This window comes from Fundulus heteroclitus, chromosome 14 (genome assembly GCF_011125445.2).
Source record: "Fundulus heteroclitus isolate FHET01 chromosome 14, MU-UCD_Fhet_4.1, whole genome shotgun sequence".
NCBI classification, from domain to species: domain Eukaryota; kingdom Metazoa; phylum Chordata; class Actinopteri; order Cyprinodontiformes; family Fundulidae; genus Fundulus; species Fundulus heteroclitus.
The window spans coordinates 13,344,921-13,489,099 of record NC_046374.1 but is presented as its reverse complement, the minus strand read 5'-3'; the positions used below and the strand labels follow the sequence as shown (position 1 = coordinate 13,489,099).

Here is a 144,179-nt window from a genome sequence, read left to right as displayed (position 1 = left end):
GGGATACTTTTTCAAGGCCCTGTGTTTACAGAAGAAAGTGAGAAGTGTTGGTCAGAAAAGCAACAGCGCAAAAAGACCAGGCCTAACTGTTTCCCAGCCTCCCAGACATTGTGTGTTACATCCACAAGGAGCTGGACGCTGTATGCGCACAGAAAGGTTTGAGTGTAAAGATGAAACCCCATTAAGCCAGATAAGCTGTAAGAGGCACTGTAATACCTATGCCACACCAGCGAGTGGCGCAGTAACACTGCCACAGAGGAAAAGAAGGCAAAAACAAGGAACGCAGGAGAGAGAAAAGAGGCTTTTGTGTGGACTGCCTACGCAGTAGAGGAGCAAAATGTGTAAAATCCACAACTGGATAGTGTCTGAAAGACGATTCTGAAGTCCTCCATCATTGTTGTGTTAGTGTTTGGGTGTTAAAGGTGCATAGCCACATTATTTGACTTTTTTTTTATTAATACGTCAGTAGCTCGCTCTGGTTGTGTACAAAGTTTTTATGAAAGATCATCACGTCCTGCTGCCGTATTAGTTGTTATTTTGGTGTTTTATGCTTTGTTTTTGCTCAGTTTGCTCTTAAATAAAGCCTTTTTTTATTTATTTACGATATTAACACAAGTACCTACTGAGCATGCGCAGCAGGGGTTAAAACAAAGAAGCAGCTAATGGCTATTAGCATCTCCCAGTGAAACACTGAAGAAAGGTTCAAGATTCCTAGGAAGAAAGCGCAAAAAATATGATTCCAAGAGGGAAAAGACGGGAACACCACTGGGAATACAGTATGAATGAATTATTGATCATTATTTTATTATGATCAAACGTTTTTTGGTATTTTTTTATAAGCATATTACGTGGCTATATGCATTTAAAGCAGAGCCAACGTATGTTTCCGTATATGTTGGCTCACATGAGCAAACACGGCAGTTTGTAGCCGGTTCTGTGGACACGGCTGTCCAGATGGAGATGCTGCAGAGGGAGGTTTCAAACTTTCCTCCTCTGGAAGCTGGTTTCAAGTGTCGGTTTTGGAGCTGCCTAGTCTGGACGGGGACCCCCTATGCTACTAAAAGGCTCGTCGGATACAGCCAAACGCGTCTCTGTGTGGACGGGGCCTTCAGTTACCTCAGCTTGGGTTTGGGTGTGCTGAGGATGCTGTCCGTTTCCTCCATCTCCGGCCCACTATCGCTGGGGTTGTACATCTCCAAGCTGTCGTAGAGCTCGTCGAGGTCTTCCTCCACCTCCTGGATCTGTTCCCTCGACACGTGCTCCAGGCCGAACCCAACCTGGAGGAGACACAGAGACCGTCTTTGCACCTTTTACAGCATCGTGGTTTATTTTTTATATATATACCTGCATCTTCTAAACTGACGACTTCTACTTTTACCTGGATGATATTAACTTCCTCTTACAAGGAATGTTTCAGTCCCAAAACTGGAAAATAGATACTAATTATTTAATCTGAATATCTAATATGAGGCAATGAATTTCAACTCAACATGTAAAAGGATTTAAAGACAGAAAGTAACCATTAATGGGGTGTTTTCAGATGTAAACTAACTCTACTGTTATCAGTTATGTCTCTATTAACTAAGATCTGTTTCTTAAGATTTGTTGCCGACATCCCCTCCTACCAGTGGGATTTGCAGCACCTACTATTTCTGAGCATTTAAGTAAAACCTGTATCTAATCTCAGCTGAATCCATAGCTGCAACAACACCACCTACCCTGCAATACAATCAGCTTGGTGATAAACAAGAAAAAAAAAAGAAAAACACCAACCGAGCTGCAGTAATTCTGTATAATACACCTAGCGCAGAAAAGTACTGGCAGCAAAAACAACTTTGTGTAAAGCTGTAAACAAAACCGGGACCTACACAATAGAGCAAGGTGCAATAAACACATTCTGCTTGTTCAGATACGCCTCAGAGTGCATCACACACCGGACCCACAGGCCTTTGGCTACAATTTAGTCTTTCTTCATCTCTTTCACTTCTCTGCAAGCCAAAGTTACAATGAAAAACATGCCGACCCTGCAGCAAATCCGACCTCTGCACCATGCATAAAAGATGGACTGCAAAAGGCACAAGAGGCGATTAAACAGAAAACGGGACAGAAGAAGGACAAACCTCATCGGTGACTTTAAACCTCTTCAGCAAGGCGACAAACTTCTGCTTGATGTTGGGTTGCTGCAGAGGAACGAGTGAGAAAAAGAGCAGCATAAGGCACTAAGGACATATATATATTAACTTTATGGGTGTATGAAGGAGCGACTCGGGCAGAGCTGAAAGAGGAGAGGTTTAAACGGACAATATCTAAGCCTGCTTCTCATGCTGGCTGACTCAGAATGACTGAAGTTAATGGAAACGGCATCAGGGCATATTTTAGGGGAGCCAACGTGATGCTCATGGTGCAATCGCTGTCCCGTTTTATTAAAGTGGAGCGTGTCAGAGTTATCTAGTAAAACCCTTTCATCGCAGACGTTTCGGCCGAATTATTGCAAAGCATTTTTTATTTATTTATGTAACATTCAAAGCTGTTTGAACAGAGAGACACGGTTTATGTAATATTTAATAGGAGTGACTCAGCGGCTTGTTTCTGCTCAGTGAAAACAGGCTTTACTCAGATTCTTTTTAGTTAAACAAAAACTTATCACAATTTTATCTTCATATATTTGCATCTCTCTTCGAAATTATCAAGCATTTTTATTTAAAAAGGACAAAACAAAAATAAAAAATGGTGAACAAAATATCACATGAGGGAAAATTCTCAATAAAGATCTTAATTTTGACTTGTGCTATTTTGTCAAAACTTTTGGAGAAGGGGTGGGATTAAGTAAGTTTGCACTTTTCCCCCACTCCTTTTCAAATGTGTGAATTACAACAGGATTGCTTCCTGTTGTTTTCCTCTGTGTTTTATGAGTATTTATTGTTGCTGGGGGATTATCCTGTTTAGTTTTGTCCTTTTACATGTTTGAAATAAACTGCTCAACTACCTAACCAACTAAACCCCATTGAAATGTGGCTAAAACTGCAAAGATATGGCTTAATAATAACCCATATAGTTATACGCAATCACGTTACAATTAAATTTTGTCTGATCTTGTCAAGCCGCATCTGAAATTCCCAGTTTCTCGATTTGAATCTGCCTCTTTGTTGCTCAGAAGGTAAAGCTGAGTAAACTGGTGCAATTATTGATGCTTTTACAATCAGCACAGCAGAAGGTGGACGTCCACGGTTTACAGAGAAAATACAAAAAACAGGCCTAAAACCATGAAGTAGGAAATGCTAAACAAACATCTGTCCAACTGTTTCATGGTGGCTTTGAGAAAACGACAGAATACTCCAAAAATACAAAGACATCCCACCTACGTAGGACAGTAACATTTATGTGATTTAAACATGGTGAGCAACGTTTAGAAGCCATAAATACCGGCAGCCATCTTTGTTATAAATAGCTGGTAGTCTTTCATGTAGCATAAGCTTTATTAAAAGACCCAAGTTTTGTTTAAACATGTTAAAGTAATCAATGGGATTAATATGATTGTATTTATATGAATTAATTAATCAAATATTTTAGTGTAGTAACTGAAACAAACATCAGTGTTTCACACACTACCAGGTTTTGGCAGCAACTGCTATTAATATTAACAAATAAGTATTTCTCTCAAGTTTATGCATTCAAACACTAGAATAGATGAATGCAAGAAGATGACTTTTTAATCCCAGATGAACTAAAATTGAGATAAAAAAACAGATTTAAAAGGAAAACTCCAACCTCTCATCAGACAGAGCAGTAAAACAGATGCTTCAGCCCGCAGAGAGCACCCAGAGTTAGAAGTAGTTCAGACTTTAGACTATTTTACAAGCCTAAAGCACAACCATACTGTGCCGTAAAGAGCAAAAACACACAGAGTTTTTCTAATCCACTCATTTGCTTCTAATAACACAACAAGTTGAATCTTGAAAACCATGATGAATGTGGACAAAATATTCATGGGACAAATTTTCATATTTTTACATAAATAAGGCTTGGATGACTATATGGATCACCAGCAGGACATTTGGCTGGTATTTTTATCCCTCCTTCATAACAAAACTGCTGCTATCAATATTTATGATAGAATTTATATTAATGAAAAACTGCCTGAAGTTGCTGTTTAGCAGCCTCCACTTCCTGCGCATTAATCTGTTTCACCAGAGCAAGATATAGAAATATATAACCGTATTTCGCTCATGTAGGAATCTACTCAGGGATGAAACATTAGTTAACAACTTTAACTTTCATCTTTGGGTAAAATGTTTGATAACAACCATGCCTGACAGGGTTTTATAGGAAGCCGTCATATTTTTTAGAGGTTTTTGTGCCAATTTCCTGTGCTGAAAAGATGAGGATCAACGTTATCTTTGCAGATTTTCCTGCGCGTGCCTCAGTGAGCGAAGGAGTCATTTTATGGACCCGGTGTAGTCAACATGTGTGGGTTTTGCAGCTGCAGCAGTGCAGGTGGGTAACGTTTGAGGTGTGGGAGCTCCACAGGAGGGCTTCGTCAGAGAAATCCTCTGATACGGCGTACTCCTGCTACCACACACGCACTAAACAACGCTTAGCACTGCTTAAACTGCAAGCAAGCGCCGTGTGTTCAAATCTACAACCTTACTGAGTGTTTGCATGCTGAGCGGGTGCAGGACCGCGTCCGTGCATCTCAGGACTTGATTATCCCTCATCACAGGTTCTCGTTGTGACTTGGATCAATAGTTTTTTTTGTATGGAAATTGGCTGATTGCATGGAGAACGAGGGGAGCTATGAATAAAACATAAAGACGAGAGAGGAGCGAGTCGACAGGAATTAGAGCGGGAGGGAGGAGGTCTGTGGAGTCAGTGGAGTCAAATCAGATTTGTTTGAAAAGGCTACGGCTCGAATCGGGTTAGCCAAAAATTGCTTCAGAGACAAAACACGCCAGAAGACGAGAGACGGGGTGGTGGGGACGAGATGAAGAGGGGGGGGATAAGGAGGGACGTTTGTCTTACCCTGGTGCTGCTGGCATTGGGAGGCAGTTTACGCCTCGGCTTCTTCTTCCTCACCTCGTCATCTTCATCATACAGATACTGGGAGAAATGCATAAGAAAATAAGTAACTGCTGCAAAAGGATGACGCCAGTCAGATGCTCTCTTTTCACGTTAATCTACAACACTAACCGGTTCTGCCTTTGCTCCCTGAAAGTCCTTTTTTTGTGCCACTAGTGGCCTTTAATGAAAGCAGGCTGAGTTGAGCCAGGGGCGGCCGCGTTGAGGACTGAGGTCGTGAATGTTACCACAGAGCCTATGATAGTCATTTTCTATGTTTATATGTTTTTACTGGCTATTGCACTGCAAAAAGGGAACTAAAAGTAAGTACAATTTTCTTGAAATGTGTGTAGTTTTCCTCGATTTGAACAGCTAAATGAGACCATTTGCCCATGGAATGAGTATTTTTACCCCTAAAATAAGATAATTAGACATCCTGCACTTGAAATAAGATGATGGAGATGAATTGCTCTTATTTTAAGTGCAGCAATCTAATTCCATTGGCAAATAGTCTTATTTACCTGCTCAAATCAAGGAAAATACACACATTTCAAGAAAATGTCACTTACTTTGAGTTCCCTTTTCGCAGAAACATGATTTTGCACTCTGTGGTTAAATATATCTGTTATAAAGACAAGAAAAAGTTTTGAGCAGCTTTGTCGGCGCCTTTGTGTTAAAAACCGTAGAATAAAAATTCATCATATTTTCAGTAACATCGTGTAATGCTGAAAAATGTAGAAAAATCCAATCAATTCAGTCTCTCTTTGTCCAACTCCCTCTGCCATGAGGACATTTTAACCGCTCTTTAACATTGAATACAGACGCATCTTTGATGATCGGTTTCACGAGGATCCTCTGATTTCATATCTGGTGAGCCGTTTCTCTGCAACTGAGCCACTGTAAACATTTCAAAAAGTCTGAATGAGCCCAAATAAGCATTTATGAGATGTCTCTGGACTCTCTGTTGATTTAGATATTATGTCGTCTTGTCAAAAATTATAAAAAAAAAAAGGCCTTTTCTAGGTTTCCATCTGAGGCATGTATAGATTATCATTATAATTTGTTATGATGTCCAAATTATGGACTACCAAAAGCCGTTTCCTTTATTTGAAGATATCATATCTGTAGCAAATAGTTCATAAAGAGTGAGAAGCTTAAGGGAAAAGTTATTACCAGGAAATGCTAAGCATGTTTAGTTTGAGAGAAAAAAAACATAAAGGAGGTGCAGCAGGTTAAAGTCTAAAGGGTAGAAACCGCATTACACACTTATAGTGTAATATCAATAAACATGATAAATGAACCACTACTTCTAGTGCATAACGTGGAAGTTTATTCTCTATAAACCTGAGAGCCAACGAGGAGGATTTATCACCTTAAAGCAGCAGAGCGAATCCAGTACTTCTCGTGTGTCTCACTGTGTTTTTGATAACAGACCACATCCGTCTACATGGGTATGAGTCAGCACTGATCGCTCACAATGGCCAACAAATCTTTTTATTTTCTTGAATCTAAACTCAGCTGCTGAGGAGAAACCAGCAGCTTTTCACCCAGGGACATTATATACGTGGAAGTATAAAATTCAACCCCTAAACTGCCCTTTAGGTAAACCCTTTTCCTCACATACATGTATACGTCAACGCCTCATTGGGCGCAGGTTTGCACGTCGACATCACCGCCATATTGTAGGTGGCAGAGAGTAGTGAAATATATATAGATTAATAGAGACTGGCAGAACAGAGAGCTATTGATCGATGTTTTTAGATATAGATGTGCATATATAGATTATGAAGTATAAATAAATAGGTGTGAGATAGATAGATAGATAGATAGATAGATAGATAGATAGATAGATAGATAGATAGATAGATAGATAGATAGATAGATAGATAGATAGATAGATAGATAGATAGATAGATAGATAGATAGATAGATAGATAGATAGATAGATAGATAGATAGATAGATAGATAGATAGATAGATAGATAGATAGATAGATAGATGAATGGGTTAAATCTAAACATTGTGGTCTTCATTATTTCATAAAACCGTGTCACATGTGAACCTTTTAAGATTCACATGTGACAAGGTTTAATACTTAAAGAGATAAAACTACTAATATGAGAAAAACGTCATATGATGAGAATTAAGAGGGAACATTTCCAGAACGTTCAGAGTTTGCAGAATTATTTCACTCTTGGAGTAATAGGACCAGGTTAGATTCTTTTCATTATTTTTATTCTTTTCGAGTATAAAGTCAGGAGAATGAAGCCAAAGGGTTATGAAAATAAACTTGTAATATTACAAAAATAAAAATATTATGAATATAAAGTATATTGTGAGATTAAAGTCCCTCTGATACTGTTTAAGTGTCTGAGTCTAACAGCAGATTTGCCACATTCAACATGGCGGACGCTCTGACGCATCTGCAGGCAGAACCCAACGACGCGTCTACGTATATGTCTATGCTATTCCTCAGCCCGTCTTGAACGTTCATCTCTCCCTCGATGCTACCCGACCGCTCCGCCCTCCATTCCTCCTTCCCTTCCCTCCACTTTGAGTAATTTTTTTTAATTTGCCGACACAAAGCTGCGCGGCTCTCGCCTTATCTCCCGCCGCTGTCTGGCTGCTCCCTGCAGCGTCTCGGCCCCGACAGGCGCAGATTCCCTCCACGCATTTCTCTGCTGCTGTTTTGCCTTTGTTCAATCTTTTGTTTGGCTCTAAAATCCAATTGGTTTCGTGTAAGATTCGAGCATTCACAGAACTTTCAGGGTCATAAATGTTTCAATAAACAGATTTAAATTGGATAAATTTACCCATGACCCCACAAGGCTAAGCCGGCATAGAGAAGCGATGGATAGAAAATTGTAGCGATATATTGTTGGGACTTAGGGAGCATATAAGATTTATATTGCTTTTATATGACAAGAGAAATATTGAGTCTTTGTCCAAACCCACCTGCCCATGAACAGGGTCATCGCTGCCCTCCTGCTCAGACGAGTAGCTCTCTTCCTCCTCCTCAGAATAATTGTCGATGTCTGGAGAACGATCTAGAGGAAGCAGAGAGGACCGTCACCAAAAGTGAAGGACGGGAACAAAACGACGGAGCTTATTTTTAACCCGGACGTTCAGAACGGCATGCCTACCAGACATCTTGGCTTTGGGTCCCTCGTGGTCGATGGGCTGGCTGGACAGGGAGTAGACCCTGACCTCGGCGACAGGAACAGAAGCATCCTTCAGCTGGCTGTGGAGCCCCAGAACCTGGGCACCCTCGCTGGGGTGCTGCATCACCTGCAGGGGGAGAACAGGAGGGAAGATTTTGAATTTGCGCCAAAAGCCTTTAATTAAACAATAAATCGGCAACAGGGGAGTTTTACCAGATTAGGCAGTTTCATTGATGAAGAAAACAATTTAATCCCACCGCAGTGGGGTCCAGCTCTATAATTACAGTGTTGTGCAAAAGTATTCACATCCCCCCACCTTTTTTAGTCGCTTTGCAACCATAAAATTTAAATGATTGTATGTGATAGACCAACACAAGGGCAGTCAGGGATTAACCAACCAAAAGCAAATGTTGGGAAAAATGAAGAATGCATAGATGTTCTGCAGCCAGCAGCGGCGTGTCCTCCATCCTGTTTGCCTGTGTGTGCAGCTACTGAGTGACATCCAGCGCCTCTCAGCAGTCCGGTCACACTAACAGAGTTAATGAAGTCTGAGCAGCTTATTATGGAGACAGCCGTGGCCGCAGATTAAAGAGAGACATCACTGCTATGCATCCATCCGCTCGCTGGGCTTTAAGCTGCTGCCCTTCGCGTGTTTCCAACGCTGCCAGGAGCTCGGAAAAAAGCGTGTCGCCGCTGCTAAATTTAACCAGTTTCCACTCAGAAAGCAAAATTATGTAAATCTGGCAAACAGGACAGAAGCACAATGTGCATAGGTAATGAAAAAGACTCCCGATGATGAGACAGTCAGGAAGCTGGAGCCAATGATGGATTCGCTGCAGTTTCTTTTTTTTTTTTTTTGACGACAGCAGAGCTTTTTAAAAATCCATTTATTTTCCTCTACTGCTTCGGCTGATTCAATCCATTATGCTGAACTGCAGCAGGCAACAGGTTTGCTCCTAAAATACTCTTTTTATTCCAGCGATAATAGCAGCATTTAAAATAAACCTCTCTCATTCTCTGTTAGTGCACGGAGCAAATGTTGAAGCAGCAGCAAAACAAAAACTGAGGCCCAGCCAGCTGATGCTGCATATTAGACAACGACAAGAACAACCTTACATGGCTTCTGCTGGAAAAAAATCAGTGCTGTAAAGTTTTTAAGTGGTTTAAAATAAAGATTTATTAATAAGATTAGAAAACAGAAGTGCCCTAAATTAGGGTTATTACTTTTCTGAAGAGATGCTGTGATTATCAGCCAGAAATCGGAACGGGACGATTTTCCTTTGTTCAGCGATCGCGTGTTCAAAACACTAAACTATTTGTTCTTCCTAATTATCAAATGTACCAAAACCAGAATCTCCCACCAATTTGGCTCAACAAACATCAACCAACAGTGTGTGATTTGAGCTTAGTAAACATCAGATAAAACCTGATTATGAGCAATTATACGTATGCTTTGATACAACATGGGGAAACTCTGTTACTCTCTCCATTTTCTGTTTGATTTAAATTTATTACCTCTAACAAGAAAACTGCAACAGACCTTTTTTCCCTCTAATGTGTCACAGTGGCTGCAATAAAAAAAAACCTGGTATTTGTCACTCAAAATAGGCAGGTTAGATAAAAAAAACCTGATAACCTTATAAGTTATTATACGTTAGGGTCGTATTTATAATAAGGTTGTGTATCCAAAGAAGAGGGTTTAGTCTGTTTAAAGTTAACAACCAGTAATAGCCAGTCTTCCTGCAAGTCTTTGATAAACTATAATGTTTCATAAAAGACAAAAAAGGTATTTCTAAACAAAAAACAATAAACTTGTGCTGTTCAGCTAAATCCAACTTGTGGATTATTTTCTAAATTAGTTGTTGCTATATCCCTGTGGCACTAAAAAAGTGACTTATTTTACTTGAACAGCTTAAACATGTTCCGTCAGCAACTAGAAACACCTGAACAGGAACCAACAATGGGTTCCCTCTTTTGCGATGCTCTGCCAACCCTAAATGCAGGTGTTTGCTTGTTTTCGCTCGCAGGTCATTTTAATTTAGTCATTGCACCATGTTCCACCGCATGATGGCATTATAAAGGACTGGTTGGATGTTTTATGGAATATAGCATTTTAGGAGTTTCCAAACTGCTGGCCACTAACGTATTAACCTTCACCCATGTTTATATCCACACCTGGAATAGATCTTAGTGGCCGACATGCTAAACCTCAGGGAGAGCTCTGGCTGGGTCATCGTGATGGAGAAGAGGAAGAACGATGAGGGGAACAATGAGAGCCAATCAGAGTTTGCAGACAGGTGCATAGCTACCTTAAACTGCAGAAAACAGTCGATGGCTTTTCATTTCCTGCATTTTTACCACCGGGCTGACTTACAGCACTGATAACGTGGCTGGGCTGAGTTGTTTTTGTGTTTAGCTTAATGACAACGCTGTGTCTTTAAATGACTGAACTTGGCAAGCAGGATATAAGAATAGGAAGGGCAATATAAAAACAAGTAAAATCTCTTTCCTCTATGTGAGAAATATATAAAAAAAACACTATAAAAATGTGTTAAAGTGTCCATTCATAATGTGCTGTGTATAAAAGGCCTTAAAGACATCCTCCAGCACACTTGATCATAAAAGAAAACCAACTCTGTAGAGTAATAAAAACTTGAATTTTTTAATATATTTAAACTTTACTTGAAAAACTACCGTTTTACTTTAAAATAAGAGCAACAAAAAAAAAGGATTGTGAAATAAATGAAACGTTTTTATTAAACTTTAACTATGATTTTTGAATGAATGGGTCTATTTTATAACATCGGCATTCCTTTGCAGGTATCAAAAGCCATTTGAAAGCTGGAGAATATCAATGAAAGAACTGAGCAAAAAAGTTGGAATAAAACAGCAGTGCGCTTTAAAGCAGGATTATATCAAAAGTGACAAAGGCCTCTGTGGAACAGGATGAAAGCAATTGTTAAAAGAAGAAACCTGGAAGTTCAGTCCAGTTTGGCATAAAGAGGGGAACCATGAACATCTGGTCATACCCCATAATGAACTTTCTGACCAGCATCACATAGTAACCCTCTTGTTAAATATAGTGGTGGCAGCATTGTGCTGTGGATGTGCGTTTCTCCAGCAGGGACAGGAAAGCAGGTCTTGTTGACAGAAAGATGGACGGAGCTATCCACAATAGGACAGCCGTGGAAGGAAAACCTGTTAGGAAGCTGCAAAAGACTCAAGACTGGGGCAAATGCACGACACACTTTTCAGATTTTTATTGTCAAAAAAAAAAAAAAAAAAAGGTAGAAAAACCATTTAATTTTCATTCTACTTCACAACTATGCCTTACTTTGTGTAAAATCCCAGTAAAAGTGAGGTTTGGGGACGTTCTACAGGCTGGGAACACAATGGGTTCTAACCTTTCCTCCAAGCCAGTTTGCATTTGCGGCTCTTGCCCTTTATGGAGCACTTTGCAGCCAACTTGTCAGCTGGGGGAGCTTCATGCAGAAAACGTGCCTCTATTCTCCATGCCGAGCCAGCCTGAGGCAGAACACGGGCAGCAACGCAGTAGAGTAACCTCCCATTTAAGACGGGGAAGGCCTCTCATCGGAGCTGACAGTCGGATTTAGGGTGGCATGTACTGCCTGAGCTTCATGCTCCTCTGTCTTCATGCGCCTGAGAGAGCCGCAGCTAATTCTAGGGCCTGTAAACATCCTCAGGACCAGATCCATTACCTGATGAAGACTGCATTCTTGGTCTTTTCAGCTACGTTTATCTTCAGTTTGGGATGCTGCTATGTTTTCTCCCCCCCAAGAAATGTCATTCAGTTAATTATTTTGACTTTACTGTTACACAAAGCCTCTGAAAGCCACCAGACAGTTATAACAAATAATGAACCTCCAAGCGTTACACACAGGTACACACACACAGAGTAGATTCAATCCCTTTGAAACGCCCTCACATCGCAGGAGGGAGACCGTACGGGGCGCTTTTGGCAGAGGAGACGGAGCCTAATTGGAAGTTTGATGTATGGTGACATTTGTTGAGGTCATAAAGAGACAGCCGGGCCAGAGATTGAAAACTGCCGTCTGATTTTAGTGCACTAGCTTATATTGAGTTACGACGAAGGTTAGCATTAAATACGTTTCAAGAGGATGGAAGTAATTGAAATTCTCCCGAGGTGGGAAGTGGAGACATGAAAGAAGCAGACGTACATGGCAGAGGACCATCTGCTCTTGCTGTTTGGAGAAAATGTGCATAATGAGACGAAAATAGAAAATCCCCGCTGCACAATAACAAAGAGCCAAAGGAGAAAAAGTAAAGTGACACTTAGTTTGACTTCTGGGACATTTGTGAACACATCTCATGGGTATAAAACGAAAAAAAGAAAAAACCCAAAGGACTGCACATAAGTGAAAGCAGAACACAGAGTGAAAATCAGAAGTCTATCATCATCACCGTTGTAATACCTCGGCCATGTTGATGAGCCCCAGAGCCAGGGTCTTGTAGCCCAGGATGGTGCGGTTCTTGTATCTCTTCCGCCGCTGCAGCATGATCTGAAGCTTGTTGGCATCCCTCTTCAAGAAGTGAGGGTACTGCGGGCACAAACACACAACAGGTGAGCCGATGAACTGCCGGTAGGATGGGGGCGCGGGGCGACAAAACAATCGCGCTGGTTTCAAACATCCTGAATAATTAGACGGATCTTAACGGCTCGTTGCGGGGGCCGTTATCAGCCCCTGAATTGTCCCGCGCTCTCCCCGAGCAGCAAAGCACTTAGTCGCATCCGAACTATGACATAACCCATCATTAAGGACCTTCCAGGGCGGACTATAATTGGAACAAACTGGATGGTGGAACGACAATACTCTGCTGCCTGGTTTTAATAGGCTGCCGCCGCAGCGCTGCAGATGCTCCAGCCGCTTTAATGTTTAATGTATAATGGCTGGCTCAGTGTACACGCCGCCATCCACGGAGAGAAAAGCCTCTGACCTTTCAGCAACGTTCGGCGCCATGAGGGCAGGATTATTTGGAGCAGAAGAAACACTACGGGGAGGTAGATTAACTGTTCCCCGCATAAGTGCACAGCATATGTTGGAGATTACCAATGCGTACGGCCTCCGTGGAAATAACGCGATGGGGTTTTGCTTTCAGGGTTTGGAAAGTACCAGCGGAACGGCCGCACTGACAGCAGGTGCTTTTTTGTTCTCCATGAATAATAGCGAGCTTTCCCCTCTGCTCGGCGTGACCGGCAGTCTGTACCTGCAGGGAGAAGGTGAGCTGCAGGTCGGTCTCCGTCAGTCCGGCCGAGGAAAGCAGGATCTCGTTGGAGCGCAGGATCCGTTTGGAGCCCTGCGGAGGAGACAGAGAGGGGGAGTCTGAAGGAAGCGTGGACAGTTTACGGCTACGGCGTCCAGGCTGACGCCACAGAGTGTTAAACTTTACTCAGTAAAACTCAGCGGGAGGAAAATAAGCCGGAAACAGCTCTACGATCAATATTTCCAAACAGGACAGAGTGGCTTTATTAGGCTAAATGGCTAAATGAACAAGAAGAAATCACAGTATCTTGTAAAATTATACTCACACTGAACCGTTTTATACTTTGTCAATTAAAAACTTCAACCTTCAGTCTATAATGCTGGTATTTAATGCGATAAACCAACATTAAGTAAAATATAATAAGTGGAAGAAAAATTACCCACGATTTTCAAATAAATGGCATACTAAAAATCTGAAGAGTGTGGCGTGCATCACAGTGCGGGAGGCAGGGCTTTATGATGCATCAGAATTACCCATAATGCAGCAGTGCTTTTCTGCTACCACGACTGTCATTATACATGTTTAAGTTTTCGGTGTCTGGTGCCTTGGAAAATTAATCAAGTGCATGTGAGTACAGCATGTATGCTCTGATTTATTAGACAAAAGTGGCAAAAATCGTTCACGGACTACAAATTACAAAAACAGAGCGTGTTGCTTAGAGTTTTTTGCTTCATATCCGTAGTTATGTGATTGGTTCTAACCTGTTGATGCTGACCCTGTTAGCCCCAGCTTTAAATCGGACTCTATCAGCTCCTCTTCACACTGATACGCCGCGTATACGGCCTAAGTCAGTGTGGCTGGCCAAGCTAACAAATGTAGTTCAACTAAATATTTCCTCAGGGAGACCATGTAGAAATGCTTGACACGCTTTTCAAGCTTCAGTGAAAAACTTTCAACTAAAGCTTTTCTTCCACCTCACAGCAAAGCACTAATCTGTGCTGGTTGAGCTTCCAATAAAAACACAGGGAGGTTTGTGGCTCTCTCAGAACAAAATGTGATTAACTTCATGGAGGACAAGTTTGTAAAGTTGTTTAATTTGCACATTTCCGACATCATGTGCGCCAACTTTAACTCCTCTGTCTGCCTGTGGTGTTGGAAGTTTGGGCGATCCATACTGAGAAACAAAGGCTCACAGCAGCTATCCGTCTCTCACTGACAAGAGCAAAAGTAATTTAAAGTACACGACTTTGGCGAGGTGTCAGAAAGTGGCTGAGCTGTTAAAACACGTTGAAAGAAGTGCGTCCTGAGCCGATGACCTGCCTAAAAAAAACAAAAAAAAAACAAAAAAAAAACAAGGAGCTTTACTGAGAGGAATAATTAGGAAGACAGAAGACTTTTTGGTTGGTTCAGCAACTTGTAAACATCTACTGGGCTACTTTTCTTTGGCTCGCTCAATAGCAGCGAATCTCAAGCCTTTAAGTCCCATAATTGGATTTTCCTGATTAAAGGTGCTGAGATAATTGCTAAAAGCAAACTAAGTTAACTAAGGAGGAATTTATTTCTAAGGCAGCCGTGCTTTTTTGATCCTGTCATTGGGTGAGAAGTTGGACACACACACACACACACACACACACACACACACACACACATGTTGTACTTTTAGGAGGATCAGTCGGCTCAGTTCCTACAAACTGTCCATTCACCGCATTTATGACCTACATTTTTCCAAGCCCATTTGTTTTCTATAACTGGCTTTGAGTACATATACACTGCAAAAAGGGAACTAAAAGTAAGTAAACTTTTCTTGAAATTTGTGGATTTTTCTTGTTTTGAGCAGCTAAATAAGACTATTTGCCAATGGAATCAGACTTTTGCACTTAAACAAGAACAATTCATCCCCATCATTTTATTTCAAGTGCAGGATATATAATAATCTTATTTTAGGGGTAGAAATTCTCATTCCATTGGCAAATAGTCTTATTTAGCTGCTCATATCAAGGAAAAATGCACTCATTTCAAGAAAATTTGACATATTTTAGTTCCCTTTTTGCGGTGTAAAGGTTAGATATTTAGCTTTTACTATCTGCATGTTCCATAAACGATGAAGCAACACAAAGACAAGGTTGGTTTCCCAGTCGTCAGGGTGGTAAACGGCTTTTAGACCGGGTTTAGGAACCACACACTGGTCCAGGTCAAGACTTTGAACCAAGACGGTCTAGAGGGCAAAAATAAAACCAACAGGTGTAAAATGGCCCCTTGTTGGTTTTGCAGCATCTGTAAGTCATTTGGCTGGAACACAATCAATAAGTTGGAATAACATAAATTTGACTTGGCAAATCAGAGATAAATAAATCAGTATCATAACTTTTAGATAATGAATAAAATATGCAAACATTTTTCCACATTCCATCTATTTATGCAGGGATAAAAATGGTTTCATAGCAAGTTGCTGATTGTTCCAGATCTTTTGGGGCTTGGTCAGAACGTTTCATCTAATCCGCACACAAACATCCTTTTTTTTCTAAATCTGGTGAAACAGACGGCATCATTTGTCTCGGATCCTCTCCTAAAGCCTCGCCAGTTTCCCCGAGCTGCATCATACCTGCAGCTTGACGGCGATGACCACTGAAGTGAGATCTTTGTCCAGCTCCTTCAGCATGATCAGTTTCTTCAGGGTCAGGTTGAAGAGCCTGAAGGAAACAAAAAAGAAACGACACCAAGGTCAGAACCAACATTCGGCTTGGCTTGGGTTCACGGCACGAACAAAATGATAAAAACAAAAGCGGTCCATTCGTTCCCCACAGGTTCAGGAGACATCTACCACTTTGATGCCAGTTTATGCGTGATTTCTGGCTTTATTCATACCAGGAGGCATCTTCTGAGGGGAAAACAAATTATAAGTTTAGCTTCTAAAAAGTTAGATTATCTACTGAGTTACTTATAAAGACAGTAGATGCAACACGTTTTCTCCCCGTCAGATCATCATCTGCTAAATGTCTGGATTGCTTCCACAATGGCCTGCAGGTCCGGTTAAAACTAAAACAAATAAGGGAAGATCTCACGTGAAATGAACAGAACCCATTAGAAGGCCCACCGTTATCCTGCCAGTACCAACAATCATTACTGTGTGACGAGATAACAGGAAAACAGGGTTCAGATATCAGGATAAAATCAACAAGGTTAACCCTAGGATAGCTGACATAAGCTTAAAATTCTAAATATTTCATTAATATTCTTTTTTATATAGAGTAACAAAAATAGTGTAAGCTATCTGATGTAAAAGGTGCTCAGGTGGCGTCAGACAGAGTGAGAGTCAGTCGGGTTTAGGCCTGGACTTTTAACCAAATATGTATGTTTAGATGTTCTCTATGAAGGTGAACCTCCATCCTATCCAACTTTTTTTCCTTTTTGCATCCTAGCAGGTTTTCTTTTAGGCCGGCCCTGTATTTAGTCTCATCCATCTTCCCATCCAGGAACTGCGTCCCTGTACCTGCAGAAAAAGCATCCCCGCAGCATGATGCTGCCACCACCATACGTCACCAAGCAGAGGATGCATTCAGGAAAATATGCCGTGTTAGTTTTTTACCAAACACACGGCGCTTTACAACGAGGTGTGCAGCAAACTGCATATCACACCTGTTATGGCTTTTAAAGGTTATTACACTGGATTTCATTTAGGGGTATCGCAGTAAAAAGGCCAAATCCAAAAGGCACGAAAAAGAAAAGTAAACAATTCAGAATACTATGTCTGGCCTATGTTTAATTTTATAAGCGGTACTTTGCTTCCCACAACAAAAACAAGATGTTTGGGTTATAACGTGGATAAAGTGTGGAAGGCCTTGCTACAGTATATCAACAGGATCACATATCACTAAAACGAGTTATAGGAATTAAATCTGGAGATTATGAGGTTATTTTACGTTGAAATTCACAAAACGACACAGTACATGTTTAAAGCTGCTTTCACCGTCCAACAAACTCCTCTGTTACGGCGCAGACGTTTTGGTCCGTCCCCTCGGTTAACTCAAATCAAAGCTGAAATTAAAAGAAGAGTGGAGCGCTCCTCGGTATTTCATCTGATGATCAGCTGGTACAAAGACTCTCTCCAGCCCACGACAGGACTGAAAATAGTTTGCTATTTCTGTCGAAAGTTAAGACTCTTTTATTCCCAACTGCGTCAGAGCGCACCAACGCTCCGACTAAAACGGCGGCTCTTCATTTCAGGAGGAAACAAAGGAAACCGACTGAAGGTGAAGGCAAAAGCAAGGCCGAGTCGTTCAGAGACACAGAGGGGTAGGTCCGATCGGGCCTTTAGAAGAACCAGAGGTTCAGCTGTGCAGCCAGAGGTCACCGTGTTCGATTAGTCAGCTGTACGAGGCCTTGAGCCGGAGGGAGAAAAAAATATATGTATAATATCACAAACACACAGACTAAATGAAGACTGGAGAGGGTGGAAAGGTGGGAAAACCACAGGGAAGGTAGAAGGAAGTAAAAAAAATAAGGAAGTAAGACAAAAACAACAAGCTGCTAGACAGACGGACGGATGGAGAGCTAGATGTCTAGACTTCCAGAGCATCAAAACTGGGAGAGACGTGACGCTGACAGCTGACAGTCTGTGTTAAAATCTCAACAATATGACGTGTCGCTAGGGATGAACGATTTTGGAAAATAATCTAATTGCGATTTTTTTTCTTAATATTGCGATTTAATGCGATTTTTTCCCCCCAGTTTAATTTATCATGTCTTTTTAGACATATACAAACAACAAATCAATTTGTTTCCTTGCCGTGTGAATTAGTTGCTAAAAGACCCGCAGCATCTAAACTCAGAGCAGAACTGATTGCGTTCTGCCTACAATATATTTCAACCAAAATTGCAATTTTGACTTTTCTCCGCACTAACCACAAGCAACAAAAATGGCCTCTAAATTAAGATGTTTGTTAACAAGGACTATTTTAAATATGAACTTTTAATGTTTCTATTGATCAGAATATTATTCAAGAGAACAGCTTTTAATTTAATTGGACATCAATCAAGCGCACCCAACAAGCAAGTCTATGTATTAAACTGATTGACCAGTACTTATTGCTATGTATGATTATATAAACTCTAAAACAAGTAATAAAATTTGATTTTCTCACTGCTGCAACTGTCTTCCCTTCCATGTGGAGGTAAACCACTTCAAACATATTTCTAACACCTAATGGACGTGGCTAATTCCCTAATTGTTACATAGCCAAAAATTGCAGACCTCTGCGATTTGGAAATTGCGTTTTTTTAAATCACGATTATATTGAAAATGCGATTAATTGTTCAGCCCTACGTGTCGCATAGTTAGAAAGAGACACATATCATGTAAAGAGAGAAAAACACTTCATAGAAAAAAGAAAAAAGGGGACTAGTGATAAAAGACCTAGCTGGATATATAGGCCAGAAGGACCGTGGGTTCTATGATGAAAACATAGCGAGTCCAGCTTCGTAACAGCCATGGAGATTAAAGGCAGGCCGAGCGGGCAGAGAAGCTCAGTCTCTTCATTTGGGCTCGTCTGACGGTCCTCAGCGCTCTCTCATCTCACACGGAGCATCCTCACCACTCAGCCCCTTTCATCTCTCTGAGAGCGGAGAGGACAACTTCTCTCCAGTGCTGATGAACCCCGCTCAGACAACTCAGCTGCCTGCTCTCAGCGCCCCCCCCCCCCCTCCTGGACGCCAGGGCTGACCGGCTCCAGACCAGAACGGATGACAAACAGAGGGCAGAATCTATGGATCCAAACAAATGGGCTTCTCCTAGGTGATGAGTAGAGTCCCTGACTAAGCCCACCTCCTGATTCCTCCTAGTCACCGTTATTTAACTATTATGTACTGGTTTCCTCCTCAGATTGATCTAACAGAGCACCGGCCCCCTAAATAAGCAGCTAACATACAAACAGCTAATGTTGGTTTGTCCTGGCATGTTTAGGCCTGATGACCTTTTTTTACATCCACCTCCAACTTTAGACCAGCCGTCTGTAAGATGCTGGGTCGGAGGGTTTCGTAGCTCTACGCCGCACATCATCCGTCAGATTTTCCTCATCATAAGTAAAACACCCAGACTACTGTATTTATGTGCATTTCCTGAAATACGAGAACCCAGAGCTGACTTTTGGTCTATAATAAAATAAAATAAAACATATAAATCACAGGTTTAAACTAGTTGCCTGTTCAGGTCGGGCTTGGAGGTGTAAATTAAATCCAGGATTGATGGCTCGCTGACAGACATCCGTCTAGGTGCAATAAATCTCTCAGCGAATATCATCCTCCTCCCATTATTTCTCTCTTGTGAGAGGTGGAGAACGTCTTCGGCAGGAACCTGCTAGGTAAGATGTTTTCATCAATCACGGCCCTGATGAGACGGCTCGTGTTTATGAGACTGCGGGGAGCTGAGACTTCCTGAAACTCCTGAAACGCGGACAATCACGCCGGATGTGGAGCGCCTGAAACGCTCAGCGGTGGTTCCACGTCTCCGGGGGAACGTCGCATATTTATGCGGCGCGTGATCACTTCAGCAGATTAGTACTTGCGTGACGTAACGGCTGGGCCGCTTCCAAAATGTGCCCTGCAGATGAAACGTGGAGTTAAACATCGATCTATCAGGAGCCCGGGGATCATTTTGCATTGGCGTTGTTCGTGTGCGGCCCAATTCCCACGCAGGTCTCTCTCTGCCAGCCGGTGGCACGCAGTCAGAGTTCGGCCGGCAAAGCTGCGGAGGGGAATCACACGGTAAAGGTCACAACAGTCCGCCGACGCTTCCTCTACGGCCCGGTTCTCACTTCTGCTCCGCGTGTTCAGGACCCGGTCGCAGCGCCTCGGCAGCAGCCACTGCACATCATTGTCAATCAGAGGGAAGAGAAACGGCGAGGACGGGCGGAGCGTGACTCGAAGAGGGATGAATCACTGTCTGATGACAGCGGGGGACTCCGGCGAGCAGCGAGAGTTTGGACTGGGTGCAGGTTCTTCTGCCTTCTTCCGGCACCAGCAATCACCAACCCTACCCGAAATAATTAAAGGCTGCAGGCTGTAATGGCAAAAACAACAAACCCATTTGTCTTTGCGGGAGCAAAGCTAATCCAGGATTTTGATTAATTCCCAACAGGGCCGGGCTCTCTAGGAGCCAGATGTATTTTTCATGCAGATAATTGGATCCCAGACTCAGAGAGCGATGGCAAAAACTGGGTACTTGTTGATGTGCAGCAAACCTATTGTTGTTTTCTCTGCCAAGGATCTTTCCTTTGTTCTCGCTCCGTCTCTCACTTTTGGGTCTTTGAAGGGGAATTTGTCCCTTTAACTCGTCTGAAAACGTAAGAATATTTCCCAGAGAACATGGGCTCAGACCATTTAAAGGGTCACGATGCTTGGGAGCAGCAGCGCGTTTCAATATGGGCAACCGGCACTTGCCCAGGGTGATATTAGGAGGAGGGGGGGCTGCTGATCCCCCTGCCCCGCATCTGAAAGGATTCTGGTCGTTTCTGGTACTTTTGTGTTTTTAACTAAACTGAGCCAAAGCATTTTTCAGGGCTGGGCGCCAAAGCAGGTGCTCATCCAGGGAAGCCTTCATGAAAGAACCGCCGATGCTTGGGCGCTCGCCACACCAGCATTTAAATGGAAATTTTTAGCAGGACTGTCAACAATCTGGTGGCTAAACCGCAGCCGCCACAAGTGAATGGGAATCAGAGTCATCTCGTGCTGAAGTTCCTCTAATGACGGCTCGCTTTACTTCAGAAAAGTAAAAGGCTTCCCGTGTAAATCAAGCGCTGACACTTTTTCCCCTCCCTCGCCAACTGTTAGTTTTACTTCCCCTGATGAGCATGTGGTCGATTTTGCAAGCTGTAGTTCCAAAGAAGAGGAACGCTGGAGTTGGAGAGTTTATCAGGGAGAACTGCAAGGTGCACGTCAACAATTAATGCTTATTAAAAAATTATAATTTGCCTTTTTGAGAGTATGAGGTGGACGTGAAGCTGTACTTCCAATTGTTCTGATTCGAATAAAAGAAGTCAGATCTTATTGGGGGTCCGGGACTGGAACTGGAATTCAAACATAGATAAAAAGGGTTCATCTTGGACGAAAATATGAAGATGCTCTCTTATGTCAATAGTTTTTTTTTTTTCCAATTCAATTCAATTTTATTTATAGAGCGCCGATTCACAACATGTCATTTCAAGGCATTTACAAAGATGATTTTTAATGGACTAAAATACAATTTGGTTTTGAGCCGATTTATTTACATCCCAGATTTACTGATGAGTAAATCATGCTGGATCAATGGTTAGTCCCTTAATTGTTGTTTGTGTTTTATCTCGTCAAACCAGGTCAGTCTAAGGACTGTGCAACGAAAAGCAAGCACAGGGACGCTTGTGGAAGAATCCATTTACAGTGTGTGTGTGTGTACTTTTCTATTTATTCTTCACTGACTACGTACATTTAGTCGGTTAAAATAAAAAAAGAAAAGAAAAACTCTCTGTGGATCTATAGGACAAGCAGAAAAGGACCCCCAGTGTGAATCACTGCGGCTGAATAGATGCTTAATGCACCTTTTGACAGATAACGCCTCGTATTTTCCCGGCAGCAGCTGATATTTGATTGTTTACTTGTTTAGAGAAAAAGGCCGGGGCGGATGAAACGAGGGGGCTGAAGGAGGCAGAGAACGGTTCGATAATGTCTGTGGGCAGGCTGACCTATGGTGTTCTAGAAAGGTCCGTCTCAGTAGAACCAACAGCAGCAGCACGCCGGTCACAGATGAAAAAAATCCAACAGAAAAATAAAAATTTCTATAATATATATAATTAGGACACGTTTAGTCGTGGTATGTTTAAATAATGAATGTGAGTACCTTTGGTAGATATTAGCCTTCCAGGTTAGCTAAAGGCCTAACTTGTTCCTCTAATTATGAGCAATTTCATCAATTAGATGCAAACTAAATGCAAATTTTAACAAATCTCCTACAAAGTATGAAGCTTATCTTGCTTGAATAATGAACTGAATAAGGATGCATGTCAAGTATTGTGCAACAGTACTCCTACCTAGTGAAGATTTTTTGCATTTTGTCATGCTCCCACAAAAACACCTGTCCGAGGTATTTAGTCTAAACGCCTTAAATGAAATCCAGGTCAACCAGCTGCCTTCAGACGTCCCCTGCAGTAATTATTATAGTCCCACTACGTGTAATTTAATCTCAGTGTAAATGCAGCCGGTCTGAGGACATCAAAGGTGAATTTTGGTGGTGGTGGCATCCTGCTGTGGGGATGCGGGGGATGAGGAAGCCGCTCACAGTTGACGGGAAGAAAGAGCTGGACATGAAAGACAGTAAAGCACTTAGGATTGGGCCGGAGGTCGACCTTGGAGCAGGACGACGATCCCAAAGCGACAGTCAGAGCTACAATGAAAAGGTTCAGCTCAAAGAATACTCCAGGTGGTTGAATGGCCGATTCAAAGCCCAAATCCCAGCTTGATTTGGGACTACGCTGCTGTTCATGCCCTCCGCTTTGGCTGTCTTATAAAGAAAGAAACAGGGATACATTTCATGTCTCTCTAGTAGAGACATGCTCCAACAGACTTCCTGATGTAACTGCAAGGAAAAGGTGGTTTAACAAAGTACTTATAAAAAAAAATATGTATAATTACGCACTACTTCCTGTTCTATCAAATTCAATTCCAATTAAACACGTTGACGTCTGTGGATGTCATGTGACAGAATCAGAAAATGGGTCTGGATGCTTTTTGAACGTGTGAGGAGTAGCCGGCCAGTTCAGCCTCCCTACAGCACATCACTCGTACTTGCCTCCGAGTTTCATACGGATTTAGAGGTAAAGGGGAAAAAGTAAAAACAGATACTGCTCCCAGTGAGATCATTTCAAGAACTTTGGGGGACATCAGAGATGATAAGCTAGTTCAGATATGTTGTCTAGACAACAGACCGCCACTGTGACAGAAACAGCCACCGTCTTCCCACATCGGATCAAAGATAACGTTTAATAAAAGTAAAAAAAAAAAAAAAAAGCTTTGAATCTGTTGTCCTAAACAGGTCTTGGTTTTGATTTTTAAGCTATAGTATGCAAATCCTGTTCAGAAACAATTGGGTTATACTGGGTAAAACGGTCCTGCTCTCACCTCCATCTTGTCTCTGGAGTTCCTGGAGTGTCGCCTTATCTATCGATTGTCCCACATGCCGATCATTATGCCGGGCTCACCTAACGCCTGTGTACATTCCTTAATTTCCGCCTGCTGGCTGAGCATGCGCACTTCTAGTATTGATGTATCCAGTTAGCTTAGCGGTTAGCTTCGGTGTTAGCCATTTAATGTAGCTCCGCTGCTCTGACTGTAGACTTTGAATACGGCTGAGAGTTACATGAAGCGAACCGAGGTCAAGTTTATGAGAAGAAGAGGAAGGCCTCATTAGAAATAAATAAAACCAGAGTGGATTTATGGGAGATATTTTCATGTGAGGAGCAGGTAAAGACGACCTTGTGCAGGTATTCAAGAAGGGACTTAGGGAAATTTCCGGAAGAATCTGCGACCCTAGCTTTAAGTTTAAAACAACTAACAGAAGCAAAAGGAAAAACTGTTTTTCACTTCAGAGGCTTTTTAAAGGATATTGTGTTTTTTGTAAATTCTTTCTCTGTTAACTTTTTAATCTTTATTTTCTCCCCTCCCTGCTCTCCCTCCCCATCATTTCTCTTCTCCTGAGTCTTCTCTGCTATAGCACACCAGCTATCTTCCTCTTCCTTCACACTTAATCCAACCCTTGTCAGCATAGCTTCACCTCCTCCCTGACTTAAAGACTACACAAAGACAACGGCTGTCCTCCCTTCCTTACATAACGGTAACTGATGTCCTCTCCTTCCCCACAGCGCCCGCTTCGTGTCGACTCCAAAAGTAACAGAGCGTTCCCTCAGTAGTGCTGATCAATGGCGGCGTCGGGCCCGTCACCATCCAGCCTTCCTCTTTTATGAGCTTCTTCAGTCCGTCTCCTTGAAACTCATTATCACTCCATCACTTGGATTAGTCTGGACGGGACACAGAGCCAGGCCAAAACCGTTTCTCACTTGTACCACAGAGCAACACACTAGTTTGGATCCAGTGTCTTGGAGATGATACGACTCGCATCCTGCATCCTGTGCTCAAAGGGTCACAGGAATTACAGGCCAAATAATATAAAGCAGTAAAAATCTTAGCAATACACCATTAAGGATGATCAAATATTTGTTATTTAAATCATTTCATTGCTAAGACCTGCTCAGTATAATCCAGAGTAGACATGGACCGGGTGTTTGTGTCACGGTATAACAAGGCTCTAACATTATTTTACATGACACCAGTCCTTTTAATGAGATGGCAAAGGTGTCGATTAAAAACACATGGTGGTGTGCAATATTTCCTACTTGATGGGAGGAGGGGGGGGGGGGTTCTGCAACACAACATATCTGCTGCCTGGGCAGCCAGACCGCCTTATTCAACAGCTCGTCAGCCTGAGCAGGCTTAGACGCAACGAAGCAATGTTTTAAATTATGCTCTTTAGACATAAGGGGGAAAAGAATCGCTCACTGGATCACTGGATCATTTGCTGGATGGCACATGTTTTGCCGACTACACAATGACAACTAAAACTGAGTACGTGGCTTGAAGTTCGTGTCACATCCGGGGTTATCTTATTGGGTCTAACCTGTTTCCGCTGACACTGTTAGTCCCACCTATCGGGCTCTACCCTCTGCTTTCTGGACTGATACGCCGTGTCTACGGCGTCAGTCAGACTGACTGGCCAGGAAACGTATGTCTACACTTAGTTTCTAAACTTGGGCTGATTTTATTCTCTAGGAACCTACAACAATGGCTTGTATTTATAAAATATACAGTCAGTCAATAGATTACAATATGGAGTCAGACGCGGAACGCATGTCAGATTACCGTTAAAATGGTATTAAACACACCTTTTTATGAGGCCCACATTTCTGTTTTTTATTGGTCTGATATAATATACTAATTTTAAATGTGTTGTCATTAGCAGTAGGCAAAAAAATATCAATATTAACAGAAATTAAGAGCAATTACTCAGAAAAAAATGGTGCTCTCAATATTTTTCCTCCAATCGGGCAGCCCCGTCTACCACTGTTGCTTCTAGGAAGAGCAAAAGAAAAAGATTCAAAATATTATACTATTCTGCACAATAAGCACTATATTGAAATACTACTAAATTTATGGAGCGTTTTATGTTTTTGCTTTTCATCGAGATCAAAGTAAGAATAAATCATCAACAACGTTAATATTACTGTAACACTTTTATTTTAGCAGCAGCAGAAATGACCGCTGCTTTTATGTTATCCATTTTTGTTTGACATTTTTCTGTTAATACTGTAAAAATGTTTACATTATTACTTAAAAGACAATGTCATGTATGCGAGTTCACGTCTTATACTCGGTTGTCACAGCCTTATAAATGTAGGAATGATTAAGTTTGGCAGTATATTTCAGAATAATGCACTAAAGCAGCAACATCAACAGTATTCCTAATGTCTTATATTAAACCTGACAGGTGCTAATTACAAGTTTCATAAATACTGTAGGCAACGCCCTGAAAAGAAAGTTTAGAACCAAGCAAGAGAAAGTCTGCACCCTTCAAAATTGTCACCTTGAGCGCTGATAAATAGCTGGCGCTGCAGAGCACATTTGCAAGTTTACCATGAACCTTAAACCAGACAAACATTTAATTATGTGACAAAGCGGTCCAGCCTTCATGGCGAACATCACTGCGGGGGGCTGCGTCCTCGTTTGAACCCACAGACTAAACGGGAGAACGTAGAGAAAACATGCTGAAGGGATCCATGAGGCCCAATCGCACGGGTCACAACTTAGAAAACATCGACTATATTCAGTCTAATCAACATAATTGAACGCTACCGTTATTTAACTATTATGCAGTCGTTGCCAAGATATCCTGAAGGGAATGTCTGACAGTTTAGTATAAAATGTTAGTGTTGCTGGTGGATGTAAATGTTTTCCAGGCCGGGGTTTCCTTCCTCGTGTGCTTAATGTGATCTGGCTCGTTATCCTAGCAGGAAAACTACTCTGAGCTCCTGAGCTCAGGACCATTATGTCTGATCTCCAGGGTTTTATGTTTACAAACCGCTGTACGATTGTGCAATCATGGCAGTCGTGCTTTTTTAGTAGGATTTCTTTTTTTTTTTTACCTTTATACAAAAATAGTAACGAGGTTTCAGTTTAACAACCTGTAAAAGTGAACCATCACCAGGAGAACTGGCTTTAATTCGAACCCTACGGCTCGCGCACATCTGAAAACTCCCGACACACATTTATTGCAATCCCAGCATTCATTAAAATCGATAAACGACCCAATAACGTTCCGATTAGAGTGTGAGCCGTGTGGGATCTGTGCGCAAACACCGCCCCAGACCTCCCTTTACTCGGCGTGCGTCGTACTTTGATGGAAAAACGACGCTGGCGTGCCTTTAAAAGCAAAGAAACGGGTCCGTTTTAAAAAGCGCCATTAAGAACCTCCTAAAGAGAACAAATCCACATGCAGCCGGTCCCTAAAAGAAAAGGAGGCGGCCTGACGCCGACAGCGAGCGCCGTTCAGGCTTTGATGCTTGGCTGCCGTGTGCTGGACTTTGAAAGTGTTTGTGTGTGTTTAGCGTGAGAGGCCGCAGCTGATGTGGCTCAAAAAGCTCTAACGGGCAGCGTTTGATCCCCACGGCGTCAGCAGGTTTATTGGTAGCCTCCACAAGGCAAACGACGCACGTAAACAAACGTGAACACACAGATGACCCGGCCCGTTGAATCCAGAACGCCCCCCACCCCCCCCGGGCAGAGAGAGGCGCCTCATCAAGGCTGCGACGGGAAAAAAAAAAGTTTTTTGGCTGAGGACAAACGGAAGAAAGGAGAAGCGCAGAATAAACATGCAGAGCGGACGCTCACAGGCAGCCAAAACGACACACAAACGGCCCTGAAATAGCTTTTGGCCCAGAGGATCCAGCCGCTGAAGATGTCAACACAGGAGAGCAGAAAGCGTTCCCCTCGCTTGCTTTCATATCGAGATGTTTTTACATCAAAAACGGCGTAACTTATCCCGGGCCCTTCGCTGTTTACTATCACACAGACAGAGGAGAGGCAGAGCTTGGGTCTGATACACAAACAGACGGCGGAGCTGCCAGCCTGAGCCACGGATCGCTCATTTAGCAACAAGGACTCCGCAATTAAGGCAATAACGTGAGATGGGATGTGGAATAGCTACATTTGTGTCATAAAGCCAGGGCTCCTATCTGATCTTCTAATTAGGTTTTTTTTTTTTCTTTCTAACTTTGTCATATTAGACAAGCTCTCAAAGGACGCGAGAACGGAGAGGTGTAAACAACTAGTCTTTGGAGATATGGGTGCTGAGGGCATGTTGGAAACAGAGTTGTCTTTAAAGACGGAGGGTGAGCTGGAGAGCGACAGACACGCTCCATAACAGCAGAGTTTTACCTGAACAGCCCTCCACTTAACTCACTTACACAACGTGACCGTGCTCTGTTAGCAAACAAGCTAACGTTTAGGTCAAGTCCCTAAAGCTACATTATAAGAACGTCTGATGTTTCAGCCAAACAGGTTACAGAACCAGAACCTAGCGCAGGTGGTGGGAGGCAGAAGGACTGTAAGGAACGTCTCATCGCTGATGGACAGTGTCCCCCACCCCATGATTGAAGTTGTTGTAGAGCTTTAGAGCTCTTTCAGTGACAGACTGCTGCATCCCAGACGCTCTAAGCAGCGCTTCTGCAGGTCCTTCCTCCTAAGTGCTGCTGGACTTTATGATCTCTGCTGCAGATCATAAAGGGTTCTGATCCGATCCTGAATCGTTCACACCGTGTCTGAGATGCTGCTGCACCATCAGGCAGATCCTCCGACATCATTCAGTCAAGAGGCTGGAGTTCTACCCCGTTTTTCCACAGTTTAACTTGAATATTTCATCTTTTTTTTTATCCGGCTATGCCATGTTATCAGTACTTGTGTAACAATTACTTATTTATTTTTAGGTTTTTTTTTATATCTGCCTTTGTGATAAAGCTCATTCTCTGTTGCTTTAGAACCAACTTTAGATTAGATCAGCTTGTTTTCTTCATTACTAAAAATTGCGTGCAACTCTGTCTTTGCCACCGTCACACCCGAATATCCCCATTGTGGGGAAAATAAAGGAATTTATTGTCTCATCTTATCTTACAGGTACAAAAATAAAGAAAGAGAGTCCAAAAACGTAGAAAAGTCTTATTCCAAAGTGTCCTGGGACTTTGAAGGCAAGGACAGAGTTGGGACAGTCAACGGTCGTTCAGACGTAGGGCTTTTCGGCTCCAACACCAGACGCGTGGACGGCCACTGCTGCAGAATCTCACATGGACTTGACTCTGGGTTTTCTGATGCGAGGCAGCGAGCTCGCTGCGCTCCTGGAACTAGAGCAATGAGCATGTGCGTTTCTGAATGAGCTGGTAGACAACGTAGCGGACTAATGGCAGGTCAGTAGGGAGATTTAGCCTCGGTTACGGAGGAAGTGAGAGCTGGTGGACTCGCTGGACGATCGAGCTCGGTTCACTTATCCGGTGCGAACACAATTACCAGCCGCAGTTCCACAAACTGAGAAACGATGAGAGCAGTGCTGAATCCATGCACTGGCAGCTTATTGAGTCAGGCCCACACGCTGGTCAGCATGAAGCTTGCACCTGCGTCGTTTACTCCCTCGTTTTTGGACACCGGTTGATGAATAAATAACTATTCTACATTGGCGGTGGTGAGAATGTAAGTAATCGTGTCTCTTCCCGTCTAATGGACCGATCGAACCCCCCCCCCCCATGTCAGCTGGGACAGGCTTCAACCTTTGCAACCCTCCACAAGATGAAGTGTGTCCAGCTAATGGATGCAAGAATGAATAAATCAATGAAGCAGCGTCATTGAAGGCAAGGATAAGCTTTCTCTCGCCTGTTGTTCCACAACCTGCTTTGTCAGCATCGACACGCGTCTAGAAAACACGAGCCAGGGTCTGCGGACTCTGTGCCGAGCGATCGCCGCGGCTCCGGGGCCCAGGACGCCCTTGCTTGATCTGGAGCCCTCCCTGACACGGTGCAGCCAGGCCGCAGAGCAGAATGAGTCAGAGAGCCTGCTCTGCTTCTCCTCCGCGACCCTCTGACAGGTTCTTAGGCAAACAATGAGCACTTGGCAGGAGGCGGGGCCTTTAACCCGACGTGGGGGCGAGGAGCTGTGCGGCTCAGCCACGTCGACGGAGGTGATTGCACGGAGATGGGAGCGTACGTGACGGACGGTTTCAGCCTGAGCGGGTGATTAGGATGCTGCAGCGAGGCTCGGGCTGCCCTCCATCCTCCCTCAGATTAATGCGGCAGTGTCATGAGAACGGCTGGTAAACATAAGGGAGCAGTCCGCTGGGCGCTGCCTGTGAGTAAGCACGGTCTGTGCTCATCCTATTCTTCTCACAGAGGGCCGGCTGATTGTTCCCCCCCTCACCCAAAGACAAGCAGAACATTTCTTCCTGAGTTCGGATTGCCAGTTGTCGCCTCATTTCACTGATTAGTCGCGATTTGGCTTTGGGCATCTCAACTTTACCTGTGTCAGACTAAGGAGAGCATCTGGTGAAACATTAGGTCCTCCGACGACTCCGACTGAACGCAGAGCTGAAAACGCGTCCCCAGACAGCCGGGGCAGGAGGGCAGGACCCGGGGTTCCTTGCGCTCGTATTATTAGAAAGTTCAGAAAAGCAAATGTCAGGCGCAGGTGGGAGGAATCCGTTCGCAATCGTCTGACGCGCGGAGTTGGAGGTATTGAGGTTATTTTTAATGAGCTGATTTGTTACCAGCTGCACACAGTCTCTCTCTTTTTTCTTCCTTTATCCAACCTACTAAATTCAGCTAAAAATGTACAGTTTTGTGTCAGAAATCTGCCCCCCAGAGAAAGCTTAATTAACTCTGTTGAACTAAGTGCGCGTCAGTCCCGCTTAGAGGAAGCCCGTATGGTTCTGACAACTCTACAGAATCCTGCAGGTTCAAAAATCAAACCGAGGGAAGGTGACATTACAGTCGGGTAGTCAGGCTTGCTTTAGCTTTGATAAATAATACTAATGAGGTCAAAGCACGGTTGGCGTCCTTTGCTTCCAAAACCATAGGAAGAGGAAAGACTTTTTAAAAACAAAAAGCAGGTTAACTTCCTGATTTTGTTGTTGCCGTCACACACACCGTTTCGTCGTGCCACCGCTTTGCTTTTCAAGCCTCAGACTGAACAGCAGTTCTGATTAAATGTTCAGACACGACGGGCGTAAACTAGATGCAAAGGGAGAATCACCTGCAGCAGCTGACTCTTGGCTTTTAGGCAGGAAAGTCCAGACTGGCTACCATAGCAGACAGCCTTACTAACCAGTAGGTTACACTTTAGTAACTGGATAAAAGCAAGAATGTTGAATTATATTGTGCCTACAAACCCCAGGGAAATTACTGCTAAATTAATCTGGTGTTTATTTAACATCCTTTCTTCCCAGAACTTTACTTCCTGGAACATTTCAGGCTTCTAAGCTGTTGTTTTTTTATTTTTTGTGCTACCACTTGACCGGGCCGTTTACATAGATCACGTCTCCTGACGCTGAGCGGCTAATTCTCCTGCATGAGTAGCCCGCCGATCCCAGGGCACAGAATGCGATGAAAGACAGTGAAATCAGACCAAAACCGCATTGATTGATTCATAGCTGGTATGATTTTGTTTCCAGAACTGTATTTAATTGCCTTTTTTAATATAGAATACATACAAAACCGGAGTAGCAGGCAGTATAATGAATTGTCACAACACAAAACAAGTGTCCTGTCCGTCTCTTTCCAGTTCAAGCAGCCCTAGACCTCTTCAGAGTCTCTCTGTTTAGTGAATGAGACGAAAGGCTTCCAGATATTTCTATCTAGATCTAGGTTTGCTCAGAAAGATGTACATCTTTCAGCACTGAGCAAACCTAGATCCAGAAGTGTCCGTTCATACTCATATATATAGTTATGCCTCTCAAGGTAAAGGCCCAACAGAAACTACCTGAGGTATTTTAGAAATCATCATTTAATCCCTTCCCAAAATTGCCTTATTTTCTTGCAGTACCAAAGTTCCTCTGTGCTCTATACATTTTGGACACACATCAGGTTTATTACCATTCTACCTGTTGATTTTTACTGTCGTTACATCCACTCTTATTAGCCACTTAAACTTTATCATTTTACGGTGCGTATCGATAGATCTGGTATGAGCCAGATCGCACGCCTTCTGCCAATCTTCCTCTGGCAGGTCTAGAGATAGATCCTCCTTCCAAGCCTGCAGTCTGTCCTTGGAGACTTCAGGAACCTCCGATATGATTAGGTTAGAAAAGTCTGACTGAAACGATGCCTTTTTTTCCCCCCAGACAGTCCGAGCAGCCATGCTTTTAGAAGCCCCAGACTCCCACCCCAAACTCTGAAGAGGTTTAGGTAGAAGGGCTTCAAACTAACTGTGCCTACACCAGATTTTACTTTTACTCAGTGCCAGTGGAAGCTCAGAAAGAAGAAGTCCATGCTTCCTTTGTTTAGTTACTTTAAAAGGTTGGTGGATTTAAAGCTGCATTTCAATCCAAACTCTGAAATATAACATAATAAAGTAATAACCATGGTGGCTGGGTTGAAATGTTGCGTTTGGAGAGAAACAGAAATCCTGTCGTGTTGGGCTTCTCAATAAATAGCTAATTTATTGTTATGGCAGTGTACGCACTATGCGGTTAGCGGAGAACTGCTTAGATGACAATAAATCGTTCTCCTAGCTGTGACATCATCCAGAGAAGACGGCTCACCCGCTACTACCATCTAATGTAGAATAGATTACTGGATCAATGTGTGCTTCTGTGCCTTTTTGTCTCTCTTGTTGTGTCTCTGCTCTGTCTTCTCTAACCCCCAGTCGGTCGAGGCAGATGACCGTTCATACTGAGCCCGGTTCTGCTGGAGGTTTTCCTTCCCGTTAATGGTGAGTTTTTCTTCCCACTGTTGCTTCTTGCTTGCTCAGTATGAGGGATTGCTGCAAAGCCATGTACAATGCAGACGACTCTCCCTGTGGCTCTACGCTTTTCCAGGAGTGAATGCTGCTTGTCAGGACTTTGATGCAATCAACTGGTTTCCTTATATAGGAAATATTTGACCAATCTGTATAATATGACCCAATCTGTATAATCTGATTGATTTTTACTTTGTAAAGTGCCTTGAAATGACATGTTTCATGAATTGGCGCTATATAAATAAAATTGAATTGAATTGAATTAAAATGTAAAACCTATTTAAGAACCTCGTCTTTAATATATTTGACAACACTTATTGTTTAATGCAGCACCCAAAGTTTTAGAAGGGTAAGAGGAGGTAAGATAGACAGGTCACAAGAAAAGAAAACTAAAAACTATACAATGTCAATGCCAAACAGAAGACACTGACCTGAATCTTTTTCAATAAAACCTTGGTGTTGTGATGGAATAATGATTTTTGCTTTGCTGCCAGCAGCCGATAGACCACTCATTATCCAGCATCTGCCCCAAGCACAGAGACGGTAACAGCTTTTAGATTCTTTGATCATTTACTGCAAGTCGTATCGTCAATGCGACGTTTGTCAACATTTTCCCACGTCATATGTTTTCCTAAAATCATCCGTCCTGTCTGACGCGTCATTTAAAGTTAAGGGAAAATATCGACTGAAGAGTATAGACTGGGGAATGAAATGAGAAAATAAATCAGAAGCTGAGGCGACTCCATCAGTGAGAAATGCCTGGCATCCTCCCACGACAAAGCTCCGCCTCCAGCTCAAGGTCCCAGCTTCCTGTCAAAGGTCACTGCAGGGGAAACATGTCTGGCAGTAGAAATAATTGATGCTTTCCTGTTTTAAATAAAAGCCATGAGCTCACATTATCTATTTTGTTTTTTTCTGTTTTTGTGTCAACAACACGAAAGCCTGATATTTTTACTCAAGGTTGTCACACAGTGAGACTGATTACAGAGTCCTGGCTTCTAAAAAAATAAAGTCCCTGAGTGTCATCAGCCCTCTGATGCAACCCCATTCAGTTCATGGGGAAACCCGTGGATGCTTTCACCATACTGGCACACTGCAGCAGCAGCAGCAGCCCATTGGCATGTTAGCCCCACCCCCCATCACTGCGGTGTCCCAGTTCGTGTCTGAGCAACGTTCATTCAGCCTCTGGACCTGCTGACACACATTAGAAACCCACAGCTCTGGCTGCTCCTCGCTCGCCACCAGGGAAGCAAACATCCACGCCTTGCCCGGCGGAGGCTGATTGCGGCGCAGGTGATCGACGTGTATGAACGGTTTGCCATTATCGCAGAGGGCGGTAGGAAAGATGAGGGGAGGCAGAGAGAGAGAGAGAGAGAGAGAGAGAGAGAGAGAGAGAGGATGGAGGGAATAACGAGTGGGGCAACATGGTCCCATTCCAGCAGCTTTTAATATAGCGACTATAGATCAAAGCTGCAAGCAATGATGTATTTAATTAGAATTTATATGTGCTAAAACCAACAATAGTTGGAAGGTTTAAAAAAAAAGATTTCACGCTAAAAATCCACCAGCAGTTTCGTTCATCGTCCGTCAGCCAATAGTTGGTCGGACCCCATTTTCCTGTAATTCCAGCCTCGCACATCGAGACGGTGACATTTTTCCAATTCGCCTTTGCAGAAGAGTTTTTTTTTTCTCGTTTTGTTTTTGTTTTGACATTTCTAGATGGCCGTCGAGACGGAAAAGATGTGAAATAGAAAGATGGGAATAAATGGGCTGAGGAGAAATCGGTTGGAAAAAAAGCCAGCAATATGAGAGAAAATTCATCTATGTAAAGATTAAGAAAAGACAAAAAAATGGATCAAAAAAAAAAAAAAAAAAAAAAAGGAAAAACATTTTTTTTTTGGAAAGATGTATTTGTGAATGAATAAATATGAAAAAATGGGGAAAATATATAAATAAGAATAACAGCAGAAAATGGCAAAAACAAGAATAATGGCGGATTGATTAATCATAACAGCAAAAGACTAATTAAAATATCAGTTTATGTCTGATATTCTTCATCATTGATTAAATATTTTTTTATTGCATTTATTGGCCCATTAATACATTTGTCAATCTATTCATATCTGAACTTCTTCTTAATTGGCAGGATTGGTCCTTTGTGGTCATATATTTGTGTAACAGCAAAAGTCCGAATCGTAACAACGCACAACGTTGTGTTGGTCTGTCTCACCAAATCACAGCTACATTAAAGTTTCTGGGAGCAGCATGACAGAATATGGAAGAGGGCAAGGGATATGAAGAATATCAACTAAAACATCTAGGTAAAATGGTTTTAATGTCTGTGTCAAACATGGATTCTCCGTGTAAAAATGCATAAAACACTTTATGTGGCAAATCTTAACATTAATGCCAACCAAATCCAACAAATGGGAGCAATAAAGAGTTAAAGATGCTGCGTGGAGCAGGGAAGCTGAACTCTGGTGTTCATATTTTCCTTACCCTCATGATGTGTGGCCTCTTAATAGGGCTTCCTGGGATTAATTTGGGAGTTAATTTACAGACATTAACGTGTCCAAGACTTTCCGCTCACTTTAAAACGCCTCCACTGGTGTTTATGTCGCGCCTTCAGGAGTAACCAGGTGGATTTTGACATCCTATGACCTTTAGATCTCAAACCGTTTACATTTCAAAACCTGTGTTTGCAGCTCATTACAGACAATCACCCATACTCTGTTAGTGTGTGTGTGTGTGTGTGTGTGTGTGTGTGTGTGTGTGTGTGTGTGTGTGTGTGTGTGTGTGGGGTAGGTAAATGAATCAGCAGAAACAACATCTCAAAAACAGAAAACAACCTCATCATCTTCCTGTTTAACCAGCCGGCCTTCATCTGAACTGAGATGTGGTTTGGATGTAAATGCCTGTCCTCCTGTGATCTGAGCAGCAGACCCCGAGGCAGCCAAATAATAATAATAATAATAATAATAATAATAATAATAATAACAACAATAATAATAATAATAGATGCAAATATCACCTTGATTCAGAAGGTGAGCTTTTATACCAGCAGCAGGGTGATTACATGAAGTGTCTGCTCATCTGCTAATGGAGCTGGTCCTAATCTTTCCAGCCACATCTTGTCAGGCGGCAGCTTTGAGGACAATCTAGTAAAAGTGATTTGTAACTTGCCGACTATAAATAAACGTGCTGTGTGACACGGGTGTCGAGCAGCGACCGGGCCCTTGGCTGTTTATCTCTTGTCATTTGCTTTGAGTTTTTTACGCTGTCGTCATGAAAGCCTTTTCAGGATCTCTCTGACATTTTTGGCTTTTTTCCTCCCTGAAAGTGGAAGTGGAACATTGGCGAGCTGCATCCAATAATAAATCAGTCAGCTTGATTCCCACCTTTCCCTGTGTGTTAGTCAACGGGAAAGAAACGGGGGGGGGGCACATTAAAAGGTCCCTGACAACGATGTCGCGGTCACTCTGACACAGAAATGAAAGGTCCTGTAAATGTGAGGTTTTGGGTGTGAGCATCCTTCACTGGGGCGCCTCCCTCCTTTCAATCTCTCTCAAGCTGTCCGCCAACAATCAGTAGAGCTAGCTGCCCCCCCCCCCCCCCCTGTCATCTCATGCCCATTCCCTGCCACCCATCCTGTTCCAGTTCTCCTCTGGCTATCCACAAATGGCCATCTGCCTCTCCTGATAGCACCTTCGTTTTCCCTCCAGCTTTTCTTTCTGCTCTTCTTCCTCCCACTAAAGTCCCCCGTCTGCTGGACGGCTACTTTCCATCACACCTCTCTGTTTCAGTCTGATGTCCTTCTCTTTTTGTCCTCTAGTGCGGCCCATCATGTTTTCTGATTATACGGCAGTTTATTATTTTATGTCTATGCTTGTCATCTCCGCCACTCCTGCAAATTAAACATGAAGCGTTAACGTAAAGAACCGGCGTATTACGTTAAACCTCAGCCAGGATGAGAAGAAAATATTGAAGTTTTTTGTTCAGTTTTGTCCGTTGGCTGAAAGCAACATGACGGCAGACGTGACTGGACGTGGTCCAAGCAGCCCTGCACACTGGGAGTATATTAGCCATCTGTCAGCGTTGGTAGCGTGATGGACTGAGCGTCTGAAACCGGACCAGCGTTAAAGACTTCGTAATGCTCACTTTGCGTGGTAATCTGACCCTTAATCGGTGCGGGTGGAGCTGGAATGACTCCCTAATAAAAATAATTTAAAAAAACACATTTGGAAAGGAAAGTCGATGTTTGACACCAGCTCTGATCTGATAATCCGCCGCGGCTTTGCTTTCACTAATTGGTAATATTAAATAATTTATCTGAACTTCTGGAAGGCTCACCAACAGTATGTCTGGCTTTTATCGGGGAACATAGTAACTCCAAATTAAGTGCAGAAAATTAAGAGGTCTACAAAAAAAAATAAAAAGAAAATCACTGCTGACTTGGAATAAACACATTTCAACTTAAGTGGCGTTGTCCAGTAACTCGCAGGTCAGAAACTCAAAAATCCGACGTTTTTTCCTGATCTGTGAACGCACTTTACCTAAACGCCAACACTGTTCGATGTGGAATCTGTTACTGCAGGAATAAGATTCAAAGTTAGCTATTTTCAGCATCAGTGAGGAGTTTGAAGATCTATTCAGTGGAAACACAGATAATTAAGAAAGTTTTTTTTAAAAGGCTTTTAAAACAAAGCTGTGCTCTCTACGGCCTGCGATCGACTCGGGCTGTGAGAGAGCGAGAAAGAGCAAGACTTATTATACGTATTACCAGAGACATGCTCTGGAATTAATGCACAGATCTAACATTTCTAGGAAACAAAACAGCTGTTTCAATGCTTGCTGCACTAACTATACTAATATTTAGTAAAAGACATTAAAAACATTTTAAAACACATTCCAATACATTCATTTTGGTTTAAATAGGTAAAACCCTGTTCTCTGGCACGAGATCACGACTCCTTCTCCATATTAAAATAATTAATAACTGCTCAAAAAAGAAAGCTAGAAAGAAATACCTTGAATGCTGCTTTTAAGTTTTATTCTATCATACTTCTAAAAGAGAAATCTTAATTAGCTGCAATAATATAGGAAAAAAATAAATAAAAACATTGGAAATAGGCCACCAAATTCTGAAAGGCGAATCTCCAAATCTAAAGCGGAGCTACACGCCGTTATCATATTTTATTGGTAACAGCAGGAGACCCAGCACCGTAACCTGGAACATCCAAGTTCAAACTTACGGGGTTAGAGGGAAAAGAAATATAACTCTGCATGAAGCTTTTCTGTCACCTCACAGTAAATCTCATAGCCTACAAAGTATTGAACCGCGATTGTAGTCACAAGTGACACGATACGGCGGACAGCTCCAATTGGCCCTGCTGCCTAATGACAATATTCCTCCAAACATGAGCTGAACTTTCTGATTGAACCCTGGAAACTTGTTTTAATGCCATCGCACCATCAAAGGCCGCTGAAAATTTCCCAGAGGCTGCCAGATATCTGAGCAGCGACCGCGCTAAAAACCCCCCCAAAGACTCCCGAGCTGCGAGCAGCTGACCGTGCCCCCACCCCGTCCCGCTCTTTCTCGCCGGAGCTGCCTCTGCCTGCCTGGCATTCGGTCATCTCCTACGCAACTGTGTGTGCGTGTGTGTGTGTTCATCGATGAATAAGCACATCAGTCTGCCAGCACATGCGTGTGGGTGCCTCGGCGAAAGAAAAAAACGAGTGTGAATGTATGTGTCAGTCTGAGAGCGTGGGCGAAACAGACAGAGGAGCAGAGTGGGTGACTGAGCGCTGGCATAAGTAGGTTACAGGTCGTACATAACGTGCCTGTGGTTTTCATTCCTGCCACTCCGTCGCATGAACCGTGCGCGCTATACGTCGATCTCAGCATGGCTACGCCTGTGTGCTTCTGTGTGTTTTGTCAGTGACTCGTTTATATAACAGATTCAGCTCCTAAGAACGGCTGAAACGGATGAAATGAATGCGTTTTGTTTTCTTTTTAGCATGTGTGCAGACTTCAACTCTGCTCCGGCTCTCCACTGCGAGCCTTTGCCCACAGCAGGGGAACTATCTGAGCGTGCCACGGCACATAGGTGGGCGTGTGATTCAGTTTTTGATGCGTTTCTTTTTTTTTTTTTTTTTTTTTAATACGATGCTATCTAGTACGCACATTTCAATACGTGGGCGGCTGCTGATGCCGGGTTCTGAAACAGAGAGGAGATAACTGTGTGAGAGCGTGTTGGGGGATGTCAGCTGACGATCCGGTCACATGGATGGATGGATGCACTGCAAAAACGGATCTAAAAACAACTAAAACGTTCTTAAAGTTAGTCTATTCGTCCTTGATTTAAGCCAGTAAATAAGATGATCTGTCAATGGAATGAGTATCTTTGCCCCTAAAATAAGATAATTAGACATTCTGCACTTGAAATAAGATGATGGAGATGAATTGTTCCTATTTTAGGTGGAAAAATCTTATTCCATTGGCAAATCATCTTATTTACCTGCTCAAATCAAGGACAAATGCACTCATTTCAAGAAGATTTGACTTATTTTTAGTTCTGTTTTTGCAGTGTGGATGGATGGATGGATGGATACACAGCGGCCTGTATACAGAAAGTGAAACCTTACGGCAGGAGAAGCAAAAAAACAGGGGAGGAGACGAGCTGTGGACGGACGCGCAGGTCTGAAAAGAAACCAGAGGAACGTCGATGTGTTGAGTCACATCTCGCCAATGCAACGACGGCGAGTCGGTGAACAGGAAGCGCGGGCGAGAAAATGTAAGGCGCACGAAAATGAACACGTTAGCGCATGTTCCCCAGAGGGCATGGCTGCCATCTGTACACTCCAAAACGTGTAGCATCCATCCACTTCCTTCTGGACTGGAAAGCAGAAATCAGGGCCCGGCTGACCACATCTGATCACAACACGCTTCACACACACACACACACACACACACGAAGCAAACACACCGCTAACATAAACGCTCCGCAATAAACCATCTAATGATCTGAAATCCACCTGTGGAGCAGCAGAGCTCATTGTGCCTTTAAGGGCAGCCGCTTTCTGTTCATGCATGGAGAAGAAGAAGAAGAAAAATAAACCAACAATGTTCTGAATGAGTTCAGCTTATTCACTCTGGCTCCCCTTAGTATGGCCAAGAGGCTGAAATAACAATAACAAAGTTACATATTCAAACACCTTTTGACCACAAAGAAGATCCAGGATAAACCACACAATGATATCCTTAATAATAATAATAATAATAATAATAATAATAATAATAATAATAATAATAATAATAATAATAAAGCTTCCAGACTTCCAGAAACTGGCAACGTGAGCTGGAAACCCAACCCTGTTCCAGAGCGGGTTAGAAAACAGCGTCTCCTCAAATGAACAGCAGGAGACAGAAGAGATGAACGGTGGAGTGGGAACCGGCTCTCCTCTTAGCTTCCCCTAAACCGAGGAGCCTGGTGGGAGATGTCAGCAGAATGGATGTCACGCACCCAGAGACTGATTACGGCCCACTTCCTTCCTGTCTGGAAGGTGACGATCAGAAATCGATGCTGATTACGTTTGCTACTGAACCTCTGAAAAGGTTTAAAGCTCGCCGTTTCCTGGGAGTCAGAGTGCCGAGCGCATCGTTCCCTCCCTAGTCAGCCATCTTTATTACAGGTTAAATTGATTGGTTACTCCTCCGTATTAAAGGTTTAGTAAAACAATCAGATTATTACACTTAATCCACAATTATGTCCATGATGAGTCACGCTGAGGTCAATTTCCTCATATACTCAACTTACTCCTACGATCTACTTCCACAGGAACATAGAGAACTAATTATTTTGAAGGCAAAAGGACATAAAATATCAATTAAGGTGATTTGATAAATGTCCTGCAGCATTCCCCGTCACCCCGGGCCCGGTCAGAGCCGTCAACCAAGTGGGCCCGGTCCGCCTTCATCTTTATGGTCACCCTGTTTCTCTGGTCGCTAGCTGCGAGACTTAAAGAAAAAAAAAAGTAGGAGGATGCTGAAAAAGAAAGGAGAGCGTTGGCCACCTCCTTTGTCTCTAATTATCCAGCGAGTGAGCGCGATAATTCTCCCCGCTTTGTTTCACCGCTAGTCAAGAACTCCTACGTAAATCCTATTAGCTGGTGAAACCCTTCGTCACAAAAACACAAGCGGCCCATGCCTTGCTGGCCCGAGCTCTCTGAAAAGGCACGTGAGGAAGACTTGAGAAATGACTTCCAGTCGTCACCAGAACTAAACCTGCTTGTATTGTGCTGGGCACATTGATCCGGGGATAAAGGTGCAGGGCGCTGCACTGATTTACTGAGGCCTAAAATGGCAGGGCTGTGACGCAGCAGGTCTGGGAGGGAAGCCACGACTGAATCTATGAGAGCAGATGAAGCTCCACCAGCTCAGCGACCCCAGATCGACAGCAAACAGCCGTACGGGCGCGCTCAGAGGCTTACGTCTGCCTTCCTGCTGACTCCGTGTGTTGCTACGACGGAGGAGAGAGGAGGAGGAGGGTGGCAGAGACGTGAGAAGTGGAGGAAGCAGGCAAGGAGGAAGGTGACGAAGAGCGCGCAGCGGGCAAAATGAACGGTGTGAAGGGAATAGGACGTCAGGGCAAACATCATTTTCTCCATCAGCTCACGTCTCTGCCTCCAGCTGCTCCCCAGCCAGACACTCACTAAAGCATCCTGGCTTTGATCCGCTCCCCCTCTTCTCTCCTCCTCCTCTCATCAGCGTCCGCACCGCCTCATCACACTCTCGCTGCTCCACAGGCTAATACTTCTCTCTCTCACCCCATCTTGGCTCCCCCCTCCTCAGACTTCTCACTACGTGCCCTCCTCACCCACCTCCATCTGTCTGGCTTCATCGTCCACAGATCTTCTTCGCCCTGCGCTCGTCTGACGCGCAGACCGGGTGTCCGTTTGGCTGCAGCTCCGTCATTCGGTGTTAAAGCGCCTCCTCTTCGGCCATAACCGATGGCCTCTAACTGAGGACAAACGGGGGATTTGAAGCTAAACGCGTAGCTGGAAGACGTTTTGTAAAAACACAAACTAGGCAGCGGGGAACGGCAGACTACAGTAGGGATGCAGGGATCAGGAGAAGAGAGGCCCCGGGGCTTTGTGGGATTTAGCCATTATGTGAAAAGTGCATCAAAGGACATACTGCTGATTATAGATGTATTATAGATAGAAAACCTCGCCTTCTGTGTTTGTTTTGGTGCCTTTAATACATATGGGACCGAAGGGGATCTGATTTTCCCCGTTTCTGACCTCCTAATCGCTGATCAGAGCAAACAGGGGAAAAATTTCAGTCTGAGGGATTTAATGGTGCGTCACATTAGTGTCAAAAATTATTTTTAAATTCAATGTGTTTTTGACGTTTCCACAGTTTTTGGTGCATCTCGTCCAGCTTCAGTTGTCAGGGGCCAGTTTTAAACACGCCTCTGTGAAAGGATTGGTTAATCAGGAGGCCGCTGCAGAGTTAGACCGACTGAGGGTCATTCAGTCCACACGTGGCAGGATATCTGGACAAAGCCAGATGTTTTTATGCGACTGTGCATCTCTTAAAATGAATGATCCTAGAAGCTCCAGTTCTGAGCCTGCGTGTGTACATGAAGACGCTAACCCTAACCCTACTAAAGCCTGGCGCATCACGGCGCTGACGTCTTATACGTGCAGCCATTGCCATTGTCGGCCATAGCGGAGTAAAAAAAAAAATTAATGACAATAGACATCATCTTGAGTTTTGTTAACTTTATATTCTAATATGGTGTTTAAAAGCTCAATTTCATCTGTCCACAAGATCGAACCTCCCGGCACCATGATTCATCCCTAACAGGAAGTCATGGTTGATTTGAAGGATTCTGATTGGCTGACCCATTACGTTATGGAACACTGCCCCCCATGTGTCTGGCTTTTTTTTTTTTTTTTTTTAAAGTGCCGTATTTCTGCGGGTTGACGTGGATGAAAACTTTTCTAAAAAAACTCCCATGTGTATGGTATTATATTTTTAAATGGTGTCGGGGAGATTTTTTTTATTTTTATTAAACCTTGCTCCGTGTGAAGGCCTTAGCTGTGTTGGAGCACATCTGGTTGGGACGATAGCACCAAAGTGGTACCAGTGCTTAACCAGTGCTGGTATACCAGAGAAATACACAATTTGGTTTGGCACAGCAGGACAGCCAACACTGAGCAACATCATTATTTTAACTCTTCTTATGGTTCCTGAAATGAGTTTTTAGGTCATGCTCACGTTGTTGTGATGCTAATTAGATATTTTAATGGTAAAGGTAATTAAACAGATGGAAAATAAATTGTAACTCGGGAGATTTAAAGATGGCAGTGGTAACGTTTTGATTGGTTGCTGCTGGTCTCTGTGTGCAGACCATGAATCTAGAAAGCTTTGTGCTGAGATACGAACAGACCTCCAGTGCCGTAGATGGCATTCTGCAGAGCTGAAAACACAAAGAACTGGAGCCAAGCAAGAACCAGCAGCAGTTCAGCACTGGAATCAGCCTGATGGGGAAATAACCCAGGGCTCTTCAATATTCTGAGGACCAGGTTGAAATTGATCTTTGGATAATCTGTGTATCCTGTCTGACAAGAGGAAGGAAATGAAGATTCCTTTCAAAGCCCTGCTTTGCACACGCAAAGTGTCTTAAAGCTCATAATAGTAGCTTAAGACTTATTTGTTTCTGTAAAAATGTGTCCAGGATTTCTTTCTAACAAGTGTGACAGTCAGAATTTGATTTGGTTTACAACCTTAAAATTAAAAAAAAAAATTTAAATATTAAAGAGGAACCTGTGGCGAAGGTGAAGAAAGAAAACAGCGGAAAGACCATAAGAGAGAACGATTGGTCTTTAGACATAAAAACAGACAGACAGGCTTTATTTCTTTTCTGAAATATTAACTGAAGGTTGTTGTTTTTTCTCCATCAAGGCTGCAGCAGAATTTGGTGCATTTTTCATAGCCCTGCACGACACAGAAGCATCAAAACCAACAGGGACCTCTTTCTACAGACACATAATGCAAATGATCCTAATACAGAAAAGCTCAGCAGGCTTAAAAAAACAAAACAATCAGGGATGACATGTCTAACATAAAACCCAAGATCAACCACTGACTGATGCCATAACTGGCAGCTAGATCTCTGTGGAGGAACTCTGTCCTCCTCGTCTTTTCAGAAAGGCTCAGACTCAGCCATGAGGGAGGATTTCTGGACATTAACCGCCTGTGTAGCGTCAGGCATCTGCATTAATCAATCAATCGGATTTCCATAAAGCCACTCCAAAAACCTTTGCTTTGTTTTTTTGGATCCATTCAGAAAAATGGACTTGCTGGTGTGCTTTGGATCAGTCCTGCTGCTGGACCCGTGTGTCCTGGAGCTTATGGTCTCAACCTGATGGCCAGATGTTCTCCTCCAGGATTTTCTGCTGAAGAGCACAATACTTCACTCCATAGATTAGGATAACATATGCAGCCTATGTTTAGAAGAGGTCAGGATGTGTCGCTCTCTGAGTTCTTTTAAGCCGGGCATACACTGTACAAGTTTTTGTCCTTTTTGGGCCGATTCTTTATTCGTGCGAGAATTTGTTTGGATCAGGCCGAGCTTCAGCTGCATCGTGCGTCCTGCGTCTTGTAGCATACGGAGGGTACCGAGGGGCGATTCGCCTCTCACGACCATCTCCTGATCAGGAATCAGACGGTCGGATGAAAATCTAACATGTTTGAAATTCAGTCAGTCCTCGTGAGCGATCGTGCTTTTGAAGCGGAGCTACAACCGTCTACGATCCGATTTCCCCCGACCCCGCGTACTGCACATGTGCAAATAAGTAGATTCTTCTTCTTCTTCTTCTCAGATGAAAACACAGGAGTGGAGAGAAGCATGAAGGCGGTACGTGTCACATGGAGTCAAACTATGGAGAAGAAACTCGTAGAATTGCCAAGGCAGCGCATTTCGTTCTAGTGAGCCTCATATTTAACAATGAGCATCAACACTTTTTCTTCTTCTACTGTTGACGTTTGGCTTCTGTATAGACGAGTCAGAGTAGCACCATCTCCCTACAGGGCTGAGTCTGACGTTGGTTTTTAGACGTACAGTTTCAGCAGACAGGTCGCATCAGCGCATCGGGCCGTACAGTGTAAGAACAGATATGGTGAGCTGTAACCTTTTAACTCTGCCGTTTTGTCGTACAGTTTGAGCTGCATATGAGTACCAGGATGAAAATATGGTACAGTGTACGCCCGGCTTTAGCCTACTTCATGCTGTCCATCAGGTACGACCGAAGAGACTTAATCCTACAGGTCTCGCACTAATCCGAGTTATTTGTAGCTGGTGAAGCTGAACCTAAAATTGGGATTAATCCCAGTTTGTTAAAAATGCATCAAAGGGGAGCAATTCTGTTCTCGCATGGGGGCAGGTTGGTCTGGATCGCCTTAACAAATGAAGGCGTCATTTGAAAAGTGCTTTTAGATTCCCTCGGCTCTTCTTTCTGAGACCAATCTGTTTGATGATCTGAAACATTTCAGTGTGATATAAAAAAAAAAATCAGAAACAGGAAAGTTCACAAAGAAAGCAGAGTCTGTGGTTATTTGGTAAAACTGTTTGCGCAGTAAAACAACGTAAAAAAAGGGAAGGAAAAACCAAACCAGAACTGTTAGGAGGCTCCTTTCTGACGCCACTAAAAAAGACAAAACTAAGCCCGAGCAGCCACCCAGCACTTTGTGCAGGACTGCTTACGGCACATAAACAGAAAAACACGATAATGCAACCCCTGCTTTATCAATGCACAGCAGCCCCGGTTTGATCTAAAGTGCAGTGTGGGTCAGAAAAAGTGCAGCAAGACAGAAGCTAGGAGGGCTAAAGTCAGACGAGCATCGCTGCGCTTTGTGAGCGACCGTGAGGTGACGAAGAAGCTGCGGCAACAACGCACAGTACGGGGAACAGCACTCGATTGACAGGAACCCAGCGCAACATGTGAGAAAGTACTGCAGCGGGCAATGTGGCAGCGCGGCACCTTCATCTCTAGGAGCTAAAGCCTGCATAAAAACACAATGCTGAAGTAATAACTACATAGATTGTTTTGAAACAGACCAAGACACGTGATCTAAGGGCAAATTGAGAAACCCACGCAGTGTTTTTTTTATTCCTCCATTCCTCTACGCTACAGCTGGTCCTCCTTCCTGTTTCTAAAAAGCTTTATGTCTTGAGCAATCACTTGATACGGTTGCAGAAATAGGCGCCCACAGAAAAGGCCCCGGGGGTTGTCCCTGCAAAGAGTCGTTTAGAAACTCAGTGAAACTTTTCTCTGCCACAACAGAGACCTGCTCAGTTAGCACGGAGACCGCTGGTGATGCGCACTCTTCTTGGGACGTTGTATCCATGGCTGGAGGTGAATCACATTTCACTTCGTCCCCAGCTCTTGTGTCTTCACATGAACTGTGGGCGTAAAGTTGCCCCGGTCCGTCTGGCTGTGGAGGGACAGGGATACGGGACTGGCCCTTTAAATAGAGCTTATTTGGAGACGCGTCTGAACCTAAATGGTGTCACTGTTACAATATAACGGAAGAGCAACATCTATTCTGCTGTTTTATGTTGAATAAAGTAAAAAATGAGTAACTTAGTGTAACTTTGAGCTGAGATGGAGGGCATTTGTTATTAATCTGTAATAAGCATATAAAACAAAAGTTACACACCGACGTCTGTAAGCTCAGAAACTAGTTTGCCTTGAATATTTGGAGTTTGTTGTGTTTGTATTCTTATTTAATTTTTTTATTTCATATCCTTCTACACGAAGAGAATCATTTTTGCTTTGGCTTCATGAAGAGGTGAAACATTTAGCCATACAAGCTTGAATCAAGGCCGCTGCAAATCGTTTCTTGCACTGCGTTTTCTAATCCAGCCAATCCAAGAGTTCGCTGTGCGACTTCAGGAAATCTTCACCAGCGCAGACAGAGCGTCAGGAGTGTGAAGCATGAGAATAAATAACATCATCACTGGGTCACTGCTGACATGTTCAAGCAACATTCGCATCAACATACGTTCAAGGGTGCATTCATAGAAACTAGTTTCCCCCAACAAAACGAGTGGTTTTGATCAAAGTAAAAGCCGATGGCCTATGTGTTCATCTGGATGCTGGGGTTATCTGCTCGGTCCGTCCCAGACCCGGCTGCAGAAACAAATCACAGGGGGGGCATTCCATTTTTTTTAGGGGGGCACACTTTAAAAAGTTTTTTATTACTTTATATATATATATATATATATATATATATATATAGCAATAGTGTAGTCAGTTTTGTCAAATTAGGCAGGCTTCACAACAATTAGGCTTTTGAACACACAAAAAAAATTGGAAAGCTTTTCACAACATTTGTTGGGCTTTTAGAAAGAATTACTAACAAAATATATCAAAATAGTTGTCAACGTCGGACAGGAAACCAAAACATTTTAATAAAATGCCATCTCCTTCAACTCATACTGGTCAATTTATTTTTTAAATAAGTCGAATCTGTCGACCTGACATCATCATTGAATAGTAGTTATAATGAATAATATTGATTGGTATGATAAAACAAGAAAAGAATAATGGTTAATCAAGTGTTTGGTCAGTGTAAACGCCCAGGAGGGGTTGAGTTCTACTTATCAACTTAAAAATATTTCATGACAGCGTGTAAGAGAAATGTTTAATTGACCTATACTGAGAGAAATTAAGTTTATATTAAGGTAGATTTACAACTAATGTTGGGAAGCTATTTATAAATATTTTTTTTTCCGGTTGATATATCATGATTGTTAAAGAGATCGTGTGTGTTATTTGGTTGTCTGATTGCATATTTTGTTCGGAGGCCGTATGCACAGTTTTTTTTCTTTGCTTCAGTGCAGTTGTGTGCTAATGGCATATTCTTATGTTTAATAGTTCTTATGTGTTTAATAGTTCTGTGCTTTTAACGTGAGAGTTTGAGATTTGGGCTTTTTTTTTCTTTTAAGTTGGGCAGGTTTTATGTTGGGTTACTGGAAACTATCAGTGAGATAGGGTAACCTGTAGTGCTGTCTTGACTCAAAGTCCAGCATAAGCTACACGCTTATTAGCATGAGATCAGGCTGAACACTGACTGAAGTAAAAATTCACACTAAAAGAGGTTCTGTAATTACAGCAGGTATGGAGTGCAAGGAGCAGAACAAAGCAGAGTTCCCTTCTGTCTGCAAGTAACCCAAGTTTCTCCAGTTTGGCAGTAGATCTGCTCCTGGTGCTGCTAACTGTCGTAGCTAACCCTCCTAGCTGTCGTAGCTAACCCTCCTAGCGTCAATGTTTACTCCACTTTAGACTTCAGTGCTGACATTTCAAACAGTAATTAATCGCGCTGCTTCCAGCTCGCTCTTGTTTGCTTCGTTGTCATTTCTTGTAATTGTTTGGTAATCAGACCAAATTTCCATCCCGCTCTACCGACACCGACGGTCACAGACACAGACGTGCGACGGTGACCACAGCCGAACACCGCGTCGGTGACTGAAGGCTATAACTCAGTGTCCCGCCCCACTCCAGCTGTGATTGGCTAGCATGTTAGCTTCAGTCGTTGATTTGATTGGTTAAATTGTATGATTGACACATCAAAGATAGTACTAATAGAACGATGGCCACTCCGAGGTATATATATATATATATAAAAACAAAATACAGCTTCCAGTCCAGGGTGGGCACAGCTGGCTCACGGGGCGGGCACGGCCCCCCAATGCCCGCCCATGCCACCAGGTCTGGTCTGTCCTCACGCCGTACCGCCGCTTCTGATCACGGCCGCTCGCTTAAATCAGGTCACTTCAAAAAGTGGAACATGTAGAACACGCAGGACGCCGGCCCAGAAGACTGGAACCGGCAACCTGTGCTCCATAATGCGTCTCTCTGAACACCTCCACTGACTGCCCCTCACACACACACACATACACTCTCGTTCTTTGCCTTCTCCCTCCATTTCTGCTAACCTCCCCCCCCACTCCTCTCGTCTGCCGCCTCCCTCCGTCGCGCTCTACTTCCCGCAGCCACAGGCGAGGACGCGCTGCGGCTCCAAAGGAGGGCAACCCACACGCACACATTTGCTCAAACCCGTATGGCGCATATTTAACTCCGTCAGAGCCTCATCCGACAGGTCTCCCAAGAAAATAGAAAGGCTCAAATAGATCGGAGAAGCTAAGGCGAGCAAACTGCAGGGTTCCAGTGATGCATTTTGGCTTTGCTCGTTCAGGGTAGTGGGCTCTCCTGTTGAGGCCTGGAGCAAAGTGACCTGCAGCTGATTTCTGATCAGAGAAGAAGGAAAGAGAGATAAAGTTGACAGTGACAATAAAAACGCCTTGATCCGCCCTCCTTCCAGGAACGCGGGGCAGAACCCCCTGTTTGCGGTCAGACACGTGCAGCCCCAGCACCACTGGCCCTTCATTAAAGCCATTACGGATTAACGAGCGCGCCCGCCTGCCTAATTGGCTTTATCTGGAGACGCTGAAGCCACGCCATGGCAGCTCGCACTGAACTGCGCTCCTGCCGGCTCCGCCGAACCGGGTCGTCCACCGGTCAGTCGCAGCCACCGTTACGGGCAGACAGATCAGACCGCCAGTGTGAAAGGAGTGGAGGGGGGCAAATGGATATTAAGCAAAGAACTGCATCCATTACATAAGTTTGGTTTCTTGCTACATAGACTTCTTCTCTTTCACGCACGGGCCCCAGCGACCCACGAATAAATACGTAACCGATTAACTGTCACAGAGAGGGATTAAATAAATATATATATATGAGCATCAGCAGCAGTGCTGATGCAGATGCACCGTGTCAAGGTCAATCTGGGTTAAATGCATTACGAGCTTGTGTTATCGTGTAGGGGAAGCTGCGCGTAAGCCGAGCTGGGCAGGATTAAAGTGTGTGGGTGCGTTATTTGCATGCATTGCAACGCACACCTGAAAAAAAGGTGCGCAGCAGCAGCAGCAGCGAGATCGGGTTTAATCCGTGCAGCTGGCCGTCTCCAGCCGCTCGCTTTCATCTGGGAACCAGCTCGGGTTTTCCCGACGCTCTCGTTGTGAGAGAGAGAGAGAGATGGCCCGTCTCTTGGTCGACGTGTCCTCGTGTTTAACTCGAGGTCGTCCTGCCGCCTTCACTCTCAACACAACGCACAGAGCGACGTCGCCCATGAGCCTCGGAGAGGATGTCGTTCAGCGTGTGTTTAAGCTGCCTTATCTCTGACCCCGCACTGTGATCCTCCCACCAGACAAAAGCAGAGCACTTCTCAAATATGCAAAGCCATATTAGATTACCGCAACACAGGCCTGCTCAGACCGCGTTCAGGTACAGAGCTCTACGCTGCAGCTGCAGCAGGAGGACAGCGACTTTGTTTCTCCTTTTTTTTTTTTTTTTTTTTACCTCTGTGGAAAGGAAATTAAAAGCATCAACAAGCCAAACGGCCTGCGGGAGTCAAACTGGCTTTTAGAACCCGGGAGGCTGACGAAACTCAACGCTCAGCATTTACTTTAAATGCCCAGTATTTTACTGTAACTCCAAATAAGCAAACGGAGCACCGCATCATAAACTAAATGCATCTGTCAGAAACGTCACATGAAGTTTGAGCAATCAGCAGCAGCATGCAGAACATGCGCGTTGAGCTGCAGGACATTTATAATCACTAATAGTCAGCTTTGTGTGGGGACTGTATAAACATGTCCAACCTTCAGATAATAAAAACACCAGCCAACGTCACGTGTGTGTGTGGATTCAAGTCCGGTCGAGAGCTCCCAGAGTCTGAATAAGTCCCAGCTAGGATAGAAACATACAGCCAAGTTTTTAAGTCCTTTTTGTAAAAAGCACTGAAATGCTTCGTCATTCTGGTTCTCTGGATGAAACTTCGCTGCAGCGTTAGTCAGCCGCCAGAGGCAGACTCAGGGGTTTTACGCCGCCAGAGGCAGACTCTGGGGTTTTACGCAGCTACGCGCGTAACGCTGCGAACTGTCAGTCAGCTGTGTACCATAACTGGGTGACTAGGGGGGGGGGAAACCCCACCGAACTTGAAAAACAACACAAACGAGAAGAAAAAAGACAAAGTGAGGCCTGAATGACGACGGCTCCCCTCTCGTATTGTTTAGTTTACGCAGCTAGCATGGCTAACGGTAAGGACAACGCGCCTGCTTCCTGTGTAAATAACTGGGTTAATTGACCAAAGAGCAACAGCTGTCAGGCTCCTCGCGTCCCTGCAGGACCAGCCAAGCAACGCAACGTGCAAAAACAACAGCTATTATAATGGAAATGCTTGCATTCAAAAGAAAAATACACTCTGGAGCGAGTCCTGAGCCACAGCGCACGCCTGTTTATGCATATTCTGAAACCATTACTGGACTATTCCACTGCAATGTGATTTCCTCTGTGACGTTTTCTCATGTACGTCACTCTGAGTTGTCTTGTAACTGAAATGTGCTTCACAAATAAACTCGTCTCGTCTAAAAACAACCTACCGCGGCTCTGAGGATTTATATACACAGAAAATCATATTACTGAAGATGATATACTAGGACTGCGCAATAGATCCTAAACGTATTGCTGCAATTTCCTGTTTGCAACAGACCACAAAGCACTGCTGCGCTAAAGGCTGCTCCTCCAGGCTCTGGTGGTTTCAGGCTCTCTGATCTGAGATCAGCCCAAAGCAGAAATCCACCAGCAACGTTTCCAATTAACGTCCATTCATCATAGACCGTCGTATTATTGCACGTTTTTCTTTTACTCATGCATATGACTGTAGCAGATACAATCAGAGTTCTGATTAAATAAGTTTTTTACATGTTACACGCGTGTGTTGGGGCTGCAACACAACAGGAAATCCTGCAATGGTGATAACGTTGGTTCATATTGCAATGACGACATCAGTGGTGATATCTGCTTATTTCGTCTTTCCTTTCCTTCTCGTCTGTGCTGCCTAGTCTCTGTGACCTTCAAGCATGTTGGTCAAATATGACATTAGCATGAAAACGCAGGTTGATTACACTTTGTAGCCAACTGCACACACTGATGCTGCGATAACGATATATTTAAGACAAACGGCGCTGATCTGATGCGTCTAACCGCGTGGAAAACGACATTTCTCTGTAAATGCGTTACCTATATTGATAACAACCTATTTTAGGACAAGGCAAGTGTAATTTTAAAAGCAGCAGTAGCAGTGTTTCCGTTTCCAAACAGTGAAAGCACGTGAAACTATTTTTGACGATTAAACCATGAGAATGACTGAATCGTTTGGTTTTAAAAAACGGCGTTGTGGCTTAAGGCGACGCCTCCGGCGGAGAGACTCTGGGGATTTGATTTCTCTAATCTCCCTTTATCCCAGAGGGAGGAATGAGAGGAACGTGAAGACGTGGGGCCCGAGTCGCTGGCTCGTCTGCGGGACGCGGAGGTCGCGCTCCGCTGGGCTCTGAAACCGCTCCGAGTGTTTGTCAGAAAGAGTGGCTTCTTTTTCTCCTTTCCACTCTCTTACGTTTGTGTCAGCGACGGCGTGCCGTTGTTTTGCGTTGACCCGCTTCAGGGCCTGAAAAGACTGCGTCACCTTGAACATTTGGGGTCCAGGCGGGTTCTGTGAAGGAGCTCTTATGCAGGAATGGCTAATCAAAGGAGGGGGGGGGGGAATCTAAAACATGCTAGAGAGAAAAAATTAACTCAGTGAGCCGGAGGATAAACAGATTAGAAAGGTCAATGATGTTATCTTAGAATGTCAGGCTCCCCTAAGGCCTGATGTTGGAAGGCCATACATTTAAAAAAAAAAAAAAGAGGAAAGAGAAAAGAGAGGATTTTAGATTCAACCTGGTCTTAGACAAGCAGGCAAAGCCCGGCAGGAGCTGGGCTGAGTAGATGAGCGAGGAGAAATGAGGCGAGGAGCGCAGCACCCTGGTAACCATCTCTCCGGCCCTCAGAGACGCTGAGCCTCCCTGCATTAATGCAACAACCTGCTGCTGACGCTCTCTCCTCTCGCTGCTCCGTCCCCGCACCCCGGCGCCGTGTCCTGCTCTTTGCCAGGGGTCGGTAACGCGATGCAGCGACCACCCGCTGGTGTGCGGCGGGCCGATTACAGCGGACCGCTCACACAAACGCGCCATGCATAATTCAGCAGGTCCTGCATTACAGCTCAGCGCTCCTTACCTGCCTCGCTCTCCTGGCTCGCTGGGAAGCTCGGCTTCCCCCGCCCATGGCAGCCCTATCCGTGTTTTCATGTGAAAACACGACGGGTTTCTGTAATCTTCTCCTTTAGGAGCGACGCCGGGGTCTGAAGTCAGAGGCTCTGAGCATCAAAGCATCAGGCTAGAGGAACATGGCTGTTACTTCGTCTCTTGCTGCAGGACGTTCTGCTACAGAGTGAAATTTATGGCCCCATCCATAACAGCAACTCATCTGGGTCTTGATTTTATTTATTTTTTAAATCACAGCTAACAAACAGTATTGCTGTGTTACGTGGAGCTAATCTGGCCCAAAAATATAACATAATGGTAGGAATTCCTGTTTTCCCGTCACAAATTTAGCTAAACTGCAGTGCAGATCAGGTTAAGTTGTTGTTTTTTTTGCCATTTAATCTCCTAAAGGCAGTGAATTGAAGCTGTAACACTTATGATGCTGCACCAACACACGCGGTGCTGCTCTGCAGCGTTGGCCAATTACAGCATCTCCCGCTTGCTGTCGGGTCACACTTCAATGTTTCACACCAAACTGATTTTAATATCGGCTAAAAAGGCGACGTGGCTAAATACAACAGAAGAAGAAGAAGCTTTTATTGTGGCCATGTGTTACCATGGTGGAAGAAAGCTGTTTTCAAAACGAGCGATTCATTCATTCATGGAGCTAAGCTATCCAAAACAAGTTGGCCATCTGGGGACGAGCAGCTGCCCCCTTATTGAATTATGAATTAACTGTGATTAAAAACTAGTTTTTTCCGAAAGCTGAGCCCAATTTCTCCAGCCAGAGCCAGACTGATTAGAACCTGATCTGCAGATATAACATTTACACAGAACCTCTTTGAAAGCGGAACGAACTCCAAAATCGTCCTAAATTCAACAACAGTAGAAAAACAAAGTCGTTGACATCTGTATGCCTGACATACAGCTGACCTCACTGCTGCTTGGTCTCCTGGAGGAACTGATGGAAACGTGAATTTTGCTCTGGACCAGCCTTTGGTTGGGCAGCAGCAAGACCAACTCTGAATGACGCTTAAAATAAAATACAGAGCCATGTTGTGGAGTGGCCTAGTCAAAGTCTGGACTTGAATCTGATTTAGATGTCTAGTACAGGGGTCACCAACCTTTTTGAAACTGAGAGCTGCTTCGTTGGCGCCGTGTCATACGAAGGCCTACCTGTACGGACATTTGAACTAAAGAGTCAGAGCTCACTTAAACTTTACGTTATATAAACATGTTTTAATGCTTTTAGATCTAACACAAGTATGATTAAACAGGAAGATCGACTGAATAAAATAGCATTTTAAATGCAGCTGTGCTGTTTTTTTCAACTTGGGGCCCACTGGCACCATGGTGGTCACCCCTGCTCCAGTATGACCTCTAACACATCATTTAGATATAAAATAAAACACCATGGCTGAATTAACACGCTCCTGTAAAGGAGAGTGGGCTCATTCCTCATTATACTGCAAAAACATATCTAAAAATAAGTTACATTTTCTTAAAAATAGTGTTTCTGCCCTTGATTTGAGCAGGTAAGGAAGAACATCTGCCAATAGAATGAGTATTTTGGCCCGTAAAATAAGATAATTAGACATCCTGCACTTGAAATAAGATGATGGAGATGAGTTCTACCTATATTAAGTGTGAAAATCTTATTCCATTGGCAGATCATCTTATTTACCTGCTCAAATCAAGGACAAATACACTCATTTTCAGAACATTTTACTCATTTTTAGTTCTGCTTTTGCCGTGTAGGGATGTCAGAGTCCTTGCTTTTTATTAGGTTTAGACGGGAATGACTTTTCCACAGAGAACCAGGTTGGTCGGGATAGCTTTTCTTACCCTTAATGAAAGAAATTCTCATTTCAAAACAGCTTTTCTTGTATTTAGTCAGGGTGTCTGTATCCATAATTCAAATTTGGTTGATAATCGGAAACATTTAACTGTTTGTATATCTGCACGGCGCCGTAGAGCCAACCGGCCAGGCGTGAGCACCGTGTTTTACGTCCGACAACTCTCGCTTCATTCGTGTCACAACCAGTATTCCTTTCGCACAGATATGTTGGGTAAGACAGCCAAGCTAATGCAACAGTAGGTGCTGCGCCCTTTAGAAAAAAAAAAAAAGAAAAAAAAAGACAGGAGACGTCTGTCATCAGATACATAACCGAGGAAGCGTATTCCAGAAAGCGTTGAGCAACGGCTTCATAGAACAGCTAGCCACACGTACCCAAGGTTAGCTGCTGGGCTTCTCTGAGCGGCTCCCCTAAAGTCTGACAGGCGTTAGCTACTGATTACGATCTGTGAGGAGCCTTCAGCCGTCTACGGGAAACAATAACGTTAAGCTGCTAGATTTAGTCTCCTTTCAAATGTGCAGAATATGAGAGCAACCAGCGGATAAACAGCGGGACTATCTGCTGGTTGTAGTTTGCTGAGAGTAGTTTATTAAAGGTTTAAGTCTCAATTAGACTGACAGGGAGGTTCTGCTGGAGTTTCTTCTCTTCCTTGGGCAGAAACGTTTCCAGACAGCCATCGTTGTCCTTCTAAAGGTCCATTCATACCCAACGTTTGGCCTACACGTCCGTATTTCTGTCCGTACGTTCTATCCATTGACTCCTTCATACCTCCGTCCGTTGAGGTGCGCAATAACCAATATTTCCTCTAGGTGGCAGTGCTGGGTGCCAATGATTCGTCATGGCGATGGTCCAAGACGTGATTTTGTTGTATTTGCTCCGTAAGTAAACTTTTCGTTTGTCCCTGTGCCCCGGACACGACACATCATATAAGTGTGGGTAGTTGCGGACAAGCTCCGCAAGTCGTTCCTCGAATCCCGCCATTGTTTAAAGCCCAGAATTATAACCTTCTTTGTGATTTTGTTGACATTTTGTACTACAAACTCAATAGCGCCCCCCACCTTTTCCGGTAGTATTGCTCCGTATTGATCCGTTTCGTCCGTAATCGTAAGCTCCCAATTTTCGTGTCAAAATACGGACGAAACCGACGGTTAGAACGTATGAAACACTCCAAACGTATCCGTCTTTTACGTGAGGTATGAATGGGCCTTAAGTGAGGGAGAAGGTGTAGGGACGCTCTTTCAGTCAGCTGACGGGCAGTGTGCAGCAACAATAGCGTAGGAGGAGCCCCTACAGCAGCCAACGCTTCAGACTGACCAATCCAAACGCTCTGGCACTTTTATCTGCCGTCAAAAAGACTTCAGGAACCGTAGGTTGGGAAATCTGACCAGTTTTTAACTCATCCTTTAATCCCTGGTTTGTCTCCATGCTGCTAACCAGCCCACCGCTGGGTGACACCGGCTTCTTCCTGAACCACTCAGGACCAGAGGGACTGCGGGGATTGAAAACTGGGCCTCCTTTTATAAATCACAAAAGCAAAACACTATATAATCGTATATATAATAAAGCCAGGAGAGCGAGGTCGAGTCCTCAGATTCACTCCGCCGTCAGAGCAAGCTGCCCAGGATGCAACAGGAAAACCGAGACGTCGCCCACGGCTGCCCGAAAAACAAGATGCCATCTCCCTCGCTCAGACGTCTCCTACCAATCGACTCCCAAACAGCAAAGAAATAAACAGTACAACAAAAAAAAAAGGGAACCATTTAGGCGCGTAGGTATTTTTAGCCGTTTTTTTTTTCTACCCCTCCCGTGGTGGAGGATTTGGAAAAAGGCCGCTGAATCGCACGTTTGTGCCTGCCAGGGAGGCTGCAGCCTACGGCACGGCGTAAACAACATACCAGGAGGCATTTTGGGTCGGCAGGAAGAGGTTTGAGCAGCAACACCTCGACCCAATTGGGGGGCGGGAGGGGGGGGGGGGGGGCTGTCAGTTGTTGCTGCAGCAGGAAAGATTAAGCAGCGAGAAAAGTTCAAATGCTTCCAGGAACGCAGCAGAACGCGGCGCTGGTTCCTGTAGCTCCTTCTGTGTCTGGGAGAAATCCCATTTAAATGCAGATGACAGAGACCCCCCCCCTCCCCCCTCCCCCCTCCCTCACTCCTCCTCTCACCGCCGCCTCATCCTCCATTTCTCTCAAAACCCCCATCTTTCCTTTCTGCTTCTAGCTGAGCCGCCGTCTGGCTGCATCTGCGGCAGAATCAAAGTTATTTGACGGACCGCGGCGGCCAGAGGGGAGGGGGGGGGGGGTGGGAGAGAGCTCCCCAAAAACAACATTGTGTAAGCCGGTTCAGGGCAGAAAACATTCCCCCCCAGCTGTGGGCCTGTGCACATCTGCTTAAAGGATAAAGCATATATAAAGGGGGGGGAGAAAGGTGAGGGAGTAAGGTGTTAAAAACACATGGCAGGGTGCATAAGCGCGTTAAATGCAGCCACGCACACAGCAACACTTTGCTAAAGAGCAAAGCTCCCGGAGGGCGGGTTTCAAACCCAGCGACGCCTCAGAGCGAGAGAAAAAGCAACGTTTAGGAGGCTCAGGGCTGCTGAGTGTGCTGCGTCTAAACACCACCTTGTGTTTCCGCTTTTACTTCACACCACTAACCCAAACATCAGGGCACATCTGGAGGGATGCGGTTCACAGCTTCCAACCAACAACAAAACATCCGACAGAAGAAATCCGCCTCAGTGGAAGTTTGCCGTCGCTTTAACGAGTTTAATCCTTAAATATGACATTTGACTGAGAATTAAAGAATAACAGAAGAGAACACGTTGGAGAGATTATCTGGACGATTTCCAGCTTAGTCCAGAAACCCAGAACCTGGGTCACAACAACGCTGGTGTGTTTCTGCTGCTCCTGTGGGAGGAAAAGCCCCACAGGAGCAGCAGAAACACACAGGGAGACCGAGGTTTGACATGGGAGATGCTAACCATGCTAACTGCTACAATAAGAGGAAATCCTCCTTCTCAGCAATTAGTTTCTGTGCTGGTCATTAAAAATTCACAGTTCAGTCTTTTCCTGGTCGGTAATGATTTCAGGCTTTTTTATGAGGTCTGACCCACAGGTCCCCCCCCTTCTACAGACCATGAAACAAAATGTGCGACTGGCTCTCAGGTAAAAGTAGCTGTTAAATCCACAAGAAAATACAGGAATTACAAGGTCAGGCCATTAATGCAGAGTCCCTAACATTTATCAGACTCTTTTATAGTAAAAAAAAAAAAATGGTATTGTGTTACAATCTGCTCCTCTGTGTCTTTCTGGAGTCAACATGCTGGGATTTATTAATTGTGATGCATTTAATGAAGAAGAAGAAAAATAACCTGTTAAATGTCCCGCCGGTTCTTCATCAAACCTCATAAAAAGGACAAAAACTGGCCAACTTCTTTCTCTGACCAGTCGATCGGTGCATCAGCATTGACAATCGGAGCCACCTCCTGATCCAGCAGGGAGCTGGTGGTGGATTCTGCTCCCTGTTAACATGCGGGGAGCTAAACCTGAGGAGCTAAACCTGAGGAGCTAAACCTCCTAGCAGTACCCGGGTGTCGACCTGAACGATAAACTGGGCTGGAGCCACAGTACCGAGGACCTCCAGAGGAAGGGTCAGGACAGACCCTACCTGCTGAGCAGACTGGGGTCTGAAGACCCTTTTGGACTGGGATCAGCCATCTTCTACGGAGGGATACTAGGAGCAGCAGCTTATCTGCAGCAGAGAGGAGCTCCTTCAGCGACAGGCTGCTGCCTCCTAGATGCACAAAGCAGCGTAATCGCAGATCCTTCCTCCCGGCAGCTGCTGAGGCTTCAGCACCATCACTGCTCCCTACAAACTAGGGATGTACCGATTCCGATACTGGTATCGGTATCGGACCCAATACCATGTGTTTGTACTCGTACTTGTATTCGTAAATGGGTTCCGATACTACAGGACCGGATACTAGCATACCTTCCTCTTTAACAGAAAGCATTAGTTTGCGATCAGATACTACAAGCAGCTATAAAACAACATAAAAGAAAATCAAACTGAAGAAGAAAACGGAGAAGACAAAGCAGCGAAGAAGAACGTAGTGCGACGTCAAGAACCCGCCAGCCAGAGCATAGAGAAGGAAGGAGTAAACGCATAAATGGTGAAGGAGTTAGCCACGTTCGCTACTTGGAAGTATTTTCAAGTAAACGAGGACGACAAAAGTAAGGCTAGTTGCAAAATGTGTAAATCAAAGTTATCAAGAGGAGGAACAAACCCTAGCAGTTATGGCACAAGAAACCTGATAAAACATCTTAAGACACAACACGACGCCGAACACAAGGAGTTCCCTCATGGCCTCAGAATTAATTTGAACATTTATTCTGAGGAGTTAATGGCATTTATTAGTACTCGTATCGGTATTCGGTATCGGCAAGTACTAAAGTTGAAGTACTTGTGTAATCGTACTTGGTTTGAAGAAATCTGGTATCAGCACATCCTTACTACAAACTCAGTAGCTGCTTACGTCACACACGTTTTGGGCATTTCTTAAAAATCTGCACACTTCTTTAACTTCTTGAGTACGCCATTTAGTTAATAACCGATTCATCGTCTCTGGGACAATAAGGGATCTTCCTATTCCATTTTATTCAACAGGAATGATTACACACGGGGAAAAAAAAGCCAGATCAGTAATCAGAGATCATTTACAATAGCTTTCGCCACAAGTCCACAAATAATGTACGTGCGCTAAAGTTTGAAGACGACACGAAACCCATCGGCGTTTCTCCGTCGCCAACCTCACATCCAGGTCCAGCTCGTGGTGGAGCCCCATCAGCAGGACACTGCAAGTACAGGAACCTGATACATCGATTTACAGACGGCACGCAGAACGTGCAGGGGCCCCTGTGCTTATGGGGCCCCTGCCCTACCAAACGAATTCCCTTAAAAAGGCGGACATACAGTGAAAGCCAGCAGCCTGACTCCGTGTGTCGTCTGGGAGTGGGCTTTGGTAGGAGAAGGTGCCTCGCCTCCTGAGTGACCTTGCTGCATTGCCCTCATGGACACACACACACACACACACACACACACACACACACACACACACACACACACTCTAATCAAATAGAGCCACTGCTAACCATAATCAGCAAGGGGTCGAGAAAGGATGATAATCCACAGAAAATACAGCATCTGAGAGCATTTCAGCCCCCTTTGTTTTCCTGAAAGCGCCACTTTGTGTTACAGCTGTTTATTTACCGCCTCTAGATGCACAGCTAAGACCACCCCCCCCCCCTCTCTCTCTCTCTCTCTCTCTCTTTTGTGTCTGCAGGGATCAGATGTGTGGCAAACTGAAGACAGGTTTAAAAAGCGACTGCAGCTGGCCCCCTGCACAGTCTTGCGGAGACAAAAGAGAGTCAGGAAGCCTGTTTATGTTGTCTTTGCTGCCGCTGCCGCTGGGCAAAGCCTTAATTTTTAGGGAGAATTGGAGGCACATTAAAAAAGTAGCAGGAAAGGTTTCCCCGGCTCTAATGAGCTGAACTAGCCCTGGACATCCAGAGGTGTGTTAGTGTGTCTGCGGTCCTCCAGCGTAAACACACAGCGGGTCGTCTCCCCTTCACAGCCAGCCCCACTAAAAAAAAAAAACGTCCAGTCATAGCCCCCCCCCCCCCCCCCATGTTTTCACATACCTCGGCACGCAGCTGGGTGAGGATCGGTCGACCTCCCAGGTGGCGTAGAGGTTCATGTGGACGGGCCGGTTGGAGGTGATGCTCACCGGCTTGGAGGGCTGCATGTGCGGCGAAGGGACGCCCCCAGTCCGCGGGAGCCCTCCTCGCTCCGACATCCTGGAGGCTCAAAGGACGCGGGGGTCTTTCAGTCGGAGCTAATGGTAGTGAGGGGGGGAAAGAGTGCCGGTCCTTCTCTTCGTCCCTTTTAGCGGCTCTGTTCAAGGGGGTAAAAAAGGCTCCAGGCTGCAGTGAACGTGGGAACGCGCTCGCGAGCGCTAACGGAAAGTTGCTCCGGTTCGTTGCTAATCAGCGACCAACGGCGGAGAACATGTCCGAAACCTGGCGGCAGAGCTCTGGTCCCGACAGTAGGGCGAGCGAAAAGCCACTGGTCTCCGTCCCCGCCTCGCTTCACGTCGGCTCGGTGTGTGTGTGTGCTGGCTGTTGTTGCTGCTGCCGCCGCTGCTGCTGGTGTTTATCGGTGCAGGAAGCGGAAATCTGCGTCGGCCGAAGTCGCAGAGTGAGCAGAGAGCGAGACGAACAACGCCTCTTCAGCGAGAGGAAGGAACGCGGCTCTGCAAGCACGAGACCCACTACGGAGGAACTGACCAATAGCAAGCCTCCGTGGTGTTGTTATCTGTCTGAACCACCCGCCTCAATGTGCTGCATGCATATATATATATATATATATATATATATATATATATATATATATATATATATATATATATATATATATATATATATATATTCGTTATACCTTTTGGTATACCTTTTGAAAATAGCAGATTTTAGGCAGGTATTAAACATAATTTTCATTAAGTCCGGATTTCTCTAATAAAAAAATAATATATCGGCTTTATATAATATTCTAATCATAAATGCTGTTTTCTTTGCGTGTTTTAATTATATGTAAGCAAAAAAATAATTAGTAACAGAAATAAGGGCTGTTAGAAATCTGTCTGTGAGTGGTTTACCTTAATTGGGTTACTGAAACAAATAGAGTTTTTGATAATATTCAAATGTATTAAATATATGTATATATAAGATCTCTTATATATAGCTTTAGTAATCTTCGTTTAGTAATCTTTATATATTGCTTTAGTAATAGTCAATATTATTATTATTATTATTATTATTATTATTATTATTATTAATATTAGGCACCACCACGCCTTGGTCCTTTGATTATAGAATATGAATGGATTGATGGTATAGTTGTTTGATTTTTATACTGTTGTTACACTTTTACGTTTTGTAGCCAACATCCGGTGACAACAGTATGGCTCTCCGCTCAGAGCACCATACTGTCCAGGTGCAACAAAAGTTATCTGTCAGTTGTGTCGGTGGGCCAGGCCCCCTTTGCCCTGCACAATGCGAATGCTTAAAGAAAATATGGACTGTACGGTAATAGCACTGTATTTTTACTAAATCTGAACTACATTGGATCGTACGTGGTTCAAAATCCTAATATCTGGACTGGTCATAGTGAGAATTTCTTTGGCGAGACATAAGTCTGTACAATTTTTTCTCTTACTGCAATTTATCTAAACTATCAGACAGCCTTACGAGACGCAATGCATTGGTTCTCTCCTACATGTAGAAAGACTTGTACAGTTGTACTACACATTATTATTAAAGGCAAAACACAAGAAAAAAAATAAATTTTGCCGCTTTCCTTTTGATCAGCATGAGAAAACTGTTCTACTTTAGGCTCTAATTGCACACTGACTAAGGTTTTTCTGAAAAGATTTCCATTAGTCATACAGATATAGCCACGCTCTCAGGCTCACAGAAAGGCGCAAAACCGGTTCGTTAAAGATGTCTGCCGCTCACGGGTCATCTCAAAGCCTTGCTGTTGTTTCCCATTGGCTGTCGGATGTGACATCAAGACAAGTGAAGGGAATTCCACACCTGATGAAAGGTAGGAAACATCTAGTTTGTCCTTCAGTGGGCAAGTAACACCAAAAAAAAAAAACCCAGTCCGCTTCTTCTCCAGATTTACATGCCCAGTTCCCCGCGGCTTTAAAAGCAGGTGCAACGTTTGCTGCCCCCCAGGTGACTAAGGCGATGACATCAGAATCTGATTGTGAATCAGAAGGTGACCAAATGACAACATACGTCACACATGGCCCTCTGCCATCAGCTCAGCAGATTATCACAGCTGTGATCAGAGAGCTTACATCAGCCTCGTGTGTATTTCTGGCAGCCTGGGAATGAAGTCATAAAAGGAGTCTAATGAAGGCCTGATGAGGGCATGTTTTCACCAGCTTTCCTCAAGTGTATGCAACATGTGTGGGGAAATCAAAACTGCATAAAGAAAAATGAGACGTATAGTGGTAATCAGATAATAACATAAATCCCAGTGCTGTCACATGACCTATTATCTGATGTTTTGTGTTAATACGGCATGTGCAAATTGGTGTAAATCATGGCATGATCTGCTCAGATGTGACGACGCGACTTATTTTTAAACGATTAAAATATTGTTCAAAATCCCCGAATTAACACCCGTGTATTCTCGAGGTTTTGTTACTAATTTGTCATTAATGTTTTATTACACATTAAAATGGCAGACGTGCTCAAATCCGCCTCGTTGAGTTTTGATGACTAAATCAGAGTAGCTCAATAGATTTTAGTAAAGCAGACAGTGATCGGAACGAGATTAACACACACATAGCATTGGCCACAACCTCCTGGTGCTCTTTTTAACATGCTTTTCTCACTAGCAGAAGTGGCTGCCATTGATAAACAGATTAGACTCAAGCCGATTAAAACACGGTCACGGGATAATCCAAGTTATACACAGCGCTCTAAATCTGCACAGTCATCAAGTGAAAGTGTACACAGAGAGTCGATTGGATCTCCATTGTATGAGTCAACGAAATACAGCTTTTAAAATAAATGGGGGGAAAAAACAATACAATGACTATACCTAGAGTACTGATTTTGAATTTGGTTGGATTTCTGGTAAGGATAATTTTTTTTTAATGCACCATTAAGATTTGAGTCCCAAAGCTGAAGAATGAGCCTCCAAAACACCAGATCATGTTTATTCCCCAAGGGGCATTTTTTTGTTTGACCAGTTTCAGCCCTTATAAGAATGTTAAGACTTTAAACAGGTTTAATCCATTAGCCGGACTGTTTTTGGGCTGTGTGGGGAAATCTGGTGCGTTATTTCTGGAGGCTAAAAAGCGCCGGATCTGAACAAAGCTGTTGCTCAGCGTGTGTACTTGTGCAGCAGCAGCGGCCGTGTCAACATGTAGCTGCTCTTATGTAGGTCACTGTGCTTCCCAGGCCCGGGCACGTGACCGGCACGACCAGGGTGCTTTGCTGCCCCCTGGCGGAGGGAGCAAAGCCTGCAGCTTCCAATGGAGCACAATCCTCAGCAGGTTGGATCCTGGACTTTCAGAGTCTGTTGTTCAAAGCGATTCTACCCTAGCTCTGATGAATTCACTCATATGTGATTAGGTATTTGAGAAAAGCCAGGCCTATTATTCCGCAAAAGTATTTGGCCCCTTGAAATTTTTTCTGCTTCTGCATAGTGTCACAGTTATTTCAGATCAACAAACTAATTTTGGAGCCAAAGATATCTGAGTAGACAGAAATGGTGTTTTTGAATAATGGTTTTACTTGTGAAGGGGAAAAAAAAAGCTATTCAAACCAACACGGCCATATGTAGAAAAGTAATCACCCGCTTGTGTAGTCACTACTAAACTGCGATGACTCAATTTTTTTTTTTAAGTTTAATTTCATGAGCTCCGCGCAAGCTTCAAAAACAACATTAGGTCCTTTTAAGAAATTCAGAAAAAATTCCAAAAAGTTCACCGACATCTAAAAGCCCAGAAAGGGTTTTGAGACTCCTTTGTTCACAAAAGACAAAATTATAATAGTTGTAAACCTTTCCAAGAGTGGCCAGCAGGCCAGATTTACACCAAAAATGCATTGACTTCTCATCTAGGAGGTTAAAAAAGAACCCAGCCAAGACACGGGGTGTGAATTCATCTAAAAATTATTTTTGATGATCTCTGTCGTCATAAATGACAGGATGCACAGTGGAATGGCCCCATTCATGATTTGGCAATAAAAAAAGAGACTAGACAAAGATGGCATCTGTGGGAAGTTTCAAAGCCAAAACCACTGTTGACCAAAACAAACAAAAAGACCTGGGTGACATTTGCCAAACATATATCTAGATGATCTCCAATACCTTTGGGAAATATTCTGTGGACAGGTGAGCCAAAAGTGGAAGTTTTTTTGGAAAGGATGCAGGCAGTCATGTCTACTGTAAAACTGACACAGCAACTCAGAAAAACAGAATAGTTGTGTTCAGGGTAAAAACAGGCCCCCACAGATTTCAGTGCAGTTGGGAGCTGACCAGCTGATGCAACTTTGGAAAACACCTCCACTTTCAAGCAGCAGTGTCATCCTACAACACAAGGGCCCTGCAGCCTGTGGCCCCGGGGCTGAAAATGGCTCTCTGGACTTTCCAAATATACTCTGAATGCCCTCAGTAAAAAATTATCCAAGAACCAACAAACGTTTTTAGATCTAGATATACATATAACTAAGGCTGGACAATTAATCGCATTCTCCAAATCCCAGAGTTCTGCAATTTTTGGCTACGAACAATTAATGGATAAGTCGCATCTTTTGGGTGTCAGTAATATGTTATGAGTGGGTTTGCCTCCACATGGAAGGAAAGAGTTGCAGCAGTGAGATAATCTAATTTTATTATTTATGTTAGAGATTATATAATCATACTTTTACAAGAAACTTTCAAGAATCTCACCATAGCATGAAGTAGTGGTCAATGTGTTTAATACATAGACTTGTTTGTTGGTTGCCCTTTATGTTTAACAAGGATTGACGTCAAACTTAAGTTATTCTCTTCAATAATATTATTCTGATTAAAAAAAAAAACAAAACAAAAAAAAAAAAAACAGGTTAATTTCTTGTCTTAGAGTCCTTGTTAAAAAACATCTTTAACTACAGCCCATTTTTGTTGCTTGTGGTTAATGCAGAGAAAAGTCTAAATTAAACCGCAATCACAATTATGGTTGAAATATATTATTTAGATTTTTGGCAAAATCGTACGGCCCTACATATAACAAATACTGGTTTAACATTTTTTGTTAGTTTTACCTGGAATAATTGCATTGAATTTCCACAAGAGACCGATAATGAAAGCAGCAGTAATTATTTTTCAGATCCCCCTGTCTGGTCATTAGCTGGAAACCTAGGTGCTTTTTTGTTTTTACCCATTTCCACAAATAAAATCTCATAAAGAAAATGTGTCCGTCCTCTTTTAGCACAAGTTTAATTTTTATTTATATCCAAAACCTATAGCATTGAAATGGCGAATCTCTAAAAAAACCCGACTCATTCTATACAGTAGACATTTATCACAACTTTTGTCTTTTTTTCAAAATGTAACATTTATTGCTCTAAATGTTCATTTAGTTGGACTGAGGGCAAATATGACTGAAGATTGTAAAGGCTGCAGATCCTGCTGTTACACCTATCGGTATAAAAATTAATAAAATGACATGAGGATTAAACAGAAGTAGACGTTTTTGTCTTCACATCATTTATTTACAAAAAAAATCCAGAAAAAAAAAACAAAATAACAGAAGAATAACGTGGTGGAAAACAGCGCAGAGCTAAAAAGTTACAAGTTAAACAGGAAATGCACGTGACGTCGACTACACGACATGTGGCCAGACGGCATTGTTGATGCGTACTTTTTAAAAAAAGGGAACAAAAACCCGTCTGTGATCCAACATCGACGTCCTCTGCAAGTGAAATCGGATCCCGTCTCTCCTTTTCACATCCCGTTGTTGCGGCGTCTGGCCTGCCGTTGGCGTTTCTCTAGAACTTGAACTCTTTGTATTTCTTGGCGCCGCCTCGCGTGTCCTGCGGCTGGGCCTTCCTCTTTTTCTGCTGCTCGGAGACAAAGAGGGAGAAAGCGGAAGCAGAGGGCCGTTAATCAAACGCCGCCACCGGCTGAAAGACGATGAGGCGGGAGCCGCGCGACGGATCAGGCACCTTCTGTTTGGCGGCGTGCTCAGCCACCATGTCGCTGAAGTCCTCCTTCTCCACCTGGGCCTGCTGCTCTCTCACGTGCTCCTCGTATTTCTGAGTCATGGCCATCGGGTCCAGCTCCAACTCCTCGGGGGCCAGGGCCACCTCCACGCCCTGAGACTCCTGCCCGCCGCCCGCCTTGCGTCCCACCTGGAAGCAGCAGAGAGTAAGAAATATAAACAAAAGACGCGTTTCCCCGACCAAAACGGCTCGCAGGGAGATTTAAAGTTAGTCGTGACATCCGTGCGGCCTCACCCCCGACATTTCGTAGATGTGTGTGGAGGCCATCATGGCTGCTCCCACGGGGCCCGTTCGTCTCTCTGGCAGAACGGTGAAAAGCTGAGGCGTCTCGTTCCTACAAAACAAAACGTTTTAGATGAGGATGCTGCGACTTAGTGCCTGGTAAAAAAAGAGGAACTTCTTCCCCGTCCCGTCATGTTATCGCAAACATGGACGCATTTCATCGGGATTCCTCACAGAGCCCCAATTAGCCGACTTCTGAGGGAAACTGGCTTCCCTGGATCTCATTTAACAGACTAAAGAGGGCAGGAATCAAAAGAATCTCACACTTTGCAGATTCAATCATAAACCATAATCAATCAATTATTCGCACCATCAGTTTTAATCACGTGATTAATTAAAACAGGCACGATAATTTGCGTAGGCATGTTGGGTTATTTCCCCTTGCGTTAAACAAGGAACACATTTAATTGACGTGTTGAATATAAACACGGACTACCTGAACTAGTGTATAAATGAGGTAATAACACGTCTGAGTGTAAGTGAATGCAGCACCAGGTGAACTGTGAGCTACAGAAAGACAGTAATGTGGCTTTAGTTAAACATTTACTCCAAGCAGGTGAACAATGTTCACCATTTAGGCCAGGGGTGTCAAACTCATTCTGTTTTAGGGGCCGCATTCAGCTTAATCTGATCTCAAGAGGGCCACACGAGGAAACTCATTGCAAGATTAAATAGAACTAATACATTTTTATATTAAATTAATTTCACTTTTACACAATATATTATGAATAACCTCAGCGTTTTTAAGAAAAGTATGTGCAATTTCAACAATACTTTTACTCAGTTAAAAATTTACTTAAGGGCATTATGCATAAGAACTGATCACAGTGATTATACAATGTTGAAAAACATTTATTCACATTTTTTGGAACTTAAAAACACTGTCCTGCATGACAAAATACATCAAATAGATAAAAATTAAGAAATGATTTGAATTTTTCCACACCTGAAGCTTAATCTGCTAATTAAAACACAGCGCCCCTCGTGGACAATATTGGAACCGCGTGTTTCAATTAAACGAAGTACATGTTTTTTTTCAATAATTGTTTTATCATTCTCTTCCTTTTATCTCCTCTTTCTTTCACCTTTTGTTTTTTTTTCTTCTTGTTCTTCCTTTCCTCTCCTACTTTCCCATTGTAGTGTCCATATCATTTGAGATATTCCCCGCATGAATCATAATAAAACTAGGGTGAAACTCTGGGTCCTCTGGGTTCAGATGAGGTACTATGGCAAAAGCAGTACTGCTCCACTTGTGAAAGTCAAATCTGATGAGCTCTTTTTGACATTAAGACAACAAAGTTTTTTTTTTAATAATGATAATGCATTTGGCCACAGGGCCGGACTAAATTGTTCGGCGGGCCGGATCCGGCCCGCGGGCCGTATGTTTGACACCCCTGATTTACGCCAAAACCTGGCATCTCTATTAAAGCTTAATAAGTGTGAGGGGGGCAGTGTGTTAAGCTTGGCTCTTTAGAAACAAAGCAAAGTGTGGTCAACACTGAAATACAGCCCACATGTGAAAGGTGACAACAAAGGAAAGCAGCAGCGGAGCCACGCTCACCCGTCCATGGCTTCCTCGATCTTCTTCTTTCTCAGCTCGATCAGCTCCGGGGTCTCCATGCCGGCCGGCACCGATGTGATGCCTCCAGGGGTGATCAACCCGCTGAAACGCAAAAAAAAAGGTTTTGCTTTTATGAAAAAATAGCGGGGGACTTATTAACACAACCGCAGTCAAACTCAGCTCAGCAGGAAAACCACTCCAGCAGAGAAGCTCTACAGACACAGGGTCACTCATTCTGGTGGCAAATCTGGCTCATTATTGTGAGGAAAAACTAAAGAATAAAGAAAACTGCATCTCTAAAATCATCTAAACAGCCACAGCTTTACTGTTAATATGAAAATCTCTATTTAAACCAACAGATGGTGAAATAAAACTTGTTTTTTACTGAGTAGCAACAGATTCCTTGTTGTGTAGTCATGGTAACAATATATGTAAACATAAAACCCTCCTCAGGCTGGTTGACTACATGTAGAGCATTAAGCACCTGTCTGCTGGCGTGAAGAATCCGGTTTCGTCGGGCTTCTCTTCGTCGCTCTCCTCCTCCTCCTCTTCCTCTGACGACTCCTCGTCCGAAGGCTCCAGCTCCCCCCACGGTGTGTGGTCCACCTCCTCCTCCTCTGCTTTGGCCTGGACACAAGAGCACGACTCGCCGTGAGACGCTCAAAGGGAGGGAGAGGTGTCCATGAAACAAAGACAAACAGCAACGGCTGCAGAGACATTTATACGGTAAAAAGTTTCCTTTCAGGGAGGATTTACAACCAGCCAGCATCAGTCAATAAACTTAATTTGATTTTAAACCATGAACTCAAGTTATTAACATTTGATCCCCGGGCATCGTTTTAATACCCTTTGAAGTCATAAACAGAAAAATCTAAAAAGAAAATTCCACAAAAATGTTCTGAAAAGCTCTGAAGCCAGATTATATGATGTCAATTCATTATAAAAAAAAAACTGAGGGAGAAAAAAAAGAAAGAAAAGGTTTTCCATATAACAAATGGCATAGGAAATTTTTTTTAAAAGTTAGTCTTAAATATTAGCCTAAATATTGCCTGTTATGCATCATTACTTTTCATTTTAGTTATTAGTTATTATCTCATGAAAAATGTACAATGCTTTCAGATAATTATGGAAAAAAAAAAAAAAAAAACACTGATGTTTTTCTAGGTTAAGCCATTTGATGAACTTGCAAAAAAAAAAAAAAAAAAATGTAAATAATTATAATTTTAACTCTTTGAATAGCAATTTAATTAATGATACTAATGTACTTTAATAATAATAAAAAAAAAAAAACTATTTTCTATAGAATTGTTGCCTGGTTGTTTTTTTCTTTATAAACTTTGGATTTGTTAAGGTTCAGCAGACATATAGATTTAATTTGTTTTTGTAACCGATTTAAAATTGACCAAAAGCTGATGCTATAAAAATATTTTCAGAAGACGCTGGTGAAGATTATCAGTCATTTGGGTCATGGTCATTCCAAAAAAAGAAAACAAAAACGAAACAACTGGACTTGTTTTTCGTAGTTGAAGACATTTCTGTTCTCCTGGAGAGGAAGCGAAACGTCTTCAACTACGAAAAGCAAGTCCAGTTGTTTTGTTTTTTACTTTTTTGAAATTTTCAGAAGACTATCTTTGTCTGAAATTATCATAACTGGAACTAAAACTCCACTATTTGGCCATTTCTTCCCCTGAATGTTCATTTGTCTCACATTTTATCAAAGATTCCACCTTATTTTGAATTTTTTTCCTCTAATTAAAGGTGATAAAGACAAAGCGAAGGAGAGCGCAGGCTGTTTTTGGGTTCGACCTGGGTCGTGCAGCTCTGACCTGGAAGTCTGTGGCGTTGGTCCCAAACACGTCGCCGTACAGCGGCTTGCCCATCTCGTCTACGGGCGGCTTCCCCCATCCACCGGCGTGATAACCAAACGTACAGTTCTGATGCACAGCAGGACAGGGACAAGCACGAGAAAGGAAGCACATATTAATTACTACAACAAGGGTTTAAAAAAAACAACAAAAAAGAAGCTATTGTTGCAGGATATATTAATATTTAGAGTGTTCTGGGTGTTTTTACCTCTGGGATTGGGGAGTTGAGTCCAGGAATCTTGAGGTTAGGGTAGGAGGGAGGGGGGCCGTACCGCTGCATGGCTATCAACCAGGGAGGCGGCACCTTGTGAGCGTTCTGGAGACGGCAAAAAAAAAAAATTTAAAAAAAAATGAGTCAGGAAAGAGCGTCGTTTGCCCGGGCGACATTAAATGAAGCTCACCGTCTGCGGCGCCTAAACATACGGTGTGAAAGTCATTTTCACTCGTCATCCTGTGCCGTCTGTAAAATTAGCCCCGCGGGGGAAATATTTACTGTGTTTTATTAACAGTTATTATCCTGCCATGTTCCTTGTTAGCGCGTTGGTGTGAACGCGCCACCTCGGCAAACGCGACATGCATTCTTACCGCCTGCGCGCAAATCAGAGCAATAAACAGGCAGAAAAACAGATGCGTCAACCGTTCGTACGTCTAATAGGCGTTAAACCTTCATCCACCACACCTCGCAGAACCAGCGATGTCCCTGGCACCTCGTCGCATCGCTATAACCGACCTTAATCTCATTTATTGGGGTTTGATGCCAGAGACCAGCACAAAGGCAGCCAGCGCTATGAAGCGGAGGGGAAAGGAGGCGTGGTTTTCAGAGCTGTTAGAGGTCAGAATGAAGCCACTGTTCAATGAGAGTCATAAGGAGAAACAGTTATAGTTCCTAACACGCCGTGTGAGAAACATGGTGAACATGTGGGGCGGTGGAGCTCTAGTCAGATGAGAGCTAAACTCAGGTTTACTGAGAAAAGGTCATCAGGGTGAATCTAAAAGATATAGACATCTTTTAGATTCAAGTTGAGCCAGAGCCCCAACTTGAATCTAAAAGAGAATCTGTGGAGAGGTTATAAACCATGGATTAGGTTTATATTTATGCATCCTGTCTGTACGCGGTGAGTGCTGACTACAAAGTCAAAGTCCTTGATTGTGCAGAAAATCACGGCCGCATGAAGCCGATTCTGAATCGAAAAATTAGGGTGATGGCAGGAAGGTCTTCCAACCTTGAAGGTAAATGCTGATGGAAACAAGCAAAAAGCTGCTGAGCAATTGTAAGAAGGGGTTGATTTCTGCTAATGGAGAATTTTCTAATGATTGTTGCCGTCTTATTTTCCCATCAGATGCAACTTTTGGTCACAGGAATTGATTTTAAAACTAAAATCGGCCAAGATTTGGACTAAATTTGAGCTCAACTCTAAATTCAGGGCAATCCTAGAAGCTGTCAGAGGCTGGAAACCACCTGCTCTGCTTTGTGTTTGTCACATAAAATCCCAATAAAACACAGAATCCTACGGTTGTGATGTCTAAATATGAATGGGTGTAGATTCTCTATCAGGGGTTTTCTATTCATATCCATCCTTTATGCCTGCAGTTCAGAGAGATTCTGCTGTGAAACTTCTACTTTTGCTCTAAAAACTACGGTGACTTGTAGTTCCTGAGGTCATTTTACGGCGCTTACAGGTCCGACCGGCATCCCCAGAGCGATCCGCAGCTCGTCTGACAGATCTCCGGGCTTCTTCTCCTTCAGCCGGGTTTCAAACTCTTTACCCTGACGGAGCAAAAACAAACACGATGCAGGGGATTACTGGACCAACATAGCGACACGTTAAAAAATGAAAAAACCAAGTATGCATTAGGAATCATCACACCTTCAACTGGACAACCATTCAAACTCATGAAAGTCAGCCTGCTCAGTTTTACACGCTCACTTTAAATGGACCTGACACTTTTGTGCAGGACATTTAAAGCGGCGTAACCTGGCAGCACGGTCATGAGCAGAGCAAGCGGTGTGGTACCTCGTAGTAAAGATCTCCATGGATGGTGAGCTTAGGTTTGATCTGCCACTTGAAGAAAGCGTCGTGGAGCTTCTGGTAGTCGATGTCAATCTTCCCCATCTTGGGTCGGACCTTCTCCCTCATTTTGGTTTTCATGCTTTTGGCATCCTCCTAAGCGGGCGGCGACATAACGACGGCGTTAACACGGGGAAGGGCCTGCTCCGCTCAGCGCTGTGCTGGAGAGAACCGGAGGAGACACCGACCTTCTCCTGCAGAGCCTCCCTCATCTCCTGGATCCCCGTCCTCCTGATGAACTCTGGCAACTCGAACGGGGGCTTCTCGATGCCCCTCTTTCCCTGCAGATACTTTCTTTTGAAGCACCAGTGGCGCGGCACCGGCACCGTGTTCCTGGTGGCCTTCAGGTGCACCAGTAGCTTGGGCTCCTGGGCCGTCACGTCGTGCATCTCCACCACATCTGGGCGAGCGACCAGCTGTGGAAACCACCCGGAAACACAGAGAGAAACAACATGTGACTGAGAGCATTAAACCAGGGTGTCCAACTCATTTGTACATTGAGCCACTTGGCATCATGAAGTCATCAAAAGGGCCGGTTGGACATGTATAGATGATACTTTTAATTTCATAATTTCATTTCAGTTCATATAGAAGTATAAAAAGCACAGTAACATAAAAGTAGCACCCAGTTTATACAGTTTATCTGCAAAAAAGTTGATACTGGGGTGAGTTAACCTTTAGTTACCTTAGTTTATCCTGCCACTAGATGAACACTAGTGGCAGAATGCTGTTACTACACTGTTAAATCAACATTCGCTACAGGAGGCACAGTTTTAGCCACTTTATGAACTTTAAAAGAATATATGCCTCTACTTTATGACATGATATGCCCTTTCTTGGCTCTTGAGGGCCGGATATATTGCCTTGATGGGCCAGATTCGGCCCGCGCGCCTCGAGTTTGAAACATGCTCTAAATTAAAAATACCTTACAAAATTTGAATTTTTTTATTTTTTATTTTTTTACATTTAGCCATGTTACAACTATAAACATTGGACGGGAGCCTGAGAGTTCATACTTTGCAGAATCATCTTTTGCTACAATTACTGCTGCAAGTCTAGAGTTTTGTCTCTACCACCCCTGTACATGTAGACATATTTATCCATTCTTCTTTAAAAAAAAATAAAAAATTATCCCAAGCAGTCAGAGCAGATGGAGAGCATGTGTGAACATCAGTTTCAAGTCTTGCTACAGAATTTCAATTGGCTGTTACATGAGTCTGGACTTTGACTGGACCGTTTGGATGTAAACACAGAGCTGGACGCTGGACGCGTCTCTATTAAAAGACGGACCTCGTCCATGTCTTAAGTCTTAAGAAGCCTGAAACAGGTTTTCTTCCAGCACTGCCCTGTATTTAGTTGATCCAAAGCACCCCCGCAGCATAATGATGCCACCACCATGCTTCACAGCAGAAATGACCCGTCATTATCTGCTGTGATCCACTAGACCACTGTTGCTTCATGCTTGCTCAGTATGAGGGATTGCAGCAAAGCCATGTACAATGCAGACGACTCTCTCTGTAGCCCATGCTTCTCCAGGAGTGAATGCTGCTTGTCAGGACTTTGAAGCAATCAACTGGTTTCCTTATATAGGACATTTTTGACCAATCTGTATAATCTGAATGAATCTGACTTTGTAAAGAGTCTTGGGATGGCATGTATCATGAGTTGGCGCTATAAAAATAAAATTCAATTGAACTAATGTTCTCTACAACACCAGCATGGCCTCTTACAGCTCTTTTTCCAACAACGGGCTTCTTCTTGCCGCTCTGATAAAAAGGTAACCACAGTGTGCTTCCACCTGAGCCACGGATCTCTGCAGCTTCTCCAGAGTTACCTTAAGCCTCTGAGCCGATCTCAAATTAATTTGTTTTCCTTGCCAGGCTCATTGGTTTAGTTTCAGAATCCTCTGTCTTTAATGTTCTCTGACAAACCAAGGCGGTCCTCAGAGAACAGCTGGATTTATACGGAGACTAAATCACATTCAGAGGATCTCTGTTTACTAATCAGGGGACTGCTGCTGGATTTTATTTAAGGGCGTCAGAGGAAATGGGGGGGTTAAAAAAAAACGTCTACAACACATTTCAGATTTTTACTGAAGGTAAAACTGAATCCTTTTGGCCGGCCAAAGTTAGCCTCTCTTCACCTGTTTGAGCTCAGCCACAGTCAGCCGGTTCATCCTCCTCAGCTTCTTCTTGGACAGCTTGGGGACGTCCGTCTTGGCCTCCTGCAGGGGGGACAGCGCATGCGTTAAAACCCGTCCACACAAAGCCACGCCTCTCTCGGGCAGCGGGGCGGGATTGGCACCTCGTCGCTGTCGTCGCTGTCCTTCCTCTCCAGCTCGAAGCCCTTTTTCCGCAACATGCCAACGGCCTCCTGCTTCTCCGCCTTCTCCGGCTCCTTCTCCTTCTCTTTCTTCACGTCGTCGGTTAGCTACGCACGAGGAGAAGAGAACGGCTTCATGGCGTGAGCGAAACACGGAGAGACGCGTTACTTTAAATCTGCGGTAAGAATCTGCTGTGGTCACCTTAAAAGCTTCAAAGATCCTCTTGAAGAAGATGAAGTTGGGGTCATAAATCTCAGGCTCTTCAGCCACGTACTCGATCTCCACCTCTGGCTCCTTTCCTTTGTCCTTGTCCTTCTCCTTGTCTTTCTCCTTCTCCTTCTCGCTGCCCTCCTTCTGCTGCTGGTGCTGCTCGGCCTGCTCCTTCTTTTCCAGCGCTCGCTTCTTCTTGCTCTTCTTCTTGCGGTTCCTGCGTTTGCGGTTTTTCTGGGGGAGACATGCGACGTGTAAACGAAAGGCGGGGCTCCGCGCCGCAGTCGAAGGTGTGAAGGACTCACGTCTTTCTTGGACATCTGGCCGTCGTCTTCTGTCTCCGACATCGCTTGGGAGGAGTTGGATGGATCCATCTCTCCTCCGTAATCGTCTTCTTCGGCTGAAGGGAGGGTTGAGGAGCACATTTAAAAACGTGGATCTTTTCTACAGTTCAATTAAAGGTGTGAATCGGGTTAAATCTGCCAAATCCTACCAACGCCCCGATGAGCCAAACTAACAAACATGAATCTGATTTTTGTAAGACAGAATCACATTAATAAAATGCAAGACTTGCAATAAGAGGCTCTTTCTGAAGCTTTTGATTCATCACAGTAACATACTACTAGTGTATGATAAATGCTTAACTATGTCATCAATCCCAAATCTCCCAAACACAGCAGGCTCATTATAGTCCTTATTTTTGGTTAGATTATGCATTTACAGATTATCAGAAAAAAATTATTCCTCTTTCCTTATCAGGGTAAGATCACCTCCAGAAATGTCTCTGAATTTCCTTTTAATGCGATTTTAAAAAGGACATGCATGAATAATCCTGTTTCAGCTGCTCCGCTGTGTTTGTGTCATTTCTAAGTTTTAGACAAATGAGCTTTTTTTGTTTAGCTGAACCCAAAGCAGCAGGACAGTCATCACCTAAAGCAGCGTCCTCCTAACCAATCCGCTTCCCTCAAACATAGAGATGGCAAAAACAAGCTCCTTCCAGACCAGAGAGGCCGTTCACCCAGAGGTGAGCCGTCCCAACCACGGCTGGAGCCATCTGGTGCTTTAGTATCCAAGGTTAGACGATACGCCTAAAAATAAAACCTCTAATTTTTTCTCAATGCATCAGATTTACCATTTTAATCTGATTATTTTTATCTTATTCATTTTTTTTAAATGTAGAAACAACTAGGAAATTATTTCAAAAGAACTTTGTTTTTAATTGACAAAAAAAACAAGATGAATTTCCCTATTGGCCTTAAAATAAGGCAAAAAATTTCCCTATTGGCCTTAAAATAAGGCAAAAAACAAATAAAAGGTTCCTCTTGAACAAAGATGAGCGTCCCTGTTGGGATTAATAGTGCAACAACTTGCCCTTCACAAAGCTCACACAGCCACTGCCTGTGAGACAGCGCTGAGGGAATAGCAGACCCCACACAGCTCTAGCAGTGAGACAGATTGCTGCTTTCAAGAGAAGCTGCTAAATCGGCAAAAACACAGAAAGTCACTAGATTTGTTTCTAGTGGCTTTTTAGAACAAAAGTTGCTAGATGGGCCTGAAAAGTCCCCAAATATCATGACAGAGTGGCAAAGTATGGGGCGACACTACTGGGAAGTTCATCCTTCAATTGGCAGGTTGCCGGTTCAATCCCCCACTCCGACTGTCTCAGTCGTCATGTCCTTGGGCAAGACACTTCACCTGCATTGCCTGCTGGCGGTGGTCAGAGGGTCGATGGTGCTGTTGTATGTCAGCTTCGCCTCTGTCAGTCTGTGGCTGCTAACGTAGCTCACCACCGCCAGGGTGTGAATGACTGACTAGTTAAAGCGCTCTACAAGTACAAGTAGGAAACACTGGACTGTCTCTGGTTTTCCTTCTGTACTGAGAGCAGAGCCGCGCCCAGCAGCTTCATACACTGGCACACTGCAAAAATAGACCTAAAAATATGACTTTTTTTCTTGAAATGAAACTATTTTTCCTTGATTTGAGCAGATAAATAGGACAATTTGCCAATGGAATAAGATTTTTGCACTTAAAATAGGAACAATTCATCTCTGTCATCTTATTTCAAGTGCAGTATATCTAATTATCTTATTTTAGGGGTAAAAATACGCATTCCATTGGCAAATAATCTTATTTACCTGCTCAAATCAAGGGCAAATACATTCATTTCAAGAAAATTTTACTTATTTGTAGTTCTTTTTTTGTAGTGCAGCTTCAAAATGAGGCACACATGAGCCGGAGGAGTTGGTTTTTCAGAATAAATTAGATTTCAACATTTCATAATATTTAAATTCCGAATCCTGACCTGTTACATCAGTGAGCTGCTCCTGTCTGATCTCCTTCAGCTGGAGGATCTTCTCCAGGACCTGCGGGATTTTAGGCCCACCGATGCCCACCTCCTCGCTCTGCCAGACCTGCAAGGGTTCGGATTAAAAGTCTTTAGTTTTACACAAACAATTAATCACATTCAGGTTTAACTGTCATTTATGACGGATAAATAAAAAGTTATGTATCCTATAAATACACATAATCCACTTCTACGGCTCTTTAACAGATAAAAAAAAAAAAACAGACACAGAGGATTCATTCATCTGTAAATTGGTCGTTAAAGCTGTTTGGTTAGTTTGTTGTGAAAAAAAAGAATCCAATCATTGGTTTACCTCCTTGTTATCCTCTCCTGGGGGAGGAGGCACCCTCTGTTTCTGGGGCAGCATGCTGACACCAGGGGGAAGGGGACCTCGAGGATCCATGCCTGAACCGTAACACACACAGATCAGATCTGGTCATTTTAATCTGAACTGTGTGACAGAGTCTCGCTGAACATCTCACACCTCAGACATCTGACACATTCGGTCAGACGCAAACCACAATCTACGTCATAGATCACCGCCGAAGAAAACAGACGCTTAACTTGATTAATCCTGGATTTATTTGATTACATGATTAATAAAATATTGGATGGCTGCAGCCACAGACAGAGTAGAGCATATGGAGAGAGTGGAAAATAGTCCGTGGTATTCCCATCGTCTCTGACCAGCTTCCCTGTCCCACGGCATGATGCTGCCACCACCGTGTTTCACTGGGGACAATGGTTTGTTCAGGGCGTCGCTTTTGTTTACGTTTGGTCTCATCTGACCAGAGCACCTTCTTCCACAGGTTGGCTGTGTCCCCAACAAGGCTTGTGGCAAACTATAAGCAGGACATTGCATCGCTTTCTACTTGCTGCTCCTACATAAAAGCCAGATTGTTTAATGGCTGCTATTTCTACCGTTCTGCTTAGGGCTGGGTATCATCTAGGATGAGCCGATACAATACGATTCTCAATCGTATCGAATCGTGTCGCTCAGCTTGATTTGACTCCAGTATCGATATTTATTGCTTTCCAATTAATGCTCAAAGTCATTCAATCAACAAAACCAGCCAAATATTACATTTATGTTCAATTTATTGAACACTGAGAATAAAGTGCATTTGATTCAATGCATTTAACGTTTCACAAAAACCAAAAATGTGCCCAAACGTCTGATTTTAGGGACGGACGCGCTTCTAAAATCCTGTCGGCCATTCTGCAAATTCGTCTCACTTGCACTTCCCCACTGTGAACAGTAATAGCGTATTGTAATACCGCCCCCTAGGGGTTGGGAGGTATATTGATATTGAAAGCCAGAATATCGATATTAAATTGTTTTTTTTAAAACATGGATATTAATCTTTGTATCAATTTTTATGCACAGCTCTAGTTCTGCTACCAGAGTGGAGGACTTCTGCAGCTTCGCTTTAGTTAATTGCACAGATAACGTTTTAGAACCGAAAAGTACTTTATGGTTCTCGTCCTCTTTATCCCCGACACCAGTGGTGCTTATTTACTAATGAAGTGAACTGGTTGCACTGGGTTTCACGTGGGGGTAAATGGGAATGAAAACCAAAACAAGTGGCACTGTTTACAGATTTAACCCTTCGAGGTCTATGGAGGTTGTATATGATCTCCCAGAGTATGTTGTACATTTTTGCGTGTATCTTTTGATCCACTTTTATTTGCACCCGAAACGTGAGATCTTAGCCTTTCCACTGATACCATTGACATATCTGTTTGCCCTCCCCAACCCGTGTAGAGAGTGGTGAAAATCAGTCTCCAATGGTAGCATTCACCGTGGTGATCCAATCAGAACCTGCGTTCTGATTGGATCTCCAATCAGAACGCAGAACGCACATCCCAAAGAGTTTTACACAACAAGATTTTAGCTTGCTTTCACCGGACACGCTGGCAGGAATTTGTAAGATGCTATAAAAGGCTATAAATGAGATAAAATCAGCAAAACAACGACCCTTTATGAAGGTTTACTGTGCACATTGTGACACATTTACTGGATAGATTTGTCTTCACAAAAGTATTCGCTGAACTGGAAATGACATCACAGCTCCTGAGGTTAACTGTTACAGAAACATCCGTAAGCAGAAGACGACGCAGCGGTCCTAGAGAGACGAGGAGCTGGATTACCTTGTGTGTCTGGATCCAGATGGAACCTAATTGTTATATACATTAATAACGATGTAATATATACATAAATGCAGAGTAAATCTGCATAAAACGGTGATGCATTATGCTCTTGTGTTTTGTTTTTATCTATTAGAGGTTTGCTTTCCCTCTGACAGAGTTTATTCAAGGATTGTGCACATAAATGCAATGTTATGTGGACCTAAAACTTTAAATTCTAGTAGTAGTTTTTCTTTGGATACAATTTTTCTTGAAGTTTTACAGAGAGTTTCTTTGTTGCTTTCTTTTTCACACCTTTGGCCTGAAAAAGAAGCGGTAGCAATAATATTATTGTTATTCAATTAGTTTTGCTTCAGTTAGTTTGACTGGCCTGTGTAAAATATTACATGAATTTTACATGTGAAGTTGCTTTATGTGAAGTAGTGCAAGTTGCACAAGATAACCCACCCCCCTGCCTCATTTTAATGGTGATGTGCCAGAGGTGTGTCCTAAGCATCAGGGGAACATTTGCCCCGTACTCCACAGGATGATCCCAGCAAGCCTGCATCCTATGGGATGAGGAAGTGTGGGCTCCGTTTGGCCAAGCACAACAAGCAGCTGTCCACACCCTGGAAAAGCATTTCTGAGACTGATAGATGATAGGAACAATTTTCTGTCTAACATCAGCATTAGCTGGAGATTTGCAGAAAAACAAGTTCCTTTTTTCTTTTGGAGAATAAACACATTTGTACATATGCTACAAATTTTTTTTGCATTTTTCAGTTCGTTCATTGGTGTTTGATGTGTGTTTATCAATAAAACTTTGCACGGTTAAATCCGCCTGAAATTTTCTGGTTCTATATCTTTTATTACATTCTTATGAGTTTTTATATTATGAAAAGTCAGCTTCTCTGTGGAATAAAGGATGTATACCACTTGACTGAAACTTTTAAGATGGTGGTATAACGTCACAGTTAAATAAAAAAAGTCCAGGTGAAAATTTAGACCTTACACCTTGAAGGGTTACTTTGTTAAAAACAAAACTTTAATGCACTACATAGACGTTTGTGGTTGTAAGATGACAAACTGTGCATAAACACTTTTGCAAGGCACCGGATGGACTACAGACCCAGTGCACACGACTTTCTTTGTTAAAACGGAAAGGTTTTGTTGTGTTTCTACGACCCATCGACACCACAACTGCGCACGTTTTCTCTGAGAACTGCGAGATTTATAAACGGGTGTTAGTCTACAAGGAATTTAAAACATCCTGTCTCCATTGGGGTACAATGAGGGGAAAAACAGAAGCTGCCCTGGTGCATGCGCAGCATGACTGCAATCAGTAGAAATTAAGCAGGGCGTGTTTGTAAGAAAACATGTTGAGTTTTAAGGAGGAGCATACTGCCTGCTAGTGGCGTGGCAGGGACATTATACGCATGTTTTTAACGTTTCTACTAGTGTTGTGGATAGAGGTTGCAATTAAAACGCCGTCATTCAGATGTGTTAACAGAAACGCAAAAACAAGCCTATTTTTGATGGATCATCGCTGACACAGGGGCGAAGCTTTAAGAACAAAAGTAAGTTACCGTCTCTTCCAGTGAATATAAAACGCCATACAGTGAAATTACCTTTTTTTTTTGGAAGTTAAGTTCCTTTTGATTTAATTCGAGCATTAAACAAACCTCTGATATCGCCCATGGAGGTCATGGATCTTGTCTGCATCTTGGCCATCTCCTGGTGTTCCATCATCACTGCAGCCTGATGCAGGGCGAGAGACACAGTTTGCGTTAAAACATGCTGGTATGAAAGAATAAAAAGCAGGAAACCAACAGCATGTCACCATGACACGTTCCTTTAAAAGGCTACATCAATTCATCCCGAAGTTACTTTTGTCTGGAGCTCCAAAACACTCTTCTTATTTATACATACCAAAACAGATGAGTAAATCCTTTTAGTTAAAGCGTCCATAAGAGCATGGCACTGCTTTCCTAAGTGGTGCCATGTCATGAACTGAGCCGTTCTATGGGACCAAATAAAAACAAATGGTCAGTAAAGTTCACCTGCTGCTTGGCCCGTTCCTCCTGCTGCAAAACCATGGCTGCTCTCTGCTGAGCCATCTTCAGCTGATCGTCCTGGGACATGCCCGGAGGAGGTAGAGGAGCGTGGTCCATCCCCATGGGAATGCCGGGCGGAGGGGGGCCTCCCGGGGTCATCATGGGCAGAGGCTGGAGCATGCTCATGCCCGGAGGCATTGGCGGCATGGGCATGGGGGGCATAGATGGAATCACCGGCATCTGAAGTGAGTAAAGAACAGGTATGGATTCTCTGTTTGTTCATGTTGAGACTCCAATGATATCCAGACTTCACCATAAAAGATCCTAAGGTGTTTATGACCTAATTATTAATCAATTTATTAAGGGTAGTCACTCTGAAAGCATCACAAAACATAATGAAACCAGACTGATTAATTTTTTCTTAACATAAAGCTGGGCAACATATTGAGATTTTAAAAATAAGCAGATAAATTTTAAGGAGATATAGGATGAGACTATATCGTTTATATTGCATTAGAAATATACTTGTAAGTGTTCCAGTAGGTTATTTTTCAGCCATTTCTTCTGTTTATCTAGAGCAGTGCGTGTGAGACATCTGGGATAAAGCTTCGATTGAATTCAATAAAATTTTATTTGTATAGCGCCAGTTCACAACACACGTCATCTCAAGGCTTTTTACACAGTCAAATTAAATCAAATCACACAGATTGGTCAAAAGGTTTCATAAAAAAGGCATTCAGAGATGCTATTTTTATAATTACATATGAAAAGAAAAACATACCAAGATAAATATTGTATATCAGCATTCAGCCTAAAAATATCGAGATATTATTTTTGGTGCATTACTGCCCAGGCCTAGTTTAACCGTTTAGTTTTACAGTGAACAGACGATCTATTACCGTGACATATGAAGATCTCACCTGAGAGGCCATTTTGTCATCATTTGGTTTGTTGAGGATGATTCCGGTCTGCAGGTTAAACAAAAGCACAACCAATGATCAGTTTATCTGCAATGTCTGCATAAAGACATCATCACTGGCTGTAACAGGACAGCGGAGGGGGAAAAGACCTTCAATGTGGGGCTAATTTTATAAACACAGTCACTTTCAAATGACAGGAGAATTTAGATCTATGTGTTTTATCTCAGAACAATCAATCAACAATAATCCAAACAGAGGGCGTTATTTTTCGCTTAAAGGTGTGCTCACCTGGATCATGTAGCCCTTCAGTCTGTCTATGAGCTCCTCCCGAGGACCTGGATGACAGAGGATTAGAGAGATTATCGGACAGATAACACGGAAATGTTTCTGCATTATCGATTATGTATCTAAAACGTAATAATTACACAAGCGCGGAGCCAATCCAGCCAACAATTGCTGCTGAAAGTAAAGTTAGCAAAGATGCTAATACTGAGGTGGGCGCTTCACCGTAAACGACGCAGAGCGGTTTAGCTGGAGTTTTAATCGCCCCCGTTGGTTTAGGAAGCAGCATATATACACTAATAACTGCGTATAATAAGTTAAAATGAATGTAAACACTCCACAGGCCCTGTGGCAGCCCACCTCGACGGAAGCGCTACGTTTCAGCGCCTGTCTGCCTGTCGTGGTTAGCAACTAGCTAGCTGGAGAGTCGCTGCTCCAGAGGCTGGTTAAGGTCCCTCTTCGCGTCTTTCTTACCCATATTTGGGGCTCCGAGCTCGGCCAGCTTGGTCTGAAGGTCCGGGTTGCTCCATGAATTCAAAGCCGCGATTGCATTTCCCAGCTCCGTCGGGAGAGCCTCGGCTACCGGTGTCCCGTCGGATGCCATGTTGAGCTTCTCTGAACGGAACAACGGCGGCAGCGGAGATATCGCGATAGGAGCGCGCCGCGCTGTGCACACTGGGGCGTAGAGTCTTAAGAGACATATGATTTATGATGATTGCCCTCTAGATGTCAGTGTTGGAATAGTAATTTGTTTCACATTGATGGCTGAGAAAGTAAAAGTGTCCTTAAAATATTTTTTTAAATCAATCTACATTGATAAACCTTTTCTTGGTAAAATTAGCTGTTGCTAAACAGTATTAGCATTAGCAATAAGAGCCTTCACCTATTTCAGTTAGCTCACTTATTTTATTTACTTATTATCAAATTGCACTGTGTTTTACCTGCCTCCACTTAAATGTATATGAGTCGCCTTAAATCTCTTTTTCTTTATTTTATTTATTTATTTTATCCCCATCCACTATACATATATATCTGGATGCACTGTATATACTCCATGCACCTTTTCCTCCTTTGTGCACCTTCTGATGCTTATAAGAACAGATGTCACAAGTAAATCTCTCCATTGTGAGATCATTAAAGTTCTATATTATCTTATACAAATGTAAAAGTACAGTATTTTATTTGAGTACAAATTGTCTGTGTCCTCTGTTCTCTGCATCAGGACCAATAGTTTTCCTTTGGTTTCCAATCTGGGGACTGAGATGACCATTTAAAAAGTTACATTTTTGATCCCTTTGAGTTTTTTTCTTCCGTGTCTTTTTGGCCATATTTCTCTAGTTTAGACTTAGACTTAGACAACTTTATTGTAATTTTGTATGTACAGAGTGCCCACAGAACGAAATTTCATTGCATACAGCTTACAAAGCAATGTATTTTCAGATGGCTAGCAAAACTGCATTGTAAAACTCAACACATTAATAATTCCTTGCATCTTATCAAGTATTCTAGAACTATGCTTAAGAAACAGGCCTACAGTATTACAGATCACCTGTTGTGCATGAGATTATTTTCACATATTCATTCTTTATTTTACACCAGAACTACCTGAAGTTTTTGGTTGTTAAAAAGGTCATATTCAGGTCAATTTAAAGTCCCGGTAACATTTAGAAAACTCCCAGTGGTCACATTTGTGATGGCAGAACAAGAAAAGGGTTTAGATAATTCAAGATTTAAGTCTTAGGCAATTTGTTCTGTGGAACAACCTCCATGAGGAGACAATCCTTTTCGTGGACACGTTTATTCGTCATTACATTGACTTTCAACTGTGTTGTAGATGGCTTTATATTTGCTCAAGATTTTTAATATTATTATTATTTTTTTTAGATTTGTTGACTTTATTTTATAGCCAAAATATCACCTGAATTTTCTTACATGACTTTGGTGTTGTTGTTTTTTTAAATGACCAAATTCATTTATTTTCTCATTTTTTCTTATCTTGTGCAACACTTCATAACTTTGCAAGATGCCTTATAAATAAAGTTTATTTATATTGTTATCAGTATAAGACTTATTGGAGCCCACCCATTTGAATGGCAGATAAGCAGGAAATATATGAGAACAAACGAATAGTAGCTCATAAAAAATGAAAAGCAGAAATGGAGAAAACAAAAGACACATTAAGTTGTGTGTCAAAAGGCATTTTAGCTTATGTTTTATCTGTTAATGCAATCAATCACCTTACTCTACAGAAACTACAGGAAAGTTTTTTTCTTTTTATTTTCGAGACTTGTAACATCTGCATTTCAGAAGAAAAAGAAATAAAAGCAAGAAACTGGAGCGGCATAGCACTGCTCCATCTGCTTAAGGGCATTGGATTTCTCTCAGCAGGAATTTATGGGCGTGCGGCAGTGCGCAGGCGCAGTGTGCAGGGGGCGCGCCGGGGCAGGGGAGAGGCTGCAGGGATTTTGTAAAAAAAAAAAAAAAAAAAAAAAAAAAAAGGCGTTGTGGCCACAGATGTGTAGAGAGGCGGGGCTGAGGCGCACAAAACACGGACAGGAACAGACAGCGTCGATCGACCAACTGAGCCCTGAAGCCGCGCTGGAAGGAAGCACACAGAGAGGTAGGTTTGGTCACGACTTTTCCTGATCGGTGGGCTGAAGTTGGCAGCGCGCAGAGACACCCAGCTAGAAAAAAAAAAAAAAAAAAAGAAAGAAACGCTGCTTTCAGCCGAACTTTCTTTAACAGGAAGACTTTGAAGTTCGCAACACGAATTTCAAAACTTCAACTCACTGCAGCGAGAGCAACCTCTGTCTTTAATTAGGCATGTTGCAGTATACCACGATAAACAAGCAAACGGGGTGAAAAAAGAAAAAGTAATAAAAACAAGCCAGGGCATCAGAAAAAAACTGCATATTTCCGGGTTGTTTCCTGTAACGCCGTGTCTATTTTCCGGCGCACTTCATACATGCCGCGGATGTTGATGTCGAGTAGATTGAACCCGGTCCGTCTGCTTGTAGGGGTCCTCTTCTCTTACAGTTCCTGGTTTACTCTTCTGTTTGAGCGACACAGAAGTAAGTTCACCTCCTAAAGTAAAAAAACAAAACAAAAAACTTTATTCCATCTCCTCAGGACACAACACTGAGGCTTTGACGCAAAGTAGTCAACTTGTAAGAAAGTGTAATTTTACTGTCGCCTTGAAAAGAACTCAACACGGCAAAAGTGATGGCGTGAATATTATGTGTGTGACATTATTTTCCAGCACTGCCTTAGCTCTCCTGGCCGTGGAGGTCACTAGAGCTTCACAGGCAGCCACTGAAATCCTCTTTTCTCTCCTCCGTGGGAAAAAAAAATAAAAAAATCCCAGAGCTGCTAGGATGTTGGAGACCTTGCGCTCCCACTGCAGCTCCAAACCATGACACTCCCACCTCCGCCCTTGACTGTAGGTGAGGGCTGTACTCGCTTTTAAGAGAGCCTATTTAAGGTTTCAATAAGCAGTAAAGATAAGCTTTAAACCAGCTCCACACAGACATGCTCTTATCTTTTGATTGGCTGCAGATAACTAAAATCTTTAGGGATACTGTGAGTGTCTAGTTTCTCCTGCAGGTCTATTTTCTCCATAGCTGTACTGTAAGCAATGCTTGGAATACGAGCCCTGCGTGCAGAAATACCCCGGAGGCGGATCCTGGGAGCTCACTCACGGCTCAGACTCGACTTCCCACTCCCACCGTGTCTATCTGCACGCTGTCCCCCGGCTTTGCGGGCACGGAGGACTCAAAAGACGTGCATCAGCAGAAAACTGGTGACGGATGCTGTCTGGGGAGGATCTGGCTGGCCTTTTTAAAAGCTTTAAATTGCTGCTCGTTCTCTCTGTAGAGCATGATTGTGTTTGCCCCCGTTCTATGAAATCAGTCGGCGCCTTTCCACGTTTGTTTAGATTGCACAACCACCGCCCCTGCTGGTTTCCCCTGCCACTGGCTGCAACACGGGCCACAGGCGTGCTCAGCCAAACCAAAAAGTGCCTTTTCTTTCTGTTCCGCTGCTAAGTACTCCTTCGACAACGGGATCTATATCAAGCTCATCTTTCCACAGAGCTCCTTTCCACCTTGTTTAGACACATTGTTCTTTTCGGATATTCAGCTTCGTCCAATAAAGCTGCGCGGGCATATTTATGAAGTCAAACGGTTAGCCGTCACTCTGAGGCTGCAAAATCTTCAAGATTTAAAGCCCTCCGTGCACCAGATAAATCAATGGATGTGTGTGTGTCTTAGCTCTTTACCCATCAGGTGATTGGCCCATCTGCTTTTTTGATGCATGCAAATCTCAGCATGCCTTGAACGTTTCACATCTTAGGCAGGATTATCTGTGGAGGCAAGCATAAAAATGCCTTTATGGGACGATGACAAGAAGATGGGGATGGCTGAAAGGAAGTGAAAATAATCCTATGCATTTTCCCACATATATATATATATATATATATATATATATATATATATATATAGATATATATATATATATATATATATAGATATATATATATATATATATATATATATATATATATATATATATATATATATATATATATATATAATCTCTCAGTGTATAACTTTATTCAATAATGGTGATATGATGTTTATGATATTTCAGTATACATTACAGTCTATGATCTGAGCATATGTCACTGTCTGACATTCCTGCCTTTTCATTGAAATATAGCATTTCTACAATGCTATATTGCAGAAGCTTTATAAACATGGACCAATAATTTTTACAGGAATGTACAGGAATCTGTACAAACTTATTCTTGGCAGTGTTTCTGAGGCTTTTATTCTGTTAATATTGATATTGTAATTAGATCGTTTCGACGGAAATGAAGAACTATATTGTGATATAATTTTTGCCTGTACTGTGCAGCCCTATGTATAGCAGGACACTGCAAGTTGGTGGGGGGTGTGTGCTCTGGTCTGGTGACACCAGAACTGAGATTTTTTTTTTTACCCTGCATGCACGACGCTTTGGTTGGGGATGCTTTTCTTCAGCAGTGATGGTAGCTGGTAAGATCGGACAGGAAACCGTATGAAGCTAGTTACATGGCAATCCTAGAAGAAAACCAGGTAGGAAAAAAAAAATCAAAGAAGAAAACTAGGTAGAGCCCTAAAAAGATTCAAGACCGGGGTTGAAGGTAAGGCTGTGCAATAAATAACGGCTGTATCGTCATTGCTATGTCAATGTGTGCAAGATTCCTATTTCTATGGATGAGCTTGGAGTACAATAGTTGTTGGCTAATATATTCCAAGTATTATGAGCTTGCATTTTAAAGGTGACTAATACTTAGCCAGTTGGAGAGAGTCTCACGGCAGCAGAGGCTCACGCCAGACACAAATCACTCACAATGTAAAAGATCACAAGGTCTATATGAGAAAGAGGAGGGAAGGAGAGAATAAGCACACATCGTGACGGATATTGTCATTGACCAGAATTATCGCCATTGCTGCATTTTCCAATATTCTGCAGTCATAACAGCAGCACCACGACAATGCCACATGTTTCAGAATTAGGTTTTGATATGCTTTTAGAAACTTCACAATTGTGGACAGCCTGGTGTCAGTCTGTCATGAAATTCCCTAAAATACATTGAAGTTTGTGTTTGTAACGGGACAAAGTCTGAAGAAGTTGAGGGCGCAGTAACACTTTTGGATGGCACTCCACTGGACTCACTTCCAGCCTGTTCAGATTTAAGGTCAGGAAATAGAAACTTTTAGGTCTTTCTTTTGTGAACTTGCGCAAAAAAACAAAAACCTCTCGACATTTGGCATAATCCCCCAAATATCCCCAACATGGCTCTAGGACCTCTCTGAACAAATTGAAAAGAAGGATGAAGCACGTCCTCATCGTGCCTTACTCGGCACACGTACTGAAACACGTTTATTCCCCCAGATGAGAATCCCGACTGGTTTGGTTTCCGTGAAAGTGGTCCTTGCACTTCCTCCCGGTTTAGGTAGACTGTTGCTGCGTGCATGCGTGAATGTATTGTCTGCTGCTTGTCATTTCCCATAATTCTCACCACCCGCACTGGGATGTGAAAATGTGGCAGTCATGTGAGAGGAAATCAAATATTCATGGCGTCCTGATTGAACTTGCGCAGGGCAGAGGCCACCTTGATTACACGCAGGAGGTGACGAGATCCTAAGGAACGCGGCGGTTACTCTCGTTTCGATTGGCTCTTAATTATTATTATTATTATTATTATTATTATTATTATTATTATTTTTTTTTACAGTCAAATGAACTCTGGGACGACCTCTTCTCTGTTCAGACAGAAGCACCTAAATGTCTTTTGTCACGCTGGACCTACCAGCAGTAGCTGATGCTGAACCGCCTCAGTTTTTAGCACCATTGTGTTGTGCTTTCACATCTCTGCACTGGCGGGGTGACATTTATGATTTGCATGATTAATTTAGGTTCTCAAGACAGGTCGCAATTAAATATTTATGATGCACAAGTCAAGGAGGGACCACTTTATGTGATTTCTGTTTAAGACTTTAAGCAAGGGGCACGTCAAATGGAGCTCTTCCTGTGACGACTTTTTGTTTTTGTAACATGTCCTGATTTGTTCCCGCTGTGGAGTTTTTCACGGTAGGATGGAGACCGCGTGATGGAGAGCAACCTTTTCCATCTTACCTTTTGGGCTTCCTGGGATTTGCCTTTGCAGAGATTTGTTGTCCGAAGGAGGGGGAAAAAGAACTCCCTCCTCCTGGGCTCCTGGTCTGCTGCATCCGCTGTAAAGAGTGCTTATTCTGTCAAGTGTTGCTGTGTGCTGCAAGTGCTGCCTTATAGTCTTATGTGCCCCTAAATTATGCATGGATGACACACATAAAATAAACCGCATGCATAGTGGGGCTGTCTTCTGCGGGGACAGGAGCGGTGGAACATTACGGCTTTTGGCAACAACGGTTAGCAAGAAAAGTACCAGGAGTGATGTTTACTGGAAGTTACTACAGATGCCAGATATCCCCCCCCCCCCTCCTATATTGCATTTAGAAGTTCTCTTGCTTGCTAGCAGATGAAGGCAATAATGTGAAGCGGTGTAGAAAGTCTGCAGTATTTAGCACAGAGCTGGTCTTTATCAAAGTCTAAAATGAGTAAAACCAGCTTGCAACACTGTTATTTTTCAATTGACAGTGGTCAAATTAGACTCTGTTCAGGCAAAAGCAGAGCACACTCAGTAGCTTGTAAAGCCACCTAGACCAGCAAGAGCTCCTTTTTTATGACTGAGTCTCCAGATGTCACCGGGGAGGAATTTTTGCCCTTTTTTTTTATTACAGCCTTAATTCACTTAAGTGATGTTTGCAGTTTCCTTTGATGCTCAGCTAAGATCTCACCTTTCAGTCAAGGTGAGGTCATTTCTTTGCCCGGGCCATGAAATACCTTCATTCTTTTTCTTTTCAGCTATTCTGCTATATAGATGGTGTCATGTTTGTTAGCCTTGTCCTATAGGAGGACCCAACTTTGGCCAAGTTAGGGATGTTGGAAGGATAACCTTCCCTTTAGCTCCCGAATGCTCCTTGCACATTTCTTATATGCTGCGGATAAATGACGTTTATTTAGGGGTTGGACGATATGGCCAAAACATATCACATTAAATGGCTTGATTTTGGTCGGTGCAATACAATTATGATACGGATATAAACAAAATAAAAGCCTCAGAAATGCTGCCAAGAATGGCCACAACAGATGCCTGTGGCGTTTTTTTCTTTGTTTTCTGGACAAACAAGGCGCTGTGTATGAAGGCCAAAGGTCTTTATGTTGACCTCACCTCTCCAAAAGACAGAAAGTCTTATTGTCCATTCAGCTGCAACCTTGAAAATCCTGCGCTGTTCTTTTTAGAAAGGAGTCATACTTGAGCTTTTAACATTTAGCATGCTAAGTGAGACATGGAGAGTCTGAGATATAATATTTTTTAGGATTTCTTTGACTATTACATGGTCTGAAAATGCTACAACTTTATCAACCATGATGGAGGTTTTCGGTGTGATTAATCCTTCCCATTGCAGAACAAATAGTTTGGGGACAACCGTATAACCCTTCATAGCTTGATGGCCAGGAGCGGCTCCTTCTCTAAGGCCGTTACCTACCTCCTAATTTTTGTCAATTTTACAATCAATTTCCAATAATAATTATTATTATTAGTAGTAGTAGTAGTAGTAGCTCAGTTCACTAAGGAAAACACATAGATTAACAAAGGCTGCTGTTTTAGAAACTTTGTTTTTTTATAATTAACAGAAATAGTCAAAACATTAGAATAATAAAAAAGAGCAATTTTTTTCATGCAAGATTGTGGGGCTTAATAAAAAAGGTGTTTGATACTGGCTTAAAGTGTTGTTGTTTTTTTTTTTCAAAAGGTACTTTTAATCTGACAAACAAGCCACTTTGAAATGCATATTCTAATTTATGTAAAATGACTGTATGTCCTGGTTTGTAATACCCTAAAATTAAAAGGGTGCTTTCCTTCCATGCATATAAAGTGCAGCGCTGATGCAGGCCGCTGTGGTGGCGTTATCAGCAGTTGTCGAGGGGGGGGGGGGGACCTGCGGCTTCGACTTCATCTTGTCTGTTCAGACCCAGCTCACGGGAATATCTTTCACTGAAGCGAGGCGTTGTAATGGGTGTGGCTCACAGCCGGCGGTGGAAACTGTTGCAGAGTTGACACAGCTTTGTGCCGGCCAATAGCGGCGGCTCCACGCTAAGCCTGCCGCTGCGACAGCGAGGTGAATGTTAAAACAGGAAGCGGCGTTGAGAAAGCCGGCGCAAATAAACCAACGCCGTGCTAAAGATAAATGTGGACCTCTGAGTTGGAGGGCTGGGAAGATTGGAAATCAAAGTGTGAGGAAGCAGACGAGCCGAGATGAGCTCCATTCCTGCCACCCTAAGGACACTTTTCACTTGACACGGTTCTGTTTAATTAAAGACTGAACGAGTGTTTGCTGGTTCTGGTGCCATGCCCAGTACGCCGTGCATCACGTTTCAGATGAAGCACACCTCTGAGACGTGTGCACGCTGGATAAGTGGCCGGCTGTGGGCCGTTTTAGCAACGGCTCGTCTTTTGAGCCTAATCTGCTGTGGCGTGTGTCCTGGTTAACTCTAAAGATAAAGTCGACTGATTGCAGAGAAAACATCCTGCATGTGTGGATAACTTCTGCCCTTTTCCCCCCTCTCTGCTCAGGTTCTTATATTCTTGTTTTTTTTTTTTTCCTTCTAGGCTCCATCAGCTGGTGCTAAAAGGACAGCCTGACACCCGGACAGCTAAATCCCGTCGGCAGACCTCTAGCTGCTGCTCCTGTCGGCCAGCATCTGGTGTGAGGACGCCTCGCCTCTCCTGTGAAGAGCTCTGACAGTCAGAGGTCCTGCGTTTATGCCTCAAGCATCCGGCTGCGCGTGAACCAGCACCCTCCTCTCATCAATACTCAATAGCGCTCTAATGGCAACTTGCCATTCCTTCTAATTTATGATTTAAGCTCTCGCAGCGCTTCGGTCACATTTGCATAAGTGCTGCCAGAGTGCTTTTAATAAGGAGCCGCTGATACAAAAGGTCATATCTGCCTGCTGAATAATTGCTGCTTATCATCATCCGATTGTACTTTTTAAATAACCGCCATCAGAGGAGTAGTAGTCGGCCGTCAGGATGGTGGAGGCCCCCATTTATGCCACCGGCATGGCCGCCAAGCTGCGGAGTCAGTGGGACCGCGACGAAGGCCTCGGGCAGAACGACAACGCGGTGAAGTTTCTGGGTCAGAACTACGAGGCTCTCAGAGCGCAGTGCCTGCAGAGCGGGAAGCTTTTCGAGGACAGCATGTTCCCTTGCGCCACGTCCTCCCTGGGATTCAACGAGCTCGGCCCCAGGTCCGCCAAGACCAGCGGAGTCCGCTGGATGAGGCCCACGGTAAGGAAGAAGGGAACCTCCTCTGCTCCTTTGTTGTAGATGCATCACGGGATGGAATGGTTCGTGTCATTCGTCCCGACTTTTACAAATGTAGCAAATGTGCCCTCAGATATAGGAGTAGTTTTGCCCCCGATGGCTGTAGCATTTCAAAGGTGTTTAAACTGATTGCAGACTCTTTTTTTTTTTTTTTTTTTTTGCATAAGCATCAACAAAAGCTGTTCACCAAAAGGATTTGCAGATCCGTTGTTGAGCTCGGCCGTGTCTAGCAGAGTTGTTCACGCTCGCTGAACTCTTTCACAGTTTGTCACGTTACAACCACAGACCGTCAGACATTTTCGGGGAGATTTTTATGTGATTAGCCATCACAAAGTGGCTAATGAATAAAATCTGAATGAGAACGATGCAAGTCTAATTTTACAAATGCAAATCTGAAAGGTGAAGCTTTTATATTCAGCCCCTTTGAGTCAGTACATTAAAGAAACAGCTGTCAATGCAGTCTTTCTGAAGTTTATCCGATTCATGCTGATTGTTCCAAGCAAAAAAAACTGTATTGACAAAAGACTCTCATATGAACTTAAACAGCATCCCATTCTTAACCCATATGGTTCAGTATGTCATTGGTCCACCCTGTGCAGCTATACCAGCTTCAGCTCCTCTCAGGGGGCAGTCCACAAGGTTCAGGAGTGTTTATGGCCCTTCTTCCAGAAGTCAATAGAGAGGTCAGACACTGATGTTGGACGAGAAGGCCTGGCTCTCAGTCTCCGCTCTAATTCTATCGCAGTAGTTTTCAACCTGGTCCTCAGGGCCCACTGTTCTACATGTTATAGATCTCTGCTCCACCACACTGGAATCAAATGATTGCATTAACTCCACAGCAGCCATGAAGAGTCAGGTGTGTGGAGGCAGGGAAACGCCTAAAGCATGCAGAACAGTGGTTCCTGAGGACCAGGATGGAAAATAAACCACTAACCCAGTCTATAAGCTTACATTTCTTCCAAATTTGACCCTAATTGATCTCCGTCCCCACAGAACAATGCTGCCACCACTGTGCTTTACAGTTAGCGTGGTATATTCATGGTGATGTGCAGAGTTTATTTCCCACCACAGATGGCTTTTTGCACGTAGGCTGTAAAGTTTCAGTTTTTGTCTCATCTGGCCAGAGCTCCTCCATGTTTGATTTGTTTTCTTCTCTGTACAACGCTCTTCCTGACCTGCCTGCCGCTTTAGATAGATACCTTGGTAGGTTTGCAGATGTGTGATGCTCTATCCTATTTTTTTTTTTTTTAAAATGATGGACTGAGCGGGGGCTCTGTGAGATGTTCAATGGTTTTGTTCTCTAACTTGACCTCTGCTGTGCCCCCTTAGTCTTCCTGTTCCTTAAACTTATGAGAGCCTCACAGAACAGTCGGATTTATACTGAGATCAAATTTGCACAAAGTGGGATTCTGTTCACTAATTTGGTAACTCATGAAGGCCATTGGTGGCACTAAGCTTTTAGGATATACCCTTAAAGTGGCAGAATACAAATGCATGCCAGCCATGTGTTGGGCTAACACATCATTGTGCAAATGAATACGTTGACGTTTGTGGTTGTAGTTTAGAATTTAGTGATGTATGGATATTAAGATCTTAAAACACAATATCTTGGAAGCTCTCTTAGTTTCCGCTGATGCTACAGTGCTTAAACTGAAAACCTTCATATCCACAAAGTATTGCACTGCACAAAAAATAACTAAAAATAGGTAAAATTTTCTTGAAATGAATGTATTTGCCCTTGATTTGAGCAGGTAAATAAGATTATTTGCCAATGGAATGAGTATTTTTACCCCTAAAATAAGATAATTAGATATACTGCACTTGAAATAAGATGACAGATGAATTGCTCCTATTTTAAGTGCAAAAATATTATTCCATTGGCAAATTGTCCTATTTATCTGCTCAAATCAAGGAGAAATAGTTTCATTTGAAGAAAAAATGTCTTATTTTTAGGTCTATTTTTGCAGTGTGAGCAATACCAGCTTTAATCTGTGCTTGCGCTATTGGCTAATACAAATAATTTCATTTTGGAAAAGCTCACAGATGACTATTGGTGTGTCCTCCTAACTTTCAGATTTTTGGAGAGCCCTGCAGACAAAGTACAGACGGGAACATTATTTTTTTGTGAGAGGGCAGATAATGACTTTATAGCAGTCTGCTGTGAAGTCTTCCCAGGATTATTTGATTACCCCCCCTGCAGCAAACTTTGCGCACAGTCATGACTTTCATCTGTTGCCAGGCAACTAAACTTTCAGGCCTGAATGATTGAGGATTCGGGCAAACACGGTCATCAGTTCTTTCCTCCAGTTTCGACGGTCTGCAGCATCTTTCTCATATTTCGTCCTCCTTCGCTTTGTTCCCTATGTCTGTCTCCCTCTCTCTTATCCCTGATTACTTCTTCATAAAAACACCAGAGCTCTCTCTGTAATCGAGTAAATAAAGAGATCATCTCATTACTGCACGTGTCGTGACTGATCAGAGGCCCCAGGGGTGTGATGTTCTACCAGGCTGCAGCCCCTCGTTGCCTCCTGGAGCTTTTGTTTCTGTAGGCGGACCAGCAAGAGCGGATGTCTGTAAATATGTCATCGACCCATGCAAGACTGTCATCTCTAATGCGTCTCGTCATCGACTACCCGAAAAGTTACATTTTTAATAATGTGTTAGCTGGCCCGTAGTTTTTACTCCATGGTAACTTGGTCAGGGTAGTCACGCAACGGCCGAAAATTATTGGATGTGTGGTGGTGTTTTTTTTTTTTTTTTTTTTTTCTCCCTTGGGTTGGTAAAAACAGATTATGTCAAGCTATAAGGAAGCAAATTTTGTATTTTGTAAGAAAATGGCACAATTTAGACTTTCTGCACCATGCCAAAGTCTTTGCTTTTGCATGAGTTGTTCCTTAGGTCACTAATTTGTTTTAACTCGACATGCTTGACGTTACTCTTGTCACTGCATACAAGCACAATACCTTCTATCCTGCAACAGATGCACCAATCAACATTTTTGACCAATTTCTTTTTCTTTTTTTTTATTTATTTTTTGTAAAGCTTTGTCTTGCTGGTACAGATTTTAATTTGTGTTTGGGAACCATAATATTTAAAGGTATATTTCAGAAGATTGTCTTCTAGCCTTTTTTTAACCAGTGGCCATTAGGTATTTGTTTGGTTGAGAGATGATGCCAGAATGATTAGTGTTGACCATTTAAACTTTCTTTTAGAATCATATATTAGCAGTGAGCACAGGTAGCATTACTAAAATAAAACATGAAATATCCATGTTGAGCCTTCCTGTTGTCTGCCAAAGTATTGCTCTCTCTTGCTCTGTTGCAGCCTGAATGAACCGCTGATATGATGAGTTTCCTTTTTAAATAACTTCTTAAATCTGTGTTTTCTCTGACTTCTTGTTAAACGCCTCACTGATGCTGTGTTTATTAAAAAAAAAAAAAAAAAAAAACCTCCTACCAACCTACCACCTCCACTGCACAAAATGTTGCAACAAACGGTAACAAAAATAAAATGTTAGATTTAATAGGTTATTTGAACTCTGGTAGTAAATAGAACCACAAAAGTTAAATTTGTTTTTTTTATTTAATGACTTTTAAAGTATTTTAAGATACTACCTCATTCGTCAAATTTGCAAGCCACAAAACACTGAAAAGTTGTACCAGCTTTCATAATTGGGTCAGACGGCCTCTAAAACCTGAAAGTATCTTCATTGTTTTACCTTCATCTTCTTACACACCACACACAGACAGCTGGTCTACATTAGTACCACGTCAGGCTGCTTTTCAACAGTGCAGAGAAAATGCACTTTTTTTTGTGCATCTTTTTCATAAAAAAGATGGCAAATGCCTTATACTGTGCTGAAGATATCAACATTATATGTCAACATTATTTTTTTTTAATCATTTTAAACGTGTGAGGAAACCGTCTTGAACTGGGTTTGAGTTGTGGTCAGCTGAGTCATGAGAATAAGGAAAGACGTAATGGTTTAGAAATGAGTAACCAAAGCCAATGAACGTGCTCGTTTGTGTGTTTTCTACAGGAGTTGTGCAGAAGGCCGGAGTTCATCGTAGGCGGAGCGACTCGCACAGACATCTGTCAGGGAGCTCTGGGTGAGTCCTAGTGGGAGATCCTTCTGCTGTCTCATTTCTGTGCTTGCAAACGTTTGCCATGACTTTATACTATACAGTCTAATGGACTAAGTCTTAAATGTCCTCCTTTTCCAAGTTGCACTTGAAACCTGATGAGGATGTGGTCATAAGTAAAGGTTTCCTTTCGTCTTGTCAGCTCCAGAGAACTGTGAGGAAGCTTTAACACTTATTGGAGCTGGGAGAGTAGTCAAAATAAACGCCACTGTTCATCAAACTAAACCACTAAGTTTAAACCGTCCGCTCACTTTAGTCTATTTATACGGCGCCAGATCATCTCACAGCAAGCCAGACGAATGAGTTCAGTTCAGAGCCAGTTATCTATACAATCCAGTTCAATCTAAGTCACTACAGTACAGTCTAAACATAGGTTCACACTTGGTCGCACACAATCAACGAGATGCAACTCGGCACAGGAGGAGAGATCTAGGAGTACTTTCTACTGAAAATAAAAATAAAGGGTCCACATGGATCCATCCCACCCATGATTAGTGGTTAAGTTTGCTCCAGGAAGTAACGCTCTGCTCTAAATTGCACAAGGAAAAGAAGGAAGACCGTTTCCGATAATTTCAAAAATGTGTGGTATGTTTACAGTTCTTATTTTTGACATTATCTTTTTCAGATACATTTTCTAACTTTACTTTTAGTTTTCTTTTCTTCAAATTCCTGTTATTCTACAAACATAACGATGTTGCTGTTTTGTTTCTGCGCCTTTCCTGAGCTACAGCAACTAAATATTGTCCAGATATTTCTTTGATGCAGCTCTGAATGACAATAAATCTCAGTCAAAGTTACTTGTAGCAGTGGCTTCGTTAGCGACTCTGGCCAGGAAACAGACTTTGCTTAACGTCTAGGCACTGAGCCAGGAGTACTTTCTATGACAAAGACAACAAACAGTGTGCAGACTTAATGGCAGCCATTGCCATCAATCCGCATTTTATACTTGATTGCACCAATACTAGGATTCTGTCTTCTTTCTTTTAATAGTCTACAAACCCATTTCACCCCCAAGAACACAAAATGGCATGAATTTTGCGTTGCATAACATTTACACCCAACTTTTAGTTGTAATTTGTAAAAATATATTGAGTTCTTTTTTTTAATTGCTCTTTTTTTTTTATTTTATTTTTTTTGGGGAGGGGAAATAAAAGGAGAACTGAAGTCTTCCTCTTACGGTAGCAGAAATAATTTGTCTTTAACGTTTTTACTCATTCAGTATTGGAGAAAAACACTAAAATCAAGTTCCATAGTATTCCTAAGGATGGAAAAAGGAAAAACAAGAGCATGGGGAAAAAGTTTGCATTTCTAGACTCTATTCTGTATTTGATCATCTAAACGTTGTCCTTTCTTCGTTCCTTCTTCTTTGTCTCTTTCCTTGGGTTCTCTTTCTTACCTGCCTACCTACCCCTCTCTGGCTTAAACCTTTTTAACTTTCATTTGCATATTTATTTTTAGAAATACCTTAGAATAACAACCACCACTAATTCTTTTTTTTTTCTTTTTTTTTTTCATAAAAACACTTCAGTCACACTTGCATATTCTCTCCCTCCATAGTTTTTTGCCTGTACCATATGGAAACCCTCCCCACTGTACAAACGTCATCCTAAATTCACAGTGAATGGTTTGTATTGTGGTTATTTATAACTTCATGGGATGAGGCATAAGATGCCTGAACATGCAGAGCAACAGTCTTTGGACAGGAACCCTCGTTTGTAGTTGTGAAAGCCACCAGCCGATGTTCCTGCATGGCCGTAGTCCTGACTGGGGGCTGATGCGACCTAAACCGCCTGCCCTTCAGACAGCAGAGACTGCTACAGAGAGAGACGTTTTGAACCGACGTACTCGGCTCATACATCATCTCAACTTCATGTACGTTTTTTTAATTTTTCAAATCTTCAAAAGATGTCCCCCTCCCCCGGATTTTAAAAAGATCTGGCCGTGCGAAGCGATCTCTTCCATTTCCTAATGAAGCTGTAATTTAAAGCCCCGCTCAACAGATCAGTGGAAAGTTTTTACCACAAAAATGAATTTCCTTGGAACGCATCGATTACATGTTGATAATTAAACAGAAACGTCAAGAGCTGGTTGTTTTCCAACGCCTGGAATAATTGGTCTGAAGACCAGCTTTTCTGTCATTGAAGCTGACTGAACGTGAGGAAAATCTGACCAACACGACCAATTAGTCCTACTTAAACTTCTCTTGTAATCCTGCTGTCTTTAGATTTGATTAGAGCTGCAACACTGGTCGACGTGTGCCGTTGATCCGAAAGTGTATCTGAAGTCTAAACCGCTTTTATGTAAAAGCAGTTCTGCGACATCTCAGAGGCTCAGCAGAGCAGAACAGAGATGGCCTGATTATCTGAGCTGGCATGTGTGGCAACATGGAGGCTGTGCGTCGGTGTCATCGCTCTCCTGAGTTATGAAGAAAGATGTTGCATCAAAACAGAGCAGAAGAAGAAGCTGCTGTAGCTTAAAACCTCTGCGTGGTTCCTGCTTATGTTGACTTCTTCTTCTTCTTCGTCTTTCTTTTTTTTCTTTTTTTTAAAAGAAACACAACAATACCTTACAAAAGTATTCACACACCCGGACATCTTCACATTACAGCTACACACTTTTTAGGTGATTTAAAACAAAGTTGATTACGCGGTTTTGTAAGTTTTTACTAGAGCAGCTCTTAGGTTACTGTTTGTGCCGGCCCTTTTAATCAGTCGCTCCCAAATAAATAAGCAATCCAGTGCAACCAATTTCCTTCAGAAGCAACTAAGGCAGGGGTCACCAACATGGTAGCCCCCCCAGGGCCACATGTGGGGCCCTCAAGCCTGTTCAGAAAACGGCACAAACCTCCAGTGAGCTGCATTTTAAAATGCTATTTTTTTTTCTTATGCCCTTCCTTTTTAATCATAGTTGCGTTTACATAGATTTTAAATGACAAAAACATTATAAACATGTTTTTATGTTGCATAAAGGCATTAAGGTGAGCTCTAATTCTTGTACTTCAAAGGTCAGTACTGGTATTAATGAAGTAGCTCCCAGTGTTAAAAAAGGTTGGTGACTCCTGAACTAAGGTATGTTTTTAGTAACCCTGGAGCTGTGGGGAAGAAAACCCGCTGGACGCTGTAAAACACACCAAAAACCCAGCTACCTCAGCTGCAGTGGAAGGGTTTAGATGTGCAAACGTGTGCAAACCTGGTAGAGGTATAAGACTTGCAGGAGGAAGTGCAGCATAAGGGGGCTCCTCATGATTCAGGTGGGCCGAGTACAACTGCACCAAAGTCTTTTCAGGATTTTAGTTTTAAAGTTGTGTGGTTAAAGCAACATGTAAGACTGGCCCAGAGATATTAATACCTATGCTAGTTCTTTATTTAAGACTTTTAGATCAACGGAGCTGATGGCGGCTGTATTTTAGTTCTGCACCAGAATGGATCAGAATGAAGCAAACTTGGTTCATTGCCACCTTTTCACAAAGGTCCTCGGTCCTCTGAGAGCTCCTAACTTCACCTGAAAAGTTCCTGCCGAGGAGTGTTGGCTTAAGAGTGAGTCAGATAGTTGCTGAGCGCCACTCTGAGGAAGGAGACCACAGAAACCTTTACCTTAGTGAGGAGGTGTGGTTGACCCTGTTTCTAGGTGTGGTGCTGACCTCTTAAGAGCTGTGATTAGTTGATACAAGAAGCAAACAAAAACGACACAAACTGGAGAGAAATGACTGATGATTAAGGAATCTGTGACATGATTTATGTTTAGCAAAATGAAATATTTGTCACACATCATCATGTTTGGATGCACCTCATTTACATCCTCATCATTTTGATTTTGCTTGTTTGTTTACTCACCACACTGGACATTTTACTACTTCATCTGTTTGATATTAATGCACTCTCACCTGTCAGCGTTTTAGTGGGGCTACCTGCTTGCATAAAGGGGTTGGATTTGGCAAAGCGACCAGCATATAATGCAGAAAAGAAGGAGGAGACAAAAAGCGAACTTGACAGAAGAGCAGCACCTCTGTTTGCTCAGCTCTGGGAGGAGAACAGAGGAGTGCTGAAAGCTAAGCTGCTCCCTGGATCTCTGCTCAAACAGGCCGACCTTTGAACTCACTGTGTCTCTTTCTCTGCTTTTACGCACCAGCCTGGGAAGTGATGAGCGCTGCGTGCAGCAATCAAAAGCCAGAGAGGAGATATTATCACACAATCAAGCTTCTAGTTGACCCTTTAGGCTATGGATACTAAAACATACAAAAAAATGCCTTCTCACATCTTTTATACTCTCCCTCTATAGTGTGTGTTATTGCACTTTATCTGGTTTAGAGTGTGTAGTTGTGTTATGTTTTTCGGTGACTTTATTTATACATTATTGAGAGCATTTTAACAGTCTATAAATGATATTGAAATTCCTTTGTACGATACTGTTTGCACACGTCTCTACTTTATTAATGATTATTCAATATTTTTCCTGTTATTTCTTTATCCTCAAAGTTACATTACCAGAGCCGCACCTTTAGCCCGTCCAGCCAATGAAAGTAATTAATTTACCCTCTTTGGGGATGATAAAGTTTATCTTATCTGCATATTAATAATTGTATGATGAGGGAAGAAGTTTATACGCTCATTTCCTCCACGGTTTAGGTGGTGGATCAGCCAATCAGCTTTCTCCGTTTCCACAATCTTCCCTGTTTCAGAAACTCTTGACTCGCTAAAAGTCCTCCTTAGTAATATTTTGTCACTTTAGGAGCTCTCTGAAGGGGCAACGATTAAAATATTTTATCGCGATTAATCGCCCTGATTAATCGCGATTAATCGGGATTAATCGGGATTAATCGCATTGTATTTACAAACTCCAAGAATGAATTCAAAAGTAGTGTAAAGAGCACTTTTATTTTAATGTTCTGCTGCCATATGAACAAACATGTTCATTTACGGTATTAAAATAAAGCCAAACGGTGCTACTTCCTCTGTTCATGTTTTTCCGCTGCTGCGGTCTCTCTCAGCTGTTTGTTTGATAAGTTTGTCAGATGGCGCTGAAGTTTGTGTGAGAGCTGAGTGGGCGGGCCAGGCTGAGCCTGCGTGCTGATTGGCTGGCGCCGCTGAGCCATGTACGAGAGGGGAGGGGGAGCGGGAGAGTGCTGCCGTGACAGCGCGCTGCAGTCAGCGTGCCTGCTGACTGACACTGACTGAAAGCATGTGAGCAACATGCGTTAATGCGCGATAAAATAAATATCGCCGTTAATAGTCTAATGAATTAACGCAAAATTAACGCGTTAACTTGCCGTTCACAGCTGAATGTATGGTGGCAGGAAGGTGAAAGTGATTCTGTCTGCTTGTATCTGCAGGGGACTGCTGGCTGCTGGCGGCCATCGCCTCACTGACCCTAAACGATACCCTCCTGCACAGAGTGGTTCCTCACGGACAGAGCTTCCAACAGGGATATGCCGGCATCTTTCACTTTCAGGTAACGACTCGGTGTAGTTTTTATTTTTTTTTTGTTTATGACCTGGAGTAACTTGGAGTGAGGTGTGGGGACCATTCGCTTTCTCTGTTGCAGACCTGCCTTGATATTTGATTGATCTGTTCCTCAATGCAATCCTCCACTATCACCACACCAAAAACATGCTGTTTTTTTTTTTTTTTTTTTTTTTTTGGGTAAAAGGCAGAGATATTTTGTTTAGCCGCTTTTTTTTTTATATGGGCATTATAAATGAGCTCTGTTGACTCCTACAGCGTTTCCTGTTTGCATCTTTTTGTGGCTGTTCTATTTTAAGATGTTTTTCTTTATCAGACATCAGAGGACAAGGGAGGATAAATTTAGAAAAAACGTGGCACAACCCTGAACTGAACGCACATTACTAAGTATGCTTGTGTTTCTAAGTTGTCCTGAAGATCTTACATTTCAGTCAACATGATGTGCCGCACAATTCACAGAAACCCTGGCAGTGTCTTGGGTTTGAAGTCGCTGAAAGAGTCATCTGTAGTTCCCGCCTCGTCAGAGCATGTTGGCTTTAAACGTCTCGTGGAATAATTTGCCAGGCAGGTACGATGGTTTCCAGAAAAACCTTGAGGTTGTCAAAGATGCTCCTTCACACCAGGATTAGCTCTGCCCTATGGCCGCCATGACAGCTTTAACATGGCTGGAATGCTGCCTATCTGGAAAACCGTGGGCTGCTGCTACGCCCAGAAATGCCAATATTTCTAACATTTCTATGTTTGTGAGCTCCTGGATGATCTGGAACATAACACACCCTCTCAAGCTCATTGACACTTGTGGTGAAGATGTCTTTAAAAAGTGTTAAACAAATTCATCTTCAGTTGCTGTTGCATAATGTCACACAATAAATGTACTTAAAGGTTTGAGCTTTCTATATTTTATAAAGTGTGGGGGTGGGGGGGGGGATCCCAGATAGGGAAGTCATTGAATTTATCTAAATAATCAGAACCACACCTATTTATTCTTTTTATATTTGAATTAGAGGTAAAGAAACTGAATTTATGTAAAATTATTGCTGGCATTGGAAATACTTAGAGTTTTGTTCTCATAATGATAAATAAAGTTTTCCCTTTATAGTCCCGCAGAGGGGACATTTGTCTCTGCGTTTAACCCCGCCCTCAGGGAGCTATCTGTGGTCAGGGGATTTGCTCAGGGACCCAGAGGGACAGACTGAGTTTTGAACCGCCAACCTTTGGGGCCCAGCTCTGTAACCAATAAGCCACCAATCCCATACACAAATTCATGCAACACACAGTCGTGTTGGCAACTTGAAGTTAAGTGCCTTGCTCAGGGGCACAATGATATGGCCCAGGTCAGAAAAGTGGCATCAAGCCTTCAATTTTCTGATTTAAGAAAATGCCTTAGGGGCTCAATGGGAAGAATATGGGTTTTACAAAGTATATGTATTTGATTTTTAAGCTTTTTTTTTACCAGGGTAAAATTATGATTAGACATAGGCAAGGCAAATTTATTTATATAGCACAATTCAGTACAGAGACAATGCAAAGTGCTTTACATGATTAAAATATAGGAAAATAAAACAGAATAGTGTAGAAACAAAAAAAGAACATTTGAAAACAGTAAAAACATTTTAACTTGAACATTCAAAGGCAATTTTAAACAAATGTGTTTTTAATCTCGATTTAAAGGAACTCAGGCTTTTACCACTTTTACAGTTTTCTGGAAGTTTGTTCCAGATAAGTGGAGCATAGGAACTAAATGATGCTAGAGGTCCATTTCTATTAGTACCACATCAAAATGGGAAAGACAAGGGAACATAACATTAGAGTAAGGCAACTGTTGTATTTTATGAGTCAGGAAATGTCTAGAGAAATGGCTCCATTCTAAGCAATACTTAAAAAGTTTAAAATCTGTGACCTGCTAGGTGGACATAGACCCAGCCTGCTGCTGCCTCCACCGTAGGAGAACTGCAGCCAGTGGCTGAACGTGTGACAGGATGCTGTTGCATCATTAACATTGTTCTTTAGCACAGCAGCGTTAACAACCCAGCAGTGTGGTCCCTGGAGGGTCTTGAAGGAGGTCATCCTGAGTTCATCAACAACACATTCTGCTCCCCGCTCTTTAAAGCTAGCGCGGGAGTTGCCAGATTAATCTCAGCATGTATACAAGACTTCTGGGAGGTCATGTTCATTCTACACTCAAGCCCCGTTTGCTCAGAAGCTACTCATAATTTGGTGCAGTTTCGCAACAACTGCAGCACAAATATCCAAAATCAAACGTAGGCTTCAGAAACTAGTCGTGACCGACTCGCAGGCAACAGTGAACGCCTTTTTTTTTAACGCGTGCTCACGATTCCTTCTTGCTGTATGTGCACCGAGCTTTTTGCCAGGTTAACGGGACCTGCCTCCTCCCACGCTGCTGATGGGGGTGTGACGCCGAAGCACCGGTGGTGTTTCCTCCTCCACAGCGAGATTAAAACTGGTAAATGTGCAGAAAAATGCCACATGACTCAATGGGGGGGAAACGTCACAGATTGTTTGGGCCCACCCAGCCATGCAGGTGAAGCATAGCGATACGGCTGTGAGGGAGGCAGCGGGGGGAGAAACTGTTTAGCTGCTGTTAAAGCAGAAAAGGGAGACGATCGCTTCAAGATTTAAGAGGTTTTTTAAATTTGCAATAATCCAGAACTGTTTAGTCATGGAGAAAGTTGGATCCTGGTGTGAAGAGGCCATGTAAGCGTCCTCCATGGCCTCAGAGTTTCTTGGAATTGATCCCACCTGCCTGGCAAATCTTTCCGTGAAAACCCTGCAGCTCTACATGCTCAGCTGAGGAGGGAACACGGATTGAGTCATTCAGCGGCTTTGATTAATTAAAAATCCACTGCGGCCGCTCCTTTTGGTTCTGAGAATCATGGTTGGATCGTATTGTTGAAACATGAGCCTTCACAATGGATTAAAAAAGGCCCATGTTTAAAGTTAAAGCTGTGCTATAGTCTTCTACACTTGCCTGGCTGGTCTCTCTGTCTCTTACAAAGAAAACCAGACCTTGGCACAGATCTACCGGGAAAGCTTTGTATCGCACACAGAGGCTCTTATGCATGTTTTTTTTTTTTTTACTTTAACAATCCAAGGAAATGAGGTCAAACGTAGGAGGTACTGAACCTCATTCCCAAAGGCCAGCTGGGATTTCCCTGGTGTTAAGATGTCCTTTTTTTTATGTATAAGGCTTTAATACATCACTGGTCACCTGCGGGGTCTTTGTCATATACTCTACCGCTCTTATCAATGTTTGAGATACGTTTAGCAAACTGGCCAGGGATTATGTGTATGAAGCGAAACAAAAATGAAGACGCAGGGTCTGAGAAACCAGAACTATTAGCCTGCAGTGATGAGCTCAGTGAACAAGTCTTATTAATCAGTGAAATAATTTTATGTAAAGGAATAATTGTACTCTTCTATGGATGTTCATGTGCAATTACTAGGAGGGAAAAACAAGAGCTTTCAGAATCTGTGTAGATATCCAATGAACCGACCTGAACTTCAAGGACAGAACAGTGAAAGGAGGTGCTCAGTTGGGTCTGATGATTATTTATTTTTTTATTCTTCTGTCCTTGCTCAGAGGTTCAGTCCCAACAAACCACCTCTGGCTAAAGGTTGGTAGCTTCGTCTCTCACAACGGATCTAATCTGCCACAGGTCACTCCTTTAAAGGGAACCGATCCTGATGTCAAGGCTACTCCCTTTGAATCGGGAGAGGATTTTATTAATACAAACAGTGGACGGTTGAGTAAAAGCACGTAAAAGCCTCAACCCCCACTTCTGAGATTAATGAAAAAATCCGAAATGGTGTTTTGGCGAGCTTTACTCAAACTAAACAAGGCGGCGTACAATGCTGGCAAACAAATATTGAGTCTGTTCCACAGGCTGATGCGTCCTGGTGGACTCAGTCAGGTCCGGCCGTTTCGTGCAGCAAAAGGATTCTTCTCCGTTTGAGGTTCAGGCAGAAGGCGCTCCTCTTTACCCGTCAGAAACGGTCAAATCAAAAGTGAATCGTTGTACACATGCTTCATTATACCCAGATAATGACTAGTTTGAAGTCAGCCAATCAGGAAGAGTGGTTCCTTTTGTAATGCTGCTCACAAATCATCAACTAATTAAAAATAACTAATTTTAAACTACACTTAAAATCTTTTGCACATTGAGGATATTTCAACAATAAAGAGCAGGATAAAAGTAGTTGCACGGTTATAAATGTGCACACTAATGGAGCCTCAGAAGGGGAACCTCATGCTGCGGCATTATGGAATATTGTTTAAAAAAAAAAAAGTGTGATTGACCTTCATGATCTGTTTTGTCTCTTATGACAGAGGCCTATCCAGCAGCATGTGGCTTTATGCAAACAGAAGAAAACTCACACAGTGTTAAGGACAGATTTGCCTCGTGGCTTACCTGCGTAAAAGCCAGCAGACTTGTTGAATTGGGCAGGAAGGCAGAGCTTTTTTTATTTTTTTTCAGGAAGTTCACCTGAGAGATATGTGGGTTAACCTGTGTCAAAGAGAAACTAAAAGCATTGATTCTGAGATTGTAATCTGAAGCAGTTTATTTTTTTCTTTTTGTCTCAGCGTTTCGTGAAGCCAGATGCAGAAGGTCTAAGCATTTCAAACACGGCGTTTATCATCTTCTATTTTTAGTTTCCAAATCCCACTGAGTCACCAGGGGGGTAACTATCCTGACAACAGCCCACACCCAGTCAGCCCGTGACGAATGTCACTCGTGTTTTAGTTGCTGTTTCATAAGTGATGGAAGCAGATAATGTGGCCGTCCTGCTGTGGGGAAAAAAAAGGATGGAGACATGTTTCAAGCTGAGCCTCCTCTCTGTGAACCTCATGCTGCTTTGTAATAATTTAGGCATCTGCGGTCCTGCGTGGCTGCCGCCGCCTCTGGGAGGCAGCTGCTGCTTATCAGCTGAACTTTGCTTTACTATGTGCAACACCAAATAGACCATAAATGCACACAAATGGCACCGGGCGTGTGTCTGTAGCAGCGACACAGATGTAGGCTGGATTTAACGGGTCTTATCATCTTCAGATTGTTAACAGGAAGGTTGAGCTTTTATCAGGAGCTTTATTACACCAGAGCTTTACTGTATGTTTTATGTAAAATATGTCCATGTCCCTTGTCTGATTATTTGAATAAGGTTGTAGTTTTTTTTTAAATTTATTTTTTATTTGCATGTTTTACATCCAAAGAGGGCACGCGAGGTCGGTACTGAAATAGTTGTGTTTGGAACAAAGGGAGGACTGTCATTTGTCGGTGTGAGTTGACCAAGCACAGAATATGTGGTCTGACTTCTGGGGATTGTTCCAGTTTTAGCTAAAAGGGCTTGCAAGTGCTGCAAAGTTGGGGTTAAAATCAAGAAATTATGCTTTTATTTGCGCTGCTCTGAATCAGTTTTATGAGTCAAAATAAAGTGTTTTTATTTTTAAAAATGAGTAACGCAATTTTTAATTTACAAACCTGAGTAAAGCAGATTTAGTGTGACTGGTTGGCCTTTTCAGAGACACAAGCAGTGTTTTTAGAAAGAGTGTTGATACCCCTATAAGTCTATAGTTTATACATTACTCCAGTGTTAGAATACCAGGTTACTGTGGCGTAAAACATCGCACCAGATCAGTCAGTTTGGAACTTTTTCCCTTTTTTAATGTTGTTGTTGTTGTTGTTATTATTATTATTATTATTATTATTATTATTATTATTATTATTATTATTATTATTATTATTATTATTATTATTATTATTATTATTATTATTATTATTTTATTTTATTTTATTTTATTTTTTTTATTTTATTTTATTTTTTTTTAACCTTTAAATTCATCAGGTTAAAACAAACTTCTAGCTGTAAAAAACGTATTTATAAGTTAGTTTTCTCTTACTATGCCACGTTCGGTAAACTCAAAGCAAACTGAAAATAAAGTGTGCTGCAGAGACGTTCACACCCTTACACCGATCTGTTTCCCCGCCTGATAGCTTGTGACGGTGAGAACCCTCTGAGGATTTGGAAGTGCTTTTTTCTTAGGGCCTGTCAGGACCGTGTTACTGAGGAGATGTCAGGAGGAGCCTGCTGGAACAGCTGGACATTATTGGGGTTAGTCAGAGTTTCAGTGTAAAGGATGAAAGCTGACTCTGTTTAACACGGGTTTCAGTGTGAAGGTTTATTCTGAGCAAAGTTACATGCCCACTTATGCGACTACATTATGTTGGCTCGATGTATTTTCTCCTCCCTGAAATATAGACAACTCCATTTAAAATGAAATGAAATATTATAGGTCACGACATAGGTGGTTCATCTTTAAACAGGTTATGTCAAATCTTTTTTTTAACTCAGCAAAACCTTGCTTTTTACGTTTCATTCACATAGCCCCTTTCAAGCCCCTCAGACCAAAGAACCGAGTTCTTGTAGCGTAAAGTGAAAGCGGAGCCAGTCTAGCCGGATTAGAGGTGGTCCTGCAGAAACCTTTCCAGTCGGGTTAGAAGCCTGACAGCAGTTTGTTCAGCATGCACGGGGGGGTTTTGTTCAGGCATGTGTTACAATAAACTAATCTCAAAGTTATGAAACGCAAAAAATTCAGCTCTTGGTGTCTAGGATGAAAATCAAAGATGCACTGAGCAGAATTTTGTGGCTGGTATCCAGAGTTTGTAAATATTTAACCTCCCAATGGTGATTTCATACAACAGAATATAATACATATGTATTCTAACTTTCTGTTTGCAGAATCTGCAGGTGGATGAACACTTGTGTAAAGACTACCACACCTGAAACTGCCTGACCTTAACTAGAGGAAGTGCACTTTAGTTGTACTGCGTTATTTTTGTTCTGTCTTAATTTCATCAAAGCTTGGTAGAGCTGTCACCGATCTCCTTGTTTGCATTAGTTTTTCTCTGGCCATGCATATGTCCTTGTGAAACAGAGAGGTTTATATTAAACCGTGAAGAATCTGCAGAAACATCTAGGAATAACTTTTATTATAAGACTAAATTCAGACCCTCCCCCTTCTCTCTGTTTTCTACCATACCAGATACTTCCTCCTCAAGTCTTACTCCTCACAAAGAAGCCATGAGAATTTTTTTTATTTTATTTTTTGTAATGATTCACCATCTCAACTTGCTGCGTCACTGAGCCCTTTTTAGATAATTTGACGTTTGATCCAGCGGGCGCCTTGCCAGCCACGGCTTCGGCCAGCCGAGCGGAACGGAGCGGCCCCCCCGATGCTGAGAGGGGGGGGGGGGGGGGGGGGGCGCTGAGCGGGGACGGCGCTCTCACACACCAGTCGCCCATCCCGTGCACAGCCGCGCAGTGGATAACGTTAAAACACACAGGCACAAACGGAACAGATATCCATCAGGGATCCCTCCCATCCGCCTGTCTGCTTGGCCATGAAGCGTCAGAGCACCAACGGGCGGACCGAGAGCCCAGCTGCACCCAAGCCTGCATGCTGTAGACAAACGTATGAAAGAACACTTCAGAATAAGCTTTAAATATGGACTTTTAATGCTCAGCACTTCTTTGAGACTAAGAGGAGGATTCCTCTCTTCTGTCGGGTGCTGTTGCGTCTGATGCGACAGGCGGATCAATAAAAACATCACAAAGTGGCTCCTGTTCTACACGTCGGCTGGGGCCAGTGATGCGCTGCTTGTTTATTTGCTGTTTTGCTAAAACGGGAGGAAATATTGCCGCAGTTTGCTTTAAAAAAAAAGGCCCGTAAATGCACGTATGTACTAGATACACATGGGCTAAAACTGAACAGTGTGCACATGGTGAAGCTTTACTTTTTTTGTAAACCTGTTCTGCCTCCGTAATCCTTTCTCCTATAGATATAAGGCTCGTTTATTGTGGACGTGCGAGCCGTTTTTTTTTTGCTTTCCTCTGCATTTGCGGGCCTTCAAATCTCTCTCGGATTTTCCTTTTGTGTAAGTTTGGATCCCTTAAGCCTGAGGGTAAATTACTCTGAACTAAATGAGTCATCGCAGAACGTCGTGAGTTCGGGCTGTCGGGGATCGCAGTCTGTGTGTTTCAGTGGGAAACGCAGGAGAGACGGGGCGAAGCTGCAGCACGTTAGGCTCATATTTTTGGCATAGGGACGCCTGAGATTTAGTTTGAATAGGTTTGAGGATTTTTCTCAAGGTTTTAAGGCTGGGGTTCCTGCAAGTCGGGGCAAGTATGCGGCCAGAGTTCGTTGCTCTCACAGAGTGGATAGGTGGAGTTCACACGTAGCGGTGTAGTCTCTGCGAGTCGTCAGGTGGGCTGTTGTTGTTGTTGCACAGCTGCTCCCTGAAGTGGATGCAGCTTTGCAGGCAGGTCTTCCTGCTGCATATTAAAACAGACGCCGACCAACAAACGTGGGCTCAATGCTCCGGGAATGCGATGTGATGCTAGTGTGCACACATTAGCTGTGGTGACGTTAAAAAGCATGATCGCCAAGCTTGTTTCCTCCGTTTCTAACCACAGAACTAACCACGTATGCTAAATGGGCTTTCTTTCGCTGAAGACTCCTCCATTGTGTTCGATCGCAGCCTGAGGGTTTCTGCATTTGGCTGAAAACAAACAGCTTTTCAGTCGCTCCATGAGAGGTTTCTAAACACAACACATTAGTGGACTGAGTTTCTAGATGCCGTGGGCTTACGCTGGCTTGGATGAAGCTCTTTTTCCCCGAAATCAGAGGAACTGCTGTTATGTGGAACAAGTATAATGTCATGTTCGAGGGACATTATACGTATAAAAGTCAGTTTTTCTGTGACTTTTTGGAGTAAATGAACTTTTGAGAGATGCTGATCTTTTCAAAGTTTCATGCTCTATTGCAAATCTATTTGTAAGGATCTGTTGAATTGAGCCTTTATATTATTTGGACAGATTATGCAATATAGTTCACTGCTAATTGTGCCTTTTTGTTTTTTTTAAATACCGGGGAGAGCAGAGGCCTCTGAATTACCCCCATCCCACTATTTAACATCTACCATACATTTCAATCAAAAGCAAAAATACACAACTCTGGGTAAATTACATTCCTGCACTGCCTGCCTATACATTTAACCTGTTAGCATACACAATTCAATCAAATTTTTTTTTTTTAAATGAATTTAAAGAATTTTTTTTTTAAAGATAGCCAGCCATGTTTCTAATATGAAAAATCCCCGGCACAGACTTTGAAATGGCACATCTACTGCACGTATGCTAAACTGCTGCAGAATAGTTGCAAATGCCAGTCAAAGGCCATCACAATGCTAATGGCGCATCAAAAATGACATGCATAGTTCACTGATGTGAAATGACTTGATGCTCTTCATGTTTAGACCCCAGTAAGACCTGTTTTTTTTTTTTATATACATGGTCATGCATGGCAAGAAAGGAACAACTTTCAATCCATCTCCACTTTTGGCTGCAATTAGCTGCTGCAAAGGATGTGGTGTTGTTGGCTGGAGGAAGTGTATGAAGGAGATATTTTGAACTATGTTTGGAATGATTGGCAGCTTTTCTGACCCCTATTTACTGATAATTTGGCTCAACTGAAATGAACCTATTCCTGCAGGACTTTCTTATATTTGCTTGTTTGTTATATAGTTTTGAATAGAGAAGTTTCTTACTTCTCTCTCATGCTTGGTGTTCTGTTTTTTTCTTTTTTGTTATTGTAGTTTATTGCTTCATTCGGGTAGGGATTTGGGATTTAATGATCAGCAACATTCAAGAAATCTATTAAACTCCTTTCCTATCCACAGCAGAGTAAAGTACAAAATGTATGATGTTGCCATTTTATTTTATTTATTTTTTTGGCAAGAGAATGCACCTTAAACACCCAAACAGGTCATTCAGTTCTTGCTTGCATATACTCTGCTGTAGCTTTAAAATGTAGCTGTGTTGAGTTTGTTCTTGCTGCTCTTTTTGAATCTCTGGTAATTGCACCTTTCGGTACTAGACAGTCTGGCTCTGTTTCAGATTTGCAAACATGTCAAGAGCCATGAATGTGAATAGTTGACATTCCAGGCATGTTTTTTTGTGTTTTTGCAGCAGGAAAAAAGCCTTTTACCTCAACAGTTTCTCCTTGGTTAGAAGGTAAACTTCAGTTCAGCCACGTCCCAACAGCCAATCTACAGCAGCAGGCGGTGCGAATGAGTCCTTCTGCCCCCTGCTGGACAGCAGGCCTCCACTCAAATCTCATTCCGCAGATCTAAACCATTAACGTCTGCTGGTAATGATTTGATTATATTAGACAAAAACTAAACCAAACAACTAAAGGAGATAAAAAAAAAAAGATCAGTATCATTGAATAGTCCAATGTTTTGTCACCTATTTCAGAAAGTGAAACTAATAAATGAAATGGATTCTTTACACAAAGAGCAATCCATTTTAAGTCTTATTTCTTGTCATTTTATTGATTGTTTCTTACAGATAATGAAAACCCAAAAGTCAGCGTTTCAGAAAATTTAAACATTGGTGAAAGGTTGAATATTGGGAACTCCTGGCGTCGCACCCTAATTGGCTAATTAACTCAGAACACGTGAAAGGCTTTATTGAGCCTCTAAATGGTCTTTCAGTGTTGGTCAGTAGGCGACAGTCATGGGGAGGACTGGCCACTTGACAGATGTCCAGCAGATGGTTATTGACACCTTCCACGAGGAGGGCGACCCAAAAAATGGGTTGGTGCTAAAGAAGCTGGCTTTTCACAGATTTCTGTATCCAAGTCTATTCACTGAAAGTTGAGTGGAAGAAAAAAGTGTTAGGAAAATGTGCCTCAGGGATAACCACAGCCCTGAGGATTATCATGTGAAATCTATTCAAGAATTTGGTGGATCTTTACAAAGAGTGGACTAAAGCTGGAGCCAGGAGCCACCGCACAGACAAGTGGGCTGCAAGCGTCTCACCTGGACTAAGGAGAAAAATAAAGGGATTGTTGCTCTGTGGTCTAAAACCCTGTTGTTTTAGGTGAAAGAAAAGTTTGCATTTCATATGGAAGTAAAAGGTCCCAAAGTCTGGAGGAAGAGCTGAGGCGCAGAAGTCCAGTGTGAAGTTCAGAGAGATGCCGATTTAATTTCCCAGCAGGACTCGGCGCCTACCTACGCTGCCAAATGTACCAAAAGCTGGTTCAACGCCCATGGTGGAGCTGTTCTTGATTAGCCAGCAGACTCCCCTGACCTGAACCCCAGAGAATCTGTGGGCTTCTGTTAAAAAGATGAGACGCCAGACCCAACAAGGCAGATGACCTGAAGGCTGCTACCAGAGAAATCTGGGCCTCCATGACGCCTACGCAGCAGCACAGGCTGACCGTTTCTATGCCACGGCACATTGATGCAGTAATTCATGCAAAATCAAATATGAAAATATACTTTTTAGAAACTTGAGCTTTCTGTTTAAATTATGCTTTTATGAATCTTATGTGATCAAATTTTCTGAGGCACTGAACTTTGGGTTTTTTGTTATATGCAAGTCATAATAACAAAACTATAAAATGAAATGTCTTCAAGCGGGTCACTCATTGGTAATATAATTTAGGAGTTCTGCTTTCTGGAATGAGTGACAAAAATATTTAACTATTCCACAACATTCTAAAAAACATTTTCAGATGTACCTGTTTTAATTCTTTAATTTAAAGAGACAAAACTGAACTATTACTGGTAGACGTGAACGGGTTCACTTCTGGGAAATTAGACTTTTTTTTTTTTTTTTTTTTTTTTTTTGAATAGCTGGCGTCCAGCAGGAGGCAGTATGACTCATTTTGTTTAGTTTGTTTCCACCTAAACATAAGGGCCTGTTGGCAAAGAGAAACACAAGATTTAAGCATATTTACTTGTAAAGCTTTTATTGCATCTGATTTAAATGGGTTGAACTTTTTCTAAAAGTATTTCAGAGAAATCCACTCTGTCCTCTGTGATAGTTTACATGCTGCGGAGAAACCGGTTTGATTGGGAAAACAGTTCCTGTCACATCGGTTCTCTGAAAAGCTTTAACAGTTTATCCAGTTAGACAAAAGGATCTCTGTATTCGTTTTGTATTGCTTGAGTTAAACTAGGATATTTTTATTTTCACCTTTTTTTGTGTTAATGTTTTGCATCAAAAAATATATTTTTCTTTAGCTAGTTTGTTAAAAGGTCAACGGCAGAGGAAATTCATCTAAGCTTGTGAGTTGAGGCAACTGTCAATGTAAAGCCAAGTGATGCAGATTTATTTTGGTTCATTGCATTGGAGATGAAATTCAATTTATTCACTGCTTTTATTCTTAAATATCTCAATTCTTAAACTGAATGTTTATCCTCCTTTGTAAGGTTTTATTTACTTAGAAATGTATAAAAATATTATTGTTGCTAAAACAGTTTATATGTTAGAATGAGATTCTGGACACAGGATCTCAGTCCCAGAATGCCCAGAATCTCGTTAAAGGTTCTCTGTGTAACATCGTTTTCCCCCCAGAGTTTCTAACTTTCTCCCTGTAATGCAGTTCTGGCAGTTTGGAGAGTGGGTGGAGGTGGTGATTGATGACCGTCTGCCAGTGAAGGATGGGAAGTTGCTGTTTGTCCACTCTGCAGAGGGAACCGAGTTCTGGAGTGCTCTGCTGGAAAAGGCCTATGCCAAGTAAGTCTGCAAGAAAGCTGACAAATCCAGATGTGGCTGTTTAGATGCAGGGTCGTAGATCTCTGATGACGATCTCATTGTTTCTGCTCTTTATACACTTACAGTCAGGCACATCCTGCTAGTACTGGGCTGGATCCCCTTATTTGCTCTCAGGACTTTTACAGTCTCGCTAAAATCTTGCTCCGTGTTGACGTAACAGCCTCTCACGGCTGTTGCCGATTTGTTGGCTGCACATCCATGCTGAGATTCTCCCATTCCACCATAATCCACAATGTCAGAGTCAGGAAACCAGTTTGAGATGATCTGCGCTTTGTTACATGGTGCATTATCTTGCATGGAGGAACCCTTAGAGGACGGGTGCACTGGTCATAAAGGGACAACAACACTTGGGTACACAGTGGGTTTTAAACAATGCTCAGTTGCTAGTAAAGCAACACCAAGGAAACGTCCTCCACCCTGTTAAACCACCAGTCTGCACTGTCGACACAAGACAGGATGGATCCATGCTTCTGACCCTACTCTGGATGTTGCAACTAAAATCGAGAATGGGCAGACAGGGCGACGTTTATTCAATCTGTTGTTCTCCAATTTAGGCGCGTCCGTGTGAACCGCAGCCTCGGTTTCCTGTCATTGGCCAACAGGAGTTGCGGCTGGTGTGGTCTTCTGCCGCCGTAGCTCATCTACTTCAAGGTTCAACGCGTCAGACATTCAGAGATGGTATTCAGCATACCTTTTGTGGATTTTAGCAGGTTACACCTTTAAAGAACCGGTCCGCCCATTCTTCTCCAGATTCCAATAGCTTCAAGCCGTTTTCACTGGATATCTCCTCTTATTGGGACCGCTCTCTGTAAAACCAAGAGATTTTGTTCTTGAAAATCTCAGGAGATCGGCAGTTTTTCCACACCAGCTGGATTCAGTCAAAACTAAACCCTTTTCCCCCCCCTGTTATGGTTATAAATGCACTGAGTTCCCTGCATGAGATTGAACAGGTGTACCTGTGTGTGTATATCACATGTGCCGGTACCAATAGCTGGGCATGCTGTGAGGTATGCGCTAAAGTTGCAGACTACTGTTTACTATAGAGGCAGGTTAATTTATAGATCTTGGGGTTTTCCTTACTAACTAAACATGGTTTAGCTGAGGCTTCCCAGGAGAACAGAAGAAGAGCAGACATTGCATTGTTATGCTTTTGCAAACTGACTGCTTAGCAACCGACTCATTTCTGGAGCTTAAGCTGCTCTAGTAGGACACCTAGTGGTTGTCTAGCATGATGATTTGGTAAATAGTGAGCTGTGATTGCTCAGTCAGCTTTTCATTAGCACAACAGGCTGCTTGGTGTATTTTTGTTTGTTTGTGTGGTTGAATTTGAGATATTTAAGAATGTGGCACTTCTATTTGAAAATAAAACATGTCTTTTAAATCGAGACGTTTACAGGAGCTCCATTCCGGTCCGACTGTCTTAAGATCACAGATTTGCAGCTTGAATAAATTGTTTTCTCTTTCGTCTGCCGTTTCTCAACCTCAAATTGCTCGAACGTTTGAGCTGCATGTGGAAAACACCGGCTGGGAGCACGGCTGATAAAATACTTGAAGCTTTCTAAAGGGGGTTCAGTGATTGAGAGCTGCAGCTGCTGCAGTGGACAGCTGCGGTCTCAGTTGTGCGACTGAACCACAGCATTGTTCATGTACCGGCATGCCTGCCAAGTTTAAACAGTTCCCCATGTTAATGCAATGCGAACGTGAGACTGATGCCTTCTTATATATACATGATTACTCACATGTTCATATATGGTACTCCTGCTCCTTGTGAAACGGCGAGTGCTGCAGCTGTAGTTTATGTGTAATGTTTGACCCTAATAACAGCGTGGAGTTGTTACAGCCACTCGTCTCCTTGGTTCTCCACTCGAGCACTGAGCAGAACTGTTCTGGTCCCCAGATTGAACGGCTGCTACGAGGCCCTGTCGGGCGGGAGCACGTCGGAGGGCTTTGAAGACTTCACCGGCGGTGTGACGGAGATGTTTGAGCTGAAAACGGCCCCCTCAGACCTCTACAGCATCATCAGCAGAGCCGTGGAGAGGGGATCCCTGCTTGGCTGCTCCATTGACGTCAGTACCGGTCATTTATTTATCCTGTAACACTTTATTTGAAGGGGTGTACATAAGACTGACATTACACTGTCATAAACATGACATAACACCTGTTATGAACATAAATGACTCCTTATGAATGTTTAGGACTGTTGTCATTAATTGTCATTCGGTAAATTATGACACTATTAAAGCAAAGTTGACATTGTTTAAAATGTCTTTATGACAAGCCCTTAATTTAACCTAATTCCAAACCAAGCCCTAAATTTATTTTAACCTAAACCCAAATCAAGCCCTTAATTAGGCGCCTGCCTTGCATGTGCAATGAGGAGGCAGTGCTGTGCGAAGCACAGCACTGCCTCCCAATGCAAATGCATGGGCAGGGCCTATTACTATTCACCTCTAAAGGCGTCTCTTTATTAATATTAATATTCTTTATTTTTCTTCCTTCACGATTAATGCGGCCCGAAACATAGCGTGCACCCCCACAATATAGGCATCAAAACCTGTGGCTCGATCTCGAGATGTGTGCTACTACTTTTATTGGGATTTCGAGTTACCATGGCAACAAAATAAGCGAAAAACCACCCCCAAACAACCCCATAGGAATGAATGGAGTCCGGGAGAAAGAAAGCCTCAAAAAAGCCTCAAAATGACCATTTTCAAAGCTGTACTGGTTCGTCATGCTTCCACCTACGAACACCATTTAACTTCCAGTTTGTAGATATTTCTGTGAACTACTCAAAAGTGAAAACGGGATGTGGATATCTCTTATCGTCTCTTCACAGTTACTCCTCAAAGCTCATGTCCAAAAATCAGCGAAATCATCGTTTACAATGAAAGTCAATGACGGAATTCTCCAACCGCTAGAGTGGCCCACTCTAGCTTTTTTTAAAATTTCAAAACTCCGAACAACTTGACCTTACTCGCTCAATTTTCACTCTTTGTAGACAAATTATACATCAAAACGTAGGTATTTTTGTCAGGATTCGGGAAATGTAATCCTCATTGGTGTGGCATTTATAGATTTTTCGCAAATCACCTCAGACCGACACAAACCCGAAACCTCCCCCATTCATTTCCTATGGAGCGGTTTTGAAAAATGACGTCTAAAAATCCAAAACATCACATGTTTTCGCATCGTCGCTACTCCTAAACCGTTTTATGTACAGACATGAGACTTTCACACATGAATGTCCCAACCCTTCTGGCACTCAAGAAAAATGAATTTTGTGGATAACTGTTACGGTTTTTCCACAGGAACAATTTGTTCGGGAGTAGCGAATGTGCAAAATCCTGAAATCGCTTTGGAGCTGCATTTTCCCACATCATCCACTTTTTTACATCGTCGCTGTGCCTACACCGATTTTTGTAAAAATATGAAAATGAGCTACATGGTCATCAAAAGCCTGCTGATACTCACAGTGAAATAATTATTTTGATATCTCTTATACTTTTTTAGCCAGAGCGATTTGTTCGGGATCATTTTCAGAGGATTTCTGAAATTTCATAAAAATGTCCTTTAGATCATAATTTTTTACGCCTTTATTAAACTTTTTCCAGCAAAAACCGATAGCAAGTCTTCTTCCCCTATCCGTTACGAAATAAACACAGAAAAAATTACGTCTCTACCATTTACGGTTCCGGAGAAATCGTGCGTTGTTCGAGGCAAAGTTCTCCATTATAATCCAATAGGCAGACTTGGACACCAAGTGTCTGCACTTTTTTAGACTGGCCCGCTGCAGCTGTGTCAGTGAGTTTCCATGACGACGGAACTCTGAGGGCCAGTGGGAGACGTTCCATTGAGATAGAATGGCAACTTTCGACGCCAGCTGCAGCGGCTGTGATTAATGTAGAAATCTGAAATTCGCACAGTCACTTCCTCTTAACATTTTAAAACTTTCATGTGACTTTCAGCCATGTGTCAGTTTTCTGTGCCATTTTGGATGTCACATGCTTTCCTATTGGGTCTTTGCTTCCAACAGGACCTGGCATGATAACCAGACACGACCCAATTGGCCAATACAGCACCACCCACCTGTGGGAAATGGTGCTACACACCATTTTGGTCAAATGTTGAGTTCTGGGCCCAGATGTGGTGAGGCTGAGTTGCTAAAGGAGGCCAATCTGACCCATGAACTTTGGTCACGTTTGGTGACATTAAGTATTGGCACCCCTATTTGAGGCACTTCCCAGTACAGGATTTGGACCAAACTGACAGAGTATATTCACCCGGTGATACTGAACACAACCATGCTAGCGGCTAACGGTTAGCATGTTGCTAACCGGAAGTAGCTCTAGGAACGTCTCACCAACTTTTGCTTCACAGAGTCTGTTCGTACTTTAGAGAGAAAGCTCCACAAGAAATTTGGGCTACGTCGCATAAAGCATATCCCAGCTATGAGGTGTCAAACATCCAATGCTTTTCAATGGAGGACCAAACCCGTTATGGTCCCAATAATGCATGCCCATATATGGAGCTACAGTATAGCTCAGAGGGAGAGTGCAGGCTTACCATGCAAGAGGTCGTGGGATCGATTCCCGCGTGGGAGACTAAGAGTTTTGTATTATAATCCCCACATTGTGTATATTAAAACATGTGTGCTGATCCCATGAAGTATTTTTTTTGTACCACCCGCCATTTTGAGTTACCATGGCAACGTTATGAACAACGTTTTTTCTCCCTATTTGAGGCTCATCCCAGTACAGGATTTGGACCAAACTAACAGAGTACACTCACCCAGTGATACCATACACAACCATGTTAGCAGCTAACGGTTAGCATGTTGCTAACCGGAAGTAGCTATAAGAAGCTTGTACAAACTCCTGCTTGACAGATTTGGTGAATTTTTGGATTTTCTCCAGTTTTAGGCACTTCTCAGTACAGGATTTCAACCAAACTAACAGAGTAACATCACCCGGTCATACTGAACACAACCATGCTAGCGGCTAACCGTTAGCATGTTGCTAACCAGAAGTAGCTTTGGGAAGGTCCTACCAACTGCTGCTTAGCCAGGGTTCTTCTGCCTTTACAGACAGAGAGAGGGCTGCAGCTGTCAGTGAGTCTCCATGACAACGCTGCTAGCAAGAGGCTCCTAGGAGGTCCATTGACTTAACATGGCACCTTTCGACGGCCGCCGCGGGGGCTGTGAAGGCCATAGGAAGCTGAAATTCGCAGTGTTGCTTCCTGTTGCTATTTCTGACGGTACGGTACGCACTGAGTGGCAGGCGCCTTGCTAAATTTCTTCAGAAATTTTTCTAGTTAATATTCTTTATTTTTCTTCCTTCACGATTAATGGGGCCCGAACCGTAGCGTGCACCCCCACAATATATACATCAAAACGTCTGGCTCGGTCTCGAGATGTGTGCTACTATGTTTATTGGGGTTTCGAGTTACCATGGCAACAAAATAAGCGAAAAACCACCCCCAAAACAACCCCATAGGAATGAATGGAGTCGGGGAGAAAGAAAGCCTCAAAAACCCCTCAAAAGGACCATTTTCAAAGCTGTACTGTGTCGCCATGCTTTCACCTACAAACACCGTTTAACTTCCAGTTTGTAGATATATCTGTGACCTACTCAGAAGTGAAAACGGGATGTGGATATCTTTTATCGTCTCTTCACAGTTACTCCTCAAAGCTCATGTCCGAAAATAAGCGAAATCATCGTTTACAATGAAAGTCAATGACGGAATTCTCCAACCGCTAGAGTGGCCCACTCTAGCTTTTTTAAAGATTTCAAAACTCCGAACAACTTGACCTTTCTCGCTCAATTTTCACTCTACGTAGACAAATTATACATCAAAACGTAGGTATTTTTGTCAGGATTCGGGAAATGTAACCCTCATTGGTGTGGCATTTATAGATTTTTCGCAAATCACCTCAGAGCGACACAAACCCGAAACCTCCCCCATTCATTTCCTATGGAGCGGTTTTGAAAAATGACGTCTAAAAATCCAAAACATCACATGTTTTCGCATCGTCGCTACTCCTAAACCGTTTTATGTACAGACATGAGACTTTCACACATGAATGTCCCAACCCTTCTGGCACTCAAGAAAAATGAATTTTGTGGATAACTGTTACGGTTTTTCCACAGGAACAATTTGTTCGGGAGTAGCGAATGTGCAAAATCCTGAAATCGCTTTGGAGCTGCATTTTCCCACATCATCCACTTTTTTACATCGTCGCTGTGCCTACACCGATTTTTGTAAAAATATGAAAATGAGCTACATGGTCATCAAAAGCCTGCTGATACTCACAGTGAAAGAATTATTTTGATATCTCTTATACTTTTTTAGCCAGAGCGATTTGTTCGGGATCATTTTCAGAGGATTTCTGAAATTTCATAAAAATGTCCTTTAGATCATAATTTTTTACGCCTTTATTAAACTTTTTCCAGCAAAAACCGATAGCAAGTCTTCTTCCCCTATCCTTTACGAAATAAACACAGAAAAAATTACGTCTCTACCATTTACGGTTCCGGAGAAATCGTGCGTTGTTCGAGGCAAAGTTCTCCATTATAATCCAATAGGCAGACTTGGACACCAAGTGTCTGCACTTTTTTAGACTGGCCCGCTGCAGCTGTGTCAGTGAGTTTCCATGACGACGGAACTCTGAGGGCCAGTGGGAGACGTTCCATTGAGATAGAATGGCAACTTTCGACGCAGGCTGCAGCGGCTGTGATTAATGTAGAAATCTGAAATTCGCACAGTCACTTCCTCTTAACATTTTAAAATTTTCATGTGACTTTCAGCCATGTGTCAGTTTACTGTCCCATTTTGGATTTTACATGCTTTCCTATTGGGTCTTTGCTTCCAACAGGACCTGGCATGATGCCTAGACACGACCCACTTGGCCAATACAGCACCACCCACATGTGGGAAATGGCACTACACACCATGTTGGTCAAATGTTGAGTTCTGGGCCCAGATGTGGTGAGGCTGAGTTGCTAAAGGAGGCCAATCTGACCAATGAACTTTGGTCACGTTTGGTGACATTAAGTATTGGCACCCCTATTTGAGGCATTTCCCAGTACAGGATTTGGACCAAACTAACAGAGTACACTTACCCAGTGATGCCAAACACAACCATGTTAGCGGCTAACGGTTAGCATGTTGCTAACCGGAAGTAGCTCTAGGAAGGTCTCACCAACTTTTGCTTCACAGAGTCTGTTCGTACTTTAGAGAGAAAGCTCCACAAGAAATTTGGGCTATGTCGCATAAAGCATATCCCAGCTATGAGGTGTCAAACATCCAATGCTTTTCAATGGGGGATCAAACCCCTTATGGTCCCAATACTGCATGCCCATATATGGCGCTACAGTATAGCTCAGATGGAAAGTGCAGGCTTAGCATGCAAGAGGTCGTGGGATCGAAACCCGGCGTGGCAGACTAAGATTTTTGTATTATAATCCCCACAGTGTGTATATTAAAACATATGTGCTGATCCCATGAAGTATTTTTTTGTACCACCCGCCATTTTCAGTTACCATGGCAACGTTATAAACGACGTTTTTTCTCCCTATTTAAGGCTCATCCCAGTACAGGATTTGGACCAAACTAACAGAGTAACATCACCCGGTGATACTGAACCCAGCCATGCTAGCGGCTAACATAATAGCTTTAGGAAGGTCCTACCAACTGCTGCTTAGCCAGAGTTCTTCTGCCTTTACAGACAGAGAGAGGGCTGCAGCTGTCAGTGAGTCTCCATGACAACGCTGCTAGCAAGAGGCTCCTAGGAGGTCCATTGACTTAACATGGCACCTTTCAACGGCCGTTGCGGGGGCTGTGAAGACCGTAGGAAGCTGAAATTCGCAGTGTGGCTTCCTGTTGCTATTTCTGACGGTACGGTACGCACCAAGTGGCAGGCGCCTTGCTAAATTTCTTCAGAAATTTTTCTAGTTTAACCTAATCCCAAATCAAGCCCTAAACTTAACCTTGTCTCTGTTAATGTCAAGTTGTCATAACAAAGACATTTTAAACAATGTCAACTTTACTTTAATAGTGTCATAATTTACCGAATGACAATTAATGACAACAGTCCTAAACATTCATAGAGTCAATTAGGTTCATAACAGGTGTTATGTCATGTTTATGACAGTGTAATGTCAGTAATGTACACCCCTTCAAAGTGTAACCATTTATCCTGAGATGCAAGAGCATCACGCCGTTTCAGCATGAAAGTGGATTTATTTTCTCAAACAGGATTTTAAAAGAGCTTTTTTTTCCTCCACAGTAAAACAAAATAAAGTTGGTGAAACATATATTTTATTTCTTGCTGATGCAGCGCAGAGCGAGCTTTCCCCAGACCGTTTCTCCCTGATTCTTTGAACATTTATTTCCACAATCCATGCAACGAGAGAAATGGGTATTAAACTCCCTGCTGACTTTGTACGTTTGCTCACTTGCAAACAAATTTAGTTTGATTTTTATTTCAACGTGGGCAAGCAGAATATTAACCCAGAAGCCAGATTAAACATGTTACGTGATAAGTAAAATGTTCATGTCAGAACAAGAATTTGATCCGTTTGAGTCTAGAACTTTGGCTCCTGTAGGTTGGTTTTGTCGTAGAAATACATCAGTGAACCAACTACAGATACTTCAGCTGATATAAAGCCCACCTGCCCACTGAATCCATTTCTGCCAACCCACCGTTTCCACCTGCATGAGCGAGAACAAATCGCTGCCAAAGAATGTCAGGGACAAGGTAGCAGATCTGCTCATGGCTGCCAGGTGCTGCCAGTCCTTCAGTAAGAAGCTCTGAGAGAAGAGGGACACCTTATAGTTATTCAGAACTAGAGGACGTAGAAAATGACCGTCAGTCAGCCTTGGTTTGGAGCTCCTTGTAAGGTCTTGCCTCATGGGATGAGGATGAGGATGAGAACGGTGATGGATCAGCCTGGAGCTACGCAGGAGAAGGGAGCATAGACTCTAAAAAATGCACTGCTGGCAAACTGCCCTGCATTGGAGTAAAACCTGCAGCTGGGCGCTGTAGAACCAGCAACTGCAGGCTTTTCCCTGCCAGCAAACTTCTAAACGATTCAGAGAAGGGATTGAAGAACGTTGTGTGATCAGATGAGACTAAAATCAAGGGAAGTTTATTTATATATAGCATTTTTCAGCAGCAGGAGGATTGAAAGGGCTGTGCATGAACAGAAAAAAACAGCTTCAACACTAACATTTAAAGCTTAGTTTGTATTCAAAGTTTTTGTGAGAACAGAAATGTTGAAAATGACCCCAAGAACACAATCCCCACTGTCAGACCAGTTTTTCTTTTTCTTTCTGCGTGGGAAAAGGGCATGTTCAACAAAGGTTTGGACAAGAACCTTCAACCATAACACCAAATCTAAAAATAAAAATAAAAATCCCAGTCTAATTTTCACCTTTTAAACATTTACACCTTTTAAAAATTTACTCTTTTGTGACTTGTGAGCTCTTTTTAAAGTTTGTGTTTTTTGCCTGCCTGGTGAAGAGTTTAGAGCTAAATGATTTAGACCAGGGGTCACTAATTAAAAATCAGCGGGGTCCGAATAAAGAAAATCAACAACCAGTAAAGGTCCGGACACATTTTTTATTACAATCCGTTACTTTAAACAGTATTTAACACGGAAATAAAATGTTTATGCATCCACCTTATACATTGACTTTTTAAACAAAAAAATAACATAAAAATAGAACGGTTTTCTATTTTAAAATCCAATGTGCTTTTTGAAATAGAGAACCACAATCTTTCACAGTTTGGTATATAGACAATTTCTTGACTTTCACATCTTTTATAAAACAACTGAACTTTTTTTAATTTCATTTTTATGACTTAATGAGAGAAGTGAGCTTTAGGCTGCCCTGCAAGGATTTTACACCTGGGTTTGATTGGCAACAAAGCCAACCTCAAGCACATATCGAGGTGCTCATTCGTTCTGCGCCTTTAAATCAGCTATTTTCTCCGTATGTATGAGCAAGCGGATATGTTTGGGAACGCTCCGGAGGGCTTTGCCATATTAACAAGAGAAGCGGCGCAAGTGAAGTTAGCACAGGGGTTGAAGCAAAAATAATGTTTGACTAAAAACATTTTCTTGCCAGCCCATATATTCCTGGGGCCGTGGACATCATGCCGCATTAGTTGGCTCACTTACTTAGTGTGCAAAGTCAACTAAATCTGATACTTTTAAAATATCCATTGAAAATTCCTGTATCTCTGCCACCTTTCAGCTTTGAAGCCTTTGCCTCATCCTGGACAGCCTCTCCATCACTTTCCACATCCACATCATCATCTGGGTTACTTTCATCTCTGCAGCATCAAGTTCTTCCTTCACACTGTTGACAAACTGGTCCACAGTCCACTTTACAATCCCAGCTCCCTGTCCTCCAGAAACCCTCCATAAACTCCAGCTAGTACAAAGACAGCAGCTTCATCATTACATAATCTACTTCACATCTGTACATCAACTCCACTGGCTCCCTGTCACATTCAATATAAACCAATTTTATGATCATACAAGGCAAACACAGCCTTGGAAATGCAGGACACATCACCAACACTATCATGATATAATACATTTTAATTTCACACAGATTGCACATGACAATAATTCAGTCTCTGTTTTGGCCGTTATTGTTCACCAATTAATCATTACAGTTTAAAAAAAGGCATGATTTAACTTTTTTGAAGTTTAATAAAATGGTTATATTTTAGCCCAGTAACTGGAGACCTGTCCAGGATGAACCCTGTGTCCACGCTCCACTTTAACTTCATAAAAAAACTCTCTGAGAATCGCCTTTCTCTGGCCTTACCCAGTTAAAACCTGTTCTCCAGTCCATGTTGTAGCTGCAGTTTATTTGTTTTATCTTTTTGATGTAGTTTTCTTAACAATCTGTAAGCATCAAAATCCTTGTCATTTTATTTATTGTCCTGGAGCGCAGCTGCTCATCAGGTGATCAATGCTGCATACTGACTGACAGCAGATGCAGCTCTGCCTTCTTTGTTTCAGAACAGCGCAGGGTTGTTTTTTTTTATTATTTTTTTTTTTTACTTTTTCCGAATCGGACCCAGTCAAATGAGGCACATTGTTTCACAGCCCAACTCTTGTTCTTCAAGGGTCATGCTAAATTAGCCTGAGCTAGCGCGTTACTCTTCTTTGTGTTTAAATAAAACATAGTAGCGAATCACGAGGAGATCCCTGGTTGGTCACCGCGTTTATCAGCGAGGAAATAAACGCTGACAGAGGACATGGCCACAGGTGGAAATAATTCATTAATTAACTGCCGGAGCAGATTGACGCTTACCGAGGGAAGTTGTTGTCAGCTGCTGAACTTTCTGACCTGCTGGTTCGCATAAATCCAAAGAAAACCTTTAACCACCGCTACTTTCATTCATACCATCTGTGGCCAGTTTAAAATTCTCTCCCAAAAGTTAAAATGATGAACACCGATAAACCTCAGACTGGCAATGTCCTCTTTGGAAAGACCCGCCCTGCTCTCATTCTGATTGGCTAATGTCCCGGCTCTGCCAGGTTTGATTGGTTAAGAGCAACTTGTGTTTAAAACCTTGAATAAAAAGTCTAGACGGAATTTTTTGTGCTCAATTTCCAAATGACGGAAATCCGTCGCAGCGACGGAGAACTTGAGTTAGACACTGTCGTTGGACAACATGCAGTAATATATACATTTTTTAAATGAGGTTGGGTCCGGATTAGGTAGCAGCTGGGTCCGGATCCGGACCGTGGTCCGCTAATCCGTGACCTCCAATTTAGACTCTGTAAAAAGGAATGAGCCAAATGCTGAGATGTGTGCAAAACTGGTGACCAATGACCACTGATGCCAATTCTGCCTTGCTCTTCAGCAAGACATTAAACTTCAAATCAGCCCAGGGCTCTGTTTTACTCTTTCTCTATTCATTGATGGGATTTAAACTTTAATGTATTTTTCAGTTGATTGACTTCATATTAAAATACATCTAACAAAAAAATCAGCTGGGGATAAAATTCCTAATATCCCTCGACGTATGTTGTCTCTTTTTTAGAAACTGCCGAATTTGTGGTTTTACGGACTTTAACGCAGGCTCATCTTGGTCACAATCTCTTTGGAAACTTAAAATAAAGTAAATGAGTCTAAGCACAGCTGATGAGCACTGCAAAAACAGAACTAGAAATAAGTAAAATGTTCTTAAAATCAGTGTATTTGTCCTTGATTTGAGCAGGTAAATAAGATAACTTGCCAATGGAGTAAGATTTTTGCAATTAAAATAGGAACAATTCATCTCCATCATCTTATTTCAAGTGCAGGATGTCTAATTATCTTATTTTAGGGGTAAAAATACTCGTTCCATTGGCAGATAATCTTATTTACCTGCTCAAATCAAGGATAAATACACTAACTTTAAGATCATTTTACTTATTTTTAGATCCGTTTTTGCAGTGAGCTGCACATTTAGTAATGTTGGAAAGTTGCTGTTAAGGAAATGTGGGGAATCGGGTTTTAGTTGAAGCCACAAGAGGGCAGAGACGCCTCCGAAGACAGAAGCTGGCAGGAACTCAGCGTGTCAAAGGCTTTTGATCAGGGCCTTTATTTGCAGACGGGGAGCACTGAACCCTCCGCTGAAGGCCGCTCGGTCTGATCAGTTTGCCTTCCGGTCCGTTTTAGTTTGGCTTTGACGAACCAGCAGCCTGGCAGGGAAAAAAGATTCGAACTTTCCTCCATTAATGATGAAATAGTGAATCATTACTTTATCAGAAGGCTCCGCTGCTAAAAGGACATTACAGCAGCCGTGTGCATGGGTGACCGGCTGTAAAGTCGGAGTGTTGGAAATGTTTGCTGTACTTATTGATCTTTAGTTGCTACAGTAATAAATCTAAAATTGATGCGGCGTCTGCAGGTTGATTAAACATAATCAGAGTTCCTTTCCTTTAGATCATTTGCCAATAGTGATGATTAAACTGTGTCAGCGACCCGCATTCAGAGTTCCCGCGTTGCATTGTCTCTCTCACAGATCACCAGTTCGTCAGACATGGAGGCCGTCACGTTCAAGAAGCTGGTGAAGGGCCACGCCTACTCTGTGACCGGTGTGGACGAGGTGAGCCGTCACGCCGGGGGACGCGTGGTTGGGATCAAACACAAATCGGATAGTTATGATTAAATGTGAGCGGGCAGATGAGCTCACCAGGAAGGCCGGCTGCGTCCAAGATGTCCCCTCGATCCAGTTCAGGCGTTGGGAGACAGGACTAATTTTAGTGTTAAACATTGTCTGCCACCCCCGGGTGTGGAGCTGTTTCAGAGCCGGAGAGCTTTTTCAGTGACAGGCTGCTGCATCCTAGATGCTCAAAGCAGCGCCATCACAGATCCTTCCTCCCAGTAGCTGCTACCATCTAACCATCACTGCTCCCAACAAACTCAATAGGTGTTTATCTTCCTGTTTTTTTTTTTTTTAACATTTTGAAGATTATTGTAAGCAGTCTTATTGTTATTTCTTATTTTTATTCATAAATGCTCAGACTCTACAGTATTTACTCTTATGTTCTAAATCTGGTCTAATTGGGCAATCTGCTGTTCTTATTTTCGTTTTACCCTTTATGTTCTGTTCTAAATGGCTAGAGATGTAAAACTGATCGGGGACATTTTTTTTTTTTTTTAAAGTAGAGTCTATATTTGCATGCTGTAAAAAACTGGCTTATTTACTGTTTAGTTTGGCTCGTGGTCTGACTGTAATCTCATTGTTGGTTATCGATTAGAAGCTCCGAGTTCTGGACATGCTGTGCCACAGATGTTCGTTCTGCATATTCAGGGATTAGTTTATCACCTGTGTGAAGAGCAGCTGACTGCAGATCACGATGCAGCCCGTTGTTTCCCCGTTTCTGTACGTTTTTATCAGATATGTGGCTTGAGTTCAGCTGTTCATTTTAGGGTGAATGTGCTCTACAAGAGCAACCGCTTGTGCAGTACGGACCTAAATGTGAGCCGTTTCTTTGCCTGAAGGTTATGTACAGAGGAAATCCTACCAAGCTGGTTCGCATCAGGAACCCCTGGGGGGAGGTGGAATGGACCGGGTCCTGGAGTGATAAGTAAGGTCTTCCACGCATGTGGAGTTAACATAACTTTATTTTCTTTCTTCTATCGCGGCTGACCCGATTCGAGTGTTTTTGGAAGTCTGTGGTGGAATAATTTGATCCCCGCCCCCCCCTGTGGCACTGTTACAGTTGTTTTGATTTTTGTATTTACTGCTTTCATTGTAGATGTTGACAAGTTTAGGTGAGTAGCAATTTTCTCATGAAGATCAACACGCACTAAAAGGTTCTCTTGTCTTTCTTATTTTGAAGAATGCCTAAGAAGCCCTGGCCCCTGTGTCCTTTTACACTTTTACATCAATCAATCAATCAATCAATCAATCAATCAATCAATCAACTTTTATTTAAATGGCCCATTACAACACACAAGGTGACCTGTACATGAAATCAATATATAGAAACAGAATTATAAAACCTAGAAATAAAAAGCTAATACAAAATAAAGTACAAACTATGACGCCATGCTACTGAATGTTCAAAGCCAGTCTGAATAAATGGCATTTTTAAGGCCAGGCTTAAAATCTAAAGTCAGTAGTGGTGCTAATGTCAGGAGGCGTCAGTGTTTGCACCTAGCTCTAGGGACTTCTAAAAAGAGCTGCTTTGTTGCCCTAGTCGGGTTATGAACACACTTAAAAACAAATGGCAATTTTTTTTTAAATCAAATCTAAAAGAAACTGGAAGCCAGTGGAGAGAAAACCAGATATGATGGACAACTAGTTGAACGCCCCCAGAAGCTGTGATCCTCTTACACTGCAAAAACGGAACTAAAAATAAGTAAAATGTTCTTTTAAAATGAGTGTATTTGTCCTTGATTTGAGCACATAAATAAGATGATTTGCCAATGGAATAAGGTTTTTCCACTTAAAATAGGAACAATTCATCTCCATCATCTTATTTTAAGTGCAGGGTATCTAATTATCTTATTTTAGGCGTCAAAATACTCATTACATTGGCAGATCATCTTATTTACCTGTTCAAATCAAGGACAAATACACTAACTTTAAGAACATTTGACTTATTTTTAGATCCGTTTTTGCAGTGTAAGTGAAATCTAAATGGAAAAAAAGCTTAATGGTTTCTGACTAAAAGCTGACGTAGAAGTCTACACAGCGCCATCTATTTACTTTCCTCTCTTCATGAACTCCTTAGCTCCAGAGAGTGGGACCAAGTGGATTCCTCTGTCAGAGGCCGGCTTCAGAACCGCAGTGAGGACGGAGAGTTCTGGTGAGTCTAAACCCGTGCTGTGTCAGCATTTCCACTCACACCAGGGCCCACTTTGGGACTCGATCGTAAAAGAAGCCCATGTCCGTCTCCCAGGATGTCCTTCAGCGACTTCCTGCGAGAGTTCACCCGCCTGGAGATCTGCAACCTGACGGCGGACGCGCTGCAGCACAGCCAGATGAAGAAGTGGAACACGTCGCTCTTCGGGGGGGAGTGGAGGAGAGGCAGCACGGCTGGAGGCTGCAGGAACTACCCAGGTACCCAGCAAGATGGAGACGGCTGGGAGGTGGCAGAGGAAAGCGGCGATGAAAAATGAGGGCAGAGATTCTAACTCGATTTTGTTGGCGCAGTTCAGCGAACAAAAGGTTCTTTCAAAAGCTCCAAAGTCTCATGTCGGGAGTCCCATGGTGTTAGATTTACTGAACGGAAAATGCTAAATGCTTCTTTTATTTCAGGATGTATAAACTTTTTTTTTATTTTGTTTAAAAAAGGCGCCGTTGTAGAGGGATGCGGGGAAGATTTGGGTTGTTTTCTGGAAGGAATGTGGACAAGTGACTCTTATTTAAATGACAATCAGGAACACAATGCTATGTTTCCTGAAGGCTTTTGGAAATTCTCCATTCTAGACGTCTTGGTTGGTTTTGACTGATTTTTAGTTCAACAAGTACAAATCGGATGAAATAAACTTAACTTCCTCCTCGATTTAATAAATAAATAAACTATTAATATTTGATTAGATATTTTATCTTTAAAGAAAGGCATCATGCAGTGACCTTTCACCCCTCCCTCTGCAGCGACGTTTTGGCTGAATCCTCAGTTTAAGATCATGCTGAAGCACCCCGACGCCCCCGGCCAATCGGACTGCAGCTTTCTGGTCGCCCTCATGCAAAAGGACCGCAGGAAGAAGAGACGAGAGGGCAAGGACATGGAGACCATCGGGTTTGCTCTGTATGAGGTCAGCAGCAGTCTGGACAAATGTATCAATTAAAATCTTTTGTATTTATGTTTATTTTAATATCCCTTAATATTCGTCTTTTGTCTCTTTTCTAGGTTCCGAATGAGGTATCAGTCTCCTGATCTCTCTCTTTTTTTTTTCTTTCTCCAGGAATAATTCTTAGTAATGTTGGTAGAGTTTAACTCATACCTACTGTGAAATTGCACCTCCAGTTATTTTTTAAATGATGTCATGAAGTCCTATTAAAAACCCAAAACGCTTTGCTACCTCTAAACCTCTATCTTAGTTCGTGGGTAAGTCTGGGGTCCACCTGAAGCGGGACTTCTTCCTCACTCACGCCTCCAGCGCTCGCTCGGAGCAGTTCATCAACCTGAGGGAGGTGAGCTCGCGCATGCGGTTGCCGGTCGGGGAGTACATCGTCGTCCCCTCTACCTTTGAGCCAAACAAAGAGGGCGACTTCGTCCTGAGGGTCTTCTCTGAGAAGCCTGCCGGCTCCGAGTAAGTGAGCAGTTTAGCAAGACTTTTTGTTCTGTAAGGTTTTCTGCCAACTTACTTTTGCTCCTGTCTCAACTTTCTTTTAAAAAAGATTTTTCTATTTTGCTGCTATCAAAGTCAAGATTACACTCTTAAAAATATATATAAAATTTTAGCACGTTTGCCTGCCATGTTCCATTGTGAATCAAATCAGGGTTAATGAAATTTGTAGGTTATTACACTTTTTTTTTTTTTTTTTTTTTTTAAATTGATTTAAGTTTTACACAACACCACAACTTTTTTGGAACTGGGGTTGGGAATGAGCCAAGAGCAAACAAAGAGCCTAGAAACCAACACATCAGATGTCCTAACCAAATAAGACATTTTGTTATAGTACAGAAGAGTGTTTTTCATAATAATTTATTTTCTGAAATTATTTTAGTTTTTTTTCGTGGTTTTGGTGTCATGTTTAGCAACTTTTGCCGTCTATATAATCACATCTTGTAGAAATCAAAAGTGAATAACTTATTTTCCATTTTGGCTTTCAGGGAGCTTGATGATAAAGTTGTTGCAGACCTTCCTGAAGAGGTGAGAGGATCTTATCGACGCATTTAAACTATGAACCAAATTGATAGTTTAGGAAGAAAGTGTGATCAACTTTTTTTTTTTTGTGTTTAAGGTTAAACTTGATGAGAGCCAGATCGACGCGAGCTTCAAGAACCTCTTCAGGCAGCTGGCAGGCGCTGTAAGCACACTGTAAAGCTCTTCAGAGGGAGCTTCACCTTCCTTTAGAGCTGGGCGATATGGACCAAAAACAATATTTAGATATTTTCAGGCTGAATGGCGATATCCGATATTTATCGCAATATGTTTTTCATAAAGTAATTTTAAATGGGCTACTCTGAATTAAAGCTTTATCCCAAATGGCTCACAGGCACATTGTTTTCCTAACAAACAGCTGTGAATAAATATGAGAAATTGCTGTAAAATAACCTACTGGAATCTATCAAAGTGCAATTTTAACTGAACAAAGACCACCTCAATGTAGTCTCATCTCATATCTCTTTTACAAAAATCTCGATATCTTTGAAATCTCGATATATTGCCCAGCCCTACCTTCCTTCACTGTTTCATTGGCTATTGTGTTTAATTGACCTGAATTTTGTCTGGTCCAACAGGACATGGAGATCAGCCTGAATGAGCTTCAGACCATCCTGAACAGGATCGTGGGCAAACGTTAGTAATTCAGGAAAAGCATCAAAAGTTTTGTGCTGCCATTGCTCTAATACAGCTGTGGGTTCAGTTCAGTATGTCTTATGTCTGCTTTTTTTTTTTTTTTTTTTTTTTTTTTTTTTGACCAGACAAGGATCTGAAGACAGACGGCTTTTCTAAAGAAGCTTGTCGCAGCATGATAAACCTCATGGACGTATCCTTGAAAATGAGCTGGAATATGGGTCCTGGACTTAAAGTTCCCATTTTTTTCTTTACACATTTTAAAATCCTGAATGTTCCTGAACCTTGTGACTCAGGCGGACGGGAGCGGGAAGCTTGGGTTGACGGAGTTCCACGTTCTCTGGGAAAAGATTAAACGATACCTGGTGAGATTCAGCACTAAGTCTTGATCACTGGTGTTCACTATACCTGGCAACCGCTATGCATGCAATACAGTGCATTGCAAAAATATGGCCCTTATCTTTTTCACATTACTACCACTTACATTGATTTCAAAATCCACTTTTTTAACCTTTAAATACATTTTGTTGGGTACTTAGAGTCTCTAAGAATGTGGAAAAGTTGAATGTAGACTGTCCAGAAGCTGCATAGATAATATTATACACTTTTTGGATCATATTTTTCAAGCCGTTCAGTTCTCTCTATTCTCTATCATGTTAGTTGTTAAAACACATGTTACAGTATTTGCTGCAGAGCTGCTAAACAGGGTCATGAACCTATGGCTAGCCCATTTTGCCACTCCGCCATTTTAACTTTTTGCTGCAAACTGAAGGACACAGAAGCTATAAATGGATACGTCAAAATGTCTGGTTGATCATTATACCGACCCCCAATGCTCTGCGGTCTTAAGGGAGGCGGGGTCATGAAGCGCTGCCTTTAGATTTAAAGAGACGGCACCAAAACGAGTCGCTAAAAGGGGCCGTGGGGCAACGCCAACACCAACAATGAAAATTCAGACCAAATCATTGCTGTTTCACTTCATATAGACCACAACTGAATGATTCTAACATGAAAAGGAAGAACTTAAAAGCATAACATGTCCCTTTAAGCTGTACTTTTTCTCGGTTTGTTATATAAAGTACATCGATGTTTGTGATAACATGACAAAATGTGAGAAAGATCAAGACTTTTTACCCGTTACCTTCTGCATGCATACGAGTTTGAATCCTACAGGTAATAATGTCTTTAATTTTCCTGTAAAAGTATTTAAAGCGCTCAGAATAAACCAAAATAATTGTTTTTTTTTAGGTTTTTCCCAGCTGCTGCAGTTTATCTCGATTTTTGTAGTTGTAAAGTGACAAAAAGTGAAAGTTTGAGCCTCACAATAAGAGTATTAAATTTGAACGTGTTGTGTATTTTGACAACCCAATTGAATCGTTTCTGTATTTTTTTCCCCCCCTCTGTCTCCGTGTGCTTCTGCCACACCAGACTATATTCAGACAGTTTGATTTGGACAAATCCGGCACCATGAGCTCCTACGAGATGCGGATGGCCCTTGAATCAGCAGGTTCTGTTTAACTTTAATAAAAGGAAAAAAAAATAAGATAAGAAAATGAACTCTGGCTTGAGGTCAGACACATTTCAACCGTTGATTGTGGCGTTTTGTCCTCCCTGCTTCAGGTTTCAAGCTGAATAACCACCTGTTCCAGCTGATCATCCTGCGCTACACCGAGGAAGACATGGCCGTTGACTTTGACAACTTCGTCACTTGTTTAGTCCGACTGGAGACGATGTTCAGTAAGCCACATTTATTTACCCCTTATGCATCCTAAAATAACACCTACCATGGTTTCTATCCCAGCTGTTTCAAAAACGGTGCCTGGAAACATGCCAAACCTAGAGGGAACAATACCCCAAAAATAAAATGTAAGATGCATTTTCTTTGCTCTTCTTTCAACAGAAACATTTAAAAACATGGATACGGATGGAGACGGTCAAATATCCCTTAACTTCTTTCAGGTTAGCACTGAACGCCATGATTGCAATTTCTCATTCATCCTGCACACATGCTGTAACCTGTGGTAATTCATTTCCTGTCCTACTGATTCCACAGTGGATTACTCTGACCATGTTTGCCTAGAAGTGAGGGGACTCCGTGCACCACGTCCCGCTGCAGCTCCAGGCCCAGTATTATCAGTTTTTTTTTTTTTGTTTTGTTTTTTTTACCGAGTGCCTTCACTGTTCCTGTTCCTCCTATCCTCCAGGGGGCTCACTGCTGAGGCCCTGTGACGCTAACACGGACAGACTAGTCATTCCAGTGCCTGTATCGGAAATATGCCACTTTTTTAAAATTTTCATTGCTTGTTTAGCCAAATGAACGGAGCTCACTTGTTATAGCTTTGCTCACTGTGGGTGCTATTTTCTTCCCCTGAACTAATTCAGATCAAGTATATGTGCATGAATCCAATTATGGGTTGGGTCTAAGAGGGTGGACACAAGGTTTTTACTTTTTTATAGCACTTTTTTGAGTTCAGAGAGGTTTTCATTTTTACCACCGTGCTTAAAAAAACGGCGGGTTTAAAAGGATCAGGCCGTTTTTTTCTTCACCAAAACTAGAATTCTTCAATCATTTACTTTAGTTTATATTTCTATTAGCCTTTATAATTTGAGTTTGAAAGGGCCACCCGTGCAATCTTTTTTTTTTTTTTTTTTTTTTTTTAGAAATGAAATCAATTACAACACCTATTTGGCACCTTTAGAAGCTCTACCTTTCTTGAGTGTTTTTATTTTTTATTTTAGTCTTTTTCTTTGTGGCCATCATCATGAATACGTTCACTTGTATAAACACCTCTGCCACAATTTCTTTTATTACTATGCAAAGGAAAAAAGTGCTAAAATTGTACCAAAAGTACTCCTGTTTTATTTTACCAATTGTTTGTGGTTTAATGTTTTTTCATTAATAAATGTGATAAAACTTTTTTTTTTTTTACCTTGATCATTGCCCCTTTTTTGATTGACTCAAATTAGCCATTTAGCTACCTAATGTTTCCAAATGGTTGTCCAATGCTCTGTAACTCACTTCTGTCCTAAATTAACCATTCAGACCATTTAAGCTGGGGGTTCTGTTAAGAAGTAAATGTCTTACAGTAGATAATTTCCTTGGCATCTTTGCTTTGAGGAAACGAAGATTAGTTTTGGCGCGAACAGCTAGCTGGAGCGGGGCTAAAACCAAAGGAGATCTCCAACTTTTATAGCAGGTTAACTGAACGCTATTATAATCCTTCATTAGATGACTTTTTTTCCACACAGACCGTAATGCTCTGCACTCAGAATTAACAATTTGTTGCAAAAATCTGCATATTAACAGTTTAGTAGAGCAGTAGGCTTGTTTGTTGCTAAAATGGACTGCATCAATACCATTCACTGGAGCGTATCTGTTCTTGATGATCTGAAATCATCAAAAACAATAGTTGTGCCATCAAGTACCAACTCCTGTTGGCTCCACCAAAAAGCACTGTTATTGGCAGTGCAATGCCATAGTTATTGATGTAAGACCTTAAGAGATTTTGGTTAAATATCAAGAAAACCATGGAAAATGGCAAGATATCCGCTCTTAAATTAAACTGTCATGAGCTGCTTTTGTTATTATATTTGTCCAATCAAACGCACCTTTTGTTGTACTGGCCATTAAAATGGGTGGTCTGATAATTTTTCCATGACTGTATACTAAAATCTAAACCATTTACCTTCAAAAATAGTTCATATTTTTCTCCCTTAAAGATTAGATAGCTTTACTGAAACCTTTTTTTTCCTAAAGTATTGTTTCCAGTGATTTTAGATGTATTTAAGGTCTGGGTGTAAAACTGTTCACACAATAAATGCAGCTAATATTTTTTTTTCTAAGAGAAGGAAGTTGTAGCTGCCAGATTCAGTTTTTACTCTAATTTGGACCCATCAGTGCCAGATGTAACTGCATTTTAAGACCATTTTATGCTAATATATTCAACTCCGAAACTCAACTGGAACTTTTTCTTTATTTTCTTGTTCAAAAGCACCCAATTCTTCTTAATTTTCCATCATCTAAGTCTCACTGCAAGTATAATCAATGGAGACTGATGAAAGTCTGGACTCTAAACCAGCTGGGAGAATAGACTATCAGACTTTGTTCTGCTAGATCCTGTTTATTCATGGAAGCTGTACAACAGAAAACAAAAGCAAACATCCAAAAATCATGTCAAGCATTTAACATGTGTATAAATCCGATGTTTGTAGCAGTGCTGCTGGCCTGGGATTTTAATGTTTACTTTACGTGCCACACTTAAGTCTCCAATCAGCATTTATGCAGCGTTACTGGGACCTGGCAGTTTATGTAGATGCAATGGTGTTGCACTGTATAATAGAGAATGTGTTGATCTTTTTTTTTTTTTTATATATCCTATCCTGTTTAGCTTTGTTATATACCTGCTCATTGTTATGCATGGCTTTTCAGACTGTTCGGCAATATCCTGGGGGGGAAAAAAGACCTTTGACCATTTTGTAACAGCTGCATTTTATATTATGGAAACGGGATATATCAGCTTTATTTCATCTTAAAGTTGAAGGTAAATGAGAATTTGCTTTGCAAAGTGAAGGGTAAACGTGTGCATGAAGTGTCAAATGTAAAAATTCTCTGCTTTCAAGTTTGGTGTTTTGGTGTTTTTTCTATGATGGGGGCAAGATTTTCTGGGAGATCTATGTGCAAAATGTTGCAACTTTTTTCAGCATTTAGCCATTAATTGTTTCATACATAAACAAAACAAGAAATACATGTTTGCCATTTTTATGCATTTTATAAAAGGGAGAACAGCATTTGTGACCCGTCTCTTTAAATTGTCAAAGCCAACCCCTTTAATTTGCATCATGCGCTGATGCTCTTTGACTGTTGCTGCATAATGCTTATGTAATGTTGTGTAAAGTTTACATGGCCTGATAATCTGGGTCACTTTGAACCCTCACATCCTGCAACGTTATGGTTTACGTCGGAGCTTTCTGTCAAATCTCTATGTACACTTTGAAAATAAACATGAGCCTTTTAATCCATCATCTCTGAAGTGATTCATTTTTCTAAAGTTTGAAACAAAAAGGCCATTATTATGAAAATAAATCTTTAAATGGTCTTAAAGTGCTTTTCAAAGTGGGGGCTGCTTGGAGGGAGGAGGGTTTTGAAAACTGGATGGAAAAAATCCATATAATATAATTTAATTATTTTAGAAATCAGTATTATAAAATATATCATTTTTGACATGACAAGCTCAGGGGATTTAAAACTCAACTTTGTAATAATGGACAATCCCACCTTGGTTGACAGGGCACTGAAGAAGCCTTCTCACTTTTCTAACAGCCTACTCATGTGAGTCTGGCTTTTCAACTTTGAAGGTACTCAAAACAAAACTTAGACCACGTTTACTCTTGGACAATGACACATATGCCACTTTTAGAATTAGAATTGGAAGGAGCTTTATTGCCAAGCAGTGTTTTACACATATGAGCAATTTGCTTTGGTGAGAAGGTGCTACACATGCATTACACATAAGTACGTGTGGAGATGTATAGTATGGAATAAAACAAATTCAGGTTCTATAGGAATAATACAAGAATAGATGTTAAAACTATTCTCAGAGGAAGAACAATGTGGCCGATTTATTTATTTATTTTTTTATCGTGTGTGTATATATACATATAAGTCCAGCCCCTACACTACACACACATTTGAGAGGTTTAATTACTTTTGTTTAGTTCTTAACCCTGTTAAGTTTGTTGCAAAGTTTATTCAGTGGGAATATACCAGTATTGAAAACACGTTAATACTCTGATGCTAAACAAATGTAATAATTATTGGATAGTGAATGAAGGCAAGAATATGATTTGAGAAGTAGATTTTTCTTTACACATTTTTGCAGCGTTGTCTGTGGGTTGGCAAAGGGAGTCCCCGGCTTGTCTTATCCAGCCCCATATGACAAAGTTAGCCTAAACTAAACAGAGCGTTATCAGGGTTCCCACAGGGTCTTTAAAAGTGTTACATTTGAAAATCAATGTTAAAGGTCTTATATTCACTAAATTGTTATGTTCGAGTCTTAATTATTTACGCCCTTGTGAAGCTAACTCAAATGCTCCCGCGACACGAATTGTGCTTTTATTGAATGTGTTTACAACAAAAAACACAGCCAGCCAATCAGCTTTTGTGTTCTTGGTTGGTCCACTTGTGTATTTATTAAGCGCCTTTCACAGACAGAGCCGCCACACAAGTGCTGTGAAAAAAACAATAAAACAATGATTGACACCTGCTGCTAATAAAATAAGATAAAATGACATTAAAATAACTAAGAAATAAACATCCAACATCTGTTTAAACAAGAATTAGTCATGGGAAAATGCTAATTTAGCCACACCTGGAAACAAAAGAACCAGTTTAAGGCCTAGTTAAAGTCCGCTTCAAACAGCGACTTTGGAGCCTGCTGCTTCTTTATACAAAAAACAAACGGAACAAAACATAAACCTGGGAATGTTGTGTGTTCGTGTGGTGGCGTCACATGTAGAAAGCCGTTTAGGACTGAACGGTCTGAGCTGGACGACAGCTATCAGTCAGTCCAGCTGCTCTGGCCCCAGCAGCACCGGCAGTGGTTCTTCCACGCTGCCTCGCAGGGACAACAGTTCTGCAACTCCTGTTAACGTCCTCAGTGTTGTTTTTGGATCAGAACCTACAAAACCAGCGCCGGTTCTTTGGATTCTCCATACGGTGACCCAACACCACTCAAACGGCTCAAGTGGCTCCAAACTGTGTGTCCTCAACTCAGATATCAAGTGCTTTGAGATAAAACTGCAAACATAACCCGGTTTAAACTAGCTGACTTCATCGCCAGAGAACCCCTAAAACAACTGAACCATTCGGGCTCATGTTTGATAAAAATGAATCGAACTCCCAGAACCAACCAGCTAGACCGACATGTTGCTGATGGGCAGGGAGGTCAGGTACAAACCAGATACCTGGAGGAAGAGTTCATGGAGCATTCAGCTGCCAACAACGTATTAAAGAAATGATTTTAACAAACATGATTGCTGACACATTTTATTTTATTTATTGAAGAATTGGTCAAATAGTTACTCAAGTAGTAACGGCTGGATCATAAGATCTGATTCAATATTAATAAATTAGACAACCAGACAGAGAAAAATATAAGGTTATGTGCAAATTCTGGAATAAAAGTTACATAAAAACAACATAATTCCAACAACAACAATAACAAAAAAATATTCCAAAGTTTTCCAAATCCATTTTTTTTTCTTCAACAAACTTATGAAACCAATTCTTGCAGTAGGCAATGTCTGTTACTTAAGCTAGGTAATTTGTTAGAACAAGTCCTTCCAGTGACAATATCCACCGTCCATAGTTTATTAACTTGACCACCAAGTGACACAGCAGGCTCAGTAGACAGGAAATAACATTAAAACAACAAAGCTTGTGTATAGACAAGAAGTTTCACTTTAACATTAAATGTTAAGGGTCTCTCTGGTGCATTTTTGGTTGGAACAAGCCTATTTTTTCATTCAGGAAAGTTACTCATGGTGGGTAGAGTTACCAAAAATTTTACTCCGGTAGCGATACTTCTTAATGTTATTAAAAGGAAAAAGAAAACATTGCAGTAAAAATACTCCTAAAAGTATGGGTGTTTTTTTTTTTTGGTCAAAAAGTTACTGTAATGTAACTGAGTAAATGTAACTAGTAACTATAATCTTTTGGTCAATTTGAATAAGTTCACCTACTTTGCGAGTAATTTTATGACTGCAGTTCCTTCTGTACGTTGGGATATAAGGTCTTAAACCTTTATTATGGTCCTTAAAAGGTTTTAATTTTGAGTAGGGTGACTCCTGCAGAAACCCTGGAGATCAACATATTTACTTTGTTGGTAGAGTTCACCAGATGTTTATTTAAAATGTCCCGATGTTTGAAAGAGTTCATGATGGCCTGCGCTGTGACGAGGTTTCTAGGGTCTCTAAAAGAAAAGCAACGTCGTGACTCCTCCAATATACCTAAGAGCGGACGTGAGCTGCTGATTATTCACCTCATGCCAAACCCACCTGGTTGTTGCTTTGCCTCAGACCTCATGGTTTCAGTTAAATACTTTTGTTTCTGATATTAGGACAAAAAAGCTTTTTAGTTGGATCACTGCCAAACAGCTCTGTCATCTAAATAATCGTTTAGCGATGGAGACATGAGGTGCTACGCTTTGCTGCAGATTCCTTTTTAAATTACCTCGCTGCCATGTTTACTGCTGGGGCTAGCAAGATAAACACGAGTCCCCATGCGGCCTTGCTTGTCACATTCGAGTTTAAAACTTTTTATGGATTGCCCTGATCGCAGAATATAGGTGACATGTCCTGTGTGCCTTACTTGAAAGCCATGTTCTCTTGTCTTTCACATTTGGAAGAGTAGATGAAAGAGAGACGAGGTCTTGGATTGTTAATTGAAAAATTTTTTTTTTGTTTCTGGTCGGATCAAAACGCATAAATTCTTAAGTTAAAGTAGTATTTATTTCAAAGAGATGTCGAGGCTGTAAATCATTCTGGAGCTGGTAATTTAGTAAAAAAAACAAAAAAAACAAAAAACAAACGGGCATTTCTTAACCAGAAATCCAAATTACAGATCTTTACCAGAGGTGCCAAGAAATAAAAAAAAAAAAAATAAATGAAAATGTGTCTGGCTCCGTAGCCACCATCCATACCCTAGCTCACCACGCAAACTGAACATTTTAATAAATAGCACTTTTAGTACCAACAGTTATTAAAAAAAACAAGCAGTAAAATAACTACAATGTACATGTCTCAACCACATATTAAGATTGGTACAGCAAATTTACGATTATTGTTAAGTTAAATTGTAGTTATTTTACAAGATGATCATATAAGTTAGAACAAATATTCCGTAAAAATACAAAAAAAATGAAACAAAAAGCTGAGAAGTGACTTGTTGTGGAGCCACGCCTTTAAGGGGAATGCATGTCCTTGGGGTCAAAGAGACAAAATGTTTTTTTTTTTTTTGCCATATTTACCGCAAATCCCAGATACATCTCTTAGGCACGATGACTTAAAACAATAACCGGCTTTAAATGTCCTCCAGTGTCCCCCTCAGATGTAGTTGTTGTTGGGCTCAATCCGGTTCACCAGGGAGGAAACTAGCCGCTCCATCTGCTCCGCTCGGTGTTTGCCCATCTGGAGCACCTCCTCGTGGTTGGCCTTCTCCTCGCTGTCGTAGTCCATCACCCCCAAGTTGGTGATCAAAGAGAGGGCGAAGACGCGCATGCCACAGTGACGGGCCACTATCACCTCGTGGACTGTGCTCATGCCTGACGGAGACAGCAACAAAAGGAGAATTGAAGTCAGATGTGAAGAAATTAGATAAAGGTTGCAAACAATAAGGAGACCTTAATCTTCCTGGACTCTAAAAAGGAGGTAAAGCTTTAAAAATGCTGAGTCAGACCTGCCAACTATAGCCCCTCTGACAGGCAGTGCTGGCTCTTCCTTCATGGAAGTATGGAAGGAAATTCAAATCTACAGACCTCTTTGATGTAATATCGTGTTATAGCTCTGGTATTAGCCTTTTATGTAGCACTCTTGTTTTAATAAATGTCAAGAACATTTGTTTTGGAGTTGAAGCTGATCAAGCTCTGTAAATACTGCCCCAGCTAAACTCCGTAGCCAGTCCTAAGAATTTCCAAACATAAGGGTTTGTAATGAAAGGCGCCCTCAGTTATCTTAAACCTGCCACATTCGTCTTCATTGGTGCCCAGTAGTTGTCATCCATAACATGCATAAAATCTGCTCACCAACGGCATCGGCGCCCAGTATGTGCAGCATCCGGCACTCTGCGATCGTCTCAAACGACGGTCCGCCCAGCACGCAGTACACGCCCTCCTTCAAGAAGTCTCCGTATCCCAGCTCCTGTCCCACTTCCATGGCCAGCTGCTGCAGGTCGCGGTCGTAAGCGTCAGACATGCAGGGGAACCGCACGCCGAACCTGCGGAGGGGGGGGGGAAAAAAGTTGCAGAGACGCGACGGAGATATCGTTGAGTGCTGGCGGAAGAGTTCAGTGGGCTCGGCGTTGCAAAAAAAAAAAACGTCGACCAAAAGTACGGCAACCATCAAGACAGTAAGGGAACATGATTACCTTTCGTCGTTGGGTCCGACCAGCGGATTGATGCCGGCGAACCCCGGCATGTTGATGTGGTCTTTGATGATCATGATGTCGCCCACTTTGAAGTCTTGGTTCAGGCCTCCGGCTGCGTTGGTGATTATCACCGTCTCAACGCCGAGGAGCTTGAAGATGCGCATAGGCAGAGTGATCTACACGTGGAGGCTTAAAGTTAGTTCATAGGCCTTATTTGTTCCAGGTTCTGCAAGAAAATCATGTTGCTGAAACATCATCACCATAAGCAGCACGAACTCGCTCACCTTCTGTATGGGATAGCCCTCGTAGAGGTGGAAGCGGCCCTGCATGCAAACACAGGGCCTTCCTTTCATGGTGCCAAACACCAGCCTCCCCGCGTGCCCGTGGACTGAGGAGGAACCACAGCCGGTCAGTAAATCTCGACGGCGCACTTTGGTGGACGGTTTACCATCTAAGGAGGTTTTCGCGTGACGCGACTCACCGGTGCTCTGGGGAAAGTTAGGGATGTCCTTGTAGTTGAAGGCCACCTGGTCCTTTAACATGTCGGCCAGCCCTCCCAGGCCCGAGCCGCACACGATGCCCACAGAGGGTCGGATGTCGGTCTGCGTCAGCAGCCAATCAGCAGTGGCCTTGCAGTCCTCGTAGCTGAAGCTGGATGGCGTCGACACGAAAAAGGGCAGAGATTAGCAAGATGTCGGCAGCACTAATCGACGGGAAGTCATCCTATATCCGTCTCCCCATTCATTAGGACAGAATACTGGACACCTCCTGATAGCTGGTGGTTTTCTCTGAACAGAGCTATTTATAATGTATTACAAATCTATTTAGGTTACACAAGAACGTAGTTGACTGCTTGAAAAATAATCTAACGATTTCATTCACATTAGTGGAAATGCATCAAACCAAATTCTAACCATGAAGAGCCTTATTTCTATGTGAATGTGAGCTAGAGTTAAAAAGAGAAATTAAATTTAGGACTGCCAAAAGGTTTCAATGAACACGTGTCTCATTTCTGCGGCCCTGTGCACATGGGACCATATCTGTCTCTCCTTGCCACCCCCCCCCCCCCCCCCCCCCCCCCCCCCCCCCCCCCCCCGCCCTGCCCACACATTCCTGAACCCTATTTTTTGCTCTCCCAACGTGTCCAGAATGGACCCATGTGTTCAGCAGAATTAGGAAAGTCGGCTGTTTCAAATCTTTACTCACCTCTTGTGCGTTTCTGGAAACATTCTGGAAGATTAAATAAAAAAAAAGTCTGAGGTAAAAAAAAAAATAAGGGATTTAAAAAAAGTGGATTTTGATCCAAAATAAGGACAACCAAAAGTTGAAGGAAACAGAAAAACCCTGGTGTTTTATAAGCTGT

At 42.5% G+C, this 144,179-nt stretch overlaps 4 protein-coding genes across 5 annotated transcripts in view; 1 reads left to right on the top strand and 3 right to left on the bottom strand.

The window, feature by feature from the left end:
- The window catches only part of LOC105933672 (phosphofurin acidic cluster sorting protein 1), a gene marked incomplete in the record, with an annotated part of 81,349 nt that extends 20,389 nt beyond the window's left edge, over positions 1 to 60,960 (bottom strand). Inside the window, 9 exon segments of the mRNA XM_036146320.1 lie at positions 1,117 to 1,277; positions 2,121 to 2,180; positions 5,020 to 5,097; positions 8,011 to 8,102; positions 8,199 to 8,343; positions 12,671 to 12,796; positions 13,464 to 13,553; positions 16,063 to 16,150; positions 60,291 to 60,960. Of these exon segments, the coding sequence (XP_036002213.1) occupies positions 1,117 to 1,277; positions 2,121 to 2,180; positions 5,020 to 5,097; positions 8,011 to 8,102; positions 8,199 to 8,343; positions 12,671 to 12,796; positions 13,464 to 13,553; positions 16,063 to 16,150; positions 60,291 to 60,445 (995 nt within the window).
- A 4,933-nt stretch (positions 60,961 to 65,893) lies between these two features.
- On the bottom strand, positions 65,894 to 83,102 carry sf3b2 (splicing factor 3b, subunit 2). Of its 2 annotated transcripts, none has more exons than XM_021322084.2 (21): positions 82,943 to 83,102; positions 82,475 to 82,521; positions 82,166 to 82,234; positions 81,273 to 81,506; positions 80,895 to 80,970; positions 77,399 to 77,490; positions 77,044 to 77,152; positions 75,047 to 75,141; positions 74,733 to 74,975; positions 74,513 to 74,638; positions 74,352 to 74,432; positions 72,397 to 72,624; positions 72,155 to 72,304; positions 71,818 to 71,907; positions 70,348 to 70,455; positions 70,101 to 70,208; positions 68,759 to 68,901; positions 68,275 to 68,376; positions 66,666 to 66,765; positions 66,375 to 66,560; positions 65,894 to 66,269 (listed from the first exon to the last, which is right to left on the bottom strand). In XM_021322084.2, the coding sequence occupies exons 1-21, from the start codon at positions 83,070 to 83,072 to the stop codon at positions 66,198 to 66,200; spliced, it is 2,589 nt and encodes an 862-aa protein (XP_021177759.2). In that variant the 5' UTR covers positions 83,073 to 83,102; the 3' UTR covers positions 65,894 to 66,197. The 2 variants fall into 2 exon arrangements, with proteins under 2 accessions (XP_021177759.2, XP_012728822.2); XM_012873368.3 differs by having other exon boundaries at positions 82,187 to 82,234.
- Positions 83,103 to 84,893: 1,791 nt separating this feature from the next.
- Positions 84,894 to 135,368, top strand: capn1 (calpain 1). Its single transcript, XM_036146319.1, has 22 exons — positions 84,894 to 85,088; positions 91,728 to 92,408; positions 96,484 to 96,553; positions 101,916 to 102,034; positions 114,515 to 114,648; positions 116,585 to 116,753; positions 127,721 to 127,804; positions 128,704 to 128,789; positions 129,942 to 130,016; positions 130,110 to 130,270; positions 130,808 to 130,968; positions 131,064 to 131,075; positions 131,255 to 131,466; positions 131,991 to 132,030; positions 132,122 to 132,187; positions 132,621 to 132,678; positions 132,804 to 132,868; positions 132,972 to 133,040; positions 134,104 to 134,182; positions 134,296 to 134,412; positions 134,576 to 134,634; positions 134,729 to 135,368. The coding sequence occupies exons 2-22, from the start codon at positions 92,151 to 92,153 to the stop codon at positions 134,753 to 134,755; spliced, it is 2,121 nt and encodes a 706-aa protein (XP_036002212.1). The 5' UTR covers positions 84,894 to 85,088; positions 91,728 to 92,150; the 3' UTR covers positions 134,756 to 135,368.
- Positions 135,369 to 139,706: 4,338 nt separating this feature from the next.
- Positions 139,707 to 144,179, bottom strand: part of pnp5a (purine nucleoside phosphorylase 5a) — a 4,578-nt gene continuing 105 nt past the window's right edge. The window contains exons 1-6 of the mRNA XM_012873390.3: positions 144,023 to 144,179; positions 143,298 to 143,467; positions 143,101 to 143,204; positions 142,817 to 142,992; positions 142,476 to 142,666; positions 139,707 to 141,995 (exon numbers count right to left, since the gene is read on the bottom strand). The exon at positions 144,023 to 144,179 is cut by the window's right edge and continues 105 nt beyond it. Coding sequence (XP_012728844.2) covers positions 141,778 to 141,995; positions 142,476 to 142,666; positions 142,817 to 142,992; positions 143,101 to 143,204; positions 143,298 to 143,467; positions 144,023 to 144,045 — 882 coding nt within the window. The 5' untranslated portion in view covers positions 144,046 to 144,179 and the 3' untranslated portion in view covers positions 139,707 to 141,777. The remainder of the gene's footprint in view (positions 141,996 to 142,475; positions 142,667 to 142,816; positions 142,993 to 143,100; positions 143,205 to 143,297; positions 143,468 to 144,022) is intronic.

What these genes read in the sequence shown, in the direction of transcription:
- sf3b2 (XM_021322084.2), bottom strand. Translation starts at nt 83,072, where the DNA reads ATGGCATCCGACGGGACACCGGTAGCCGAGGCTCTCCCGACGGAGCTG. An exon ending in AGGAACGGGCCAAGCAGCAG is followed by an intron (nt 80,971 to 81,272) that starts GTGAACTTTACT and finishes GCCCTGCATCAG; the next exon opens with GCTGCAGTGATGATGGAACA. An exon ending in GCCAGATGTCCAAGAAAGAC is followed by an intron (nt 74,976 to 75,046) that starts GTGAGTCCTTCA and finishes TGTCTCCCCCAG; the next exon opens with AAAAACCGCAAACGCAGGAA.
- capn1 (XM_036146319.1), top strand. Translation starts at nt 92,151, where the DNA reads ATGGTGGAGGCCCCCATTTATGCCACCGGCATGGCCGCCAAGCTGCGG. An exon ending in AGTGAGGACGGAGAGTTCTG is followed by an intron (nt 130,017 to 130,109) that starts GTGAGTCTAAAC and finishes TCCGTCTCCCAG; the next exon opens with GATGTCCTTCAGCGACTTCC. An exon ending in TCAGGCAGCTGGCAGGCGCT is followed by an intron (nt 132,188 to 132,620) that starts GTAAGCACACTG and finishes CTGGTCCAACAG; the next exon opens with GACATGGAGATCAGCCTGAA.